General features: G+C 42.5%; 1 protein-coding gene across 2 annotated transcripts; it reads left to right on the top strand.

Moving 5' to 3' along the window:
• The first annotated feature begins 25,982 nt into the window (after positions 1 to 25,982).
• Positions 25,983 to 128,183, top strand: LOC136831354 (dnaJ homolog subfamily C member 25 homolog). Of its 2 annotated transcripts, none has more exons than XM_067091674.1 (6): positions 25,983 to 26,189; positions 80,949 to 81,090; positions 94,806 to 94,994; positions 95,366 to 95,578; positions 95,767 to 95,935; positions 122,299 to 128,183. In XM_067091674.1, exons 1-6 carry the CDS (start codon positions 26,090 to 26,092, stop codon positions 122,485 to 122,487), a joined length of 1,002 nt encoding a protein of 333 aa, XP_066947775.1. In that variant the 5' UTR covers positions 25,983 to 26,089; the 3' UTR covers positions 122,488 to 128,183. The 2 variants fall into 2 exon arrangements, with proteins under 2 accessions (XP_066947775.1, XP_066947776.1); XM_067091675.1 differs by having other exon boundaries at positions 26,004 to 26,189; positions 123,977 to 128,183.
• The last annotated feature ends 15,996 nt before the right edge of the window (positions 128,184 to 144,179 follow it).

Here is a 144,179-nt window from a genome sequence, read left to right as displayed (position 1 = left end):
TATAAGCATTTGATTCCTCCCCAGTGCGAAGATTTATTGTTTAATGGACAGCAGGGGAGATTTCATTGTTTCCGTGTGGTACTAACTCTGGACCTCTCTTCCAAGGAGTCATCATATCTGGCCCGTTCGCAAATCTATGTCCCACTAGTTCTGACTGCCATCCAAATTTTGCAACCATTCCTGGTCGCAGCCTAATCACAAGACTCTGTTGCGCACGCCAAAACCATCTTAATTAACTGAGTGCCTTTCCCCTGGAATTCACCCCTTCTAATGTACTATTGTCTGTAACCTGTTGTAATTTTATCATAACAGTGTCAGTTGTCATCAAGGGGTTGTTGTACCTGAGGCCCTTCATATTTACCTTGCTTATTTGCAAATCACTGCATTATTGATCTACTGTGTGTACTTTTAAACGGTTGTAACTGTTTACATTTCACATGCCTTTTTCTTTTTTTTCTCTTGCATATTTGCCCCAGTCTCTGTAAATGAACCCCCTTTAATTGTAAAAGAATTCTAATTCCAAATGGCGACCTTAATTATTTACTTAAATCCAGGAAGATTCTAAGGTGAGTTTCCAGTAGCTTTCTCTTGTTTATAAACTCGCGTCCCCTTGGTCCTTCGGCAGCCAAAAAAGATAAACTGTTCCAACTCTCCCCAACCAAGGACCAAGTTTGTAACAATATACAGTTTGTAACAATATACATATATATATATATATATATATATATACAATCCTGAGAGACCTGGGTTCGATCCTCGACGTGAGTCAGAAATTTATTTCTGTTCCACACGTGATTGTGTGTTGATGATTTCTATATATATATATATATATATATATATATATATATATATATATATATATATATATATATATATGTATATATATATATATATATATATATATATATATATGATATATAATTATAATCACTTTTGTACGGAATTCATTTATCACACATTACTATAGGTGAAAAATAAGAGACTGGGTGTAGGTCCTGACCGGTTTCGACTTTATTTCCAAGCCACTGACAAAGGACTGATACAGAGTATTAGAAGTCACAAATATATATACTACAGGAACAGTACTGCCGAACATACACAACCCTTAGAGACTACATATCCTCCCACAGGTCAGTGTCAAGGTAGGAGTGGCCTTCAAAACTCATTTGGCTAAAAATCACAATATACTCTCAGGTGACAATACTGATAAGCATACCGACCATAGGCGACCTCAGATCCACACCTAACAGGTGTCAGGGAGGTGGGGTTGGAAAACTCATTAGCACTGCTGCCCCCGCACTGTGTTTACAAATATGATAATCTTATTTTCATATATCTCTACTGCCTACCTTAAAATTTAAACAATTTACAAATTTCTTTTGATATTAAAGGATCAAGTTTATACATCCCTTGGCTGATATTCATATTATGGCTGTAACTTTGTTTTATAAAGCTAGATTCAATGATATTCCTTTCCAGTGCGTTATTAGAATATACAATCCTTTTTGCACCTTCCCAGTTGATAGCATGTTTGTTCTCACTAACATATACAAAAATACCACTGTCACCCTTTGCATATCTCACACATTTTTTATGCCGTTCTGTTCTCTTTTCGTGTGCTTTACCCGTTCGGCCAATATAAAAGTTGTCACATGACTTACATGGAATTTTATATACGCACCTTTTAGTATTGTTGGGGGAGTTCTTCATAAGTACGTTTCATTGTTTTGTTGTTCATAAATGCGACATTAACACCAAAATTCGTAAGAAGATGGGGGATATCTTTCATATTATTATTATAAGGCAGTACAAGCAAATTTTTTCTGTTGTAAGGTTCTTTTTAGTTTTGATACATAGTTTTTTTTGCCGCTTCTAATGCATTGTTTAATACACTGTCAGGATATTTCAGTTTCTTGCCTGTATTCCTAATCTTATCTATTTCCTCATCAATATATTCAGGGCTACATATACGTAATGCTCTTAAAAACACAGATGAAAACACTGATTTCTTAACCGTATTGCTTTGTCCAGAATAGAAATGCACACAGAAAAAAATATTAGTAGGTTTTCTATACACACTATATTTAAACCCATTACTATTTCTTCGTATAAGAACATCCAAAAAGGGTAAGCACCTATCATTTTCCATTTCCATAGTGAATTTAATTGATTGTACTAATTGATTTAACTTGGCAAAAAAGTGATTTACATCTTGGTTCCCTGGCCATACACAAATTATGTCGTCAACATACCTAAACCATGTTACATTGAGTGGAATTATGTTGCTTGTCCTGCCTTATAATAATAATATGAAAGGTATCCCCCATCTTCTTACGAATTTTGGTGTTAATGTCGCACTTAAGAACAATAAAACAATGAAACATGTACTTATCAAGAACTCCCCCGACAATACTAAAAGGTGTGTATATAAAATTCTATGTAAGTCATGTGACAACTTTTATATTGGCCAAACGGGTGAAGCGCTGGAAAAGAGAATAGAACAGCTAAAAATTGTGTGAGATATGCACAGGGGAACAGTGGTATTTTTGTACATGTTAGTGAGAACAATCATGCTATCAACTGGGAAGGGGCAAAAAGGATTGTATATTCTAATAACGCACTGGAAAGGAATATCATTGAATCTAGCTTTATAAGAGAAAGTTACAGCCATAATATGAATAGGCCTATCAGTCAAGGGATGTATAAACTTGATCCTTTAATATCAAAAGAAATTTGTAAATTGTTTAAATTTTATGGTAGGCAGTAGAGATATATGGAAATAAGATTATCATATTTGTAAACACAGTATGGGGGTAGCAGTTCTAATGAGCTTTCCAAATCCCGCCTCCCTGACACCTGTCAGGTGTGGATCAGAGGTTTATCAGTATTGTCCCCTGAGAGTATATTGTGATTTTCAGCCAAATGAGTTTTGAAAGCCACTCCTACCTTGACACCGACCTGTGAGTGGATATGTAGTCTCTAACGGTTGTGTATATTCGTCAGTACTGTTCCCGCAGTATTTATATATATGACTTCTAATACTCTGTATCAATCCTTCAGTGGTCTGGAAGTAAAGTCGAAACCGGTCAGACCCACACCCCTGTCTCTTATTTTTCACCTGTGGTAATGTGTGATATATATATATATATATATATATATATATATATATATATATATATATATATATATATATATATATATATATATATGTATGCATGTATGTATGTATGTATGTATGTATATATATATATATATATATATATATATATATATATATATATATATATATATATATATATATATATATACATGTATATATATATATATGTGTGTGTGTGTGTGTGCATGCATATAACACCATTCAAAAACAGACCGACAGAAATAATGGGTATTTATAATTACACTTGAAATGATTCAGAATTGAACGTTGTTGGTAAGAAATCCCAGTTATTTAAATTTTCGATCATCATGAAGCATGTGTTTGGAGTCCATTTACAAACCTCAGCCTAAATAGATTAATAAAGGAATTTTATGTTGCCGGAAATAAGGTCTGGCCATGGGTATTATATCGAGGTTCTTTCTACCTTGCGTAAAACAGGAATCAATGTAAACAATCCAGTATTGTTTCTCAAAATTAGGTGCATTTCCGAAATGCATAAGAAACACATGAAACTCGGTAATCATTGTGATTGTTAATTTACAAATACGATTAGATTAAAAAAACATAGTTTGTATCAAATCATTAAATATTGGGTGCAACTAGGCCATAGGTGACGAGACTTCTCATTCATTGAAATAATTTTATACCTTACTGAACATTTTTCCTTCACTCTCATAGTTCTTTCGGATTGTACTTGCATAATGTTACCTTTGTCCCAAGTTTTTATTGAAGTGCGTAGTTGTATACATTTTTATTTGGTTAAAGCTTGTGTAATCGTAATATTTGATCTTTGTGAATTTGTGTTCGGTCTAGTGCAAAAGAGCCAGTGCGGCACCATGATTAGCCCCAGCACAAGTAATGAGAAATAAAAACAAAAAATGCACTACGGCAGCACTTACATACAACTGACTTAACTATCCTTGATGGATGCCCCGCCCCCCGTAAAGTGACTTACAAAATTTCTGACTACAAAACATCCAGTTCCTGGTTCCTAAGCGCTTACTCCGCAAACACAGTTGCGGGCCCATTATAATGTGCGTTTGAGGTGCAAAGCTTTTTAATTTGATCCAGTTTTACTTTACAGCTTTTCTTTTTCATTTTATTACATTATTTAAAGTCACACTGAATTCCCTTGTTTTTTTACAATTTTAAATGTCTTTAGCCTCAACAGTACATCAGACTGTTTATTTTAATCCTTAACCATTACCCTTTTCTGCAACAAGAACCCACCAGCGCTTTCCAGGTTGACAAAATTCTTAATTTTCAGGGCTAGTCTTATGCATTCCCCAGTTCTCTGTTAGGGAATTTCAGGGTCTCTAAAGTAATGTCCTGTTCTTTTTTTATAGGGTTTGTAACTAAATAAATGTTCGGTGCTGTCCTCCTCCATTCTGCTGATATCACAAATCTCTTCTCGTATTTACCCCGGAGGTTAGCCTCCAAGTTCAACATATTCGGCCTGGCTTTTATCATCATACACACATCCTTTGTTTCAAGCTCCCTGATGTAGGCTTGTAAGAGCCCGACGCTGCCTCTTCCAAACACGTGTGTGTTCGTGTGTTCGTCAATCATCATCGAAGTGGACAGGACAAAGCAAGCGTCTCGTTTTCTTTCTCTACAGGAACGTGATTTCAACCATACAATATTTCCGTCTGTTTCTCCCTAGCCATTGTTGTCTTGATGTATGTACAATCACCACTACTTGCATTGCCATGCAAGCATTCTAATCATGCACTCATAATGTTCCAACGAATCTTCTGTATCAAACTGTGTGTATGTTTCTGCTTGTGAAGACGCCAAACGTCTCGCCATTTCACATATATTATGCTACTGCATTGTATTCATTAATCTGTCTTGAATCTCATGCAATTGGCCATATGTAGAATTTCCTGCCCTTTCCATTGATATGTTTCATCACTGTATGTTAATTATGTCTCTCAATAATATCTGTTTGTCTGCAACAAACAGATGCCCTTTCCTCCTGTAGCCTACCTCTGTTTTGTCCTGTCTGTGTAGACGCTACATTACCGCTCGCACGCGTCAATAACATCTTCGAAGATTCTGTACATTACCCCCACCAAAATCACTTTCATGTATCATAATAAAGTTTTCATTAACCTACCCATCTCACGGACTCATCATCAACATAGAGTTACGGGCTGCTCTAGAAGCAAGAGCCCGTGCTGGCACAAGGCCAGCTAAATCTAAAACAACAACAATGTACATTATCTCAGTAAGGAACTACCAATAAACCAGTGAACACCCAGCCAGTATGTCACTCATATCCCAGTCCTTACAGGCTACTACTTTTCCCCGAAGTTTTCTATGAACCTCAGCTTCTTCATTTATTTCCTCTTCTCTTCTAAAGTTTCTTCAATCTCCTGATTAATTTTTATCTTTACTTCCTTTTACAATGCTTTTTTGGTGTACTCTCATTCTATTAATCTCTGTGTTATATTTATTGCATACGGTTTCTATGCTTTTTGTCCAACACAGTCCATAGGGGCTCTTAATTGACCTTCTGTTATCTTTTTTATTAATATTTTCTCCTCCGAGTTTATTATGTTATGGAAAAGCATTTCTTTTTTATACTCTATTCGAGTCCAGAGAGAGTGAGTTACAAGGATTAGGATGTCTCAACGACTTTTTAGTCCACCTGAGGAGACATCATGCGCTCACTTATCTCTAGGAGCAGGTTTTACTGTTCATTCACAATGTTCTAATGATTTTGTTTAGCTTTCTTTTAACTCTTCCACACTGCTGCTGTTTACAACTTCTGGTGGCAGTTTATTCCATGTGTTACATACCTTGTAAGTAAAGAAGTTTCCACAATGAGATGTATTGTATCTCTTCAGTTCTAATTTCCATCCATTGTTTCTTGTCTGATTTTCGTTTAATGTGAAGAGGTTACTATCTACTTTTGTTATGTCTTTCAGTATTTTGAATGTTTCTGTTAGTTGTCCTCGCAATCGTCGTGTTTCCAAGTCTACATGTTCAGGCTCTCTAGTCGTCTTTGGTAACCTATTTGCCTGACGGATGGAATTAACTTTGTGGCTCTTGCGTGTACCCCTTCCAATCTATTTATGTCCTTTCTTAGTGTTGGTGACCAAAACTGTACTGCATATTCAAGATGAAGTCTAGCTATGGATGTGTAGAGCTGAAGCACCGCCTCCCTGTTTCTGTATTTGAACTGCCTCTTTGTGTATCCCACTAGTTTCTGTGCCTTCTTTTCAACTTCTATGCACTGTTTTGTGGATTTTAAGTCCTTGGTAATAATGACTCCAAGGTCCTCTTCTTTTCTACTGTAGTTGGCATGAGGGTTGTTTGTTCCTATTCATAACACTTTACACTTATCCAAGTTAAAAGGCATTTGCCATCTTTTAAACCACTCTTCTATTTTCCTTAGATCATTTCTTAAATTTTCCACTGTACCTGGGTCTGCTGTATTTACACCTAGTTTGGTGTCATCTGCAAATTTGGCTATCCTACTAGTTAAGCCTATATCAATGTCATTAATGTAAATAAATAAAACAAGAGCTGGCCAAGGATATCACCTTGAGGAACTCCGCTTGTCACATCTGCCCATTCTGATTCTTCACCGTTTATTATGACTGTTTTCTGTTAGTTAGCCAGTCTACGATCCAGTCTGCTATTTCTCCTCCAATTCCTAAACCTCTAACTTTTGTCATTAGTTTCTTGTGTAGAACTTTGTAAAAGGCCTTTTGGAAATCCAAGTAGAGTATATCTATTGCTCTACTACTGTCGTAAATACCAAGCATGTTATGAAAAAGCTCCAAGAGTTTTGATAGGCAGGATCTGTTTTGTCTGAAGCCGTGTTGAATGTTTAACAACAGGTTGTATCTATCAATGTGATCCATAATTTGATCTGCAATTATGGACTCAAAAATCTTGCAAGGGACTGAAGTTAAACAGATTGGTCTATAATTTTCTGGCTCTTCTCTTGGACCTTTTTTTGTAAACTGGAGGCACATTACCTAGCTTCCATCCTTTTGGTGCCTTTCGTTGTTCTGTAGAGTTTATATAGGTGAGGACTTATCTCCTCATTTAACTCTTTAATTTCTCTTGGATGAATCCCATCCGGGCCAGGAGATATGAACTTGTTTAGTTTTCTATTTTGTTTTCAACGTCTTCTGTAAATATTATTTTGTCAAACGGTTCTGCCCATTCATATTTAATAGCTGGTTCAGGGATTGAGGCAGTGTCTTCAATTGTGAAAACTCTGTGAAAAACTTATTCATTAACTCCGCTTTTTCCAAGTTTGAGTTCACTAGGTTTCCTCTGTTTTTTATTGGCTTCCTACTATTAACATGCGCAAAGAATTCTTTGGGGTTTTCCTTACAAACTGATGCAACTCTCTTATCCTCGTTTAGCTTTGCATTTTTTACTAATTTGTCCACCATTCTACAGAGTTCTTTAGGCGTGCTTGCTTCTTCTGGTATTGGGTGTGGAGTTATTGATTTGTGCAATCTGTGTCTTTCTCTCATTTTATTTTTAATTTCTCTATTGAACCACTTGGGCTGAGGGCTGCAGTTTGTTAGTATCGCTTTAATGGTATACATCTGGAGCGTTTTCTGTGTATTATTCTAGAAAGGCTTCCCAGTGCATTTCTATGTCTATGTTCTTGTCGTAATCTAGATTTTTAACACACTCGTTTAATTTTTTTAGGTCTCCTTGACGGTAGTCTAATACCTTTAGTATCTTTTTCTATTTTTTATGATGAATATTAATATGAAATGTAATGATTTTATGGTCGTTTTTGCCTAAATTTGCACCTACTGAAAGGTCAGACACTAAGTTGTCTTCTGTTGATAGGACGATGTCTAGTATGTTGTCTCATCTAGTAGGTTTATCAACCTATTGATGGAGAAATTCATTTTTGACAATTGCAAAAGTCTCTTTCCTTCGAAGTTTGATGCGAAAGTCACAGCGTCTCAGTGTCCTGCTGCACTGAAATCTCCCATTACTATACAGAGTTTGTTGTTTACTTCTTGTCCTAGTAATGCATACAGCTCCTCGTCAGACATTTGTGGTTGGTGGTTGGGAGACCTGTACACTAGTATTAGAGTTAGCGTCTCCCCTAAATTGTTTGTATTGATGCCCATTACTTCTTGAGTGATTGTAATTTTACACTCTTGTTGGACTGAGTTGGTCCTTGACATATAACATAACGCCCCACCTTTTTTATTAGGTCTATCTTTTTTTTAACAATTTCTATCCTGCTATTTGGTGCTCTCCTACAAAGTCTCTTGTTGCCTCTTGCATCCATGTTTCTGTGATACCTATTATGTCTAATTCTTCACTTGCTATCAATGCTTTGAAGAGATCTACTTTGTTCCGAATAGATTGTGCATTCAACTGTGCTACTCTGAGGGACTTTTCTATCTTCTCTTTTAGTCCTCGGTGGCTTTATTCGTTTCCCTTATTTTCACTGTTTCCTGCAGTGCTATTACCACCCATTTTCTGGGAGCTCTCTGGCTTCTTCCCTTGGGTGTTCAGTTCACTGAGGTGTTTCAAAAGGTTTTCGTTAAGAAGTTTTCCTAGTAATTTTGCTCCTTCCAAATTCAAGTGAGTTCCATCTCTTTTATTTAGTATTTTATTCACCACAAATCTGTCCCAAAAGTTTAAAAACCTAACACATTTTTCTTGACATATTCACTCCAGTCTGTCGTTTATTCCAATTGCCTTGCTGAGGGAGTAGTGGCTTACTTTGGTTCTAGGCAGAAGTCCTACAAGAATGCCATTGTCGGTTTTCTCACAGATGTTTCCTACAACATTCCTCAGGTCAGCTACAAGACCTGTCTGGACAGTTCTTCCATTTATTATTGCACTTTTTCTACTTTTCACTTTGTTTTTCTTCACTACCTCGGTTATCTTCTTTGCTCCTGCACCTGAGTAAGAATTAACTTATCTTGTACTTTTATCTTTGGCCACAAATTTTGACCCCTGATCTTTCACCAACGAGTCTCCAATGAGGGCTGTTTCCTCTTCTAATTCTGAGAGCAAAGCAAATCTATTTGATGTGTTTATTTCTTTTGGGGGACAATTATGTTTTCTGGCTGCTATCACTCTTTTACCAACAACTCTCTTGAATTCATCATTTTTTTCATTGTAAGTTTCTTTCTTTGTACCTTGTTTGGTGCTTGTTTCTGCTTCATTTCTGGTTCTGGTGTTCACTAACTGTTTTCTGATCTCCTCTTTACTCTCTCTGGTTTCTACTATGTCGTTGCTCATTTCCTATTTCTCTCTCCTAAGTCTATCACTTCTCTTCTTAGGTCTCCAGTTTCCTTTTCCATCCTGTCTTCTCTTCTCTTGCCTTCGAGTTTATCCTTTGTAAACTCCTTTAGTTCCTTTGATATTTCTTCTACTTCCCTCCTCAGCTTACCTATCTCCTGTTCTTGTTGACAGGAGAAACAGACACTAAGACTACCTAGCTTTGATGTGCATACCTCTTTGTAATCTATGCACCACTTATTAACATTGCATTTTGCACATGTATGCTTTAATTTCATTTTTTCTTGGGTCATCTTTGTTTGTGTCTTAGTTTCAATATTTCTATCTGAGCTTTAATTCAATATTCTTTCTGATGTGACCAGTTGAAAAGGAAAAAGTGGGGTGTTTGAGTACTCCCACAGTCGCTGCATCCACTTATCCATGGATAGTTTTCTATAGTTCGTCGCCAGGATGCCTTTTTCCGTTGTCACACTAACATACGGTATCCCTGTTGTTAAACAATCCCCAACGCATCGCAGCTCCCAACTGAGCAACACAATTTGCCTACGCAAATGATTTTTCGCCAGGAGTGAACAGCAGCATCCCTTAAATTACTAAACATCCAACAGCCATGGACAGCCAGAATCTTATTACCTGACTGCTTCTCCTCCAACCATGAAAATCCCCAAAGAATGGCCACAATGGCCACACCAGCAGACCTCGGGTAGGAAGTTCCACGATCAACAGCACAGAAGCTTGTCTGGGGTTTTTAGTTGGCTAGGACTCCAACAAGGCACAAAAGCTCTGCAACCTCAGAGCAGTTTAGCCTTCACTCACTGGGTAGTGGTTGTAGTGGTGGTCATTCATTACACGAAGGAGTGAGCTTAACGGGGCATAATAGCAGCACTCCATTTCTGCATCCCCAGTTGCTCCAAAGATTCCTCCAATCCTGGCCTTTGAAACCTGCAAACATCCTCCTGCATTATTTAAAAGAGGTTCCAAAGCCTCGGTTCTGACGCATGAGGTCAGCTCTTTACACTAATCTTATATGTATATGTATATATATATATATATATATATATATATATATATATATATATATATATATATATATATATATATATATTGTAAAGATACCTTCTTTACCCATTAAATACAATCATGTATCACATCTATCAACACAGCAAGAATCTCATGTATATATTTTTATGTAGAATTTCCTGGCCTTTTCGCCAATAAATATTTTATCAATGCATGTACATTATGTCTCTTGTTATTGTTACTTGATTGACTGTTAACAAACACAAATTGCTCTCACTCAGTGTGTGGGTCATGGCAACTGGGGTCGGGCCCCTCGTTTCCGTCCGCACGCTGCTATGTATACCTTTGCCAAGGTAAAAAATCAATCAGTACCCAGTTCTGTCTTCTTTGAACTCACAACTGGTGACCCAAGGAGCAACGGTAAACACAGTGGTTTTGGCTTCACCATTAACAGACTCACTACGGCCGCTTTACCTTCAGAGAGCCTTTAACAGAACCATACGGTGAAAAAGTCTATACCTCTGAAACCTCCTTCCTCAGAGAACACCCATGCCACTAATGGACTAATTACAGCGTACCTTCTTCAGGTACGTTCTGGCGTTCTTGAACTGTTTGGCCTTGCCATTTATGATTCATGTCGACCGTATTCAGAAGTCATTAACAGAACCACACAGCGTACAGTTTTGACTTATGACGAGTCCCAAACACCAATAACGGACTAAATACGGTGCTTATTTCACGTTTTCATGTGAGTCAAATGTCAGACACTGAGGTAGAAAGTCATTCCAAGGACACACAGATCCTCTGCATCCCCCTCTCGCCTTTGAAGGCAGCAGTAAGCCAGGCGATGAAACTGCCACCATTCTCGCGGCAAAATACTGCATCCTGGTTCCTGTGGGCAGACGTCCATTTCTGGGTAGCTAAAATCACGGACAAGGAAACCAAAGTGGATGTCACCATGACAACGCTGTTGGAGGAGGTCTTCAACAAAATTACCCCATGGTTGGACTTGCAGCTGGGCAAGGTCAAGTACGAAGACCTACAAAAGAAATTCATTGACACATACTCCATGCCTGTCCCAGAGAGAGCCCAATGCACCCTTGACCTGATGAACCAGCCTCTGGGGGATGCATCACCCAGGGATGCCTTGGACGAACTACAAGGTCTCCTGATGCTGCCGGGCTTCGAATCAGACAGATGGAGGAGGGAGATCAGCTTGTCGTGGGAAATTTTCCTGTGGCACCCTCCACAGGAGGTGAGGGCACAAATCATGGAAGCAGACGCGCTCTTGATGGACGAATTGGTGAGCATCGCACACAAACTCCACGAGGCCACCAAGACCTCCAGGCATGCCACAACACCTGCAGCCTGCAGCCTGGTAGCAGAAGAAGACGAAGAGAGGGATGTGAACATGGTATACAGGAAGAAGGCGCCGCTGCAGCAGCAGAAGACGAGGACAATTCCAGCTTGATGTTACTTCCATCAGAGGTTCGGAAAGGATGCCAAGAATTGCAGAGCCCCCTGTTCTTTCACAAAAAAACTAGAAAGGCGGCCACCCATAACAGCAGTGGTAGCAAACCTTAGAGAACCCCAGCCAGTAGGATTCTTCATCCATGACGCCATATCAGGACCCATGATGCCATATCAGGATGATGGATGCTGATAGACACAGGGGCTATGTAGTCGGTATTTCCGCTGTCGAGGGATAACCGTGTCCACATGTCCGGCACCGCACCCACACTAGTGGCCACAGATGGAAGCCCCATCTCCTGCTATGGAACTCGGACCCACAGAATATCCATCCTGGTCCATGAATATGAATGGCCCTTCATCATCACGGATATCAAGTTTCCCTTACTGGCACCGATTTCCTCGCACATTACGGACTGCTGGTAGACGTTGGCCGAAAACGCCTGCTGGATACTGGAACCTGCCGCTCCCAACCACTCTCCACCGGACTGAGAATGCCCGCCATATGCTCCATCTCATTGAACAAATACAACGCCCTCCTCCACGAATTCCCAGATGTCTTTAACCCAGAACTGCGTCAGGTGTCAGGTATCTAGGCCAAGCATGGCAACCATCACCACATCACCGACACAGGCTAACTTCCGACCGCCTGCCACCCAAGAAACTCCAGGATGCTAAATGAGCATTCACCAAGATGGAAAGGATGGGTATCTGCAAAAAGGCGTCGAGTCCATGGGAGTCCCCTTCCACATGGTGAAGAAACCAGACGGTTCCTGGAGGCCCTGTGGGGACTATTGGCGGCTGAACCTAGTGACAACACCAGACCACTATCCCCTGCCAAACATGCAGGACCTAACAGGAGCCCTGCACGGGGCCAAGATATTCACAAAAATGGATTTGCTCAAGTCCTATTTTCAGATACCAGTACATCCTGATGATGTTCCAAAGACAGCCCTCATCACGCCATTCGGGACATGCACCTTCTCCTACTCCACCTTCGGCCTCAGGAACGGTGGGGCCATATTCCAATACCTTATGGACAGCATCTTGGGAGACCTACCTTTCTGTGTCTGCTACGTGGACAACATCCTGATCTTCTCCAGGTCCCCGGAGGAGTACCTGGGTCACGTCTGATTCGACAAATGTGCCTTCAGAGTGGAGAAGGTAGACTTCCTGGGACACGAGGTCTCTCCGACAGGTGTCCGCCCCATGGCCTCCAAGGTGGATGCAGTGAAGGGTTTTCCAACACCAACAACGATCAAGTCCCTGCAGGGTTCCTCGGCATTGTCAACTACTACCGACGATTCATACCAGACATCGCCGGATTCATGTATCTCTTAACTGGAGCGCTGAAGGGTAAACTGAAAGCACTGACTTGGGAAGCCCCGCAGCAAAAGGCATTCGAACAGATGAAGGCAGCCCTCGCCAAAGCCACCACCTTAACATATCAAGACCCTACCACCCCCCTGAGACTTACCACCAACGCCAGCAACATTGTTTGCAGAGCTGTGCTGGAGCAGATAGTAGATGGTTCCCCCTGCCCACTTGCTTTTTTTAGCCACAAGTTAAAGCCACCGGAGACCCGCTACAGTGCATTCAACAGGGAATTGCTGGCAATCTACCAAGCTGTGCAACACTTCAAGTATCTCTTGGACGGCAGCCCTTTCACCATCCTGACAGACCACAAGCCGTTGGTACATGCATTCACAAAGGCGGGACATGCATGGTCGGCAAGACAGCAACGGCACCTGGCTGCTATCTCTGAATTCGGATGCACCATCAGTTACGTCTCCGGCAAGAAGAAATCAGTAGCTGACGCCCTATCAAGAATTGAAATAAATTCACTCCACCTGGGCATAGACTACGAAGACCTGGCAAAGGAACAGGCTGCAGACCAGGAAATGGCAGCTTACCGCACAGCACTTGCCGCACTGAAGTGGGAAGACGTGCCAATGAGTGAATCCGAATTGATACTTCTCTGCGACACCAGCACAGGCCGCCCACGCCCCCTGATACCCGCGTCACGAAGAAAGCAGGTTTTCGACATCATCCACGGGCTGTCCCATCCATCAGGATGAACAATAATGCCCCTGATGACATGGGATCAGGAAGGACGTACGAGAATGGGCGAAGAACTGCACACCGTGCCAGACAAGTGAGATCACCCAGCACACGGAATCAAGTATCAGAGACTTCCCTCAACCACGTCGGCGTTTCGAATGTAGATGTTGTTGGACCTCTGCCGCAATCAGGGGGTGCCAGATACTTCCTGACAATCATAGATCATTCCACAAAATGGCCGGAAGCAACCCAATGGTAGAAGCATCAACAAGTGCCTGCGCAGAAGCCCTGCTATCAAGTTGGATAAGCCGTTTTGGTGTGCTGGAAGGTATAACTACTGATGGGCCTGGCATTCTTATCGGAACTCTGGGTCTTCCTGGCATGCCTGATGGGGACAACACTCCACAGCATGACGGCATACAACCCTGTGGCCAATGGTATGGTGGGAAGAGCCCACCGTTCATTGAAAGCAGCTCTGATGGCACGTTGTACTGATGAAAATTGGAAGGTGCAGCTGCCCTGGGTCCTGTCCTGCCCAAGGGCAAATGGCGACAAATCTCCCACAGAGAAAGTCTACAGCAAAGCACTGGCCATACCTGGAGAATTCTTCCCCATGGTGCCAGACAACCCAGATATGCCCCTTCCAAGGCCTGAAAACCTGTACACATGCCTTCATGAGGAGCGACGCCGGTCGCCCACCCTTGACCAGACCATACAGAGGACCATACCGAGTCGTCAGTAGAACATCCAAGACCTACCTCGTCAATATCCATGGGCGGGAAGACTGGATATCTGTCGACAGGTTAAAGCCAGCCTTCTTAATGGACAGCGGAACCCGGGAGGAAACCGTCAGACGTCCCAGAATTCCTCCACAAAACAAGCCCTTAGATGAAGTGATCGCCATTCCGAAACGAAGTCGAGGACGTCCCAAGGGCCGTACTAAGGATGTCATCCGCCCGGCAAAACCGCTGGACGATTCAGCAGATATCAAGAACTCAGGGTCGGCTCCTGCTCCCAGGAAGATACGGTGATTAGCATTCAACAGATCTTCCAATCATTATTTCATAATAATTGTCTTGGGGGGGAGGGAAGTATTTGTAAAGACGTCTTCTTTACCCAGTAATTACGATAATGTATCGCATCTATCAACGCAGCATATATATATTTATATGTAGAATTTCCTGGCCTTTTCGCAAATATATATTTTATCACTGTATGTACATTATGTCTCTTGTTATTGTTATTTGATTGACTGTTAACAAACACAAATTGCTCTCACTCAGAGTGCAGGTCACGGCGACCCGGGTCGGGCACCTCGTTTCCGTCCGTACACTGCTATGTATCTATGTATACTTGTGCCCAGGTAATAAATCAATCAGTAACCACTTCTGTCTTCTTTGACCTCACATTATATATATTCTTTTTTATTTGTTTTATTTTTATTTTTTATTTATTTATTCTTTTTATTATTTAGATGTAACAAGGATATCCCCGCAGTTACAAGATGAAATAATCAGTGAGAGAGTGGGATGGCAAGGTGGTGGAAAGGCAGTTTGAACGGATGTAAAGTAGACGGTTTAAGAGAGGTCGCAACTCGGGACTGAAGGGACGCTGCAAAAACCCTTAAGTACTGCCTACTGTGCACCGCAGAAGGTACACTACAGGCATTACTCCCCCTACAGAAAGAGAGAGAGATCCTTTCTTGACATTCGTGGATTCTATTCTAGTCGAGAGAGAGAGAGAGTTAAAATCAAATCAAATCAAATCAAAAACTTTATTTCCATTTTACAATGGTTATTCTGCATGCCATATTTTAGAAACATATGCAACGTCCATTGACTTATAAGATACTAGATACATATAATTTACATCACCGAATCAGACGCGCATGACCACGCCCTATTACAAAGAATTCTTGTAATTAAAATAACTTTAAAAAGCTAAAAAAAATACATAAAAATCAACCGTTTAAAAATAAGGAGTCATTATAATTTGAACTTAGAATCTAAACAAAATTTTTGAGTACATAAGTATTGCTGTTTTAAAGTAATTAAGTTAACGAAACCTAGAACTGTATAAACACACATTTACAGCACTGAAAGACTCCAGTACGAAAGCGAAAACAAGAATGAGATGACTGTTAAAAGCACTCACAAACAATGTACAAACTTAAAGGACAGTACATGACTTAATATGTCGACCTTGCACCAAGCTAGCATTATCTTCAGTAGTTAAGATCACCAATTTTGGCTGACTTAAAATGCAAACGCTTTCGAAACAAAATCACACATTCAACAAAAGTACAACACAGCAAAACAGCAAGCAAAAACTCTCGATCAAGACTGAAAATTAAGAGGAAGGTGAGCCACATATTATTGAGTTCTTCTATATTTCCCTAAACTATTATTTATTTTCAAGAAAATATAATTTTAGTTTCTTTTTGAAAACCTTGACTGAAGGAGCAGTTCTAATATTAATTGGGATGTTGTTCCAGACCCTCGGCCCCTTAATCGATACTGCTTTAGCTCCCAAGTCAGTAGTTGCTCGTCTTACAAAGAGGTCATTCGACTGACGAGTAGGTCTTACTTGTACATCGCTCACAGTGGGGAATTCAAAAAGCCAGTCGGGAATTAAATGATTGCAAATTTTATAAGTAAACAAACAAAGGTCAAAAGTTATTTTGGTCTCCATATTCATCCGCTCCAACTCTTTCAAAATTGGTGTAGCATGATCATACTTTCTAGCCCAGCCAAAAGCTATTTTAGCTGCGAAATTTTGGGCTCTCTGAATCCGATCTATTGTTCTTTTGTTGTCATTCCCCAGATTCTGCTGCAGTAGTAGATTATGCTCAAGGCCAACGACTCTATTATTATCTAACCTATCTTTTATGCGGTTGAGAAAGAATAATACACCATTTACTTTTCTTATTATGTGGCTGATGTGGTGATCGAATAACATAAATTGATCCAAAAGTACGCCAAGGTTCTTTACCATTTGTGATGGCCTGATAGGTGTCTCATAAAAAAGTACTGCTACATTTGCAGGCAATCTAGATATTAACTGGATATTAACTGGTGTGATCCTATCAATATACACTGGGTTTTTTTCCTCATTAACATTTAAGCCATTCACTTTTGAATACTTTTTTGCCTCTCTTAGAGCAACTTCAGGTATTATCATCTGAGAATTGTAAAGTCCCTGCTCAACGCATTCTCTGTGGAGAACATCCCGTTTTCTGCGGTGCCTTTCCCGACCTAAGGTCGAGCGGAATATATATTTATCATCATAATTGTAAACTGTGTATATGTTGTCTGGCACAGCATACGGAAAGACGCGATGGCCTGGGCAAGACAATGCATGCAGTGTCAGACAAGTAAAGTGGGGCGGCACACCGAATTGGGAGTGGGCAAATTCCCTCAGCCAAAGAGATGCTTTGGGCACATCCACGTCGACGTAGTAAGGTACCTACTGACAGTTGTCGACTGCTCCACCAGGTGGCCCGAAGCTACGCCTGTCATGTATGTCTTAACGTAAGTGCAAGACATGTTATATAACACCGTCCGTAGACACGTTCAGTTCAAAGCTGCAGCTAGATGTTGCGTAATACTGTAGAGTATAAGTGTAATCAGTTGTTATTATGTTAGTATCGAACCCGACACACAGGCTTCGATTCTATGAGTTCTACCTCATGTATGTAGAATATAATTCCTTGTTGTGTATCGAGCTCCGATGCTCATATGTCTGTTATGATTCCATTGTATATGCTTTTTGTATTTTGTATACATCTCTTACCGCCTTCTTCTCAAATGTCGCAGAGAATAAACATGAGCTGAAAGATATAGCTTTATTATCGCCCTTCATCCTCTGACATCTGCGACGAGAATGGGACCAAACCTCAAATACTAAATACATCATATTTACCTTGCAGGTAAGAATGAAGAATTGTAGTATGTGTTATAAATACCAACACATCAGTGGCGACGAGGATGGGATCAAACCTCAAATACTAAATACATCATATTTATCTTGCAGGTAAGAACGAAGAATTGTAGTATGTGTTATATATACAAACACATCAGTGGCGACGAGGATGGGATCAAACCTCAAATACTAAATACATCATATTTACCTTGCAGGTAAGAACGAAGAATTGTAGTATGTGTTATATATAGGCTACCAACACATCAACGCCCATGGAAGAAGCCACCTCCAGTGCATGCGCAGAAGCCCTCCTTTCCAGCTGGATCAGCCTGTTCGGCGTCCCAGACGACATAACGACAGACAGGGGACCCATACCAAAGGATCATCCGACGTCACCCTTCAGCGCCGCCCTTCAGCCTCCTACCCGCCCCTAGCCCAAGCCCTTTGAGCCAGTTCCAATTGTCAGCAAGACGATTTCCGCATCGATGCCTTGCTTGGGGGGGAGTATTGTAAGAGACCCATCCTTCGCACCGATGGTGGTCTCTTTCGAGCACACACATGTGTGCATTCGTGCATCACATCTTCGGAGGGACCCAGACAAAGAGAAAAACAAAAGCATCCCATTTTCTCTCACTCAAGGAGCGCAACTTCTACCATACAATATTTCCGTCTGTTTCTCCCTAACCATTGTTGTCTCGATTTATGTACAATCACTACTACTTGCATTGGCATGCAAGCATTATAATAATGTACTCATAATGTTGCACCGAATCTTCTGTATCAAACTGTATGTATGTATCTGTTTGTGAAGACGCCAAACGTCTCGCCATTTCACATATATTATGCGACTGCATTGTATTCATTAATCTGTCTCGAATCTCATGCAATTGGCCATATGTAGAATTTCCTGGCCTTTCCATTGATATATGTTTTTCACTGTACGTTTGTTATGTCTCTCACAATCGCCATCTGTTTGTCAGATGTCCGAAACATTTCCTCTGTTTTGCTCTGTCTGTGTGTAGATGCTACTTTGCGGCTCGCACAGGCCAATAACATCTTCAAAGATTCTGTACATTCATAAAAATCACCCCCACCAAAATCACCTTCATGCATCATAATAAAGTTTTCATCTAACCTACCCATCTCACAGACTCATCATCAACATAGAGTTACGGGCTGCTCTCAGAGCAAGAGCCTGTGCTGGTACAAGGGCAGCTAAATCTGAAACAACAACAATATGTACATTCATTCAGTAAGGAACCACCAATAAACCAGTCAACACCCAGCCAGTATGTCACTCAATCCCGTCCTTACAAGTCTGTTTATAGTTACATGAGCAGTCTTGAGCATGACATTTGGTTCGTGAATTTCTGAATCTTTTGCGGACAGTTTTCCTTTAATGTCTTCCAGTTCACGAAGAATTTTACTAATGAAGTCCGACGAGGAATTTTCTTGTAGGTTAGGGGCATTATCATTTCCTTTCGGCTGGTGAGTTCTCAGAATCAGTTTGACTAACTGTTCTTTAGTTTGCCACACCTTACTTATTCCCAAGTGACGACAGTGCTTTTAAAGTTCAACCTTCGTAAAGTTGTTGAGAAGACTCTCCCTTGTAGGATTTGCCAAAGGATTTTCACTAACCAGACTCACATTTTCTTTCTGTATTGGGCTATTAATTTCTACATTACCATCTGCAGGATGAATACCTCCTTCAGTGTTACTCATTTCAAGATAACTGCAAAAAGGAATGCTTCCTCAAAGGTTTATGACATCAGTTAGACCTTAGTACGCATGCGCGAAATTTGAAAAACCAGAACCGGTGGCCCCTTTAGCTTATGGATATTATTATGGAGAATTAAAGGCTAGTAACTAACCAAAATCCACAATACTGCTGTCACTTTATCCAATATTACTTCACGTATCTGTCAATAGCCTTAAGGAGCACACTGTGCACTGAAAAGCCTCCAAAAATTCCCAAAAACCAGCAACTCGCCAAAAGGTGTGTTGTTGTTGTTGTTGTTGAGAGAGAGAGAGAGGTCCTTTCCTAAGATTCGTGGATCCTATTCTAGTCCAGAGAGAGAGAGAGATCCTTTCTTGACATTCGTGGACTCTATTCTAGTCCAGAGAGAGAGAGAGCGCGCCTTTCTTGACATTCGTGGATTCTATTCCAGTCCAGAGAGAGAGAGAGCCTTTCTTAACATTCATGGATCCTATTCTTGTCCCGAGAGAGAGAAAGCCTTTCTTGACATTCGTGGATCCTATTCTTGCCCCGAGAGAGAGAAAGCCTTTCTTGACATTCGTGGATCCTATTCTTGTCCCGAGAGAGAGAAAGCCTTTCTTGACATTCGTGGATCCTATTCTTGCCCCGAGAGAGGGAGAGAGAGAGAGAGCCTTTCTTTACATTCGTGGATCCTATTCTTGCCCCGAGAGAGGGAGAGAGAAAGAGCCTTTCTTTACATTCGTGGGTCCTATTATAGTCTAGAGAGAGAGAGAGAGAGAAAGAACCTTTCTTGACATTCGTGGATTCTATTCTAGTCTAAAGAGAGAGAGAAAGAGCCTTTCTTAACATTCGTGGATCCTATTCTAGTCCCGAGAGAGAGAGACTTTTTTTTTACATTCGTGGCTCCTATTCTAGTCTAGAGAGAGAGAAAGAACCTTTCTTGACATTCATGGATCCTATTCTAGTCCCGAGAGAAAGAGTGAGAGAGAGAGAGCCTTTCTTTACATTCGTGGATCCTATTCTAGTCCCGAGAGAAAGAGTGAGAGAGAGAGAGCCTTTCTTTACATTCGTGGATCTTATTCTAGTCCTGAGAGAAAGAGTGAGAGAGAGAGAGAGAGCCTTTCTTTACATTCGTGGATCCTATTCTAGTCAAGGGAGAAAGAGTGAGAGAGAGAGAGAGAGAGAGAGAGAGAGAGAGAGCCTTTCTTTACATTCGTGGATCCTATTCTAGTCCCGAGAGAGAGAGAGAGAGAGAGAGAGAGAGAGAGAGAGAGAGAGAGAGAGCCTTTCTTGACATTCGTGGATTCTATTCTAGTCTAAAGAGAGAGAGAGAGAGAAAGAGCCTTTCTTGACATTCGTGGATTCTATTCTAGTCCAGAGAGAGAGCCTTTCTAGACATTCGTGGATTCTATTCTAGTCTAAAGAGAGAGAGAGAAAGAGCCTTTCTTGACATTCGTGGATTCTATTCAAGTGCAGAGAGAGAGCCTTTCTTGACATTCTAGTGCAGAGAGAGCCTTTCTAGGCATTCGTGGATTCTACTCTAGTGCACAGAGAGAGCCTTTCTTGCTATTCGTGGATTCTATTCTAGTCCAGAGAGAGAGAGACCATTTCTTGACATTAGTGGATTCTACTCTAGTGCAGACCTTACCTTACCTTACAGACCTTACAGTTCATTCGGGTTGTCCCAGGTCCCTCAGTGAGGCACCTCTGATGTCTACCAGAGACTTGCTAATGAATCTTCCAGCATATTTTGCACCTTCCAATCTTGGATGGTCTGGGATGCATCTTAGATATTTGTCGAGCTTATTCTTAAACACATCTACGCTCACTCCTGATATGTTCCTCAGATGAGCTGGTAGTGCATTGAATAGACACTGCATCATCGATGCTGGTGCGTGGTGGATTAATGTCCTGAGTGCTTTCCTTAGTTTTCTTGGTATAGTTTTGGGCACTATTAATCTACCTCTGCTTGCTCTTTCTGATATTTTTAGCTCCATGATGTTTTCAGTAATTCCTTCTATCTGTTTCCATGCCTGTATTGTCATGTAGCGTTCTCTTCTCCTTTCGAGACTATATAAGTTTAAGAATTGTAGTTTCCCAGTAGTCAAGGTCCTTAATTTCTTCTATTCTAGCTGTAAAGAACCATTTGTACACTCTCTATTTGTGCAATATCCTTTTGGTAGTGTGGGTACCATATCATATTGCAATATTCAAGTGGACTACGTACTGTACATACATTTTATAAAGCATAATCATGTGTTCGGCTTTTCTTGTTTTGAAGTGCCAGAACAACATTCCCATTTTTGCTTTGCATTTTGCCAATAGTATTGCTATTTGATCATTGCATAACATATTCCTATTCAGCATCACACCAAGGTCTTTAACTGCTTCCTTATTTGTGATTGTCTCGTTATTAGGTCCTTTATATGCATATAGCATTCCTTCTGTATCACCATAGTTTATTGATTCAAATTTATCAGAGTTAAATATCATCCTATTTACCTCTGCCCATTTATATATTTTGTTTATGTCTCTTTGTAGTGAGTTCCTAACTTCATCACAAGTAATTTCTCTACTTATTCTTGTGTCATCAGCGAAACTTCTCAGTACCGAGTCCTTAACATTACTGTCTATGTCTGCAATCATAATCACAAACAGCATTGCAGCTAACACCGTAGCCTACCTTGTGGCACACTGGATATTACCTTAGCTTCATCCGATTCCTCATCATTTGCAATCACTATCTGTTCTCTGTTTTGCAAAAATTCTTTTATCCATCTTCCTACTTTGTCCACAATGTTATGTTTTCTAATTTTGTTTGCTAATATGTTATAGTCTACCTTGTCAAAAGCTTTTGCAAAGTCTAGGTAAACCACATCTGTATCTTTTTCGTTTATCATATTTCTATATATGCTTTCATGGTGGACTAACAGTTGGGTTTGTGTACTTTTTCCGGGTACAAAACCATGTTGTTCTATATTAAACGAGCTATTTTTCATTAAATGTTTCATTATATTTTTCTTCATTACCCTTTCGTACACTTTCATAATATGAGATGTCAGACTTACAGGCCTATAATTACTTGCCTCTAGTCTTGATCCACTTTTGAAAGTAGGGGTAATATATGCTAATTTATGCTCATCATAAATCTTGCCTGTATCTACACCTTGTCTTAATAATATTGCGAGCGGCTTTGTGATTGAATGAACCACTTTCTTTAGCAAAATGGCAGGGATGCCATCTGGTCGGCTGCTGGTCCATTTTCAATTTCATTAGTAGCCTGCACAATATCGGCTTCATTAATATCTATGTCTGATAAATATTCACTATTTTCATCTCTCATTTTTGTATCATTATTTTCATTATCAATTCTAGGTGTAAATTCACTCTTATATCTTTCTGCTAATATGTTACATATTTCCTTTTTTTCATTCATTAATCACCCTTCAAATCTTAGAGGGCCTATTTCTACTCTTCTTTTATTCATCTTTTTCACATATGAGTAAAAAATTTGGGGGTTTTGCTTGATATTTTGTAGGGTCTTTTCTTCTAGGTCCCATTTTTCATTTTCTTTTGATTGTATAATCTTTTGTTCTGCATTTTCTATCTTACTTTTTAGCTCCATCACTTTCCAAGCATTCTTTTCTTTTGCAAAACTTTTTTTCCACTTTCTGATTTTCTGGAGCAAGATCCTTCTGTCTCTTGGTATGCGTGACTGATGTTTACTTTTCTTCTTCGGTATATATTTTTCCACTATTTCCTCTAATATTTTATATAATAATATATCCGTATTTACCTGTAGCCTATATTATCACTTACGAATATGTTTTCCCAGTCTTTGTTTAATTCTTCATTTATTTTTGACCAATTTATATTTTTACTATAGAAATTGTATTTCCCATATCCTTCCCATTTTTTCTTCTCTTGCTTATCTCTGTTTTCATGTGCTTTGGAATGGACTGTTAATTCTATGACATTAGAGAGAGAGAGAGAGAGAGAGAGAGAGAGAGAGAGAGAGAGAGAGAGAGAGAGAGAGAGCCTTTCTTGCTATTCGTGGATTCTATTCTAGTGCAGAGAGAGAGAGAGAGAGAGAGAGAGAGAGAGAGAGAGAGAGAGAGAGAGCCTTTCTTGCTATTCGTGGATTCTATTCTAGTGCAGAGAGAGAGAGAGAGAGAGAGAGAGAGAGAGAGAGAGAGAGAGAGAGAGAGAGAGAGAGAGAGAGAGAGAGAGCCTTTCTTGCTATTCGTGGATTCTATTCTAGTGCAGAGAGAGAGAGAGAGAGAGAGAGAGAGAGAGAGAGAGAGAGAGAGAGAGAGAGCCTTTCTTGCTATTCGTGGATTCTATTCTAGTGCAGAGAGAGAGAGAGAGAGAGAGAGAGAGAGAGAGAGAGAGAGAGAGAGAGAGAGAGAGAGAGAGATTTCTATTCTATTCAGAGAGGATTCTATTCTAGTGCAGAGAGAGAGAGAGAGAGAGAGAGAGAGAGAGAGAGAGAGAGAGAGAGAGAGAGAGAGAGAGAGAGCATTTCTTGCTATTCGTGGATTCTATTCTAGTGCAGAGAGAGAGAGAGAGAGAGAGAGAGAGAGAGAGAGAGAGAGAGAGAGAGAGAGAGAGAGAGCCTTTCTTGCTATTCGTGGATTCTATTCTAGTGCAGAGAGAGAGAGAGAGAGAGAGAGAGAGAGAGAGAGAGAGAGCCTTTCTTGCTATTCGTGGATTCTTTTCTAGTGCAGAGAGAGAGCAGAGAGAGAGAGAGAGAGAGAGAGAGAGAGAGAGAGAGAGCCTTGCTCTTGCTATTCTAGTGCAGAGAGAGATTCTGAGAGAGAGAGAGAGAGAGAGAGAGAGAGAGAGAGAGAGAGAGAGAGCCTTTCTTGCTATTCATGGATTCTATTCTAGTGCAGAGAGAGAGAGAGAGAGAGAGAGAGAGAGAGAGAGAGAGAGAGAGAGAGAGAGCCTTTCTTGCTATTCATGGATTCTATTCTAGTGCAGAGAGAGAGAGAGAGAGAGAGAGAGAGAGAGAGAGAGAGAGAGAGAGCCTTTCTTGCTATTCGTGGATTCTATTCTAGAGTGCAGAGAGAGAGAGAGAGAGAGAGAGAGAGAGAGAGAGAGAGAGAGAGAGAGAGAGAGAGAGAGCCTTTCTTGCTATTCGTGGATTCTATTCTAGTGCAGAGAGAGAGAGAGAGAGAGAGAGAGAGAGAGAGAGAGAGAGAGAGAGAGAGAGAGAGAGCCTTTCTTGCTATTCGTGGATTCTATTCTAGTGCAGAGAGAGAGAGAGAGAGAGAGAGAGAGAGAGAGAGAGAGAGAGAGAGAGCCTTTCTTGCTATTCGTGGATTCTATTCTAGTGCAGAGAGAGAGAGAGAGAGAGAGAGAGAGAGAGAGAGAGAGGGAGAGAGAGAGAGAGAGCCTTTCTTGCTATTCGTGGATTCTATTCTAGTGCAGAGAGAGAGAGAGAGAGAGAGAGAGAGAGAGAGAGAGAGAGAGAGAGAGAGAGAGAGAGAGAGAGAGAGAGGAGAGAGAGAGAGAGAGCCTTTCTTGCTATTCGTGGATTCTATTCTAGTGCAGAGAGAGAGAGAGAGAGAGAGAGAGAGAGAGAGAGAGAGAGAGAGAGAGAGAGAGAGAGAGAGAGCCTTTCTTGCTATTCGTGGATTCTATTCTAGTGCAGAGAGAGAGAGAGAGAGAGAGAGAGAGAGAGAGAGAGAGAGAGAGAGAGAGAGAGAGAGGAGAGAGAGAGAGAGAGCCTTTCTTTTTATTCAGGATTCTATTCTAGTGCAGAGAGAGAGAGAGAGAGAGAGAGAGAGAGAGAGAGAGAGAGAGAGAGAGAGAGAGCCTTTCTTGCTATTCGTGGATTCTATTCTAGTGCAGAGAGAGAGAGAGAGAGAGAGAGAGAGAGAGAGAGAGAGAGAGAGAGAGAGAGAGAGAGGGAGAGAGAGAGAGAGAGAGCCTTTCTTGCTATTCGTGGATTCTATTCTAGTGCAGAGAGAAAGAGAGAGAGAGAGAGAGAGAGAGAGAGAGAGAGAGAGAGAGAGAGAGAGAGAGAGAGAGAGAGAGAGAGAGAGAGAGAGCCTTTCTTGCTATTCGTGGATTCTATTCTAGTGCAGAGAGAGAGAGAGAGAGAGAGAGAGAGAGAGAGAGAGAGAGAGAGAGAGAGAGAGAGAGAGAGCCTTTCTTGCTATTCGTGGATTCTATTCTAGTGCAGTGCAGAGAGAGAGAGAGAGAGAGAGAGAGAGAGAGAGAGAGAGAGAGAGAGAGAGAGCCTTTCTTGCTATTCGTGGATTCTATTCTAGTGCAGAGAGAGAGAGAGAGAGAGAGAGAGAGAGAGAGAGAGAGAGAGAGAGAGAGAGAGAGAGAGAGAGAGAGAGAGAGAGCTTTTCTTGACACTCGAGATCTACTCTAATCCAGTGTAGTGGAAAGTAATGTTTTGTACAGCTGGCAGTCGCAGACGATTAGCAGCAGTGGAACCCTGTTGACTGAGAGGACTTACCATCAGAGATTGCGGGATGTGGCGTTTGCTAGTAATTTGCTCGCTTTGCGTGGTGTTCCAGGGTTCAGATGCAGCCGTCGAGGATTATTACTGCGGCGAGAGCAACTGCTATGATCGTAAGTATCGAAATTGGTCAAACTTCCTGGAAGCGAACGATGCAAAGAAACCGAGGCTAGACTCGTGTGAAGTAGGCTACACAACCAAACCGCCGGGTGGTGATGCCCCAATTCAAACGACACAGTGACAGAGAGCAGGGCAGGTCTTACACCCCAAGACAGTTACCGACGCTCGTTTCATGAATTCCACCTTGAAATTTCAGTGACCACATCAGGTCGATTTTAGTCGTAGGATGGTGGCCTGGTGCTGTTCATGCGTTGATGCTGTAGGCTACGTAGCCTAGACTGAATTGAACTTTTGTCTGAAGCCATTCAGCCAAGTTGCAGGCTGATAACTGGAGTAAAACTGTAACCATTCATGCAGCGAGATTTATTTGTTGTTGAGCGGAGCCTAGGCTAGGTAGGAAACAGCTTTCGCAGACGGCTGTGAGGAAAGCCATCCGACACCAGCAATTCCCAGAAGTGCTTCACCTTCTCCAAAGACGCCCCCAAAGGCATCCAAAGACGCCCCCAAAGGGATGGGGCTCCATCGTGTTTAACCACAAATCTGACTGTGTTGTAGCAAGGAGGAGGAGGAGGAGGAGGAAGAAATCCCCTCCACCTGAAGCTATCCTCACCGAAGGCTGCCTGTTAACCTTCAGACTGATGCTTCTAGCTGTAGAGGGCTGCCTTGTCCACCTATGGGATGTAGTTTTTGCTGCCGTGTCAAAGGTGGGGAGCATCTTGGCGGAGTGATGAGGAAAGTGGGTTCACTCTCCAGGCACAGACGGACCGAGGCAACCAAATGGATTGTGTGAACTCTCAGTAGAGGACTCCAAGTGACGAGTAGTCCTTCTCGTTACTTTTAGGAGCCTGTAGATCTTGTCAGTGACCCAATAATCATGCCAGATTGCCTCTCCTTCTCAGCCCTCTTGGGCTCTACTGGCTGGGCACTGTCAGGTCCCATAGAATCCTTGGCAGGACAAGGAAATGTCTCCACCAAAGTAAAGGGAGACAAAATAACCTGACTTTCCTTCCACTTTGGGATTGAGAAGAGAACCCAGAACTGGTTCTAGATGCCAGTTCATGATTCAGAGATGACAGATAACTAACTGCATGTGCATGTGGTCACCTCTACTGTCTGTGCTGCCTTTGTCTAGTAATAACTCTGTGCTGCCTTTGTCTAATAATAATGGGCACCGTAGTTGGGAAACCAGGTTTTTTGTGTGCAGCAATAAAATGATGACCTGTTGAAATACACTGGTTCATCCTAACCAGACCTAGGCTGCTGGGTCATACTTGACCTAGGTGAAACCCCACCGCAGTAATCATTAAGTGAAATACAAGAATGCGTCATAACCTTGGGACCAGATCTTACCTGAACCACCAACGTAACTGGACCTAGGTTGCCGTAAGTCATAGAGAAATTAATTTGCCAAAAAGCAAAAGCTTTATAATTTTGTATAAAATTACTGTAGCACTTTTTGTGGTTTTTATGATGTTCTAAGCCACTCTCATTCCATATTTGTTACAATGTGGCATACAGTACTTGTTCCATGCATACAGTAGGCTATTTTTGAAACCTGTTTTAGTTTATTGATTGTAAAGTAAACAAAACACTGAAGGCAGGGCAGAGGGTAAGTGTAAAGAAGATGGCTGCACGAAGATAGCACTTATTATTAACACAATTTTTGACCAAGCAACCGAAAATGGCGTACATAATGCAGTACAGGTGCGATATGAGAAATTTGCCTTTTTTATATAAGTAACTTACCCAGTAATTACATAGCATAGCTATTAGTTTCTTTTAACTGGCAGCTTAAAATTTCGAAATTGTGGGTCACGCTAGTTTGTTTTGGTTATGGCGACCTGGCCCACCCACCTTCAGGGGAAGAATAGGTACAACATAGCAAAGAGCTTCAATGTGTTTCTGTTGGCTGTTGTTGAAGTACTGTGGTTGGCAGCAGCTTGAATTTTGAAATTAATACTTTGCTGGTTGTCTGTTCTCATCTAAGATTGGTGAAGTATTTATTTTCGTAGCCTTGTGGCACAATTTAGTTAGTGTTAGGTGAGTTTTGATCATTGGTTTACGACTTTTGCTTGTTTTTGGACTTGTCTGTGGTTTTTTTTTTTCATGATGTCTGACACTACAGGTTGACCATCACTAATCCGGCATCATTGGGACCTAGAGGGTGCCGGATTAGCCATTTATTAGGCTAGAATACATGAAACCCAGTAGCTAAGCACCTCATCCTAGAATTAAAATATCCCATAAATCAGTACAAGTTGGTTAATAATATCAAATACAGGTAGTGCTCGAGGTATGATAATTCGACATGATATTTCAAGTTTACGATGAGGATAGCAATTAATACCGATACGAAAATATTTAGGAAATATTTTTAGATTTCACGCAGGCGCAGGCAGCGAGAGAGACCAACTTACAATAGACCAACTTCTTTTCCTCCATCTCTTTATTCCATCTGCAAGTTAAAAAAGTAAAAGAGAATGATAAAAGTATGGTTAGTAACGTTATACTCTCGCATAAATGTGTACAGCCATAAACAACCGAACGGGAAACTGTTGTTTTGCTAATAATCGTATCGGATAACAACTGTTGTGCTTGTATTTCAACCATCGTACAGTAATACACAATTACTGTAGTTATGTTACAGATGACGTTAAGTACTGTACAATAGGACTGAAATATTTTTTACACTATACCCTTGTTCGCTTTGGAGAAAAGATCGGCAGGGAAATATACTGCTACAGTAACTTTAAGCTGCAAGGTGTAGCTGAAGCTGAGAAAACAATATTCAAGCTGCTAATGACTATAAATTATTGTGCATCGGCAACATGGATGAAACTTCAACCGTAAATAAAACTGGAGAGAATGTATTTTAATCAAAACTATTGGGCATGAAAGAATACAAGTTACTACTCTTTTTACGCCGATAAAAGATGAATACGTAAAGCTCGTATTATGATGAAATCAAGAGAAAATAGCAAACGGAATCTTGATTTTTTTTACCAAAAAAAAACATGCCCCCAAAACGGCCAGCCGTGATTCCTGCTAACGTCATATATTAACAAAAAAATAGCTATATTAATTTCACAACGAGACCTATTTAAGTTGTATTTCGACCTAAAAACACTGTATAACGAAAAATATCCTTGTCCCAAATAAATAAACTCCATATTCATTTACGCTAACTAGAAGCAAGAAAAGTCCTTTGAACTTGGTTAAATGCGGCGATATCGATTCCCAAAACAAAACATTGATTGCAATTTATAATACAAACGCAATATGAGAATATATGCAATTGGAAACAATGTAGTAAAGCATAACTTTTTAAAAGATCCATGAAAAAGATGCACATTCGTTATGTTGATGTTTGTATAATACTGTTAATATGTGAATAGAGTTCAGTATAATGTAGGCTAGGCTACCAGTTTGTTGATGCAGCACACTGCGCCACCAAATCGAAGCGGCTGGCGAGCGAGTTAGCGCAGCGACCCGGGAAATTTGAAAATTAGTGTGGAAACATTAGAAATTACTCTAGCCGAAATTTGTGCCGGATTACTGATTGTTCCGGACTACTGTAGTAGTTCCAGTATTAGGCATTGTAGCAAAGGCTGCAATACGAGACTTACTAAGGAATCTTATGATTCTCACACTATTTGTATTCAGTGTAGGGGACAAACGTGTTCAGTTGATTTGAGATTTGACGAGTGTAGTGAATGGGGTAAAAAAAAGTGGAAGACTTTAGATTCGCATCTTAAGAAACTGGCTAGGGATAGGAAGAGAAAACCTGTTGCTAGGGAAACTAGTAAAGCCTTAGTTAGTCAGGATTCATCTGCTAAGTCGGATGCAATTGCACCTGTAATTTCTTCTGATCCAATTCCATCTCCTCTACCTGTGCAAACCTCTCCTGTAGTTTCCAATTCCCAACACCATGGTCAGCCTGGAATTGAAAATCAATATGCAATTTGAGTTAATCGTGCAATCTATCGCTAAATTAGCGTCATCAGTGAAAGTGCTTATGGATAGAAGTGAGTCAGAGTGCCTCGTAGAGCCCGGTGCTAATGCAGTGGCAGTGGAGGAAGTGGCTGTTCGGCCCACTGATTCTCCTCAAGGTATCTGGCATACTCCCTAGCACCTGGGAGGAGTCAAACTGGTAGCCTAAGAGAGTTCAGTGGAGTCTGCCCCCGAGCAGTTGCCCCCTCGGTTCAGTCTGTTGATGACTCCCAGACTGCAACCAAAGGCCATTGGAAAGGCCTTTTAGTGAACCTTCATAGTATGTCCTCCGGCTCTGAGGATTTTAGCCCCATTCAAATCACGCTCCCTAAAAAAGCTTGCAGCGGACTTCGCAATCTCTTCTCCCATGCCTTGTAAGAAGAACAAGGATTCAGCGCACCCCTCTTGCAGTCACGGAGACAGCCTGGAGCAATTCTCTTCAGTATCAGATGACAATCATAGTCTGGTGCCGAGGCACCTTGTGGCGCGTAGACGTTCTTCATTATACAAGGGAACCTCTTCATCATGGTTTGTGTGCCCAGCAGTCTCAGCACTCCATTTAGCGCCCAAGTGCCCAGCAGCTAGTGTCGAAGCGCCTAAGCTCCCAGTTGCAGATGAGTGCCCACTGGTATCTGTTTGCCATCAAGTTTCGTCTTTGGCTCTCGCTCCTTCAGTGACACCCACTCGTCCACCTTCTTATCTTAGTGTTGTCTCGGACAGTGTTTCTCCTTCAGTTGATCCGATCCAGAGCAAGCTAGACAACATTTTAAGTTTGCTTCAGAAGGCACCTCCGTCATCTCAGACGCCCTGGACTTGTCCCTTTCTTCTGTCTCTTCTGAAGAAGAGGTCATAGCGGATCAGGATGTTACTTCGTCTGTGTACTCTGCTTTATTGAGGTTCCTGTTAGCCACTTTTCCAAGCCTCTTTTTGCCAGCAACTCCCTCCTCTCCTGTTTCTTTTTTTTTTATGTAAGTTCACTCAGCTGGTTCTTCGAAGTTACCTAAACTGGTTCTCTCCTCCTCAGAGAAGGGGCTGAGCAAAGTAGAAGGGTGGCTTGTGGAGAAGAGAGAGCAAGGTAAAGCAGTTTTTTGTTTTCTGCCCTCCAAGCTGTCTAGGTTGAGTTATAGATTCTGTGCTATGGGAGAAGCTCCTTCCCTGGGAGTCTCTGCCTCCTCTCAGAAAGACTTCTCCGGTCTTATGGACTTGGCCAGGAGGTCAACTTTCACTTCGGCCAAAAGTATGTTTTCAGCTTCGGAGCTTGCCCATCTTTTAAAGAATATTTGTTCCAACACGATATACAAACCGTCGGTCCTTTACATTAGGAATTACTTTCAGCATAGGCTGGAAACAGCCGTTAAACTCTTGAACAAGGTGGTTAGGCAGTAACTACCGCTAGGTAGGCAGGAATACCTGCCTACCCGGATGTAAACATTCCAGTTTGCTTTCGGCCGACATGTGTTGCAGACATGGTTTCGGATCTCTCTGCCTGACTGTCGTTAAGCTCTTATTATCCCGGTAGGATCTTTTTGTATATATATTATGTTTGTTTGATATTTATTATACAAACCCACGATTTGTGAAAACCTTGCATAAGCCGTCGTTCCCCTGGGCTGTATTTAGAGAAGCATAACCGAGTGGTAATGCTTCTTTGCTTTCGGCCGTCGTAGCATGCGGACGTTGTCTTTACGCTCTCTGCCTGACTGCTTTTTTCGTCACTTTTTGGTGGAAAATCTTTGTTTTTTCTTATTAATTTCATTATGGACAAGCCTTCTAAGCCTTCCTATCCCCAGCGTGTGTGTCCCGGGGTAGGAGGGAAGAAATGTAATTCATTTAGGTCTAGCGTCGACACGGACCCACACGCTCTCTGCCCATCTTGCAGGGGGCGCGTGTTCGTGCGACGCTCCTTGTGGTGAGTGTTGCTCTTGGTCCCCTGAGCAATAGAGGAAGTTTGAGGGGAGGAGACATTACCGTCGTAAGCCTACCAAGGAGTCGTCCGAGGGTAATACGCCCCCGACGACCACAGTGGTGACGAATGCGTCGGGTTCGTTTCTCCCTCCCGGCGAGCTTCCCCTTCTTGCTCCCTCTCCTTTGGGTGAGGACTACCCCTCCCCTTCCTCAATCGTCTCATCGGTTGTGGAAGGGCGCGGGGGAGAGTTGGACCGGAACATCCTCTCGGGGGTCTCTTCCCGTTCTGGAGGGGTTTTTTTCCTCCAGAGCAGGTAGAGCCTTCCCAAACTAACCCGACTTTCGCTTCAGGTCTCGGGCTGGATAGCCAGGCAATTGACTTGTCATCAACCTGGCTACACCTGGGCCTACCTTGCGTACCGTCACTGGAGGGACTGGTCTCACATCTTTCCAGCACTCCAGTGACCACTCACTCTGCAACGACAATCACCACAACATTGGTCACCATGTCAGGGTTCACTCAGCTTCTGGTGTTGGTAGCCTCGCACCTGGATACCCAGGTATTGGCTACCCCTGCCATGCATCATGCAGTACCGCTGCCTTCTGGGTTCCTGGCCCCCGTTCACTTGACCTGGCCCCTCCTACATGGTGACGTCAACCCTCCCTTATGTGACTGTTGCTGCTCCCGTTGCTGACCCTGGCTCGACTTCAACTATGGTTCCATGCTTCTCGATCCAGCCCGGCACTTCGTCTGTTCCTCTCCCCATTCCTTCGACTCTAGCACGGCCCGGCCTGGCTACCCACACACCACCCGTGTCTGCATTCCCGGCCCCGCCTACTTGCATTCCTGACTGACACGCGGTTGCTCCCGCCCAGGTAAGTGCTGGCCCAAGCACCGCAGTCTCTACCCGGGATGCGTCTTCTGCTGCAGCCCCTCCTTCTGTTCCTGAGTCTTCAGCTATGCCCGCTTGGTTTGGGAATCTGACGGCAATTCTGAAGAAGATGAAGAAGAGGTCTAGAAAGGTATTGTCATCTTCGTCCTCGTCTTCATCATCATCGTCTTCGTCTGCTGCCTCTTCTTCTTCTCCTTCCAAGGCTTCGCGACTGAAGAAGAAGAAGTCTGCCTCTCCCCCCCCAAAGAAGTCTTGCACCGAGACTTCTAAGGGTCTGCCTCTTTCCACAGGGAAGGTGGTGGGATCTCTCGTCGGCTCTTCCCGATCCTCGGATCAGGGAACTGCTGCCCTGGCCTCCGGCTCAGTTGCATCGGGAGCCAAGGGCGTGCAGACCCCCCTGCTGTGCCTAAGAAAATTCCTGCTTCTAAGGCAGCGAGTCCACGTCGGACACTCGTATGCGAGTTGCTCCGAGTACCCGGGTCCCCAAGGAGACCCGGGTACCCCAGGCTGATACGGGAGAAACTTCTAGCTGTACAGACCAGGGCGTAGGGGCAAGAGAAAGAACCTGGGCATGCAGGTGCCCTGGCTCTTCCTGCTGGCACTCCTGTGAGTGCCAAGTCAGGTTCTCGGGATAGCGCTTCAGCCCCGAACGCCAGGAGAGGCGGAGAAGAGGTCCCCTGCTCAGTCTTCCTGAGAGGCTACGGCCTCGAAGAAGACTGGGGCGCACCTAGAGGACAGCGCAAGCTCGCGCCAGCCAGACGCGCGCTCTACTCCTCCCAGTCCCCAGCCACGTCCGCACAGCCAGCCTGGCTCGGGGGAGGCGAGCACTCGGCTCGCGCAAGCCGCTCCGCTCTCCTCGGGAGACTGCTTTCCTAGGCTAAAGCACTCTCCTCGACCCGGGCTGCCGTCACCACCGCGGGTTGGTGACCGCTCCTGGCCCACTCCCTCTGTTGGTTCTGCCAGCAAAGCCAGTGGGAGCACCTGATCTTCCTCGCCTGTCCCCTCCGCCCCTTCGGCTCCTTCCAGGGGGCGCGAGTCGGATAGGAAGAATTCTGGTGAGTTTTCTCCTCAGAGTTCTACCTCGTGGGCGTACAAACCTGGCTCGGTCATTGGCTCGACCAGGTCTTGCGCCGCGTGGTCCAGGAAGGATCATGGGGGTCTGCCGAGGTTCTCCCTCCTGCAGGGAGAGTAGATCGGGAGGACCGCACTCTGGAAGGACTCGAGGGTCCTCTGCCCCAGGATGCGGACACCCCCGAGATACAGAGGACTTTTGCAGAGGTTATTGCGCTGATTCGTCAGCACAGTGACCTCGGGGAAGGGACCATGGCCTCTTCTGTGGATTGTGTGTCGTGCCTCGAATCCTTTTGGGGACCCAAGAAGGAACCCAAGGCTTCGGTGGGACTGCCGTGGTCCACACTTGCTGACGGGGTCCTCGACCAAGTGAACAGTCTTGTGTCTGGGCAAGACAGCTCCCTGCGTTCGGGCCGCTCGGATAAGCTTCTTCCCCCCTCCCCCCCCTGCCTCGCCAAAAGCACTTTTACACTCCAGCTGAAGGGGCGTTACTGACTAAGCAGGTTGACCCGGACCTGACTCATCTGGATCCAGGTCTGATGTTGCAGCAGCTCACTGTAGAGAGTATCTCTCTCACTCAGCAAGAAGCTGCAACCCTGGAAGCCACCGCCATGGCAGCCTTCCAAGCAGTCTCCTGGCTTGATCTGTGGTCCTTCACAGTATCGAAGGTAGCTGCTTCCTCGGGCGTCATCGTACCTGGGGAGGACTCTGCCTTTGGGAGACTGTGCCAGTCGGGGGTGTAGGGCTATTTCCTACCTCGCCCAGCAGACTGCGAACCTGTGGGCAAACCTGGTTCTGAAGCGGAGAGATGCCGTTCTTTCTCGCTTCTCCAGGTCTTTAGGTCCCGAGTCAGCTATCGCCCTTAGGAATGGACCGTTGCTGGGCTCCTCCTCTCTCTTCCCCAGAGAGTTGGTGGATGCCGCGGTAGACAAACGCCGGGCCGATGACAGCGACCGGCTTGTCCACCAGGCAGTGGCCAAGACCTCCGGGTCTTCGCATTCCACAGCGGCCAGGTCTTTGGGCCAGGCTGGCACTTCCTCGGCCCCTAAGAAGTCCCAGTCTTCGAAGGGGTCCCGGGGAAACACCCAGCCTTCTTCCTTGAGAAGGGGGGGTCCTTCCCGTCCTTTTCAGCCCACTTTCCAAGCCAGTAAAGGGGGCAAAGGGAAGAAGAAGAAGGGGAAATGCTAGGGGTGGCGTTCCCCCCCCAACAGCTGCCGAAGTTCGGGGGGTGCCTGTCGAGCCATTGGGCAACATGGTAGCTACTCGGAGCCGAGACCTGGATAGTGGATGTCCTTCGGGAGGGATATCTACTACCCTTCGAGTCTCGGCCTCCCCTCACCTACTCTCCGGTCCATCTCCAAATTTATGTACCAGGATCTTCGAAGGACACCGCACTACGGCAAGAAGTGCAAGCCATGCTGAGCAAGGGTGCTGTAGAAGTCGTGTCGGACCAGTCTCCAGGCTTTTACAGCCGCATCTTTCTCGTGAGAAAGCCTCAGGGGATGGAGACCGGTCATAGACCTCTCTCCCTTGAACCGTTTCGTTCGCCAGACTCGGTTCACGATCGAAACAGCGCAAATTGTGCTGGCCTCCATCAGGGAGAACGACTTCATGCTTACGGTGGACCTGAAGGATGCGTATTTCCAAATACCCAGTCATCCGTCCTCTTGCAAGTACCGCTGCTTAATCCTCGGGGAGACGGTCTTCCAGTTCAGGGCACTTCGTTTCGGGCTCTCGACCACTCCCCAGGTGTTCATGAGAGTCTTCTCTCTCGTGTCAGCTTGGGCCCACTCGCACCGGATACGTCTACTGAGGTATCTCGACGACTGGCTAGTCCTGGCGGGCTCTCGCTCGCAGTTGCTACAGGACAGGGATCGGCTCTTTGAGTTTTGCCGGGATCTAGGGATCGTGGTAAATCTCGAGAAGTCAGATCTCACCCCCAAGCAGAGGATAAAGTACCTGGGCATACTGATAGACATGGTGGCAGCGAAAGTCTTTCCCCTCGGACTCTCGTATCAGCAAGTTCAGGCAGGCAGCACAACTGTTCCTGTCAACAGGAGCAGCCAGCCTGGCAATGGCAAGTCGTCATCGGTCACCTTTTGTCTTTGGAGAAGCTAGTACCTCATGGGCGTCTTCACCTGCAGTCTCTTCAGTGGAGACTAAAGGAGTTTTGGTCCCAGTCCCAAGACCCCCAGTCCTTCCTCATCCCTCTTTCCGAGGAGGTGAGGGAGGACCTTCGCTGGTGGTCAGACAACAGGAACCTCTTGATAGGAGTATCCCTGCATACTCCCCCTCTGGACATGCTTCTGTTCTCAGATGCATCGACCTAGGGATGGGGCGCCCACCTGGAGGAGTTGCTGACTTCGGGAGTGTGGCACCGAGACAACAAGCACCTTCACATCAACATCATGGAACTCAAGGCAGCCTTCCTGGCCCTCCAAGAGTTTCAGGATCGAGTGATGGGACACTCCGTGGTACTGATGAGCGACAATACCACAGTAGTGGCATACGTCAACAAGCAGGGGGGCCTGGTGTCCTGCCAGCTTCATCAGTTGACGATGCAGGTGCACGAGTGGGCCACGACTCACTCGGTAGAGCTGTCAGCCAGGTACATTCCAGGCAAGAGGAATGTCGTGGCAGACAAGCTCAGCCGCCAGAACCAGGTGGTAGGGACTGAATGGTCCCTCCACCAGGAGATAGTGGAAAGGCTGTTCGACCTGTGGGGGTGCCCAGCCATCGATCTGTTTGCCACCCAGCACAACAGAAAGCTCCAGGTCTTCTGTTCTGTCATGCCGGACCCATGAGCCGCTGCGGAGAACGCGTTCCAGCACCTGTAGGACAACCTCAGCGTATAAGCCTCTTCCCCGTTCTGTCTGATTCGCTGAGTGATCAGCCGAATGCTGATCACCCCGAATCTCAGAATGATTCTGGTGGCACCCAAATGGCCCCAGGCCGTTTGGTATCCGGACCTGCTAGCTCTCCTCTCCGAGGCGACGAGAGAGATTCCCCCCTGGCCCAACCTGCTGCGTCAACCTCACGTAGAGCGGTTCCACCTGGCAGTGCATTCCGTGTCTTCACGGTTGGAGGTTATCCACCATCTCATGCGAGCAAGAGGCTTTTTGTGTTGCGCAGCAACGGAGATGGCAGGGTACCTCAGATGATCCTCTGCAGCGGTATACCAGGGAAAGTGGTCCGTCTTCTGTGGTTGGTGTCGTTGAAGGGGTATCTCTCCGGTCAGAGCCACTGTTCAGCAGGTCGCGGACTTCCTCGTCTTCCTTTGCCGAGAGAAGCTTCTCTCCGTTTCAGCTGTGAAAGGCTACCATGCCGCACTTGGCCTAGTCTTATGGCTGAAGGGAGTAGACATCTCTTTCGAGATATCTCTACTAATGAGAAGCTTCGAAAGGTCTTGCCTACCCAGGGATCTCAGGCCCCTGCTTGGGATGTGACTCTCGTCCTAAGGAGCCTGACTCATGCACCGTACGAGCCTTTACGAGAGTCGTCAGACAGGGATCTGACCCCCAAAACCGTCTTCCTGCTAACCCTGGCATCGGCGAAGAGAGTTGGTGAACCTCACAGACTTTCCTTTGACGTTAAACACTTGAGGGGATGGGGATCAGTTACGCTCGATTTCGTCCCAGATTTCGTAGCGAAGACTTAGAATCCTTCGGTCCCTGACGCATGGTTCGAGTCCTTCACGATCCCCTCCCTAGAGGACTTTGTAGGTAATGAACCAGACGAGATGCTACTGTGTCATGTTAGAGTGCTGCGGTGCTATCTAAAGAGGACTTGACACCTCCGGCCTGAGTGTCGACGACTCTTCGTTAGTACTGGCTCGACCAAGAAAGAAGTGTCCGAGAACACCATCTCTTTCTGGCTTTGTGAGACGATAAGGAGAGCGTACTCTGCTGCAGGAGAAGACGACACTGGTACGCTTCGTCCGAGAGCTCACGAGGTCCACAGCATTGGTCCATCCCTCGCATTCCGGAAGAATATGTCGGTGTCACAGGTGCTGAAGGCGGGGGTGTGGTCCCAGCAGACCACTTTCACCTCCTTTCTACCTCCAGGATGTTGCACACAAGTCCTTGGACACTATTTCCTTGGGTCCTGTGGTGGCTGCTCAACAAGTTGTGTAGCTTACCCGGCTCCTCTAACAGGACAGGTTGCATCTCGCCTAAGTTGTATGGTTGTGATTGGGAGAATGAATGTGGAGTGACTGGCCTCCCTTCTTTCTCCCCATCCTGGCTCTCTTCCCACGGGCAGGGAGCGGATGTGCCGTTACAAGCTGGATCTGGCGGTCGATGCAGGTAAGCACCCAACGGGAGCTCCCGTTCTATTTTTCCGTTCAGGTTGATAGAAGCAACCCCACTCCTTCCTCTTGCAAGGGGAGGAAGGAGACCATGACAATAAGACAAACCCAATGCTTTTATTTGCCTTTATGTCATCCGACGTCAAGTTCTTCCTAGCCTACTTTGCATGAATTGACGTTTTCCCCTTTCATGCAAAGGGACCCAGAAGTTTGACAACTGATCCTGCGTTTCTTACAACCCAATCTTTTGTCAGAGGCAGTTTTTTCCCTTCCTCGCTCTCACGACCAGGAAAGGAAGACAAGGTGGTGAACTCCAGTCAGCTCATAGAGACTTAATCAGATTCCTCCCTCCAATCAGTAAGTCTCCTAATGTAAAGGACCGAAGGTTTGTATATTATGTCGGAACAAATAACAATTTTTAAAGTAAATTGTATTTTTCCTAACTATACAAACCCAAGGTCCTTTACACTTTATGCCCACCTCTCAATCTGATACCTGGGCCGAAAGGCAAATTGGAATGTTTACATCCGGGCAGGCGGTACTCCCGCCCCCCGGATAGTAGTCAACTGCCTAACCACCTTGTTTGAAGTTCAACGGCTGTTTCCAGCCTACGCCTGAAAGTAATCCCTAATGTAAAGGACCTCGGGTTTGTATAGTTAGGAAAAATACAATTTACTTTAAAAATTGTTATATTAGATTGGGACATAATATCTTCTCTCCCCTACATTGTTCGGGACGTAGGAGTTCGCTTCCCACCCTGGGCTCCTGCCCTCCATGTACAAGGGCATGACTTCTTCCTTCCTGCTTTTGCTGAGTGTTGTTTTTGTGGCCTGCACTTAGAGGGTTGCGGGGCGGGTGGGAGGCTGTGGGCGTTGTCTGTAAGTTCTGCTTCCACAGTGCCCTTGGTGGCCTCCCCTCTGTCTTTCTCGCTCCCCGTAGGTTCTTCCTTATCTCTCCTTGGTAGAGATCTCTCTCCTTCGCCCTCTTCGCTTGCTCGTCGGGCAAAGACCGCGAGGCGGAAGGGGCCGGTCAGTCGGGCGACCTCTTCTAGGGTACCTCCTCTCACTGCGTAGGGCAGTTCCGCTCAGTGAGAGGAGTCTCCCTCTACTAATCATCTTTGCTTTTTCTTTCAGGTTGACAGTGAGCATCGCAGACACAGCAGTAGTTGGCTGGATATCTCGGGGGATATCTTGCATGATGGAGTCCCGACATTCATTCACTGTTGCTTCAGGACCGACCACAGTGCCTGGTTGGAATGACAGTTTCACGTCGGGATCATTCGACACTGTTCCGCCGATGTGGAGTGATCGCTGTCATTGCTGGCCTTCATGTATGCCTTGGCACTGCCTCTGACCTATCTGTGGTCCATCTGCTCCTGATGTTTCCTGTGTTGTGCTCCTGTTAACTCGACGACAGTCTGGGCGGCTCTTCCTGGTCTCCTGCTGCAGCCCCCTTGATTGTTCCTGTTACTACTGGTGACTTTCATGTGACGTCCCTGGCCGTTGCTGTAGCTCCTGCCTTCCGAACCGCTTCTGTAGCTCCTGCATCGGCTGTCCTGATCGTGCCTGCTGCTTCTCCTGGTGGTTGTGCCTGGGGCTGCTTCCGTTGTGGTCCTGCCTAGCTGTCCTGGAGGTTACGATGTCCGCCTTCCTGTAGAAGTTGTCGGAGTGAAGGTGAAGGAAGTCACCCTGTGGAAGCGATGTTCCTGGCCGTTGCGGTAGCTACTGCCTTCCGAACCGCTGCCGTAGCTCTTGCATTGGCTCCCCTGATCGTCCCTGCTGCTTCTCCTGGTGGTCGTGTCCTGGGCTGCTTCCATTGTGTTCCTGCCTAGCTGCTCTGGAGGTTACAATATTTCGTGCCCACCAGCCTGTAGAAGATGTATGAGTGAAGGTGAAGGAAGTCGCCCTGTAGAAGTAGCCGCCGCCGTCTTCAACTTATCTTCGATTTCGTCTTCTGCTACCTCTTCCCTTCCTCTCCCAAGGTCCAATGGGGTCCTGTAATCCGGATAGACCTCCGTCGATCGAAGGAGAGGAAGGCTGCTTCTTTACCCTTGATGCCCTTGGATGTCTAGGGCTGCCTCCTCCTGAGGAGACAGTGGGTCTCTTGTTGGCTCTTCCTGACCTTCGGGTTAAGAAACTGAGTGCTCGAGATTCTATGGAATATCGAGTATCCTGATCTGGTCTGGAGAGTACTCTCCCCTGCCCAGTTCGGGAGCAGTGTTCCCAAAGAGCCTGGCACCCAGGTGTCTCTGCTCCAGAAAGTTCTTCATTGGGCGGGTGGGTTCCGTTCTCAGCTAGCACTCTGCTGGCCCCGCGTTCGAATCTCCAACCAGCCAATGAAGAATAAGAGGAATTTATTTCTGGTGATAGAAATTCATTTCTCTCTATAATGTGGTTTGGTTTCCACAATAAGCTGTAGGTCCTGTTGCTAGGTAACCAGTTGGTTCTTAGCCACGTAAAATAAATCTAATCCTTCAGGCCAGGCCTAGGAGAGCTGTTAATCAGCTCAGTGGTCTGGTTAAACTAAGGTATACTTTTTCTTCCTGCCAGCACCACAAGCGCTCCCCGAGTGCTTACCAGTGCTCGGTTGGGTTCCCAGCCTGGTGCCTCGATCCTATCGGTTTGAACACCAGAAGAAGCAGGGAAGAGATTCCCTTCGGGAGTCCTGCAGGGCTTCTAAGGGACTGACTCTCTTCCGGGAGACAAGTTTCTCTCGTTGACTTTTCCCGCCCGAGGGCGGGAACCGATTCACATTCTCCTCTGGGATCTGGCGTTTGCAGCCTCTTGAGGTCACACCCTTGTTGCCAGTGTTGGAAGTCTGCGTCAAAGACTGGTTCCGTGCCTGGCTCTTTTCAATTTCTTAGGAAACTGAAAGCAGCTGCTCCCAAATTTTGGGAGTCTCGTGGGTCGCTTGAATTCTATGAATCACGAGCGCTCTTCTGACGAGAGAAAGTGCAGAGACACCCAGATGTCTGGGTACGAGGTGCCAGGTGTCTGGGTGCCAAGACGCCAGGTGTCTCGATACTGCCCGCCAGCTGCTGTGGTTGCTTGGCCGGGTTTCATCCTCTTGTCTTGAACCTTAGGGTTCGAGCATGCAGGATAGCAGACACAGAATTCCCCTTTGAACCTTCTTCTCAAAGGGCCTCGGCCTCGAAGGAGTTTAGAGTTCGGGAAACTAGCGCTAGTTCACGAGTTCCTTCCTGTCAAGTGCCGATCGTGTTAGAGCGATCGGCTCTGCTCGCTTGGCTTGTCCGCCCCACCCAGCCCTTGATCGCGCTTGCAAGGCTAGCTTGGCTAGGCTCGCTCGGCTTGCCCTCCCCGCCCGTCCCTGGTAGCGCTTGCGAGACTGGCTCGGCTCAGCTCACTCAGCTTGCCCGCCCCACCCAGCCCCTGGTCGTGCTTGCGAGACTGGCTCAGCTCAGTCTGCCCCGCCTGCCTCCCAGTCCACTGCATACCACCCAGTTGGATCGCGTTCGCGTGATTGGCATGGTTCGGTGCGTCTCGGCTCGGCCCTACTTGGTTTTTCCGAATCGGGTTCTCAGCTCTGTTCAAGTGAGCTTTCTGCTTGCTTTTCCCAGGAAAGCGCATTGACATGGCACAAGCGCTGTCCTTCCCCCATGTGGCAGTAATCTCCTTCGGTTGATTATTGCTCACTTTCCACCTCTCCTGCTGGTCTTACTGGCAGGACAGGTAGTGGTACTCTTTATCCTCACCTGTTTTCTTTCCCTCTCGGTTGTTCCGAGAGGCGCAAGATGGACAGAGAGAGCTCCGACGAACTTATCTTCGGAGTTCGGCTGCCTGGCGTGCTTTGGGTGTCGGTCCCCTGATTCTCTCGTAGTACAACCAGGTAGCCGAGGAGGGTTTCATGGGGTCTGTCAAGGTCTCCCTCTAAGGGGAGAGGTACAGGAGTTTCATGCTTCGGAAACAGCGAGGGTCTTCCTCTTCAAGTTGCGATCGCCCTCGTTTTTTCGGAGAACTTTGCTGATTTGTCGGCGCAAGGATCCCCGGGACAGGACCACAGCTCCCCCAATGAATAATCTTCATCACTCGCAACCCTTGCAGTTCCCGAGGGGCCAAGAGTTTTGGGGACCGCCGCGGTCCTTGCTTGCAAGAGCGTTCTCGACCAGATGAATTCTTTTCTTCGGAGGAGGAGTTCATTCAGGTCAAGACACCAAGCTTCTCCCCTGCCTCGACAGAATACGAATTCTTCTTGCCTCGGAGGGTCTTGCCAACTGCAGTTCTGTGGGCAATTCTGGTGCTAGAAGAAGGACTTTGTCCCAATTCAGATCTCTGGTTTCGTAAGTCCTGAGTTGGCTCGACCTTTAGGAACGAACCTTTACTTGGTTCTGCCTTTTCCTTTCAGAGAATTGCCAGATACCTCGGTAATCAAGGTTCATACCAGGGCACTGCCTTGTCCTTTGGGCAATGGCCAAGACCTTGGGGTCTTAGTCATCTCGACTTGACCTTGAGTTCAAGCCAGCCCCCCCTCAACTCCTAAGAAGTCCCAGGCTTCAGAATAAGATTGCGGAACACATAGCCATCTTCTTCCCCTCTAGGAAAGTGCACATAACTGTCTCTCTTTCCACCCTCTTTTCCATAAGGGAGGAGGGAAGAAGGGAAGAGAGAAAGAAGTACCGACCGGGAAGAAGTTCTCATACTGCTGATGCCTGGATGAAATGATACTTATTGAGTCTCTGGAGCTGGCAACGACATTGCCAAGACCTGGGAATGGATTCCTTTAGGAGAAGTATCTATTTCCCTCAGGTCTCTGCAATTCCTTTCATCGGACTTCCATCCCGCTACCTTTCCCGTGCTCCCGATTCAGGAAATGCCAGCCCGGGTAGAGCTAATTGTCTCTGTATGATGTCATCTTGCAGAAGCTTCCCCATGGTGGAGAATGGAGGTCTGCTTCCATTCCTCCGTCCTTCTTTCCTCTTCGAAGTATGAGGAAAGAGTTAGGCTAATGCTTGGTTGGAGGGAACCTTCGAATATGCTTGCATATTCCCCTCACATCGTTTGTCTACTTACGGATTCACCAGTTGAGGAATAGGCACACGCCGGTAACACTTTGGCTTGAAGGTGTGTGACCAAGACGATTAGCACCTTCTCATCACCATCCTGGGCTCAAGGCAGCCTTTTGGCCTTCCGAGAATTCAGAATGAGTTTTGCGACAATCAGTGGTTTCGTTGAACAACAAAACCACTGTAGTGGCATTTGTCAACAAACAAAGAGGGAATCATTTTTTCCTCCTGTTTCATCTATCGACATTTGCAGGTACTCGAGTGTTCTATAGCACACTCAACAGCTCAATTACCCAGATGCATTCCCGTTGGGGATGTATTGGTAGGTGAGCTTGGCCTCTGGTTTGAGTGATCGGGATGGAACGTGCTGCTCGCTCTTTTCTCCACGAAGATTCACGAAGATACTGCTCCTCTGAGAAACCCCTACCGTCTTTCTGTTGCCTCCCTGCACAACAAGTTGTTAGTTTTTTCTCACTCCTTCATACCAGATCCAGGGGCTGCTGCGGTGAGGCATGCTGTCTTTTTGGGAAAAAATCGATATCTACGTTTTTCCCTCCATATTTGGCTGTTTCGCTAGGGGTTCACAAGCATTGCTCACCCTGAGTTACAGACAAATGCTGGAAGATGTCGCCCTTCGCCCGACCTGATATCTGAGGCACCGAGAAGAGTTCTGCTTGACCCAGCCTCCTGTAGCAGTTACACAAGAATCTGTTCTTCAGGCAGTACATCCCTGTGTGTTCAGGACTGAGAGACCTTCCAGCTTTCCTTGCAATCACAGGCTTTCTTGCCGAGCGGCAACGAATATAGCTGGATACCTCTTGAAGTCCTCTGCAACACTGTCCCAGGGACTGGATCCATCTTCGCTGGTGGGTGTCGTTGACGGAACTTCTTCTCGGGTCAGAGTCGCTCTTCAAGTCTGGACTTCCTCTTCTTCTCTGCTGAGGGTTGCTTCTCTCCCTTTCATTTGTGAAGAACGTAGGCCCTTGCAACCTAGTCTTCTATCTGAAGTAGCCTTCCTTTCCTCAGTCGAGACTTAGCTACGGACGAGAAGCTTCTTTGGTCTTGCTGTCCCAGGGAACTGTTCCCTGGGTGGCATGTGGCTCTCATTTAGGGTTCCTGTCCCGTGCTCTGCACGCGTCCTTACGAGAGTCATCGGATCAAGATGTGCCCTCTTAGGACCATCTGTCATCTTGCTACGGCCTTGGCGTGGAAGATGGAAGAACAGGGATGGGGATCATACCTCGACTCCTTCTCAGATGTCGTAGGTGGACTCTGAATCCATTGGCATCTGTTATCGGGTTCGAGTCGTCCTTGTTCCCCTCCTCCTTAGACTTTGTGTCAATGATCCTGATCATTCGTTACTTTGTCCTATTAGGGGGCTGTGGTACTTTCCGAAAGGCTTGACATTCCTAACCTGGATGTCGTCGACATTTTGCTAGTATATACTCTCTCCCAAGGAAGAAGTGTCTTAAGGACACATCTTTCTCCTGGCTTCGTGTAGCGATCGAAGGAATTACTCGGCAGCTGGCAACAATGATACTGGTACTTTCCACCCGATAGCTCATAAGGTCAATGGCTTGGTCCATCCCTCGCATTCCGGAAGTTTCTGTTGGTCTGGAAGCAAGACGTGGTCTCATAGACCACACTAGTCTTCCTGTGGTCTTGCCCACAGGCCCTTGGAACCTTTTTTCCTTGGCCCTGTGGTGGCTGCTCAACAAGTTGCGTTGTCTTACCCAGCTCCTTCAAGAGGACAGGTAGCATCTCACCCAAGGTGTTGGTTCTGGAAGTGAGAAGGATACTGAGAGTGACTGGCCTCTCTTCCTCCTCCTTCCCCGTCCTCCTACTTCTCCTTCTGGATGAGAATAGGACTCGAACCAATAGTTGCTGGATCTGGCGCTGATGCGGTAAGACAACACATCGAGCACCCGTTCTATTTTTCTTCTAGAATCATAGAAGCAGTTTCAGCTCCATCCCCTAGCAAGGGAAGGAAGGAGAGACTGGCAATAAGAGAACCCTATCTCGGCTTTTCCTTACTGCCTCCGACTCTAGGTTCTTCCAGTATCTGACATTTGATCTTACAGTTCCTACACTCCGATCAATATGTCAGAGGCATGGAGCGAGTACCTCCTCGCCCTTTCGACCAGGAGGAGTAGCCCAGGTGTGTAGAACTCCAGTCAGTTCAGGAGACTCACTCATATTCCTCCCTTCAACCAGTGAGTCTTCCTTATGTAAAGGACCGACGGTTTGTATATTGTGTCGGAACAAATCACAATTTTTGAAAGTAAATTGTATTTTTCTTAACTATACAAACCTGAGGTCCTTTACATTACATGTTATCCCCACCTCATGCCACCCCTCAATCTGAACCTGGACCGAAAGGCAAACTGGAATGTTTAAATCCAGGCAGGCGGGTATTCCCGCTTGCCTGACGGTAGTTACTGCCTAACCACCTTGCTCAAGAGTTTAACGGCCATTTCCAGCATATGCTGAAAGTAATTCCTAATGTAAAGGACCTCAGGTTTGTATAGTTAGGAAAAATACAGTTTACTTTCAAAAATTGTGATTTTTGAAGTGTTTGAGGTAATGAGCTTCTTAGACTGGGCAGTGAGCGCTTTAGCTCACAAGATTAGAGACTGCTCTTGTTTGCCCCAAGCTTCCTCTTCAGACCTTTTAGGAGTGCTCTCCTGTATTGACAGGTATTCGTGACAGTGCACAGGAGTTGGCTGGTCTTTATGCCGTGCATGTTCTTAAGAAAAGAGAACTGTGGTGTTCTTTTACATCGAAAGGGGTCACTCCATCTCAGAGGTTGGCTCTTCCCTTCTCCCCCTTGAACAAGAAGCATCTTTTTCCTCAGGCTACAGTTTTAGACATTGCCTCTGACCTGCAGAAAATGAGCACTCAGGACTTGCTCTCTCAATCTGCGAGACTCCCTAAGGAGTCGTCTGCTCTTCCACCCAGATCTTCAACTCCTCTGCAGACTACTCCCTTTCGGAGCTCCCGATCTAGACTGTACACTAGGACAAGAACAAGTACCCGTTTCCCATAGCGTAGCATTCAATCAAGAGGTCTTCCTCTAAATCTTTCACCAAGAAGTGATGATACAGTCCTCTGTACTCAGGTAGGAGCAAGGCTCCTTCTCTTTTGGGAATGGTAGGAACAGACAGGAGTGGAATCCTGGATAGTGTCTCTTCTGAAGGAGGGCTATGCTATCCCCTTTGAAAACAAAGCTCCTCTAGTCTGCGAGCCTGTCACATTGGCAGCTTACTCTCCTGGCTCAGAGAGATTTGTTGCTCTCTTGCTAGAGGTTGTCTCTTGTTCAGAAAGAGGCTATAGAGGTAGTAGAGGACAGTCATTCTCCGGGATTCTACAATCGTCTCTTCGTCTCTTTGTAGTTCCCAAGTCTTTGGGGGGGCTGGAGACCTGTTTTAGATGTATCACTGAATGTCTTGGTAAAAAAGACAGCCTTCAAGATGGAAACAAACCAGTCAATTCTAGCATCCATTTGCCATGGAGGACACTTACTTTCATATTCCAGTTCATCCTGCTTCAAGAAAGTACCTCAGGTTTGTGTTCCAGGGCAAGGTGTTCCAGTTTCGGGTCCTGTGTTTTGGTCTCTTGACAGCCCCTCAAGTTTTTACCAGGGTATTGGCTTCCCTCACAAAGTCGCTTCATCTGATAGGGATAAAGATCTCTATACCTCGATGACTGGTTACTGCATTCCTGCTCAAGAGTTCAATGTACGGAGGACATTCGCAGAACCCTGCTCCTGGCCCAGGACTTGTCTCTCCTCATCAATCGAGACAAGTCTCTCCTGACTCCTTCTTAGGAGATTCCTTACAGTAAACCCCCTGTATTCACGGGGGATGTGTACCCCCCCTGCAAATAGCTAAAACCCATGAATACTTAGAACCCTTATAAAAACACTTAGAACTGCCTATTTTTATAGTTCAAACAGACACAAAACAAACTAAAAGTGCTTATACAGGTATTATCCTACTTACGATGGAGTTAGGTTCCAAAAAAACCATAGTTTTTGGAAAAAACGTAAGAAATACCAAAGCGTATCTTGAACATAGCCTAGCCTACACTAGGGTATTCGGTACCATGTATACATACTGTATACGGTAGCCTAGCCTACACTATACTCTATACATACATGGTATAGTAATTATTAATATCAGCTAATTCTGGAGGTTCATGCAAAGTGACTTATGACAATTCAGTGCAAAGAGAAATTGAATAACAAGAATTAGCTTAGCCTACACTATGGGACATTGTATATATATAGAAGACTTGTCATTAGAGGGGTTTTGCAACCGCCTCTTTGTAGTCCCCAAAACCTCAGTGGGTTGGAGGCCGGTCCTGGATGTAAGTGGTCTGAACCTCGGTGTCCAAACCACAAAGTTCAGGATGCAGATGAACAGCTCAGTTCTCGCTGCAATTTCCCAAGAAGATTGGATGGTCTTGATAGACATGAGAGATGCTTACTTTCATACCCCTATACACTGGGATTCCAGGAAATTCCTGAGATTCTTCTTGCACGACAAAGTTTTCCAATTTTGGACTCTATGCTTCAGGTTGCCAACAGCCCCTCAAGTCTTCACCAGGGCTAATGGGCATGAAAGTTTATCTATATCTGAATGGCTGGCTCCTGCAATCATCATCCCAGAAGTGCACAGAGGACCTTCTTAAAACCCTACAGTTAGCCCAGGAGTTGGGCATTTTAGTCAACCAGGAAAAGTCCCAACTAGAGTAAACCTCCTGTATTTGCGGTCTCACGATTTGCGGACACCTAGTTGCAGATTTCTCTGTGGAACTTATATACACCTTATTCGCTGAAAATTCGCCCATTCACGGTATTTTTCACTGAGAAATATTCACTAATTACTGTATTTTCATCTAATTTTCATGACTAAGCGCACCTTTTGTGATAAAATTAAAATACTCAGGTAGTGCTCAAGTTACGATAATTCTTACGATAATTCGATTTTGCAGTGGGGTAAGTAATTAATACCGATACGAGAGTATTTTTATAAAATATTTTTAAATTTCGCGTGGGCGCAGGCAGCAGCGTACAATCAGGCATCGAGAGACACCAAATCACAATAGACCAACTTCTTTTCATCCATCTCTTTATCCCATCTTCTAGTTAAAAAAGTAAAAGAGAATGAGAAAAGTATTGTTAGTAACGTTATACTCTTGCTTAGATGTGTACAGCCATAAACAACAGACCGAGAAACTGTTGTTGCTTGTCACCAAATCAGGTAACAACAGCCCTTTTGCTTGTATTTCAACCATCGTACGGTAATACACAATTACCTGTAGTTGTAGTACAAATGAAGTTAAGTAGAGTAGGACTAATATATTTTTACATTATATATACCTATATCTAGCATGGATAAGATTGGCAAGGAAATACACTGCTAAATTTAAGCTGCAAGTTGAAGCTGAAGCTGAGAAAACAATGTTCAAGCTGCTAATGACTATAAATTATCATGCATCAGCAACATGGATGAAACTCGACCATAATTAAAATTAGAGAGAAACAATTTTAATCAAAACTACTGGGCATGAAAGAACACATTACTGCTAATTTTATGTCGATAAACAATAAATACGTAAAGCTTGTGTTATTATGAAATCAAGTGAAAATAGCGAACGAAATCTTAATTTTTTTTTACACAAAACAAACGCCCCCAAATGGCCAACGTCATCTATTAGCAAAAAAAAATAGCCACGTTAATTTCACAACAAGACGTATTTAAGTTATATTTCGACTTAAAAACACTTCATATAACAAAAAATAACCTTGCCCCATATAAATATAGTATCGAGAGATTCATTTACGCTAACTAGAAGCAAGAAAAATGCTCTAAACTGAATTAAATAAAGCGAAATAAGCTTACTGCGTAATCGATTTCCAAACCAAAACATTGATCGCTATGATCACAGTATATAATACAAAAGCAATACAAATATATACAATATTATTGGATACAGTGAATTAAGGCATAACATTTTAAAAGATCCATGGAAAATATGCATATTTATGTTGATGTTTGTTTAATATGATATGTGAATATAGAGTACAGTATAATATAGGCTAGGCTAACGCATATGTATACGATATACCATAGTGTAGGCTAAGCTAAATCTTGTTTGTTATTCAATTTCTCTTTGTATTGAATTATTATAAGTCACTCCGCATGAACCTACAGAAATAGTTGATATTAATAATTACTATACCATTTATGTATAGAGTATAATTTATAGTGTAGGGTAGGCTACCATATATGTATACATGGTACCAAATATCCTAGTGTAGGCTAGGCTCTATTGGAGATATGTTTTTTCCAACAAACAATGGTTTTTTGGAACCTAACCCCAACGTAAGTAGGATAATACCTGTATAAGCATTTTATTTTTATTTTGTGTTTGAACCATCAAAATAGGCAGTTCTAAGTGTTTTTAGAAGGGTTCTAAGTATTTGCGGATTTTAGCTGTTCGCGGGGGCGTGGGGTGTGGTACGCATCCCTTCTCTGACGATAGTCTATTTGGGGATGAAGATAGACTTTTGGGCTTTTTGGGTTGTTCCATCAGAGAAGAGAATACTATCGTGCACCCAAAAAGTCCGTCATTTTCTAAGTCTTCAGACCTGCTCAGCCAACAACTGGATGAGCCTGCTAGGGACTCTCCACCATAGAGATGTTCATCCCTTTGGGGATACTGCATGCGAGGCCTTTGCAGTTCTTTCTGAGGGCCAGTTGGAGCAAGACTATTCTCCCAGATTCCTTCGTATTCCCCATCACACAGGAAATAAAAGATCTTCAGTGGTGGCTTGTAGAAGGAAGGTTCCACTCAGGGAAGTTCCTATCTCATCCGAACCTGAACCTCTCATTGTTCTCCGATGCATTGGACCTAGGTTGGGGAGTGACACTAGGACGATTGGTAGTGTCAGAAGTGGTCTCTTCAAGAGAGGGAACTGCACCGACCCGTGGAAATGGTTGGGAACACCGTGGATAGACTAGTTTACAACTATTCCGACCCACTCAGAATAAGTGTAGCATTTCAAATCGTCATTGTTGTCGTATAGCCTAAACGATCTGAAACGTACTGACCCAAATTGTAGCCTAAGTCTTATGCTACGAAACCCAGGTTACTTCACTCTTATGTTAGTTTAAATTGAGATTATATTAATTCATTGCGTTGTGTATATTAACTAAACTAACAATATTAACTTACTATTGGCGTATTCAATTGTTCCTAGCTTGATGTACAGTTAGACTGGCGTAAGCACAGTCTCTATTTCACTACCCTCATCTAAAGTACACTTCAAGAAATTCTCCTTACACTTCGATATGCATATCTTCTAAAGAAAGTTTCCCTAAATGCACTTTAAAAGGAATAGGAATACTTAATTGGATTTGTAGACACCAACAATTATGACTGCATTCTTGAACCACTCTATGTTAAAGCTATGAAGCGACTGACTTCACGGCCGTCTTTAACTGAAACCAAGCTTTCGACTAACTACCCTGCGACAACCAATCCGGTAGTTAAGCAATACTACAAGTATACTTACAATCAAACATACGAAACTGATAAGACAACGTTTTTTACTACTAAATACAAACAACGAGTCATAATGTCCTTCTTCTACATAATACGCATTTCCACTTTACATAAATTTAAAGAGAATACATAAAACTGTACACCCACAACTTTGAAGGAGAAGTACAATCCCTCTTGTCGAACAGTTTCACATACTCCCCAAGAGAAAACTTATGCCTTTTTATTTACAATAGTCCTGTTCTTATTAATGCCTTTCTGGCCTCTGCAGCTATTTGAGCAATCCTCCTTCTCGGGCGGGTGCATGACTGAATGTCATCTGTCGGAGGATTAGTTTCCCTTATTTCCTGCCACAGCTCTAGGGGGTATAACGTAATTGCAGGTCTCAAAAGCTGGCTATGTGCCGTTCTTAGAGTAGCCACTCTTGGGACCTTGTCTCTCCCCATGTGAAACTCGATCACTTGGCCCAACTTCCACTTGCTCCTTGGCCCCTCGTTATGAATGAGGACAGCTTCCCCTATCCTGGGCCAAGAGCCATGCTCCATTCCTACTTGATGGGTCTCTCTCAACGTTGTTAAATATTCCCTCTCCCATCTCTTCCACAAGTCGTCACACAACTTGGATATGTATAGGAATCTTTTCTCAGTGAACTCTCTCCATCCATAGGTAAGGTCACCGGAGATCTCTTCTCAATTTACTACTTCTGTTGGGAAGGACTTGAGCTTTCGTCTAAGGATCAAATGGTTAGGGGTTAAAATTTCCAGCTGATTCAAATCCCCTAGCATGTAACTTAATGGTCTGTCATTGATAATTCCTTCCAGCTCCACCAGCACACAGGTCAGTTCCTTAAAACTGAGCAAGGCTTGGCCTACGATCTTTTTTAGGCATGACTTCAGAAGTCCTATCAGCCTTTCCCATATAGCACCAAACCATGGTGCTCTCACTGGAATGAACTTCCAGTTACACTTTATATCTAACAGATGTTCTTTTACCCTGGGATTCTCCGACATGGTCTAAAGGTATTCTGATGCCACTACAAACGTGGTGGTGTTGCCACTCAACATGAGTGCTGGGAAACCTCTTCTGCTACTGAATTTTCTAAAACTCATGAGGAACAAGTCACAGGGCTGGTTATCAACTAGCTCCACATATATGCCTCTGGGTATCGGGCACGTAAATAAGATGATATAAGCCTTCTCAGGGGTTTGTCCTTTTCCCTTGGTCCATAATGCGCCGGTGTAGTCCACTAACACAATGGTGTTAGTTGCCTTATCTGTGGGATCCAGAACTCCTATCTGACACTCGCCACAGTTGCATTTACACCCATATGAGCATTAGCATCATGATGTTCTTTAATAATTACCCGAGTAACATAGCAACTCTTCAGCAGTAGTATGGGAAACATAACAGATTCGGGTAACTGTGCGCGTTCTAGTCTACCTTTACATCTTATTACCCCATTGTCCAGGTAAAGATTCAACTGGTGTACGAGAGCCAGTTTCGGTTTTCTTACCCCCCCTCATCAAACTCTCGTATTCCTCTTGAAAATATTCTCTCTGTTTGATGGCAATGGTCTTATTCTTTGCCTCTTGGAGTTCTTCCAAGGTCAGTTCACCATGCCTCTTCATACTGATTGAAAAAATCGTAGGATCCACACTGTGGTCCTGTAGACCTTTTTAACCTTGCTGAATCTCTACCAATTCAGCAAGTGAGTATTACCATTCAGGTTGTCCACCAAAATGTTCTCTTCCCTACCCTGCACAAGTGATCCACCAACCCATGACCTATGTATTGGCCAAGAGGATTTTTTTTTAACCAGGGGGGGTCCCTCCCACCAGAAAGAATTATCCAAGGTCATTTTTGTCCTTTTCCCACGTGTCAACCAGTCGCTGGGATTATCATCTGTAGGCACATAGGACTAGACCGCCTCTGGAATTAAAGAGTTTATTTCCTGTACTCTATTCTTCACAAACACAGGGAGAACACTTTTCGATACTAGCCAACTTAGGGCGACTTTGCTGTCTGACCAAACGAACAGTTCCACAAACTCATCCTTCTCAAAGGATTCATTAATAAATTTGGCCATTCTTGCTGCTATCAACAATGCCATCAACTCAAGTTTCGGAACAGTTAGTCCTTTAATAGGCACTACTCTTGCCTTTGCTATCATTAAATGAGAGTTTTGTTCATGAGACTTACCTGTCAGATATATATATAGCTGTATTCTCTGATAGTCCGACAGAATTTCAAAACTTACGACACACTCAGTGGGAGATCAGGTGGTTAGTACCCATTCCCGCCGCTGGGAGGCGGGTATCAGAACCATTCCCATTTTCTATTCAGATTTTCTCTGTCGCGGTACTGTCAACACTTGTTTTCAGTACCTCCGTCTTTGGATTTCGGATAAAACTTGGTTGTCACTTGAGTATTTGTTTGACTTTTGGTTTTTTGACTTGGACTTGTGGCTAGGCATACGCTTTTGTGGATTGTTTTGAATTTGGCTTTGTTTTTTCCTTGGATTAAGATGTCTGAATCTAGTTCTTCTAGCTATCGAGTTTGCCGTGTGCAAGACTGTGTAGTGAGGCTACCGAAAATTTCGGTAGATCCTCACACTGTATGCTTGAGGTGTAGAGGGCATGTTTGTTTGTTGAATGACCGATGCAAGGAGTGTGAATCTTTGTCTGATGCTGATTGGAGGACTTATGATTCGTATGTGAGAAAGCTAGAGCGTGATAGGATCAGGAGGTCTTCCTCCAGAAGTGGTAGGAGTCAGGGTAGTGTTTTTTCACCTGCTAACCCTCCTGTAGACGTAGCTCTTCCTAACCCTGTGGTGTTGCCCCAACCCTGGGTTGTGTCTGGGAAGGTGATGCCCTGGCGGTTATTATGTCTTCCATTCGTATTTGGGAAGCTAAAATGCTCGCTCTTCAAAGTGCTGTGAAGTGCAGTGATAGTGTCTGTCCCCTAGTGTTGTGGAGGGGGCGTCAGATCGGCCCTATAATGCCTCTAGGTCTGGACCTCTGTCGGACTCCCAGGACTCAGGGAGTGGGCAAGTCGAAAGCCGCAAGAGGGTTACGCGGACCCCCACCGATCTGGCGTCCCTTCGGCATGTCCTGATGACGCTTCCCAGGCTGCCAAGGATCGTGCTCAGGCACGAATCCTTAAGGATTGCTTCTCGTCCCCCGATTCCTCCTCCCGGCGCTTAAGGGGTGGAAATCTTGGGACTCTCGCCCTTTGAAGAGAAGCTTCAAAGAAGGGGACGCTTCACGTCCCTTTTCTCGTGACGCTCTTCGCTCTTCTCCGGAGGATTTTGACGCCATCCCGCCGCAGAAGAGGACCAGGACGTCATCGGACGATGACGCTTTTGAGCGCCCCAGCGCGCTCCAGAAAGAAAGCTGTTGCTTCCCCTGTGAGAAGGAAGAAGGCGTCCCTCGCCTCGTCTTCTCACAGGATCAGCCCTTCTCCTGAGGAGGAGAAGCAATTGGCTTCGTTCGCTGGCCCAGAAGGAGACTGATACGTTCGCCGGAAGGATTCCCGCTGCCGAAAAGAGGTCCAAACCTTCCCCTTCTCCTTCTCCACGTTCGTCGTCATCTCATGCTTCGCCGCCTCTAGAAGTCCTGTTGCTCAGCTCTTTACTGGTCTTGGCAGGGATCGCACTTTCCCTGCTTTCTGAAGCTCTTCATGCTGCTAGGCTTGACGCCTCGTTCTTGCTGCTCCTCTTATTTCTCGCCAGGACGCTTCTCATGCTGCTAAGCATGACGCTTCTCATGCTGCTCGGCAAGACGCCCCCTTGCTGCTCGACATGACGCCTCCCTGGCTGCTCGTCATGACGCCTCCCTGGCTGCTCGGCAGACGCCTCCCTTGCCGTTCGCAAGACGCCTCTTGCTGCTCGGCACGACGCTTCCTTGCTGCTAGGCATGACGCCTCACTGTTCGCTCTCATCAGGACGCTCGTCGGATCGCTCGTCAAGAAGCTCGCCGGGAATCTCGTCAGGACGCTCTCTTTTAGACTCTTCTGCCCGAGACTTTCGCGACCCTCTCGGACTTCTTCCAAGCAGAAGTCCCTTTTCGTGTTGGTCTGCAAGGGCTTTGTTTCCTCCCGGTCTTCTCCTGCCCCTTCGGTTGTTCCTGTTGAAGAAGGAGAGCTGTCTGGCGCTGGATCCTGCAGTTGAGGATCAGTCCTCTCTTCTTCAGCTTCTTCAGACTACCAAGTCTTGACTAGGCTGCTGAAGGACTTGTTTGGGGACAAGTTTCAACCCTCTGCTCCTCTTTCCCCCCTTCGCAGCTAACCTCGTCTAAATCACAAAAGTCTTCTGGTTTTGTGAAGATGGCTATGTCTCTCTCTGGCTACTAAGAGGGCCTTTAACAAGGTTCAGGAGTGGATGGACTCCAGGAAGGCCCAGTGCAAGACTTCTTTCGCCCTGCCTCCATCAAGATTGAGTGGAAAAGCAGGAATTTGGTATGAGACAGGAGAGGAGGTTGGTTGGAGAGTTCCTTCCTCTTCTCAAGGGAGATTTTGCCAGCCTTGTGGACCCCCAGAAGGTCTCTCCTTTCATCAGCGAAGGTGTCCTGGTCTTTATCTGAAACCGATCACCATCTGAAAGGCCTTTTCAGGTCTTTGGAAGTCTTCAACTTTCTGGACTGGTGCCTGGGAGTCCTAGACTTGCAGGCTCGTAGTCCCTGACTCCATTAGTCTGGGAGATTTGTTCAGTGTCCTGTCCTGTATGGACAAGGCGGTTAGGGATGGCTCAGAAGAACTGGCTGCCCACTTTTGTACAACCCTTTTAAAGAAGAGGGCCATTTACTGCAACTTCACTGCAAGTCGGTCTCTCCTTCTCAGAAGGCTGAGTTGTTGTTTGCTCCTTTTCTAGCCATCTTTTCCCCAGCCCTTAGTCAAGGATATGGCCGCCACTTTGCAAGAGAAGGCTACTCAGGACCTCCTGGCCCAGTCTTCCAGACGTCCAGCAGCCCCTTCGACTTCTTCCCTTGGGCAGGCTTCCAAGATTCAGAAGCCCTTTCGTGGAGGACCCTCTTCTAGATCGTCCTTTCGAAGAAGAGGTCCTCAAGAGGTAGAGCCCCTTCTAAGACCAGGGGCAAGAAATGACTCCTCACCTTCAGACACCTGTAGGAGCCAGGCTTCTTTCTTTTGCAAGAACCTGGAGAGAGAGAGGGGCGGACAACTGGTCCTCAAGTCATCGAAAAGGGATACAAGATCCCATTCCTCGTATTGCCCCGTTATGCACAAAACCCATAGATCTGTCTCCATCCTATCAGCAAGAGAAGCAGCAGATTCTTTTAGACCTGCTCGAGCAAATGCTCGAGAAGAGAGCTGTGGAACAGGTCTCAGATTTACAATCCCAGGCTTTTACAACAGGCTGTTTCTGGTTCCAAAACAGTCAGGGGATGGAGACCAGTTCTGGACGTCAGCAAGTTGAACCATTTGTCGCCTGAAAGAGAAGTTCAAAATGGAGACGTCCCAGTCGGTCATCAGCCCTAAGACCAGGCGACTGGATGGTTTCTCTCGATCTCCAGGACGCCTATTTTCACGTCCCCATACATCCTCTATCGAGGAAATACCTGAGATTTGTCCTGCGGGGACAGGTATTTCAGTTCAGGGCTCTCTGCTTCGGGCTCAGCACAGCTCCTATGGTATTCACGATTTTAATGAGGAATGTTGCGAGATGGCTTCATCTTGGAGGAATAAGAGTCTCTCTTTATTTGGACGATTGGCTCATTCGAGCCTCATCAATGACAAAGGTGTCTGGAGGATCTTCACATTCGACTTTGAACTTGACGAAGTCCCTAGGGACTTCTGGTGAATTTCGAAAAGTCCCATCTGACCCCGACTCAGTCCATCGTTTATCTGGGGATTCAGATGGATTCAGTGGCTTTTCGAGCGTTTCCATCCCAAGAAAGACAACTACAGTGTTTAGACAAAGTTTCAGCCTTCCTGGGAAAGAAACATGCTCGGTGAGGGAATGGATGAGTCTGCTGGGGACCATTTCATCGCTGGAGAAGTTTGTTTCCCTGGGGAGACTGCATCTCAGACCGCTTCAATTCTTCCTTGCAGAGAACTGGCAGGACAAGGAGAATCTGGAAGTTTCTCTGAGTATTTCTCCAAAGGTGAAGGATCACCTAAGGTGGTGGCTCGATCCATCGTTAGTTGGCAGAAGGCCTTTCTCTCAAACTTCAGAACCCTGACCTAGTGTTGTTTTCCGGCGCGTCCATCTCGGGATGGGGAGCAACACTGGGGAGGGACGAAGTGTCGGGCACCTGGAGAGGGGAACAGGTGTCCTGGCACATAAACCTCAAAGAATTGGGGCGATTCAGTTGGCCCTTCTTTTCTTCGAGGGACGAAGTCACAGGTCCGTGATTGTCCAGATCAACTCGGACAACACCACGGCCCTGTCATACCTCAAGAAACAGGGAGGAACTCACTCTCGGTCCCTGTTCGCCTTAGCAAAGGACATCCTTCTGTTGGCTCAGGCCCGAATGTTCACGATCCTCACGAGGTTTGTTGCAGGGGTGAGAACGTCCGTGCGGATCTTCTAAGTCGGCAACATCAACTGCTGCCGACCAGAATGGACCCTACACCAAGAGGTGTGTCAAGGACTGTGGAAGCTTTGGGGACGTCCCTTGGTGGATCTCTTTGCAACTTCCAAGACGAAGAGACTTCCTCTTTACTGCTCCCCTGTTCTTGACCCAGGAGCGCTCTCAGTAGACGCTCTTCTCTGGGATTGGAAGGGGATGGACGTGTATGCCTTTCCCCTTCAAAATCATCGGAGAAGTCATCAGGAAGTTTGCGTCGTCGGAAGGGACGAGGATGACGTTAATCGCCCCTTTTTGGCCTTCAGGGAATGGTTCACAGAGGTCATGTCCTTCTAGTGGACTTTCCAAGATCTCTGCCCATGAGAGTCGATCTACTCAAACAACCCCACTTCGAGAGGTACCACAAAAACCTCCCGCTCTGAGTCTAACTGCATTCAGACTATCGAGAAGCTGGCCAGAGCGAGAGGTTTTTCTAGACCAGTGGCAAAAGCTATTGCCAGAGCAAGAAGACTCTCTTCCAGTAATTTGTACCAATCAAGTGGACCGTTTTAGGAGATGGTGTAGAAAGAAGGGCATTTCCTCTACCACGACCTCTGTGAGCCAGATAGCAGACTTCCTCTTGTTTCTGAGGAAGATGTTAAACTAGCAGTCCCGACTATCAAGGGATATAGGAGTATGCTATCATCTGTTTTTAGGCATAGAAACTTGGATCTGTCTAACAACAAAGACCTTCACGATCTATTTAGATCCTTTGAAACCTCTAGGTGCCTCGGCCCTAAGGACTCCTTCTTGGAATTTGGATGTTGTGTTAAAATTCCTGATGTCCAGTTCGTTTGAACCTCTTAAATTCTGCGTCATTGAGGAACATTACCAGAAAGACTATTTTTCTAACCGCTCTAGCAACTGCAAAGAGGGTTAGTGAACTGCAAGCCTTTAGTAGACATATAGGCTTTAAAGGACATAACGCTGTTTGTTCTTTAAGCCCTTCCTTTTAGCTAAAAATGAGAACCCGTCTAACCCTTGGCCCAAGAGCTTCAAATCAAGGGTATGGCTGAGATCCTAATTCAAGAGGCAGAGAGAGTTCTTTGCCCTGTTAGGGCTCTCAAAGTCTACTTAGACAAGACGAAGGAAAGTCGAGGCCCTCAGATAGTTTATGGTGTTCCGTAAAGAGACCGACTTACCTATGTCGAAGAATGCTCTGGCTTTCTTTTTCTGAGGGATACGATTAAAGAAGCCCATTCATGCTGTCAAGACACTGATTTTAAACTTCTGAAAGTCAATGCTCACGAGGTGAGGGCGGTTGCAACTTCAGTGGCTTTTCAGAAGAATATGTCACTCAGTAACATTCTGGGTGCCACATTTTGGCGTAGTAACTCTGTGTTAAACTTCACACTACCTGAGAGATGTGAAGACAACATATGAGAACTGCTTCTTAAGCTAGGACCATACGTTTCACAGATACTTTCCTGGGGGCAGGGGATGACACTCATCCTATCCTTTAGAAAATGGTTGGATAGTGTTTTTATGGTTGTTGGGTTATGACTGCCTGTGGCGGACTTCCCACTCGTTAGCTTTAGTTGCGTTATCCTAACTTAGTTAGGCTTGGTCAGGTGGTTGGTTTTTGTCGTTTGCCCTCATTGTATGGTCAATATGGTCTAGTCACATTGTGGTCACGCCCCGTTGACAGATCATCTAGAACTCACCAGCTATACAGGTCACACCCTTGCTGGAGACTCTAGTTAAAGCAGAAGCGGACTTGGGTGACAGTAATCACGAAGTCAGCTATGCTAACAGGTAAGGAACCAAGGTATCTTTCACCTACATGTAGTGTGTTTCCTAAATCCTATTCTGTCTGTACCCACCTCCAATGGTGGTATTCAGCTATATATATATCTGACAGGTAAGTCTCATGAACAAAATGATATTTTAATGATAAAATAAAGTTTGTTCATACTTACCTGGCAGATATATATATTCATAGTGCCCGCCCACCTCCCCTCAGGAGACAGTGGCACTAGAAAATCTGAATAGAAAATGGGAATGGTTCCTGATACCCGCCTCCCAGCGGGGAATGGGTACTAACCACCTGATCTCCCCACTGCGTGTGTCGTAAGTTTTGAAATTCTGTCGGGACTATCAGAGAATACAGCTATATATATATCTGCCAGGTAAGTATGAACAAACTTTATTTTATCATTAAAATATAATTTTCGTTCTTTACTTTGTAAGCTACACAACCATGTGCTGACTCACTGGCATTGCAGAATATGTGTAAGGATTCCCCCTTTTCCTAGGCTAGTATTCCTAGGAAAGGAAATATCAAGACATTTTTCTTCTTCGTATAACTCAACTCATTGGTTCTGTAAGGGGTCTAGGAGTTGTTAATCCCAATCTAGTTGTTGCTTCCACAAATTCTGCAGGTATAACCTTGCCTAAAACTGCGGTAGAACTTTGAGCAGGTCAGCTGTTATATGTGGTCTCGTCCACAAACCATCATTCAAGCTCAACCCACTTTTCCCCTGTCTAACTGAACAGTCAAATACTATCCTAATAGGGGTTGTTGCACTGCCCTTCTTAACACCATGATGTGCCAAGAAATGACAGTCTTCTGTTTTAAAACATTCCACTCTCTCTATGAATCTTCTATCCTCCCAATCCATCAGGATTTTCTGATAGTGTTCTAGATACTTAGTGTCTTTCTGAAACTTGACACATTGTTGTTTTAATCTGTTCAAAGCCAACCCAAAGTTGGAAGTTAATCTCCTTTTATTGCCTTTCCAAGGCAATGCCACAACATACTGTTTGTCAATTTCAGAATAAGTCATAGTACTCTCAAAGTTCTTTAATACCTTCCGTTCCTGTTCCGTTATTTCACTGCAGTTAATACCTAAATGATCCAAATTCCACAACCTTTCAAGATCTTCCCTTGGATCCTTTAATTGAGTAGCCCCTTCAGCCATAATTATGTCATCGGTTTCCACTGCCAGTTTTAAATGGAAACATGAGTCTCCTTGGTGGGAGGAGAACTACATGTTCCGGTTACCACGTAACCAAATATGGTTGGTAGCAATACTAAATTTTCAAATTTTCTAAACCCTGGGTGTAAGATGTACACATTGTCAACCCCTATTAACAATTCAATAGGCGATTGTTTCTCTATGGGTAGATCAAAATCTTTATCAGCCAAGCTGATTTTCGTTTTACACAATGACCTTAAGTTCTTCTTAACGCCTAATTTCTTTGTATATTCTGGTAGCTCGTCTACCATTATACAATCCATATATTAATCTACCCCGATGAGGTACAGCAATATTCACCATTTCATATTCCTTAACTGTTTTAGTAGTGAAGTACCCTCTCAATTCTCTGCTTTCAACTCCCTTGCTTTTATAGTGGAGTCCCTCAAGAGCAGATTTCTATATAAATGATCTCTCGGCACAATTATCTAACAACCCTCTCTTTCGCACAATGCGACCTTTTTTACCTAACAGGGTTATTGTGGCTGTAGGTAAGATTAACTTCCTAGTCATCTTATTTCCCTGTCTGGTATTTGTCAGAGTTCCAACTTGTACCCCACCTACCTTTGATTTATTTGGCTGGTTTCTATTGCATATAGCACTATGATGTCTAACTGTGCAACTGTTATTACAATCTTTCCTGTCACAGTCGGAACTGAAGTGTTTACTGGATGCACATATGAAACACAAACCCAGAGCTCTGAGTCGTTCTATCTTTCCTCCTCTGGTTACAGTGACCCCTCATTTATTGCGGGAGATAGGTTCCAAGACCGGCCACGATAACTGAAATTCCGCGAAGTATGGACAGCATATTTATTTAATTATTTAACGTGTATTTGGACTTATTAAAACCCTCCCTGTACTCTTAACAACCCACCCTTTACTCTATTAATAACAGGGACAACTGTTAAGCAATATGAATTCAGTAGGTAAGTTTACAGTACCATATAACTATAACAGGGGCTAAATTACTGTGGTAAAGTAGCTATAGCATATGACGTGATCGGCAAGCTTTGAATTTTAAAAAATACAGTATACATACAGTAATAATATATACAGTAATACAATACAGTATCATGTTACTGTGCTGTATTACATGCAATACAGTACAGTAACACTTAAGATTAAAAAAAAATCAAGATTGTTACTGTACTCACCACGAAAGAAGTTGAAGTAAAACTTGAATGAAGATGGTGATGAATTTGCTGCGCAGTAAAAATGATGACGATGAAGGTGATGATGACTTTTACTGCGCAGTCAGTGATTGTATTCAGATGACGGTGCCATTTCCTGGGGCACCTCTTCCATTTCTTCGCGAGTTTCTGAAGTTGTAACCGTAGTAGCAGCAGCAGGAACTGGCTCTTCTTTGTGAGGCTGCAAAAACATTGTGATTGGCAGTTGCTGCCGCTGCTTCTTTTTCCAGTCGAAGAGCAACTTTTAGGGGGCCATGACGTCATCGACCATCTTGCAGAATTGAACCAATCGAACCATATCGTCGTCCCATTCCTGTGACCGCTCTTGTAGTTCCTTAGCCAGGTTGCAGAGCTCGGCGAGCCTTTCCAAAGTCAAGCCAGTTTGGAAGACAACTTCTGTTTCTTGCTGCGCTGCTTTTTCTTCTTCTTTGCTCGCTGACTTAGTCAATTCTTCGAGGTCTTCATCAGTTAGCGGCTGGGAGTAGCAGTCTAGAAGTTCGTCGACGTCGTCCGATGGTCATGTCTGCAAAGCCCTCGCCTCCAAGGATCGCAGCCACCTGCACAGCTTTCTGTACTGCCGAGTGTTGGATTTCAGCAGGTGTAAATCCTTTGTCGTCGTAAACAACTTTGGGCCACAACTTCTTCCAGCTGGCGTTAATGGTGGCAGGCTTCATTTCTTCCAATGCCTTGTGGATATTTTGGAGGCACGTAGCAATTGTGTACTGCCGCCAGTATGCCTTCAAGTTGAAATCGTCATCTTCTTGGGTGGCATCCACGGAAGCAACCAGGTTCGCCAGGGCATTCTTGTGTATAGGGCCTTGAACGCCCTGATAACCCCCTGGTCCATTGGCTGAATAAGTGACGTCGTGTTAGGCGGTAGGAACTCAACCTGAACCCCCGAATACGACAGATCAGTAGCATGGCCGTCAGCATTATCCATAATGTGAAGGACTTTGAATGGCATGCCCTTTTCTGCTGGATACACCTTCACCTGCGTGATAAAACATTGGTGGAACCAGTCGGAAGTCAGCATCTTCGTTATCCAGGCCTTTGGATTGTGCATCCAATGTATGGGTAGCAGATTCTTGTTTTTGTTTTTTAAAGCCCTTGGGTTTTTAGACTTGTAAATAAGTCCTGGCTTTAATAAAAATCCCGCAGCATTGCCACATACCACGAGGGTCGCACAATCCTTGTATGCTTTAAAGCTAGAGGCTTTTGCTTCCTCTTTGAACAGGAAAGTTCGCGAGGGCATTCTTTTCCAAAAACAAGCCCGTCTCGTCCATATTAAAAACTTGTTCAGGCTGATATCTACCTTAAAACTTGTTCGGGCTGATATCCACCTTCAGAGATAATCTTTTTGAAGGTTTCATTGACGTATGTTTCAGCAGCGACCGTGTCAGCCGAAGCAGCCTCACCATGCAAGGAAGCGCTTTTTAGGCCGTAGCGTTTCTGAAACTTTGCAAACCACCCTTTGCTAGCAGAAACTTGCTGTTTCTTACGTGGTGAATGTATGAACGTCCCTGGTTGCAGATCTTCTACGTCTTCATCTTCTTCTGCTTCTTCACGGTCGCCACTGTCGTCCTCTGGTTCCTTAGCGGTGAAGGTCTCGTACAGGCTCCTAGCCTTTGTTTGGATAATGTTTGTATCCATATCCAAGGCTATGTTCTTCTTTCGGCAGTCGGCTTCCATACAGACGATCGTTTTATTATGAGCCGTAACCACTCTCTTCGCCGACATATTAAAGGTGATGGCAGCTGTTTTCCTAAACTTCGCCTCGTGCTTGTAGATGTAGCGAATGGTGGATTCGTTCACGCCAAAATGGCGGGCTACAGCCGCGAACTTTCTCCCTTCCTTCAACATATCAAGAAGTTTCACCTTTTCAGCAATCGTCATCATTCTTGGATGGCGTTTAGGCTCAGTACCAGTCGTGGAAGAAGTAGCACGCTTGGGAGCCATTGCAGGGTGTGAAAATTGAAGCAAAGTTCAACAAAAACCACAAAAAAAATCACACAGCACAGCATAAAGTAAACCGTTTGGCGAGAAAGCTTGAAGCGAAGTGGCCGCGAGAGAGAGACAAGGGGAGATGCTGGGTGTTCTGAGCATCAGTCTAAGCACCAATCACAGGCCCGATTAGAAATGGGGAAGCTGTGATTTGTTGTCTCCCTCCCATGCACCAAGCACGGCCTGTGTTACAACGCACTTAGTCACCGAGATGGTACGCTTTGTGTTTTCCCAATGGTGGAACATGCGGTACTGTAAAGGCATCACTTCCCAGATGTTTTTTTTTTTTTGTCATAGTTACAAGTGCAAATATGTGTTTTTTTGCTATTTTGCGCTTGTTTTTGTTCTTAGACTAGGAAATACTATTTATTATTAATATTTTAATGGATTTAATGAGAAATTTTGGGTGTTCATATATCGCAATTTTTCTAGAATTTTCCAGAAAATCCGCGATATATTTTCCATTAACCCTTAAACGCCGACTGGATGTATCATACGTCGACTAAAATTGTATGTTGGGTGCCAAGTGGACGTATCGTACGTCGACTACAAAAAATTTCAACCTTCGGTCAACTTTGACTCTACCGAAATGGTCGAAAAACGCAATTGTAAGCTAAAACTCTTGCATTCTAGTAATATTCAATCATTTACCTTCATTTTGCAACAAGTTGGAAATCTCAAGCACAATATTTCGATTTATGGTGAATTTTTGAAAAAAACTTTTTCCTTACGCCATTGGTAACTTCGGCCAAAAATTTAAGAAATTCTTTCGCTGTTTGTCGTAAGTTTTGCACTGTTTTATATTAGCCGTTACATAAAGTTTTATATATGAAAATGTGCGGAATTTCATGTAAAATACAGCAACATACAACCCATGGTTGTAGCTTTTATCAGTTTGGAAATATTTTCATATAAACCACGATAACTGCCAAAATTTCAACCTTCGGTCAACTTTGACTTGACCGAAATGGTAAAAAAATGCAATTGTAAGCTAAAACTCTTACATTCTAGTAATATTCAATCATTTGCCTTCATTTTGCAACCAATTGGAAGTCTCTAGCACAATATTTCGATTTCTGGTGAATTTTTGAAAAAAACTTTTTCCTTACGAATAGGTGAGTCTGCGAATCATGAGAACGTGAATACAGGGGGTTTACTGTATATGTGTTTTTTAAATGGTGTACAGGTAATGTAGTTTTATGGTTGTGTGTTAGTCGATGTCTGTTTTTTGCCCAGGGCAAGGGCAATTGTTTTGTTTATAGAAGCACTCCCTGACCACAAAACTCCCACTGAAGTAGGGCAATCATGGCAGCTTACTGTGGAAGGGGTCTCTCACAGCAAGAGGTAGTGAACCTGGAAGCTATCACCATGGCGGCTCTCCAGGCAGTCTCATGGTTGGATTTGTGGTCCTTCACAGTTTCCAGGATTGCTGCCTCCTCGGGCTTGATCACCCTTGGAGAGGACTCTATCTTCGGGAGACTGTGCCAGTCTGGAGGTAGGGCTATTTCCTACCTGGCCCACCAGGCAGCAAACCTGTGGGCAAACCTGGTGCTGAAGAGAAGGGATGCTGTCCTGACTATCTCCAGGTCTTTAGGACCCGAGTTGACTCTGACCCTCAGGAATGGACTGTTGCTGGGTTCCGCCTGTCTGTTCCTCAGAGATCTGGTAGATGCTGCGGTAGAAAAGAGGCATGCCGAAGACAATGACTGCCTTGTCCACCAGGCAGTGGCAAAGACCTCCGGGTCTTGTGCGCCACTGCGGCTCAGCCCTCGTGTCAAGCTAGCACTTTCTCAGCCCTTAAGAAGACCCAAGTTTCGAAGGGCACTCGCAGAAACACCCAGCCTTCTTCCACCTCTGCCAAGAAAGGGGCGCAGCTGCGTTCCTTTCAACCCTCTCTCCAGTCAGGAAAAGGGGGCAAAAGTAAGAAGAAGGGGGGACGCTAGGGGTGGCTTTCCCCTCCAGTTGCTGCCATTGGTGGGTGGTTGCCTGTCGAGCCATTGGGCAACATGGCAGTGACATGGAGTGAGTCCTTCGGGAGGGCTATCTACTTCCCTTTGAGTCTCAGCCACCCCACACCAACAATCTGGTCCGTCTCCGAACTTACATTCTAGGCTCACCAAAAGATCTCGCCCTCCAGGAGGAGGTGCAGGTGATGCCGAAGAAAGGCGCTGTGGGAGTTGTGTTGGGTCGGTCCCCAGGCTTTTACAGCTCCTGCTTTCTCATAGAGTAAGCTTCAAGGGGTTGGAGACTGGTCATAGACCTCACTCCCTTGAACCGATTCATTCGCCAGACTCGGTTCATGCTTCCATCAGGGAGAATGACTTCATGCTTACGGTGGATTTGAAGGATGCATATTTTCAAATTCCCAACCATCCGTCCTCTCGCAAGTACCTACGTTTTATCCTCGTGGAAGCAGAACTCCAATTCAGGGTACTGTATTCTGCTTCAGGCTCTTGACTGCTCCCCAGGTGTTCATGCAAATGTTCACCTTTATTTCAGCTTGGGCCCATTCACATGGGATACGTTTGTTGAGGTACCTTGACGATTGGCTCGTCCTGGCTAGCTCCTGCTTGCAGTTGCTCCAGGACAGGCATTGACTTCTTGAGTTTTGCCGCAGCGTAGGGTTTGTAGTAAACCTCGAGAAGTCTGATGTCATCCCCAAGCAGAGGATAAAGTATCTGTGCATGCTGATAGATACGATAGCAGCAAGAGTCTTGATCTCGGACTCTTGTATCAGCAGGTTCAGAAAGGCAGCATAGCTGTTCCTGTCTTGACAGGAGCAGCCAGCTCGGCAGTGGTAAGTTGTCCTCGGTCACCTGTCGTCCTTGGAGAAGCTAGTCCCTCATGAGCGGCTTCACCTTCATTCTCTCCAGTGGAGAATGGAGTTCTGGTCTCTGGCTCGAGATCCCCAGTCCTTTCCCATTCCTCTCTTGGAGTAAATGAGACAGGACCTAGACTGGTGGATGGATGACATGAACCTCATAATAGGAGCATCACTGCATGCTCCCCACTCCTGACCTGCTTCTGTTCTCAGTCGCATCGACCAAGGGATGGGGTGCACACTTGGAGGAGTTGCTGGTTTCAGGTGTGTGGAACCGAGATGACAAACACCCTCACATCAGTACCCTGGAACTCAAGGAGCCCTTTCTGGCCCTCCAAGAGTTTCAGGATTGAGTGATGGGACACTTGGTGGTGTTGATGAGCAAAAACACCACACTAGTGGCATATGTTAACAAGCAAGGGCACCTCATGTCCCTTCCCCTTCATCAGTTGACAATGCAGGCGCACGAGTGGGCAGTAGCTCACTTGGTAGAGATGTCAGCCAGATACATTTCTGGCAAGAGGGATGTAACGGCAGACACGCTCAGCCACCAGGGTCAATTGATAGGGACAGAATGGTCCCTTCACACAGACATTATGGAAAGGCTGTTCGAGTTGTGGGGGCTTCCATTCATCGACCTGTTTGCCACCCGGCACAACAGGAAGCTTATAGTCTTCTGCTCCATTGTACCATACCCATGGGCCACTGCAGAGGATGTGTTTCAACACCCATGGGACAGCCTGGACACCTACGCCTCCCCTCCGCTATGTCTGATTCTCAAGGTGATCAGCAGGGTGTTGATCACCCCAGACCTCAGAACGACCCTGGTTGCTCCCAAGTAGCCACATGCTGTTCGGTATCCTGACCTGCTAGCTCTACTGTCTGAGGCACTGAGAGAGAGATTCACCCCCTGGGACAACCTTCTGTGTCAACCACATGGGGAACGGTTCCATCAAGCAGTGCAGTTCCTGTGTCTTCATGGCTGGAGACCATCCAGCATCTCTTGCGAGCGAGAGGCTCTTCTCACTGCGCAGCAACAGAGTTGGCTGTATACCTCAGACAGTCCTCTGCAACAGTATACCATGGAAAATGGGCCGTCCTCTCCGGTCGGAGCTACTATTCAGTAGGTCATGGACTTCTTAATCTTTTTCCGCTGAGAAAAGCTTCTCTCCAACTCAGCTGTGAAAGGCTGTAGGACTGGCCTGGGCCTAGTTTTATGCCTGAAGGGAGTAGATCTCTCCTCCTCACTGGAGATTTCGCTGCTGAGTGGGACATGAATCTCGTTTTGAAGAGCCTGACTCGTGCACCATATGAGCCTATATGAGAGTCATCAGACAGGGATCTGACCCTCAAGACCATCTTTTTGCTTGGCCTGGCATCGGCGAAGAGAGTAGGCAAACTTCATGGACTTTCCTTCGACATTAAACACTTTGTCCCGGATTTCATAGGGAAGACTCAGAACCCTCTGGTCCCTGGCGCCAGGTTCAAGTCCTTCATGGACCCCTCCGTAGAGGACTTTGTTGGTAATGATCCAGATGAGATGCTACTGTGTCCTGTTAGAGTTCTGCAGTACTATCTTAAGAGGACTCGACATCTCTGGCCTGAGTGTCCTCGATTCTTTGTCAGGGCTGGCTCGTCCAAGAAAGAGGTGTCCAAGAACACGGTCACATTCTGGCATCGTGAGACAGTCAGAACAGCGTACTCTACAGCTGGCGAAGATGACACCAGTACATTCTGCCCGAGAGCTCACTAAGTCGGGCATTGGTCCATCCCTCATGTTCCAGAAGAATCTGTCGGTTCCTCTGGTACTGAAGGTGGGGGCGTGGTCACAGCAGACCACGTTCACATCCTTTTACCTTCAGGACATTGCTCACAAGTCCTTGGACACCTTTTCCTTGGGACCTGTGATGGCTGCTTAACAAGATGTGTAGCTTACCCGGCTCCTTTAAGAGGGCAGGTAGCATCTCACCTAAGGTGGGAGGTTATGGAAGTAAGAGTGTTTGTGTGAGTGGCTGGCCTCTCCTCTTCCTTCCTCTCCATCCTTCCTTCCTCTCCATCCTTCATTCTCTTTCTTCGGGCAGAGAGTGGGATTTGAGAAGTCACATGCTGGAACTGGCGACCGATGCAGGTAAGTGTCACATCGAGCTCTCGTTCTGTTTTTCTATTCATAAATTTATAGAAGCAGTGCTACCCCTTACTCTAGCAAGGGGAGGAAGGGGACCATGACAGAAAAACAAACCCAGTGCTTGTATTTGCTTTATTGTCACTGACTCTCAGATTCCTCCTAGCCCTTTTTCGAATGATGTTATGTTTTTCTCACTCATTCAAGAAGGCCCAGAAGTCTGACAGTTGATCATGCAGTCCTTACACTCCGTTCAACATGTCAGAGGCATGGTACTCCTCCTTGCTCTGTCGACCAGGAAGAGAACCCAGATGTGGCGAACTCCAGTCAGTTCAGAGACTCACTCAGATTCCTCCCTCCAATAAGTGAGTCTTCCTTATGTAAAGGACCGATGTTTTTTAAAGTAATTTGTATTTTTCGTAACTATACAAGCCTTAGGTCCTTTATGCCCACCTCATGTCACCCCTCAATCTGACACCTGGGCCGAAAGGCAAATTGGAATGTTTACATCCGGGCAGGCAGGACTCCTGCCTACTGGACGGTAGTTAACTGCCTAACCACCTTGTTCGAAAGTTTAACGCCTGTTCCAGCTTTGCTGAAAGTAATTCCTTATGTAAAGGACCTCAGGTTTGTATAGTTAGGAAAAATACAAATTACTTTAAAAATTTGTCATTTTAAGTGTATAATAAGTACAGTATTGAGTCTTTTCCTGTTATCTAACTTGACAGAATGCTCAGGTTAAACAGTGATATTTTTGCCATAAGATATGAATTTGGTTGAACATACATGTTATGCTTCACACTTTTGTTCATGTGTTAGTTACTCATATTACAATTCACACCATTTTTTTTATCAAAGTGGCCACAAATAGGGACCTTTATGAGCTGCAACAAATCTGTTGATAATGTATTGTACAGTAGGCCTAAATGCACACCAATAACAATCAGTGCATGCATCCTGTTAGTGTGTCAGTGTTTGGTTACCTCTTCATTCCAAAAAAAGATGGTGATGAAGCTGAAATGCACAGAGAAATTCAGCTCGTTAGATGAGTTTACCATAGCAACTAAAAAATACAGAGATGAAAATTTTGTGAATCAGTAATAGAAAAGCCCATATTCTGTTGAGTAGTAGTGTCACTGTGGATCCAGACAGAAATGAATTGAACAGGCCAACAAGGGTCTTGCCTGTGGGAAGGTTTCTTATTTTTTTGTGTACATGATGGCATGAATCTGAATTCCAGAGACTTTGGGATTTGATCCAACCAAAATGAAGTCATTTTCAGTTCTGCTATCATTTGAATTCTACATAAAATATCATATCGTATTACATTTTTGATAAACCCCCACATTCGGGAGATGCGTTCCAGACCCCCCAGTGAATAGCTAAAACCCGCGAATACTTAGAACCCCCTCTAACCCCCTCTAAAAAGCTTATAACTGTCTACCATGAAAGGTCAAACACCAAAGTATGCCTAAAAATACCAGCCTACATTAAATATACATTAAACTATTACCTTATTACTGTATTGATCTTTGAAATGATATTCTTAATATCATTTCCAAGCCATCTAAAACATTTTATCGTTACAAATATACGTACGTACTGTATGGCTTACAGCTGTAGGTGAAAATAATCCAGTCCCCCCTATGTATTCAGCCATGCACATTTTCTTTCATACAGTTACAAGCCATCCCGTTTTCTTTTAGAGGGGAATCATTGGTATTTATACGTAATTCACAAAGAGAGAGATAGACAAAAAATTTTTTAAAATACGTATGCACATTATAAAAATTTGGTACTACGCACATATTAAGATTACTACATACGCAAATCGTACGGGTACTTACCAGTGATGAATGTTGATTAAAGAAGATGATGATGAATTAGCTGTGCAGTCCGATGAATGATGATGAAGATATGACTACACAGCAAAGCAGAGGAGTTACAACTCATCTGAGGGTGCCTCTTCACCTTCAGGAGGCGCTTCGGGAGGCACTTCTTCAGTTGATTTGGGAGGCACTTCTTAAGGCAATTCGAGAAGCACTACTTCGGGTGATTTTGGAGGCTTTGGAGGGGCCTTCTTCGTCCGTTTGATGAACATGGTAATAGGCAGCTGCTGTTGCTGATACTTCGTGGTGGTGATGGTTTGATTATAGGGCTCCAATGCTAGATCAGGGATGTTTGAAAACTTTAAGGAGCGTTCCATATAAGGATCCCATGTTGAAACATACTCCTGCGTATCCTTGATCATTCTCTTAACCCTTAAACGCCAACTGGACGTATCATACGTCGACTAAAATTGTCTGTTGGGTGCCGAGTGGACGTACCGTACGCCGACTACAAAAAATTTCAGCTTTCGGTCAACTTTGACTTGACCGAAATGGTCGAAAAACGCAATTGTAAGCTAAAACGGTTACATTCCAGTAATATTCAATCATTTACCTTCATTTTGCAACAAATTGGAATTCTGTAGCACAATATTTCGATTTATGGTGAATTTTTGAAAAAAACTTTTTCCTTATGTCCGTGCGGTAACTCGCCCGAAAATTTCAGAAATTCTTTCGTCATTTTGTCGTAATTTTTGCACTGTTCTATATTAGCCGTTACATAAAGTTTTATATATGAAAATGTGCGCAATTTCATGTACAATACAACAAAATACAACCCATGGTTGTAGCTTTTATTAGTTTGGAAATATTTTCATATAAATCACGATAACTGCCAAAATTTCAACCTTCGGTCAACTTTGACTCGACCGAAATGGTAAAAAAACGCAATTATAAGCTAACACTCTTACATTCTAGTAATATTCAATAATTTACCTTCATTTTGCAACAAATTGGAAGTCTCTAGCACAATATTTTGATTTATGGTGAATTTTTGAAAAAACTTTTCCTTACGTCCGCCAGAAATTCTTTCACACGTTGTCGTAATGTTTACACCGTTTTATATTAGTCGTTACATAAAGTTTTATATATGGAAATGTGCGCAATTTCATGTAGAATACAACAGAAAATAACTCATGGTTGTAGCTTTTATCAGTTTTGAAATATTTTCATATAAATCACGATAGCTGCCAAAATTTCAAGCTCGGTCAACTTTAACTCGACCGAAATGGTCAAAAATGCAATTATAAGCTAAAACTCTTACATTCTAGTAATATTCAATCATGTACCTTCATTTTGCAACAAACTGGAAGTCTCTAGCACAATATTTTGATTTATGGTGAATTTCTGAAAAAACTTTTTCCTTACGTTGGCGCCATGTAACTCGGCCGAACATCTCAGAAATTCTTCGTCAACGTTGTCGTAATGTTTGCATCGTTTTACATTAGTCGTTACATAAACTTTTATATATGAAAATGTGCGCAGTTTCATGTAGAATACAGCAGAAAATAACTCATGGTTGTAGCTTTTATCAGTTTTGAAATATTTTCACATAAATCACGATAACTGCCAAAATTTCAACCTTCGGTCAACTTTAACTCAACCGAAATGGTCGTAAAACGCAATTGTAAGCTAAAACTCTTACATTCTAGTGATATTCAATCATTTACCTTCATTTTGCAATAAATTGGAAGTCTCTAGCACAATATTTCGATTTATGGTGAATTTCTGAAAAAACATTTTCCCTTACGTCCGCGGGTAACTCGGGCCGAACATCTCAGAAATTCTTTCGCCTCGTTGTCGTAATATTTGCACTGTTTTATATTAGTCGTTACATAAAGTTTTATATATGAAAATGTGCGCAATTTCATGTACAATACAACAGAAAATAACTCATGGTTGTAGCTTTTATCCGTTTTGAAATATTTTCATATAAATCACGATAAATAGAAAAAATTTGACTTTCGGTCAACTTTAACTCGACCGAAATGGTCGAAAACTGCAATTGTAAGCTAAAACACTTACAGTCTAGTAATATTCAATCAATTAGCTTCATTTTGCAACAAACGGGAAGTCTCTTGCACAATATTTCGATTTATGGAGAATTTTTGAAAAAATTTTTTTACGTCCGCGCGTTACAAATTCATGCATCATTTTGTGATAATATTTTCTCTGTGTTGCTTTGATCGTTTTACAATTTTTTATATACCAACATCATCGCAATTTAGTGTACAATACAACTAAAAAAAATTAACTCATTAGTTTTAACCGTTGTGCTTACAGCACGATTTGTATACAATTATATAAGAGTTTTTTTTTTGTCATATATTCCAATATTTATATATGATAATGATATTTTTTTTCATTTCTGATGGTTGCCTACTAAACTTCAGGCAATGACAAAAAAAGAGCCAAAAATGAACTCTTTAACGTTAAAAACTAAGCGTGCTGTGATTTTTTGAAAAAAACTTTTTTTCCGCTTCGGCGCTAACTCACCGAACGCCGCCGGCATACGGGAGACGTTTTTGTAAATAGAGGCACGGCGTTTAAGGGTTAAGATGTCCTCGAAATGCTCTACTTCTTGTAAGGCCTCTGGCAAAAGTCACGGAGAAGTAGCAGCCCATTACGGCGTGACATTAATTGTGGTCGCCTGCATTGAGCATGAACAAGGTAAAATACTCATGCAGGCCTACCGTACCACCTTCGTTGCCATGTTCAAATACCTTAACATGACAGTGCCTCCCGAAACCCCGAACAAAGCACGTCCTGAAGAAGGCGCCCTCAGATGTGATGTAACTCCTCTGCTTTGCTGTGCAGCCATATCTCCAACGTCATTCATCGTACTGCACAGCTAATTCATCATCATCATCATCATCTACAGTACAGTATACTGGCAGTCCCTGGTTTACGACGGGGGTTCCATTTTTACGCCTCATCGTAAACCGAAAAATCGTCGAAAATCGTCAAAAATCCTTAGAAAATCTTACTTTCAATGCTTTGGTTGTATTGAAAATGATGTAAACTACATTCTTATTGAGTTTTCATCAAAAAAAACCTCCAAATTTTTATTATTCTGCCATTTTGGAGCCATATTTCTTCCGTCGGTTCAGCATACAACGCGCTGTAACCTCATACGTCGTAAACCGGGAAATGATTTCTGATGAATATATTTGAAAAGCGTCGTAACCTCAGAACGTCGTAAGCCGGACCCGTCGTAAACCGGGGACTGCCTCTGTAATCACCATTCATCATCAGTTACTACCCGTTAGAACTCCCAAAAAGAGTAAATACCGGCATGACCCAACCTTGACTCACTTCGACTCCCTCTTTGGGAGCAGAAGTTGGTCAAGGTTTCTAACCATGGAAGCTGACCAAAATATTTCAGCCCTAAAACTAGAAAATTATTTATTAAATAGACATCCAACGACAGACATGTCGTTTAGACAAATAAAGGAAAAAACTTGGCTAATAGAAGCCACAACAAAAAGTCAGTTCGAGGACTATTTGTCTCTGAAAAATATAGACAGTATTAACATAAAAGTAAAAAAACACGATACTATGAACAGCATTCAGGGTACCACTGTACTTCCTGAAAACAATAACGAACCAGTCGATAAGAAAATGCTATTGGACTCTCTCAAAAAAAGATACCCAAATGTCCAAGATTGTGAGATATATGCTCTATCAAGTAAAAACAACAATAGACAAACGTTAAAAATAGCAAAAATAAAATTTGAGGGTGAAGATCTACCTCAAAAAATAAAAATATTAGGCCAAAATAGAGAGTTAAGACCCTATGTCCCAAAGCCACTGCAGTGTCAAAATTGCAGTAAGTATGGGCACACACAAAAAAATTGTAGAAATGAACCGGTATGCGCTTATTGTGGATCTACTGAACATACCACGCAGTGGAAGTGCAGTGAACCCAAGTGTGTGAACTGTGGGCAAAATCACCATGCAAGATCCAAAGAATGCATGTATTATATATACAATACTGAATTGAAAATACTACAAGAACGAACAGGGATGTCTATAAAAGAGGCTAAGTTGGAATTAAAAGTGAGAGGAATGCAAGATCCATCTAAGAAGCATTCATATTCCTCAATAACAAGAGCAAAAAATTAAGCAAAAACGGAAACAGATAGAAGTAACAGAGCACAAAAAAGTAAGTCTCAATAAAAAATTAATAATTTAGAAATAAAAAATAAACAGGTAAAGAATAAAGAAACAGGTACAAATGAGATGGATAATATTTTATCCAATTCATTTGAAATATTAATGCAGATAGAAACACAGGAGGATGCTGCTACTAAAGTAACAGAAGAGGGTAGAGATAGACTGGAAATTAAAGATAAAAAAAGGCCTTTGGAGAGAACACCACCCAAAACGAAGAAACCAACTATTAATAGAGAAACATCAGCTAAACCAAAGATAAAGGAGATGAAAAAGGAACAAAAACAAACTAAGAATATACCTTTATCTCCTAAAATAATAATAGAACCTATGAAGGCAAATGTCGAGAACACTGAAGAAGTGAAAGAGAATCATACCATAGATGATAATGATTATGTCAAAGGAGAAGAGATTACTCCTTCTCCAGTAATTGGTACAAGAGCAAATGAAAAGAGAAATACACATGATAATACTTGTGGATGTAATGATTTTTTCATTGAATTATGCAATAACAACAAAAGCATAACAAAGATGGTTTAACAAACATTATAAGAAATTTTATGAAATATAGAAAAAAAGAAAACACAGATTTGAGTAACCATGAAAAAGGGTGCATGTGCATTGAGCACTTAGTCTATTATAAGGAAAAACAGATGAATGCCGTGAGTAAATTATTAGAAAAATTCCAAATTGATAATACAAAAAAAAGAGTAAAACCCGACCGCTATAAAAAAATATTTTCAGTAGTTATATTATACAATGGAACGTAAATGGTCTACAGACCAGGTTACACCTAGGAGAAATACAACGGTTATTAAAAGAATAGGAACCAATGATATTATGTTTGCAACATGTCAACAAAACAATATTAACGATAGGTAAATATACCTTAGCATCTGCATCAAGAGAGGAAGAAGGAAATTTAGGTACTGCTATATATGTATATAACAAAGTATGTTATGACAAAGTACCTGTAAACTTTACTGATCTGCAAACGTCGAGTATTAGAATACAAATAAAAAACGATAATTATGTAATTCATAATTTGTACAATCAACCTAATAAAAATTATGACATTGACAAAATCAAAGAATTACTTAATATTACTAAGGAACCAACGTTAATAGTAGGTGATTTTAATGCCCATAACCCAATGTGGGACTGTAATTGTACAGAATCAAATAGAGCAGGAAATAAAATAGAGGAATTCATAGATTCATATGACATGAGCTGTATAAATGATGACGAAATCAGCACATATTTTTCTAAAACACATGGAACATATTCCTCAATTGACCTAACTCTATGTACAACAAACATAGTAGACAGATTGGACTGGAATACGGTAGATGACTTGCATACAAGTGATCATTTCCCCATATTAATTTCTTTATTACAAAATAACCCCACCAAACATGCCCCTCGATATAACATTTATAAAAAGCAGATTGGGAACAATATGAATACCACACCAGGAATATCCCACCATTTGAATATTTGAAAGACCATAATGAAACTAATAAATTTCTTGTTGATTTCATTACAAATGCTGCTGATAAAGCAATACCAAAATCCAAATCTCATCCAACAAAACACAAAGTCCCATGGTGGTCTGAAAAACTAACAGAATTAATAAAAGTAAAACACCAAATTGGAAGACGATTAGATAATTTGAATAGAAAATTCAGTAAAATAAATAAAACATTACCGATATTAGAAGGAACCTTACAAAAACTGACTATATTATTATTAGAAATTAATACATTAAAACCTCTATATAACAAAGTATCTGCAAAATTTAAAAGAGAAGTAATTCAAGGAAGAATCATTTCATGGAGAAAATATGTATCAGATCTCTCTAATAATACTCCCATACAAAAAATATGGGAAAAATTCAGGAAAATAAATGGTACCCATGTTAAACCACCTAGACATGCCATAATAAAAGATGGGAAAAGAATGCTTGATCCTAAAGAAATAAGTAATGTAATAGGTGAAAATTTAGCAAAAATAGTTAGTGACAAAAATTTAGATGAGCATTTCCGAACTAGGAAAAATAATAGAGTTAATAACAATAAATTTTGAAACCGTAGAAGATATTTATCATAATAGAAAGTTTAATATGGATGAGTTAGAATTTGCATTGTTGAACAGCAATAAATCTGCCCCTGGAGGTGACAGTATTTGTTTTGAAATGATCTGCCATGTAGTTGGCAAAGGCATACTTATTAGAGTTTTATAACCACTTACGGCTTCGAAATTTATTTCCTAATGAATGGCGTAAAGCTATAATTATTCCTATCCCCAAACCAGGAAAAGATCCCAGTAATGTAAACAATTACAGACCACTTTCTTTAACTAGTTGTCTATGCAAATTACTAGAAAAAATGGTAAATGCTCGACTAACATGGCACATTCGAGAAAACAAAATTTTGACTCCCACTCAATTTGGGTCACAGTGTAACAGATCGACACTGGATTCTCTATCTAACTTAGAAGATCACATACGAAGAGGATTTGAATGAAAACAAATTACTGTAGCCGTGTTTTTTGACATTGAAAAGGCATATGATACTACTTGGAGGTATGCAATATTAAAAACGTTACATGAAAATAACATCCGTGGACAATTACCCACGTTTATCCAAAACTTCCTGACAAATCGCAGTTTTCAGGTGAGAATTGATGATGTTCTGTCTAGAACATTTCCTCTTGAAAATGGTGTTCCACAGGGAAGCGTCCTTAGTGGCACGCTGTTTACTTTAGCAATTAATGATATCAGTAATAATCTACCTATTGGTATTAAAAGTAACCTGTATATGGATGATTTTGCCATATATTATTCAGCATCTCGAATAAAACATGCAGAACGAATCATAAATAAAAGCATAATAAAAATAGATGAATGGGCTTTATCTGTAGGATTTAAATTTTCCATAGATAAAACCCAAGCAATCATGTTTTATAAAAATAAAAAGTGGAAAAAAGGAGAAGAAATAGACTTGAAAATCAGAAACCATAGTATACCAATTGGCCAAACAGCAAAATTTTTGGGATTAGTATTTGATACTCACATGAACTGGAAAGCCCACATAACATATATGAAATCAAAATGTAAACGAAAGCATTAAACCTAATTAAAAACTATCGAACACTACTTGGGGAGCCGATAGACATACCCTTACTTTATTGTATAAAGCAACAGTGCTGTCTGTCGTTGATTATGGAAGTGAAATATATGGCTCGGCATCAGATGCAACGCTGAAAACGGTAGACCCAATTCATAATGAGGGTCTTAGAATATGTTCAGGAGCTTTTCGATCATCACCAACATCTTCTTTACAAGTTGAATGTGGTGAGCTGCCTCTGTCTCTGCATAGAGAGGTAGTAACAATGAAGAGTGCTCTGAGAATTCAGACGAATGATTCTCCAACCAAAAAATTATTTGGATTAAGAGATGTGTTTATAAACAATCATCCACCTTCTTTCCCAATTAGAGCTAGAAGATTATTTGAGTCACTAAATATATATATACAATTACCTTTAATATTAAAATTGCCTCCTTGGACAGTGAACAAAATGAGAATTTGTACACACTTGAAATATTTATCAAAAAGTCATTCATATACTCCAGAATACCATAGACAACAAGCAGTAGAACATATAATCCGAAAAGGTCCACATTACGTAATATATACTGACGGATCTAAGTCTGTCGGAATGGGATATGCTGCAGGTATCCCAAAACAAAACGTATCAGTTCTCTCTCCCAGACAAAGCCTCTGTATTTACAGCTGAGTTATGTGCAATAGTATCAGCCATAAAAATAATTAGAGAAGTCTCATATAATAATTTTGTAATTTATAGCAACTCCAGAAGTGCTGTAGAAGCTATTCAAAGCTATAATCAAAAAAATAATATTGTACAACATATAAAGTTCTCACTCCATAAATTGTATAATAAGGGAAAAAATATTGAAATATGTTGGATCCCTGCCCATGTAGGGATTAAGGGAAATGAAGAGGCTGATAAAGCAGCTAAAGAAGCAGTCCACATGACAAGAACAAATGTAGACATCCCTATCAGTGACTATACAAGATATATAAAAACAGTCATTGTAAAAAAATGGCAAAATATATGGAACAAAGAACCTGAAAATAATAAATTAAAACATAAAATCCAGTGTTGGAAAATGGAGTTCGTCATATCAAAGAGAGAGATAAGCACAAGTAATTCTGACACGTCTTGAATAGGCCATACTCGTTTTGACACATGGACACTTAATGAACAGTCCATGTGGCCCTCTTCCCAAATGCCCAGATTGCAATGTGCTGATAACAGTTAAGCATATACTATGTGAATGTCCAAAATATAACCTGCAGCGAATTATCAAATTTTGGAAATAGACCGATAGAAGAAATTTTGTCAGAATCTTCAACATTCTCAATAGCACCCATTTTAATGTTTATGAGAAGCTGCAAATTAATTGGAAAAATATAAAAAAAAAACATTCAATCAGTATAATGAATTTTAAAACTAGTGAATTTTATGATTTTAGTTTATTTTGGATTTTTGATATACCTTTTTAGTGAGTATATATGGAAGCGTGAGTTTAAATGTATTTATTGTGTGAGTGTGTTCCAGTATGAAAGTGTATGCCTTTTTACAGCTTTTAATTTCATTTTCATTTTCGTTCATCATCATTGACAAGTGACCTATTAGGTCCCAGTGCTAGGCTTCTGGCCTAGACTTGTCATTCCATCCTAATCCTTCGGACCAGCCCTATGAGAGCTGATGGTCAGCTCAGTGGTCTGGTTAAACTATTTTAATAATAATAATAAAGTTACTACCCGTATGACTTAACCTTATTATTTATTATTATTACAGGTACCCAGTGTAGTATTAAATAATACAGTATTGTTATTTAATTTTATTACTATTATATGTACTGTAGTATTATTATTAATTTACATTATTATTTGATATTATTTTACAATAAATAATATGAAAATACAGAATATAGTAAACCCCTGTATTTGCGTTCTCATGATTCGCCGACTCACGCATTTGCAGGTTTCTCTGTAGAACATATCTAGCCATCATTCACGGAAAATTCGCCCATGCGCGGTATTTGTCACTGAGAGATATTCACTAATTACTGTATTTTCATATAATTTTCATGAATAAATGCACTTTTTGTGATAAAACGATTAAAATATTCAGGTATATGCATTTTTACAGGGTTTTTCTGTGTTTAAACTATCAAAATGGACAGTTCTCAGTGTTTTTAGAGGGGGTTTTAAGTATTCGCGGATTTTAGCTATTTGCGGGGGTGGTGTGGGACACATCCCCCGCAAATACGGGTGGTTCACTGTATTGCTATAGGAAAAAGACAAAAAATCTGCCTCCACGAATAGGCAGGTTCCCCGTGAATATTTTTATAGATATGTTCCACAGAATAAATTTTAGAGAGGTTCCACAGAAAAATCCACGAATAGGTGAGTCCACGAATCGTGAGACCGCAAATACAGGGGGGTTTACTGTATAGTATTCCATATTGAATGGCTTGAAGCAAGATAAGTATTTGTCAGTGACAAGTTATAGTCTTGGAGGCAATTGGTAGAACTACAGTAATTTCATAAAGAATATTGGTTGAGACAACCTAACAAAACTCTTGTAACTGAAGGTCATAATATTTAATATGTTTAGAGATTGCAATAATAAACTACAGTATTATATTAAATGACTTATTTATACACTGAAATCTTATAAGAAATATGTGTAGAGACCTGGGTGTATAAACTTAGTGTCAATTAGTAAGATGTAAGTCTTGTGATGTTAATGATGTCTCAGCCAATCACATTCATGGCTAATTACTCTCACCAATATATCCAGTTTACTGATTAGGTAAAAAAATTTATGTATAGCATTATGCTCAGAATTGGCTGTATTGCATTTGGTATTACTGAAGTATAACTGTGTGTGAATTTTAGCAACAAAAGCTAGCTCTTGTATATTGTGCTGTCGATTCTGTTAATAGAATGTCATTGTGGTAGTTTGGGTCTGTACTGTATTGGCAATAGAACTGTTATGGATATGACAAGCTGTATGTATGTATGTATGTATCTCTAGCATTCTTTCTAGATAATGGATCTGTATCCGTAGCTGCAGCCTTTTTTTTTTTTACGTAACTCGCTGTAAAAGAATGAATTGCTCAGTTAATGTGAATATTATTTACAGTGTTGGAAATAACACGGGAAGCAACCAAACAAGATGTTAAAAGAGCGTTCCGAGCAGTTGCTTCTAAGACTCATCCAGATAAATTTCAAGATCCAGAAGAGAAGAAGCTTGCTGAGGAAAGGTTTCGACTACTATCAACAGCGTAAGTAGTGAGGATGGTTGTTTTTTAATTAGAAAACCTTTGATGGGCAGTAATTTCCAAAGTTTTCTTTTTCAAATTGGGCAAGTATAAACTTGCATCATAATCAAAGTTGAATAATATAGCCATGGAAGTTTTTTATTTTTAAACCAGACCCTTATATGTTCCAACACAAATACAAACCTCCATTCTGTACATAATGATTTAGCTTACAAACGCTTCCTTGAACAGCCATTCAGACTATTGACAAAGTAGTGAACTGACAAACAAGGGGAAACCCTGCCCACCTGTCGGTCTGCACTCCACTTTGCTTCCAATGAATTAAGCATGTTAGCAAGGTTTGGTTTTGCTATGTTTTCATTGGAAACATAGCAGCTTTTGGTAGTGTTGCAATAGTTGTGCCATTTTCAGATTTTCATTACTAATGGATTTACTGTTGGTTCTCATTTACCAAATCTGCAGATTTAGTCAGGGTGCTGACAGTCCAGGAATGTTCTTTCTGGTCGGCAGAAACCTCTCGGTGGAAGAGCCACTAGGCGCTCTATCTCGGAAACACCTATGTTTTTGGATGCATCCAACTAGGGGTGGGGCACATACCTGGACTGTGCACCAGAAGTGAGCCTCACTTGGAACTGTTGACCAAGTTCAAGTTGGATTTTCTGATTTTACTGGCACACCAGCTCATCCATCAGAGTCACTTGTTTGGCGGGGAAGTTGTTCAAGGTACCAGGTTCCAAGCTTAGACCTGTTTGCCAATTGGCACAACAGGGAGCTCTGTGGTTTGTTGTCCCCAAACTTGATTGGTAGTATTCAGAAGGACGTCTTTCCGTACCTATAGGAAAATCTCAGTACCTTAAGTTTTTTCTGCCATTCTGTCAAGGTAGTCCATGAGATGTTGATTTCCTCTTTTCTTAGGCATACTCTCTGGGTTCCCCATGTGTCCATGGCAAGCAATACTTGGACCTGCTAGTGCTGTTGCCTGAGGACGAGCATTTTCCTCCCTGGTACGACCATTGGTTCAGCCGCTCATAGAATGGTGTCTCCAGGGGGTGAGAGCACTGGCACTCATGCTTGAAGGGTATCCACAGTCTCCTCCGATGAGAGGTATCTTATTCTGGATTATGTAGGAGATTCTGGTTACTTTTTTTTTCTTAACAAATGTCTATCAAAGACGAATCATCTCCAGTAGTGAGTGTGGAGGTGGGGTTTCTCTCTTGTCAGAGCTCCTCTTCAGTGGGTAACAATGTTTTCTCACTTGTCTTTGATATAAAAGCTTCTTTCTGTCCCAGCTATTGATGGCATGGATCAGCCTTATGCCAGAAATGTAACCTAGGAGCAAATCTTGCTTCTTGCAGTGAGATTTTTATACTCCTGAGAGGCTTCATAGTCCTTCCATTTGGGGGAATTCAGACGTCTAGAGTGGTGTGACTTGCCTTAAAGGGTTTGACTCCTATTTTGTGTGTGTCTTTTAGAGTCACCAGATACACACCTCTCTCTGAAGACTGTGTTTTTGTTAGCCCTGCCATTGGTGTAGGATAGGTGAGTTATCTAGGTTCTCATGATGTTTGGCACTTGGGAGGATGAAGATCTACCTTGTTTGAAATTGTTCTGAATTTTGGAATGAGATTTATAACTGTCAGTCATGTAAGTTTGATTTCTTTTGGGAGGATGGAGATCTACCTCATTTGAAATTGTTCTAAATTTTGGAATGAGACATAAACTGTCAGTCATGTAAGTTTGATTTCTTCTCATTCTCCCTGAAGGATTTTTCAACAGTGATCCATGCAAGATATGACTGGGTCCTGCTTTGGTGCTGCGGTACTATCGTATGGGAACTTGACACCTCAGATTTTAATGTCAGCAACTTTTCGGTTAGAGCTAACAGTTTAGGAAGGTGTCTGAGACCACTATTTTTCATGACTGTGAGTCAGTCTGCAGACATTATCTCTTCCAGTGTGGAGGACAAGTTGCAGCCTGGATGAGAGCTCATGATAGTAGGTGCATCACCCATTCCTTAATACTCAGTAGGAACCTGTTGGCTTTTCAGGTGCTGTATTATGTTTGTAGAGGTGATCATTTCTGAGTACTTGCACATTGTTTTTATGTAAGTAACTTGCCAAGTAATTACTTTGCTAACAATTTTGCTTGCACGGCATCCTAAATTCAAAATTTGTGGAAACGAGTCAGGCCCTGCCCACTGCAATGGGAGCATAGGAGTGACTTACTGCCAACGGCATCATTCTCTTTTATGCCGCGCTGCCAACAGCACGTCGTGCTCTGCAGTACTGGCTGATTTGCCAGTTGTTGCATGGTTACTGAAGCCGGTGAAGTATTTCATTTTCGTTTGGCTCAAATTGTTGCCTTTTTGGTTTCGTCATTACAGTTGAATTCTATCTTCTAGTTAGCTATGTCTGATTCTAGTGCTTCCAGTCTTCGCTGTTGTAGTTAGGGCTGTAAGGCTAGATTAACTAAGCGTTGATATGATACACATCCCATGTGCACTAAGTGTAGGGGGCAGGTGTGTTCGAGGGAGAATACATTTCAGAGTGCAAAGACTGGGATGAATATAAATGGAAGGTGCTTGAATCTCATCTTAGTAAACTTTAGAAGAATAGGCTAAGGAAGGCGGCTGCTTGGGCCGAAAGTAGGGCCTCCATTAGTAGAGATTCTTCACCTAAGCCTAAGACAGATTCTAGCCTTGCTCTTCCTTCTACTCCTGGACACATTCTCCAATTCTTAGCCCTCCTTCCATCCCTCCACATACTCCCGTGCTTCTGACCCTGATGCTATAGCCAGTTTTGAGTACAGAATTGAGTCCAAATTTGACAAGAAAATTAGTCTAGTGGGTAATTCAGTGTTGGAGAGAGAGGCGTCCTATGTGTCCTCATGGACAAAGTTTTCGGTGATAAAATGCCCAGTGATAAAGTGTTAAGTGAAGTGTTAGTGGAGGAGGTGGTTTCCTGTCCCGTCGGTTCTCCTAGATGAAGGTCACTGTCCCGCTTCCCTATACCTGGGAGAAGACATTCCTGAGGTCCAGGGGAGCCTGGTGGGGTTTGCTCACAGGTTGCTGCCCCTCAGTCAAGCCTGTTGCTAGATCCCAGGCTTTGACCGACTGCTGCTGGAAAGGCATGTCGTAGGATGTGCGCTGCTTGTCTTTGAGCTCAGACTCAGATTCTGACCGCTGGCTTCGCAGATGCTTCCTTGATTTGTCCCGGCCACTGAAAAGGCACATGGATGACTCGGATCCTGCTTCTTTGTTGCTGGTCAAGCGTCACAGGGACACCTTCGACAACCCGCTTCCGTCTTGCGGCTACAGTGTGGATCCTTCAGTTTTCACCTCGTTTCAGCTACCTGCACATCCATGGAATTCTCCTGTTTTATGTAAGAAACTTACCAAGTAATTACATAGCTATTGGTTCCCTAACCTATGGCAGCTTAAAAATTCAAAAATATGCGCAGTGGCGCTGTTATCGTAAGTGTGTAGGTGACAAGGTCTGCCCACCATGTGGGACTTAAGGAAACAACCTATCAGAGAGCTCATTTCGTTTTCTGCCAGCTTCCGGTTAACATCGGAAGTTTTCACGCAGCTGCTTCTTTGCTTTTCGGCTTTTCTTTGCACGAATTTGGTGAAGTATTCAGAATTTGTTGCTTTGCGGCTTGGTACCATTGTTGAATTGTTGTTCGAGGTATTATTAAGTTAACGTTGTTGTATTCCAGTTCATCTAGTATTGGCTTTTGTTCTGAGGGTTGTAGAACTAGGCTGACTAAGCTTTCTTACAATTCTTATACAGAATGCACTAAATGAAGGGGGCAAGAATGCAGTGAGGATAATACTTGCAGAGTGTCAGGATTGGGAGGATAAGAAATGGAAAACCTTGAAATCTCATCTAAAGAAATTAGAGATAGAAGAGGAAAGTAGCCATTAGAGCCGAAAGTAGGGCCAATGTAGATTCCATTTCTTTGGAAAATGTAGGGGATGACAGAACTACCACTCCTCCAATTCCTCCTCCTCCTCCAGCTATCCTAAGTCCTCCTACTTTACCATCTACTCCTATTCCAGGTTTCCATGATTCCACTCTTGGTGCCATTGCTAGCCTGGAATCTAGGTTCGATCAGAAATTTATTGTATTATCCAGTACTATATGGAAATGGGATCAGCTCTTAAATCTCTAATGGAAAAAAAATGTAAGTATTGACAGTGCAGGGAGTAGTGAGAGTGCTGTGTGTATTGAGGAGGTGGCTGTCCATACCACCAGTGCTCTCCGTCCCACCAGTGCTCCTCCCCCTAGATTCTGACCCCTTGTCGTGGGTAGGGGGCTTAGGGACCAGCAGAAGGGTCTTGACACCTGATTGGGATTCCTCTCCACTAGTCTTGAGACTCTGCTGCCGATCCAACTAAATTCGTCAGAACTATCTCTTCTTTCTAGAAATTTTCATTCTTACTACATCCTTCCCCTCCATGTCACATTTTTATTAACATTTTGGATTAATTATGTGGAATTTTCCACTTTTGCAAAAACTTCGCTGCTTAGGTGAGTCTGAGAAGGGACCGTGTTTTGGGAGGGGTTGGCATCTGAAGCTAATTGTGGGAGTTGTGGTGGTTAAGTCACCACCTGACATGGTTTGGACCCAAGAGGTAGTGATGGGACCCTCCCATTGCTATCTTGAGGGCGGAGCCATCTCCAGGCATCAGCCCATCGGAATCCAGGGGCTGGTGTTTGGGATGGGACTCTGGCTTTTGTCCGGAAGCCCACCAACATGCTTGGTGGGGAGTCGGTCCCCCATTGGTGGGGCAGAGCTCTCAGCAGGCGGATAGGCTTATACCTGGGCCACTGAAAGCGTGTTGGTGCTATCCCGTTAGGGTAGGGTATGGGGTGGACCATTGGGAGTCAACTCTCACTTGTGCCATTGGCGGAGAATCCCAATACCTGACTGATCCACGGTGCCTTCTTGATATAACCAAGCAGTATATAAAATGCTCTCTCAAAATGGATTTGGCCTCATGTATTCCCTCCCCTGGATCTGGCGACTTACTGGCACGTGAAACGACTTCTGGCGATGAACATGGACACGAGCTCGACCATTGGATTAACCCAGACTCCGAGACACCAGGGAGGTATCAAAACTGGTGGAATTGACTTAGATAGAGTGCTCTATTGCACTAACATTAGCCTATCATTGGACTATGAATGCTTGTTCAGTGTAGCCAAGCAATTTGGAAAAGTAGAAAGAATGAAATTGACTCTAGAAAAAGACAAGCGGACTTTTTCTGCTTATATTAAATTCTCTTCTTCCCAGGAAGCATATGAGGCTCAGAAGAAATTACATGGCCATGTCCTCAACGATGCAGTACTCAGCACGAAGGTGTTCTCAGTGAGAAATGTGAATGACGATCTTTTTGATTTTGTACCAAAGGATGAAGAACGTGGATCGTCTCCATGCAGCAGAACACTCCCCAATTTGGCATGTTGCTAGCTTTAAGGAGGGAAGGGATAATCTCATAAAAGGTGCCAATGCATTGAGAACAAAGTGGGTACTATCCCCATCGGAAATTTGAAAAGGTATGGGAAGAACTTATTAATAAAAGCAGGAAACGAGACGCAAGCAGTATTGTTAACCAAATTCAAACCACCTGAAGATGGGAATATTGAACATATTATGTCCCATAAATTCTTTAACACTTTAAGAGGGGGTGGTATACTCTAGAGATCTTCATGCCTTTAATGAGGAGGAAATTCTCAAACGATGCCCCCTTGCATATACCAAGTTAAAAACTGGGAGGCGATGCAGCCATCCTACTAACCTTCTCCTCTAGTTATTTACCTGACACCCTCATTGTTAGCCACGAAAGGATGCAGGTAAAAAATACAAACGAAAGCCAAAACAATGCCAGTAAATGTTACGAATACGGCCATATTCAAATCTCATGTATTAATAAAAAAGATGTTCTGTATGCTCTGTAGAGCACGACAACCCTGAGTGTGAAGCAGCCCGGTACTGTTTTTTCAGTGCGAAGACCACACTCAAATTCTAGGACCTGCCCCAGGCACAGGTTCAAGAAGAAGTGCTGGCAGTGGCAGACAACGAACACATCAGCCTTAGTGCAGCAAAGCGGTGGTAATGGCAGCGAATAGAAGTGCCAACTCCACTTATGCTTCTGTCATAAGGTTGATGAAGAATCCTAATAAAGCAAAGCCTCCAATAACATCTACTAGTAGGCTCTGAAAACCTGCTTCTACATCGGCCGAAAACAATAATCAGAACCCTGAATCACGAAAGTACTTTGAAGCCTAGTACCAAACACTGCACTTCAAAAAGCATGGACAATCTACACCACAAAGTGGAAACAAAAGTAAAGGCAGGAGATTCAGCACCCAAACAAAGCTTGCAAACATATGCTGAACATTCCCACCAAGAAAGAATCGAAGGAACAGCCCCAAATAAGGAGAGCAAACTCTAACCCTTCGGTCGTTACTACCACTAACAACAGGGATAAGGTAGCAGCTGCTTCCTACAAGAAAGCGCACAAGGAACACATCCCCAGTGATGAGGTTTTATAATAAAAACATCAAATGGGTTCAGTGCGCTGGAAGAGATCTCCCCACCCAGAAAGGTGAGTCCAAATGTATATAAAGCCCAAAGCCAGGTGAGTGCTTACCAGTCATGCCGTCCTAAGACTCAAAGCAACAGCAACAACAATATTCAGAAGACCAGTGAACACACCTGACCATCAAAGGCATAACACAAAATCTGATGGTAAGCCAAAAACCCCGACCTTTAACAAGGACGAAAAAGGGATCAAAAACCACCTCTGATAAAGGAGAACTTTCCTCTCCAACCTAGGATCGGCACTTCCTCCAGTGAGTGGGAAGTAGTACTTTTAACTTTTTTACATTCACTTGCTTACATCCTCCAGTGGAACTGCAAAGGTCTCAGAGCCTGTTCTGAAGATCTTAAAGTTTTAATGAATGAATTCAGCCCAGGATCGTATGCCTGCAAGAAACAATGATAGGAAACTCTCCTTACAACCCTGGACTTGATTATGCCATGTTTAATTCTACTCCCCAGTTGGTGATCGTGCTCATGGAGGTGCTGCAATTATTATCAATAAGTCTTTGCAGCACTCCACAATACAACTAAATACAACTCTCCAAGCGGTTGCAGTGTCTGCCATCTTAGACAAGAGGATCACGGTCTGCTCACTATACCTCCCACCAGACCTTTCTTTTAACATTGGAGATATTCAGTCCTTGATTAACCAACTTCCCGCTCCTTTTCTCGTATTAGGAGATTTTAATGCCCACAACCCCCTTTGGGAAGTCAGTGTTTAGACGGCAAAGGGAAAATAATTGAGGACCTTATTGATACGAATGATGTTGCACTATATAATAATGGGTCAATGACCTTCCACAATATTCATCATAATCATCTTTCTGCACTGGACCTTAGTATTTCTTCAACAAATATCCACCTTGACTTTAACTGGTCTGTTAATGAAGATTTGAATGGCAGTGATCATTACCCGATCCATCTGAAATATGCTGTAAATGCTCCATCTGAAGCATTACCTAAGTGGAAGGTAGAGGATGCTGACTGGGACAAGTTCAGTCAAGGAGTCAATCTAGATAAGGAATTTGAGTCATTTCATTCTCACCTGGATGCCTATGACTACTTCATTGAATCCACTCTGAAGAGTGCTGAGGGCTCGATCTCTAAGACAAAAAGGTAAACCTCGAGACCTGCAGTTCCCTGGTGGAATAAGACATGTGGTACTCTGAGGAAAGTCACTAGGAAGTGCTACCGACGATACAAAACTAGTGGCTCCCTCAGTCTAAATTAATCTATAATCGTGCGTTAGCCAAGCAGCGGCGCTTTTATAAGAAAGCCAAAAGAGAGTTGGCTTTATTATATCAATGGAATCAATTCCAAAACTCCATTGAGAGTGGTGTGGCGCAAAATTAGGAAACTGAGTGGAAAATTTGTTGCGTCACCATTACCCTCATTAAAAGTCAATAACACTCTGATCACAGAGCCCACTGAAGTTGCCAGTGAACTGGGAAAACACTTTTCTCAAGTTTCCAGCCCTGATAATTATTCTCTAGAATTTCAGAGAATTAGGAAGGCTGAAATGACTGAAATTTGATTCGGGAAAATCTGAACCATACAACCACAAATTTTCCTTAAGAGAATTTCGGGAAGCACTCTCTTCAACTGAATCAACAGCTCCAGGGTGATTCAATTTTATATGAAATGCTTAAACACTTCCCAGATGATGCCAAAAAAATATCTACTCAAGATTATAAACAAAATATGGGAAACTGGAATTTTACCCAAGGACTGGAAAATATCCATAATTGTCCCCATAAAAAGCCTAATAAAGATGCTTCCCAAGCCACCAGCTATAGACCAATAGCTCTTACCAGCTGTGTCTGTAAGCTGATGGAGAAAATGATAAACACCAGATTAGTTTGGCACCTGGAAACTAAAGGACTAATAACTCCATTTCAATTTGGTTTCAGGAAAAATCGCTCCACCCTTGATCCTTTGCTGAGGCTGACCAATCAAATCCAGCAAGGATTTGCCAAACGATGTCAGACTATCGGCATATTTTTTCGACCTAGAGAAAGCATATGACACTACTTGGAGAATTGGCATCTTAAAACAATTGCACAAAATGGGCATATGTGGAAGAATGATTAAATTCATATATTCCTTTTTAACAGAGAGATTTTTAAGGTTAGAGTGGGCAACTCACTCTCCCAACCTTTGTGCAGGAGGAGGTGTTCCACAAGGAAGTGTGTTAAGTGTGACACTTTTTCAGTTGCAATAAACAGTATTGTGCAACAAATATCATCACCTGTTAAATGCTCGCTTTTGTTGATGACCTTGCAATATACTGCACAGGATATGATGCCTCGTCAGTATGTAAACATTTGCAAAGGTCTGTTAATGCTATTACAAAGTGGGCTGATGAGAATGGTTTTAAATTCTCTTCCTCGAAAACAGTTTCTGTAAGATTTACTAGGTGCCAGCGTGTGGAAGAGGTTCCCACCCTTAGTTTAAAAGGATCTATCATTCCTTATGAAAAGGAAGTAAAATTTTTAGGAATGACCATTGACCAGAAATTGACATGGGCCAGCCACATAAATGCCTTAAAGACTAATGTTAAACAATCTCTCAATATTTTAAAGGTTGTCTCTGGATTTAGTTGGGGAGCTGATAAAAATCCCTGCTGAGACTGTATGACTCTTGTGTCGATCCAAGCTAGACTATGGCTGTCAGATTTATTCCTCAGCTTGTAAAACCAAGCTGAAGGAACTGGACGTTGTACACAATATGGGGCTGAGAATATGCTCAGGAGCTTTTTAGAACTTCGCCTGTTGAAAGCATATATGTTGATACAGACCAACTTCCCCTTGATCTAAGGAGGCAAGAACTAGGGATTAAGATACATGGCTAGAATTAAAAGTGCTCCAAAAATCCCTCCTTCCAAGTGCTGAGGGAAGCAGACTCACGGGTCTTTTCTGGTACAAGAGCCTCTAGACCATTCCAAATTAGACTAAATGAAGATGTTAGGGATAGTCATCTTAAATCCCAGAAAGTCATGGAAGTGAAACATCCTGTGTATCCTCCATGGCTTATCCCAGCAGCATCCGTGTGCAAAAAAACATATAACAAAAAGACTGTCCTGAGGAAGAGATTAGGGGAAAGTTCTTGGAGCACGATACTGCCCATACTAATGTGACAAAAATCTATACTGATGGATCAAAGTCGGATAGTGGTGTTGGCTGTGCAGTTATCCTGGTGATACAGCATATACAGCTAAACTACCTGACTTTGCATCCATATTCACAGCAGAACTAACAGCCATAGTCTCTGCCCTGGATATAGTTTTTGAAAGTAGTGACACTAATTTGTCATCTACTCGGACTCCAAAAGCACTTTAGAAGCAATAAAAAAATTCAATAGCTTCCATCCATTAGTTCAAAAGTTCAGGAATCGCTCTTCCATTTGTATTATCTGGGTAAATCTGTCTCTTTCTGTTGGGTCCCTTCTCATGTGGGGATTTGTGGAAATGAGATGGCAGATAGGAAGCGAAAGGTGCTAGTGTCTATTCAGAAACAGCCTTTAGTAAAGTGCCTCATACAGACCTAAAAGGTCCTTTTAGATCTTATATTTTAAACAAATGGCAAGAAAGATGGACTTCTTCTCTTGCCAATAATAGAAAGTATAGAAAAATCAGAAATAGTATATTGTCGTGGCTTTCGTCTTTCCAGTCGGATAGACGAACAGAAATAGTTTTAAGCAGAATGAGGATTGGGCACACTTATTTGACCCATCAGTTTATTTTAGAAGGGGCAGCCTCCCAGAGTGTGCTTATGTGGTGAGATGCTAACAGTGGAGCACATTCTGGTTGCTTGCCCAGATATTTTAACCAAAGAGAGAGATATTTTAGAGGTAAATCCCTCTGTGATATTTTGGGAGATGAAGCAGATATTTCTGCTCTCATCCCCTTTTTAAAGTCTGTAAACATATTTAATAAAATTTAATTATATTTTATTAATCACATCATAGATATATATATATATTTATTTATTAAGCATTTTCTTCATTAATTCATTCATTTATCATATTGTAATTTATCTATGAACCATCATCATCATACACTCATTAACTCATTTTTCATAATATAATTTATTTAGTCCATTACGGCGCTGAATGGCTTCTTTGGCCCCAGTGCCTGGGCTTTTGCCCTAAAACTCATACATCCATCCATCCATCCACCAGTGCTCCTAGACGAAGGTCACTGTCCTGCTCCCCCACACCTTGGAGAAGACATACCGGAAGTCCAAGGGAGGCTGGTGGGGTTTGCCTACAGTCAGTCGCCCCCTATGTCGAGCCTGTCGTGAGCTCCCAGGCTTCGATTAAATGCCACTGGAAAGGTGTTCCTGTGCATGCCTGCTCAAAAGACATGCGGATATTAGTGACTCTTCTCCCCTGGCTGTCAGGAGGTACAGGGAGACTAGCCCACAACTTTCCTGCAGTTTTCAAGTCCAGCCTGATTCTTCAGCTCATCGTCGTCATTTCTTCAGAGACAGTCCCGAGCACTATAAGCGTTCTAAGCACCTGACTTCTGAGCCCCAAGCGCCCACTGACTCGCACCAGACTTCCTCTTGATGAGTGCCCAGCTCCCGCTGCCTTGAGCCAGAATACCACTGATGAGCGCCCAGCTGTCTCGTGCCAGAATACCGCTGATGACTGCCCGGCGCCCGCCATCTCAAGCCAGACTTTTGCTCTAGAGCTCCCGGGCCCAACTCCCGAACTTCCGGCGCTAACAGCCGAACTCCCAGCTTCTGCTCCTGGAGCCCATACACCTTCTGTTATTCCATCTTCCTCATCGGTCCAGGAAAATTCTTTAGCCCCACTCAAGTGCCAATTGATCAAGCATATGGGTTTTATGAAGAAATCCTCTTCTGCTCCAGAGTCCAAGGATATATCATTGTCTCCTATCTCTTTGGAGGAGGAAGAGATTATTCAGGATACGGTTCCCTCTTCTGCTGTCATGCCTGCTTTGCCTACTTCTCCAGCTTCTACCTTCCTCATGAAAAAGCATTTGCCAGAAGATACCAGGTTACCCAAGCTAGTTCTTTCCTCCTCCTTGAAGAAGGCTCTCAAAGAAGTTCATGTCTGGCTGGCCGCTAAGAGAGAACAGGGCAAAGAGACATTTGCTTTTCCGGCCAGCAAATTGTTGAAGATGAGGTACTCTTACTATCCACTGGGGAAGTTCCTTCCTTGGGAGCTCCTGCCATTTGCTTTTCCGGCCAGCAAATTGTTGAAGATAAGTACTCTTTCTATGCCACCGGGGAGGTTCCTTCCTTGGGAGCTCCTGCCTCCTCCCAAGGGGACTTCTCTGGTCTGGTGGATTCATCTTGCAGAACAGCCTTTTTGTTGGCCAAGATATTGTTTTCCTCAGCTGAACTGGATCACCTTATCAAGAATATATTTAAGGTGTTTGAGATATTTACTTTTCTTGATTGGGCCATCAGGGCGCTAGTGAGGAAGATTGAAGACTGTCCTGATCTAGCTGAAGATTTTGCCTCCAATTGGCTAGGAGTTCTTTCATACTCAGACAGAGCAATTAGAGATGGCTCTTTAGAACTTGTCTCCCTATTTTTTATGGGCATCCTTAAGAAGAGGGGAGCTCTGGTGTTTGTTGACTTCGAAAGGAGTCTCGCCGACTCAGAAGTCAGCTCTACTTTTCACTCTTTTAGACAAGTCTCATCTCTTTCCTCAAAACACAGTGAAGGAGATTCTTTCGGACTTGCAGAGTAAGTCCACCACTGATTTGTTGGTACAGTCCACTAGACGTCCGAAGGAGTCTGTGCCTTTGACATCAAGATCATTCTCCCCTCTTCAGTCTCAACCCTTTTGTGGAGGGAAAACTAAGACCCAGCCTCAACCTAGATCAAACTTGCGACCTCCTACGAAGTCCATTAAGAGGTCTTCCTTCAAATCCAACCCCAAGAAGTGAGAAGTTAGTCCTTTGTGCCCATATAAGAGCCAGATTTCTTCTTTATTGGAAAGAATGGGAGAGCAGAGGAGCAGACCCCTGGGTGATCAAGGTCCTCAAGGAGGGGTACTCCATTCCTTTCATAAAGACTTTTCCTTTAGTTACATCTCCAGTTACCTTGACAGTGTATTCAAAAGGTTCCACAAAGTCTTTGGCTTTCTCTCAAGAAGTCAAATCCCTTCTTTCCAAAGGAGCAGTGGAAGAAGTGCTAGATCCCCACTCAGAGGGTTTCTACAATCGCCTTTTCGTGGTTCCGAAGGCCTTGGGGTGCTGGAGGCCCATTCTGGATGTCACCACCTTGAATGTGTTCGTATTGAAGATGAAGTTTCATATGGAGACCGTTCACTCAGTCATGTCCTCAGTATAACGGGGGGACTGGATGGTCACCCTAGATATGCAGGATGTGTATTTTCACATTGCTGTTCATCCAGACTCACAAAAATTTCTACGCTTCATTTTTCAGGACAGGATACTACAGTTCCAGGCCCTATGCTTCGGCTTATTGATGGCTCCTCAAGTTTTCACACAAATCCTTGCTCCCTGGAGAGTTGGCTTCACCTTCTGGGAACCAACATAAACTTATATCTAGACGATTGGGTTCTCCACTCGTCAGAGGAGGAAAAGTGCGCGGAGGACTTGAGTAGAACTCTTCTCCTGACACAGGAGTTAGGCATTCTCACAAACAAAAAGAAATCCCTGCTGACACTGAATCAGAAGATTCCCTATTTAGGGATGATAGTGAACTCTCAGACTTTTTGGGTTGTTCTGTTGCCCAAAAGAGTCAAGAACTGCCTTCAAACTGTCAGTCAGTTCCTTTCTCTTCCTAGGCCATAGGTCAACCGAAAATAAAACTTCCTAAGGATTCAGACTTTTTAAAGTTCAGGCTGATGGCCCTCTTCAGTTAGTCTTGATCTTGGAAGGTTTACCATAATCTTCATTCACTCCTGTAATACTCAGTGACCACTTTTAAAAGTCGACTTATGCCACTTTGGTAGATAAGAGCTTATGTAAAACTTGATGGTTTGGTAAATGAGAAATTAGTCTTTGAGGATCTGGAGTTTTCTGTGTGTATTTATTCTTTTCTGTGTAAAAATTTTATTCCTAATTGCTTGTAAATGATGAAAATTTTTCTGGTTTGTTCCACTAGGTATGACATCCTTCGAGATGATGAGGCTCGTGAAGACTACGATTATATGTTGGACCACCCGGAAGAATTTTATCGTAATGTTTACAGAGCTTGGAGGAGGAGGATGGCTCCACATGTGGATGTCAGAATAGTTTTGGCTGTCACAATTTCGCTCATATCATTAGTGCAATATTATAATGGATGGGTGAAGTGAGTAGAGTAACAAGTGCCATACTGATGGCACTTGATATGTAATACTTTGACTTGTAAAGAGCTTACAATGATTCCTGGTTGCTTGCTTGTTGAGAAAGTAGCTATTCATGTGTTTTTTTAATGTCTAGAAGACTAGTTTAGAACAAGGAACCATACACAAATGATTGTCATTAACATTGATGTAAATTAAGATGTATGTAATGCAAACTTTTATATATAATACGTAGCTTTTCAAAATATACTTACTGTATCATCGTTGTCATAAACTTGCACACATGATTAGACATAAGATAAGTACCAATCATTTTGACCAGTAAAACTCTGCAGTCATTTTTGGGATGGTGTTTAATGTATTGTTGTAATTTTAGGTATGATGAAGCCATTAAATACTTCTCTTCAGTGCCAAAATATCGTTTGCAAGCTATTGAGCTGGCCAAGCAAGAAGGGTTGATTACAGGTGAGAAGAGGAAGCAAAAAGGAAAGACTAAGGAGGAGATAAAAGAAAATGAGGAAAAGGCCATTCGTTATGTCATTGAACAAAAGATGGATATTCGTGGTGTTTATGCAAAGCCAACATATAAGTAAGGTTACATGCCTATTATTGTATTGTATACTGTACTTGATTACTGTATATGTTGTTGTTTTTCACAACCATTTCCTAAATCTCTCTTTCATGAGTACAGTACTGCAGTTGACATAAATGACCTTTATAATGAAAATATAGAAGCACTAGTCTCATCTTATGTCAAATCATTTTAATGTATTTTAGGGATATTTTATGGGTTCAGTTGGCCTTTTTGCCCTACTGGAGTGTGCAGTACATAGCTTGGTATTTGCGATGGGTATGGAAATTCAACATAATGAAACATCCTTATGGGGACGAAGAGAAAAACTATATCATAAGGAAGAACATGGGAATGAGCCATGGACAGTATGAGGTAGGAATTTGATTTTGTATCTGGTTGAATTGTTCTTTACTCTTAGTAAGTACAAACTTTTGTATTATAAATTTCCTTTTTGCCACTGTTGTTGGTTAAGTAAAGGGATGCAAGTAGTTATTGATAAAGTGTCCCATTATGGATGTTGCCCTGCTGTCAGAGGGTTGTTTAATAGTAATTCATCAGCATGCATCTCATATGATAACTATACATCCTGTGTCTTTAAAGCATAAAGGACCGATTGAAACATAAAGTGTTGGAAAGTAAATGATTAAATGATAAACATTATCTTGTTAAAATTGGTTCATTACAAGGGGCCTTAACAACAAACCTTTTGAATTTCAGGACCCTTAAGATTTGCAGGGTGTTTTCACTGAATCAGCTACTTGTCTTTTCCTTTGATGCACTCATTCATCCTTCATAAGTTAACAGAAGTACACTTAGTAGATACAACAAGAGTTCATTCAATAAATTGCTACCACTAAACAGTACACACCTTTATCTGCATACTAAAGTATGTAATCTAAGAGGTTTCTTAGAAAACAAGGCTCCAAATTTATATTCAAGTGATTTCAGATACAGTATTTCAAGGTAGACTTCTGTACTTAGTGTGCCATTAACCTTTCTTTTTGTATGTGAGGGAAGATTGTGAAAAGGTTCCTTAAGAAGGAGGGAATTTCTCAAAAGTGTTGTTGAGAACCAAAAGTATGATTACCTCAGTTTGAAAGAATGCTAATTACTCAGTCTAAGTGATTCTAGGAACAGATCCCTTTAATAGAAATAATTTAATAAAATAAATTTGACAAGAGAATTTTCCTTTAATATGACTGTGATCAGGATAGAGAAAGAGGTACAATATGTGTCACAGACTGCTTCAATTCATGGTGAGTTTGATGTAAATGGTATTTAGTCAGATTCCGGCGAGGAACTATGGACAAATGTACAGTTAAAAGTAGTATTTGTAGTTTTTCAAGAGTTAGTATCCTCTGTGCAAGAAGAGTTGTGAGAAAAATACAGACAACATCTTGACCATTGCTGTATAAAGAATCGATGTACAAAATCAGTCACGTCTTTTGGCACTGGACAACTTTTTTTGTGGCCAGAGTAAATTTGAGTAGAAATAGTTCCAAGGTTTGTTCCAGAGAAGAACATTGTAGTGGACTGTTTTAGCAGGAAGAGCCTAATTCTACTGAGAGAGTGTTCTTTTGCTGTGAAACCTAAAATTTTGAAGATGGCATTGGAAGCTGTGGGGAAGGACCTTGATAAATCTGTTTATTATACATCTAAATCACAAACCTCATTTGTGTGGTTCAACCAGGTCCAGAGTTCATGGAAATTAATGAGGTGCTTCACAGCTGGAACCGCTGAGAAATTATTCTTTTCCCACTTGGTCTGGTTTAAGAGGTTGTGTGGAAGCTGTGCTTATCCATTCAGACCAAGATGTTGGTAGTACCTCTACAGAGTTAGGAGAATTGGGTTGCTTCACAGCTGGAACAGCAGAGAGTATGCTTTCCCCTTATGGTTTGGTTTGCCAGGTTGTGTGGAAGCTGTAGTTGTCCATTCAGACCAAGATGATATTAATAGACTGAGCAGGAATGGGTTGCTTCACAGTTGGAACAGCAGAGAGTTAATGAATTTCCTCTTTTATATAAGTAACTTACCAAGTAATTACATACCTATATAGCAAACCCCCCGTATTCGCGGTCTCACGATTTGCAGACTTGCCTATTTGTGGATTTTCTGTGGAACATATCTACGCATTATTTGCTGAAAATCTGCCCATTCATGGTATTTTTCACAGAAATATTCACTAATTACTGTATTTTCATTTCATTTTCATGACAAAATGCACTTTTTGTGATAAAACTATTAAAATACTCAGCTAGTGCTCGAGTTATGATAGTTCACCTTACGATAATTCGATTTTGCAATGGGGTAAGCAGTTAATACCTATACAACAATATTTATAAAGTATTCTTAAATTTCGCGTGGGCGCAGGCAGTGAGAGAGACCAAATTACAATAGACAGCTGTACAGCCATAAACAACCAACTGAGAAACTGTTGTTTTGTTTATCACCAAATCGGATAACAACAGCCCTTTTACTTGTATTTCAACCATCGTACGGTAATACACAATTACTGTAGGTTATAGTACAAATGATGTTAAGTAGAATAGGACTGATGTATTTTTACATTATATCCTTATTCAGTATGGATTAAAGATCGGCAAGGAAATATACTGCTAAATTTATGCTGCAAGTTGTAGCTGAAGCTAAGAAAACAATGTTCAAGCTGCTAATGACTATAAATTATCATGCATCGGCAACATGGATGAAACTCGACCATAATTAAAATTGGAGAGAAAGTATTTTAATCAAAACTACTGGGCATAAAAGAGCATATTACTGCTATTTAGAGCATATTACTGCTATTTTTACGCCGATAAACGATAAATACGTGAAGCTTGTATTATGATGAAATCAAGTGAAAATAGCGAATGGAGTCCTGATTTTTTTTACACAAAACAAACGCCCCCAAATGGCCAATGTCATCTATTAACGAAAAAAATAGCTAAATTAATTTTACAAGAAGACGTATTCAAGTTATATTTCGACTTAAAACACGTACGGTATAACGGAAAATAACGTTGCCCCATAGAAATAAAGTATCTAGAGATTCATTTACGCTAACTGGAAGCAAAAAAAGCACTCTGAACTGAGTTAAACACAGCGGAATAAATTCCGTGTAAATGATTTCTAAAGCAAAACATTGATTGCTATGATCACAATTTATATTGCAAAAACAATATAAGAATATATGCAGTATTATTGGATACAGTGAATTAAGGCATAACATTTTAAGAGATCCATGGAAAAGATGCATATTCGTTATGTTGATGATTGTATAATACGATATGTGAATATAGAGTACAGTATAATGTAGGCTACGCTACTGTATATGTATACGATATACCATAGTGTAGGCTAAGCTAAATCTTGTTATTCAATTTCTCTTTGTATTGAATTATCATAAGTCACTCTGCATGAACCTCCAGAATTAGCTGAGATTAATAATTACTATACTGTGTATGCATAGAGTACTTTGTAGTGTAGGCTAGGCTATATTCAAGGTATGTTTTTTCCAACAAACGATGGGTTTTTTTAGAACGTAACCCCATCGTGAGTAGGATAATACCTGTATAAGCATTTTTAGTTTTTTTGTGTGTGTGCTTGAACTATAAAAATAGGCAGTTCTAAGTGTTTTTAGAAGGGTTCTAAGTATTTGCGGGTTCTAGCTAATTGGGGGGGGCGTGTGGTATGCATCCCCGCAAATACAGGGTGTTTACTGTAGTTTCCTCTTGCACCGCAGCTTAAATTAAAAAATTCGCTGGTAATGCTTCAAACTTTAGTGCAAATGACTGGTCCCGCCCACTAACGAGAATACCAGGAAGTACTTAGCAGACAACCTCATTCTGTTTCTGCCGGCACTCGAGTAAACACAGTGTCTCGATGGCAGCTTTGTTGTTAAATTTGCCGGTCGGAGACTGGATTTCGGTGATGTATTATTGCTGATTTCGGGTAGCTTTTAAGCCTACAGCTTTCAGGATCAGTATTTTATAGTTTTATTTTAAGATCTGATTCATTTATAATTTTTTGCTGCAGTAGCAAATTTGCAATCAAATTGAGTTACTACCAGTAGTGTAATTTACCGATTAAACTTAAACATTTCGTTTGCTAATACCTTTACCAATTAGCGTTATAAACGTAAATATTGCATTCACTACCAAACCAGTAGTTTCGGCAATGAAATGCATATTTACAAGTCGCAAATAATGTTTGATAGGAATTGAGGTATGTCTGTATTATGGTACTCTGTACTTCTACTATGATCGGTAAAGGGTGGTTTTCCTTTTCCAAGTAGCATTATAAACATAAATATTGTGTTCACCTCCGGACCGATATTTTCAGTAATGATATGCATATCTACAAGTCTCAGATAACGTTTGATAGGAATTGAGATATGTCTGTTTAATGGTACTCTGTGTACTTCAAACTTTTGTCAGGAAAGGATTAACTGAACAACATCTTACACTTTTCATTGCAGAAAACTGAAAAGTGTAGGGGCAATACGTAGTAATGAGAGAAATTGTGTTTTAATTTTAGTCGCTTTTTTGATGAGAGTAGCTGTGTTCGACTGACAGGAACCATGCTCCAAATGACCCAAGTGTTCATTAGCTCTTGAGCTCTTAGCTCCTGAGCTACTAGCTCTCCTGGCACCCAGCAAGCCTGGCACCACCAACAGCCTGGGGACAGCTGAGAGCTCCCAGCTCCTGGCTCCGACTTTCATTCGTCTGGCGCCAGCTCTCTCCCCGCATCAATTTTCTCTCCTACTGACCTTTGTTATTTTTCTCCACTTGCTCCTGTGCCTGTCTCCCTTGCTTCCTTCCCGTGCCTTTGCCAGACTTGTGTATGGGTTAACCCCTTAAAGGACTTATAAAAGGACTTATTTTTTAATATAATGTGTCAAAAAAAGATTACAATTATTTTATTTAGTTAATTGAAAATATAAGTTGTTTTGACTATACTTCTTAATTTCAACATAAAATTATGATTATTTTATGTAAAATAGTGGTTTTTAGAAATTCAATTTGGGACCTTTTTATGGTCATTAACCCTTAAATGCCGAGCCTCTATTTACAAAAGTGTCTGCCGTATGCCGGCGGTGTTCGGGAGTTAGCGCTGAAGCGGAAAAAAAGTTTTTTTCAAAAAATCACAGCACGCTTGGTTTTTAAGACTAAGAGTTCATTTTTGGCTTCTTTTTTTGTCATTGCCTGAAGTTTAGTATACAACCATCAGAAATGAAAAAAATATCATTATCATATATAAATATTGAAATATATGACAGCACAAAAAAAATTTCATATATAATTGTATACAAATCGGGCTCTGAGCAAAATGGTTAAAGCTAATGAGTTATTTTTTTTCTTTGTATTCTACTCTAAATTGCGATGATTTTGATATATAACAAATTGTAAAACGATCAAAGCAACACACAGAAAATATTATCACAAAATGATGCATGAATTCGTAACTCGCAGACATAAAAAAAAGTTTTTTCAAAAATTCACCATAAATCGAAATATTGTGCTAGACACTTCCCGTTTGTTGCAAAATGAAGGTAATTGATTGAATATCACTAGACTGTAAGTGTTTTACCTTACAATTGCAGTTTTCGACCATTTTGGTCAAGTTAAAGTTGACCGAAGGTCGAATTTTTTCTTTTTATTGTGATTTATATGAAAATATTTAAAAACTGATAAAAGCTACAACCATAAGTTATTTTTTGTTGTATTCTAAATGAAATTGCGCACATTTTCATATATAAAACTTTATGTAACGGCTATTTGAAAAGCGGTGCAAACATTACGACAAAGTGACGAAAGAATTTCTGAGATTTTCAGGTGAGTTACCGCGCGGATGTAAGGAAAAAGTTTTTTCAAAAATTCACCATAAATCGAAATATTGTGCTAGAGACTTCCAATTTGTTCCAAAATGAAGGTAAATGATTGAATATTACTAGAATGTAAGAGTTTTAGCTTACAATTGCGTTTTTCAACCATTTCGGTCGAGTCAAAGTTGACCGAAGGTTGAAATTTTGGCACTTATCGTGATTTATATGAAAATATTTCCAAATTGATAAAAGCTACAACCATGGGTTGTTTTTTGTTGTATTTTACATAAAATTGCGCACATTTTCATATATAAAACTTTATGTAATGACTAATGTAAAACGGTGCAAAAATTACGACAAAATGACAAAAGAATTTCTGAAATTTTTGGCAGTTACCACGCGGACATAAGGAAAAAGTTTTTTTTAAAAATTCACCATAAATTGAAATATTGTGCTAGAGACTTCCAATTTGTTGCAAAATGAAGGTAAAAGATTGAATATTACTAGAATATAAGAGTTTTAGCTTACAATTGCGTTTTTCGACCATTTCGGTCGAGTCAAAGTTGACCGAAGGTTGAAATTTTTTGTAGTTGACGTACGGTACGTCCACTCGTCACCCGACAGACAATTTTAGTCGACGTACGATACGTCCAGTCGGCGTTTAAGGGTTAATGAGTTATCTCGTACAAATTATACTTATTTTGGTCTATCACAAGATATCTTGTATGCTTAGTTTTAGTAATTTTGAAAGTAGGCATTTCAAGATAAGTAAATGATTCTTCAGTATCACTGTCGTCATGGTAAATTGCCATAACTGGGCTAAAATAATAAATAAAAAGTCAAGAGACTAACAAATTACACGACACCAACGTAATAAATCAATAATATATCATATAAATAGTCTAAAATGACAAATAAAACAACCAAATTTGCCTAAAAACAGTCAAAAAGAAGACTCAAAACAAACAGATTCTCAAAGTCACCACTGGAGAGCTAGTAATAGTGCGTCCTCATCGTAAAAGAAAAAAAATTATGCTTGATGTATCACAAAACGGTCAAGAGACTAACAAAAGACACGACATCAACGTAATAAATCAATAATATAACATATAAAGAGTCTAAGATGTCAAATAAAACAATCAAACTTACCTAAAAACAAGTGAAAAGAGGCAAAAAACAAACAAACAAACGACCAGGATGGCCACTGAAGTGCTACTAATGACGTGTAGTCAGTGCGAAAAAAACGAAAAAGTCATTCTTGATAACTCACGACTTCCAGCAGCAAGTACCACTGCCAAAGGTATGATATAGCATGAGATATCTCAAAGAAACCTTAAAACAACATTGTGGATCACGAGACATCTCGTATTAGTCCTATACTGTATTCGCATTTAACATTTTCACGAGATAACTCGTGGTAAGTCCAAAATTTTTAGAACACTGATCACAAGATATCTCGGGTTAGTCCAGTAAGGGGTTAACAGAAATTAACCCTGTGAATATGAAGTGTTGTGCAGTGGAGGAGGTGATTATCCAGCGTGTTGGTTCTCCTAGACCTAAGTCACTGTCATACTCCCCTAAACATGGGAGAAGTCATGCTGAAAGTCCAGTGGAGGCTGGTGGGTTTCCCTGGTAGTCGCCCCCTCAGTCGAGCCTGTTGCTGGTTACAGGTGTCAACAGACAGCTACTGGAAAGGCGTCTTACTATATGTGTAGTGAAGAGGGTGGGTATCCGACTCCTTCGGATCTCGTAAACCCAGTCCCTGTCAGACTCCCCTAAACCTGGGAGGAGGCATACATACTTTCAGTCCCTGGGAGTCCGAAGGGGTTTTGCCCCGGGCAGCTGTCCCTCAGTCAAGCCTACTGTCTGCTGGTATCGATGGACAGTCATTGGAAAGGCGTCCATGGATATGTGCATCCCTAGTGATACTCCATTGGTGAATCTAGCTGTTGAAGAGGCACTGTCAGATGGTTTTGCACTTCGCCTCTCTCCTGTAAACGTCTCAGGGAGCAGGAGTGTAGTCCACAGTCTTTCTATAACTTCTGGGACAGTCTTGAGCATTTTATCTTCTGAACTTTGGGTTATGGAATGCCAGTATTTGGTGTCAAACAGACCAGCAGTGTCCGAGTGTTCATCTTTGTCCGAGTCCAATAGCGCCCGAGTGCCAGATAGTGCCCGATAGCGCCTGAGCACCCAATAGTGTCCTAGCACTCATTAGTGCCCAAGCGCCCAATAGCACATACAGTATAGAGCTCCCAGCACCAGCTCTCATGCATCTGGCGCCGGTCTACTAGTGTAGCAACAGTCTCTTTGGCTCAGCGCCTGTCTCTTCTAAGAACATACTGTTGCTCTTTTGTGAGCACAATTTCCAATTTAACGCCTAGCTCCAGTTTTCAAGTGACCAACACTAGTCTCTGATCACTGGATGTCTGTTCCACCTTCGCCTGGGAGTTCCGGACAAGCCGAGGTGCTCCCTTTGTGATGTCAGTTAGTGTCTCAGAGCACTGTCCTTTGTGGACAGGGACTTTTCTGTACGATTTTATGAGCTTGTTGAAGAAAGCTATCACCTCTTGACTGACAGGAGAAGGGGCTAATAAGATAGGAGACTTCTCAGGTGTTACCGAGAGACATCTCTTTGACAGGTCCTATGCAGATAAGGATGATCGAGTTAGTTTTTTGAGTTTTCCACGCCTTTGTTGGGATCACAAGAAGGGAGCTGTGCGGCTCTTTTTTTCTACTAGGAGAAGTACAGTCACTATCAGCCCTCTTTTCTTCGCCTTCAGCCTTCTACCAAGAGAATCACAGCTGCTTTCAGACGACATAGGCTATATCGAATCCTCGATCCATTCTTCCTTGGGAATAACGATATCTTTCCTCCTGAACGTTCTTTTGTTGAAAGACTTTTCTTGGGCTCCAAGCAGAAGAGAAGCGCCAAGAACCCTCTCAGTAGCAGTGCCTGTTCCCGAGCACCTGAATCAGTTTCAGAGGTCCTGGCTCCAGCTTTCTGGCGTCTGGCACCGAATCCCAAGCACCCAACTCCTGTTCCAGAGCGCTCAGCACTACCTAGCCATACTAGGCTCCCGTCGTTGAACGCCTAATTCTTTTTCGTGGATTTTTTCCTGTAGAGCAGTATGTTTGACTGCAACAGTAGTCGTCACTCCTGGTTTTGTTCAAGACCATTGTTATGGCCAGGCTTTTGTGTAACTCATGGACTTTTCAAGTTCCTTTAAGCATGTCAGATATTAGTTTTTAGCCAAGTACAGTTCCGCATATGTTGTCAGTCTGTATCAGTCTGTATGAGGTGTCATCATGTCCATGCAAGGCGTTATCGCATTAAGAAGTCGATCCCGTCCTGATGGCCATGTGTCCATGGCTGTCTAGCGTTGTTAGGGTCAGCAACTAATCCACTTAGTTGTCTGCGAGTCTGCACAAGGTTCTACAAGTTTGTTTGCTTGCAGAGACCAACCGAACAGTCCTGTCATCCATTCTCCATGGTGATTGGGTGGAGTTTCTGAATATGTAGGATACGTCATTTCATGTCCACATGCAGACTGCGAAAGATATCTCAGACCTGTCCTACGAGACAGGGTCTTCCAGTGCGGGAATTTAGGCTTCGACATCTATGTCATGAGACTTCTCTCAAGTCCTCGCTCCACTTACTTTTGTCTTCTTTTCTGATCATGAACTTCAGCCTGTCCCAGAAGACCAATAGGGACAAGGAATCATAACCGAACTCCGCTGCTTTTTCCCAGAGACCCGGTTTTCAGTCGGACCTATGGTAGTATCTGTCCGAATTATACTTTCGGAAGAAGTCCCTCATCATGAGACTAGTCTTAGACTGATTCTCCTTGTTCTAGCAGAGGAAGCCCGCCGCTTGGGGAACCAGGAAATTTCTGGGACGTGTCCCCGGGGAACAAACCTTCACATATATGCCAGAGAGCTAAAAGCCATTCGCTTAAGGCTTCAGTTCTTCTCAACACACGCTCACTCCTAGACTGTGGTATTCATTTAAACGACCACAGTCCTTACTTATTACTTTAGCTCATGCACCCAATTGACAAGAGGGTTTTTTCTGCGGATGAGAAATTGAGTTTTTTCTAGTCCAACAGGAATTTCTGGTGGATGAGCTGAGCCTTCAGAAACTCACTCTTACTCCTGAGTGGACCCTGAATCCCCTGAACTGTTGGGTTATGTGCTTCTATGGGAAGGCCAACCTTGACTGTTTGCTACCTCAAAGGAATCTTCTAGTATGGGCAACAGACACCATACTGCAAGATTGTTCCAACCTGGACCTCTAAGCTCTTCCACCATTTGACATGGTTAAGGAAGGGCTGAACTTTCTCAGGTTAGTCAGAACATTATGACGTTCCTTGTAGCCCCGTTCTGAACCATAATTATTGGTTCCCGAATTGCTATGATTGATTGGTGGACTCTCCAAGAATCCTTCCATTATTCGTTACTTCTTGAACAACTTCACTTTAGGAGACACCACCAAGGGTGGTACACTCTTATGTGGACAAGCTTTGGGGGTGCCCGGGTGGTTGTCAGGAAAGGGCGGGGGCATGTTTTCAGAGGTGCTGCAAGAGACATTTGAAGATGCAGACGTCATCTTCTAGCTCAGTCTACCAATCTAAGTGAACGATGTTCCAAATTGTGTGTCTCAGACTCTTGTTTCTTCTTCTGAGATGCTTATGACTCAGTGGCAGCATTGCCCTTTTTATGAGAGAAGATATAGAATCTCTCATTCCTCCTTTTTAGGGATATCAAGCTACATCAGACTCAGTAATGAAGTTTGCTTGTTGACCTTTAGGTTTTTTTAAATGAGAACGAGGACCCTTCCATGACCTGGATCCGTTCTCTCTCTCTCTCAAGAACTTAATGGAAGAGAAGACAGTCGTGACAGCCAGGGACAGTGCTCAGGGCTCCCAGGAGCACCCTCCAGCCCAAGCCTACACCTCACCTGACTTCCAATTTGCCTGCCACCAGCTCTGCCCTGAGCTCATAGGAGTGCCTACCAGCTCCTGACTGATTAGTTATCTGGCCACTAGCTCGGCTGGCGTCACCTACATCCTGGCGCCAACTCAGTACACCCAGCGCCTGGTGCCAATCTCCCCACATCCTTGGCTCTGGAGAAGAGAAAACCTGTAATGAATGTTCCTCATGGGATAGTAAACAATGGAAAATTCTGAAGTCTCACTGAGACAAGTTAGAAAGAGATAGGAAGAGAAAAGTGGCTTCTAGAGCCAAGAGGCGTTCTCTTAGTGTAGAAGCTACGCCTAAACCTGGCTTAGAGGTTAGTTCTGTGTCTCTCCCTTCTACTCTTATTCCTACTGTTTCTCCTATTCTTTGCCCTTCTACTGTTCAACCTCCTACTCCCTCGAATCCAGGCTTGATAAGAAAATTAACCTTGTAGTAAGTACAGTGGCAGAATTAAGAGTTTCACTTAGTGATAATGGATAAAGTGTTCTCGGATAAAATACCGAGTGAGAGAGCAGTGCCAGTGGAGGAGGTGGTCATCCGTCCTGCTGGTTCTCCTAGACCAAGGTCTTTGTCCTGCTCCCCTAAACCTGGGAGAAGACTTACCGAAAGTACAAGGGAGTCCTGTGGGGTTTGCCCACTGGTTAGTTGCCTGCCTCAGCTGCTCCTGTTGCACAGTCCCGGGTATTGGCAGACAGCCATTGGAAAGGCGTCTTTGGATGTTCATCAGTTATCCTCAAGCTATTCCAATGACTACAGCATGGACAGGAGGTGCCACAAATGATCCTAGACTCTTCCCTACCACTTGAGCTCCCTTCCAAGGATGTTGGTTGCTGTCCAGATGTTACCTGTTAAGCGGTATAAAAAGTCTATTAACAGTCCCCACCCTTCTTGTAGTTACATTGTGGAACCTTTTGTCTCTGGCCCTGTCCATCAGCATCCATTTCTGTCTACATGGGACAGTCCAGAGGCCTTCTCACCTGAGTGCTCAACGGCTGAGCTCCCACACCTGGCTCTCAAGCACTCGGCAACAGCTCATAAGCGCTCAGCGTCTGCACCCAAATGTCTGGCGCCACATCCCGAGCGCCTGGCGCCAGCTCCTGAGAACCCAGCACCCGCTTCCAAGTGCCAAGCACCTACTCCCAGGCACCCATCGCCTCTTTTGTTTGCTCAGAGAAGCCGGTCTCCTATGTCACCTCCAGTTAGACCTACAGCATCGTCTCCTTCGCCTTTGGACTATGAAGAGCCTACTCTGGCACCTATTAAGCAGCAGTTAGCCCAAATTATGGAATTGTTAAAGAAAGCTCCCTCCATTCCCAAGACTTCTCAGGATGATATCCTGTCCTCGGTCTCCTCAGAAGAGGAAGAGGTTGACCAAGAACAAGAGGTCAACCAAGAACATGCGCTGCCTTTGGGTTATGCTGCTCTACTGCTGTACCTTTTGGCAAATTTTCCCACATTTTCACCCCAGCTCCCCCATCCTCGCTTGCTTCGACCTTTTTAATGAGGAATCAACCAGACGACAGGACAAGACTTCACAAGATAGCACTTTGTTTGTTTTCTAAGAAGTCCTTCAAGGAGATGAGAGACTGGCTTTCAGCCAAAAGGGAGCAAGGCAAGGCATCTTTTGCTTTTCCTCCTCATTTAATTCGCAGGAAGTACTTATCCTATGTAACCGGCGAAGCTCCTTCTTTGGGAGTCACTGCCTCCTCCCAAGGGGACTTCTCTGGTCTCATTGACTCTTCTCGTTGTTCTGCATTTTGTCGGCGAAGATAATGTTTTCTTTTGCAGAGCTAGGTCATCTAGTTCAACATATTTTTAAGGTATTCAAAGAGTTTAGTTTCTTGGATTGCACAGTTGGCCCACTGGCCAAGAAAATCGAGGACCACCAGGATATAGCGGCAGATATTGCCCCAGACTGGCTCAGGGTTCTGTCCTGTGCCGACAAAGCCATCGGAGACGGCTCTCTAGAGCTTTCTGCTCTTATTTGCTTTTGGAATACTGAAGAAAAGAGAGCTCTGGTACTCCTTTACGTCTAAGGGAGTCACCCCAGCTCAGAAGTCGGCCCTCTTTTTCTTGCCACTAGACCAGCATCATCCCTTCCCTCAGGACACAATGAAGGGAATTGCATCAGATTTACAGCAGAAATCTACATAAGACTTGTTGTCCCAGTCGTCTAAGCATTCCAAGGATTCGACTGCCTTTCAAACTAGGATTTCTTCACCCCTCCAGCAACAGCCCTTTCATGGAAGTAGACCTGAGCCCCATTCAGGATCCATACAAATCAGCCAAGTCTGTTAAGAAGAGCTCTGCCAAGACAGTACCTAAAAAATGAGAAGGAAGTCCTTCATGCACCCATAGGAGCCAGACTTCTAGTTTTTTGGGAGAAGTGGCTGATATGAGGAGCGAAGTCTTGGATCATCCAAGTTCTGAAGGATGGCTGTCATCCCATTCCTGGAGAGCCCACCATTAGCCACCTCTCCTATCACATTGACAGTGTACTTGATATGGTCCGAGAGACATTCGGCCCTTACAAAGGAAGTTTCATCTTATCCAGAAAAGGTCCATAGAGGAAGTCAAAAACACCAACACGGAGGGGTTTTACAACCAACTCTTTGTAGTACCAAAGGCATCGGGGTGTTGAAGACCAGTCCTCAATGTTAAGCGCCCTCAATCATTTTGTCCTGAAGACAAAATTCAAAATGGAGATGAGCCTTTTCATGCATTCACCAGGGCGACTGGATGATATCCTTAGACATGCAAGATGCATACTTCCACATTCCTATCCATCCAGTTTCCAGGAAATATCTAACGTTTGTCTTCCAGGACAAGGTGTATCAGTTTTGGGCCCTTAGCTTCGGCCTTTCTATGGGCCTTCAAGTGTTCGCTCAAGTCCTCACTACTCTCTCGAAATGGCTCCACTTGGTAGGGATCAATGTCAGCCTTTATCTAGATGTCTGGCTGCTTCGATCCCCATCAAAGGAAAAGTGCATAAAGGACTTATACAAGATTCTTCTGCTTACCCTGGAACTGGGCCTTCTTAATGTCTGCGGCAGGTATCCCTGCCACATACGTCCATGTAGGCAGTGGAATGAAGGGTGATGAATTAAAGTCAGAGGTTCTGTATACTCTCATATATTAAAGACAGACAATAACGTGAAAGCAGGAGGAGGTCTCATGTTTGTCACTTCAGCGGCCACTTAACTGGAACAACTGGATATACATCACACATGGCAGGAAACAAGAACGATGTTGCCAAGATGTATAATCAATCTAGTCTTACAATAAGTATACAGTAATGGTTATGAGGGATAAATGATAATGTAAACATAATTCTCCTGTGAGACAACAATAAAGTAAATGTACATGGATGCATATAAACTGTATGTAACATACGCAATGGTAATGATATTCGATATCTATACACCTCCCTCCCCCTTTATGCCCATAGCACTGTCTCGAGCAGAGCATTGACTCCATTCAGCGAATCGGGATGAACAATGAGGGCTATTGATGTCTCTCCTTCCTGGCCAGAGTAAGGGGACACAGGAACTTGGGGGGAGATGTCATCACTCATATTAGGCATGGGGCGTAAATGTCATCAGTTTCGGAACCGTATGCGGCCACTAGGAAGGCGTACTTCGTACTGTCTTGACCTGCCGCGGCCCATCACGATACTGACCTTGTCCCATCGCAGCAGCGTGGCGTCTTGTATCCTGACTCACTGGCCGATGGTGAACTTGGTTAGAGGGTGGGCATGTGAGTTGTAGAGGCTTGTGACCTAGTCAGTGTGGGCAGCAGTATGACGGCTGTAATCCTCGGTCTTAGTTTGCCAGTAATCCGTGAATGACCAGGAGGGTGGCCAAAACAGTTACGGAGAAGGTGACCATAGAGAATCTGCACCGGGGAGTGTCCAGCAGGGTTCAGGGTGTTCCGAAGCTCCAGCAGTCCTCTATCAAAGGCTTCATAATCTATTTTCCCGGGTGGGGTGTCTTGATGATCATGTGTTTGACAGCTTTTACTGCAGCTTCTGTGTGTCCATTGGACTGAGGGTAGTGTGGACAAGTGATGATGTGATGAATGCCTCAGCGGCCAGCGAATTGCATGAATTCTTGGCTGGAAAATGGGGGTCCTCCATCAGTCTGTAAGCTGAATGGGACGCCAACCTCGCGGAAGAAGACACAGAACATTCTTGTGTCATGTCCACAGGGGACAACCACAGGCCAGCCTGAAAGTCTATCGGCGATAACAAGCAAGGATTTGCCTGCTACATGGAAGAAGTCAGCTGACACACTTTCGAAGGACCAGAATGGGTGGTTATCATACATGTAAGGTTCTTGTTGCTGGCTGAGGAGAAGCTGATGGCAGGCATCGCAACTGTCTACCGTATTCTTTATATCAGCGTTGATGCCAGGCCAAAACACTCTGTCTTGCACAACATCCAGTAGCTTCGATCCCTAGGTGGCTGTCGTGGAGGCGAGCCAAGATGCATCTACGGAGGGCTGCAGGGATGATGATCTGGGGCCTGTATAGCACTAACTTTCCATCTGCATAAAGGCTATCCCGCAGCTTCCAGTACAGGAGGGTGGAGGCATGGAGGTCATAACAGTTGGTGGGAAAGCTGTTGGAGAAGTAGTGGACAAGACGATTGTAGTCTTGATCTTGAGATGCAACGGTACGGGTTTCACGTAGTCCTATCTTCTTTGACGTTGGATCCTATTGCCTGGTCGTCGGTGGAAGTGGTGTTGCTGGCGACAATGCACCTGGCGTGCAGTCGAGGTGGTGCAGTCTTCCTCACCTTCAGGTATGGGGTGACTGGTTGGGAAGGGAGACTGGATGTCTGGTATGCAGAGCTGTTTCCCCGCGTGCCAGACTGCGGTGAAGATGTAGGGGGCCACTTTCACCTTGAGGCATCATAGGTGTGGATTCTCAATGGTGTCCGAGGTGCAGTGGTTGAGAATCGGACTCGTTGGGGGTGATGATCAGTCATTAAAGTGAAATGCTGAAGTCCAGACAATTATAGGCAGCACTTAGCCATAGCCCAAGTGACTGCGAGCAGCTCTAGTTATTTAGTGGCTTAGCGAGTTTCCGTGTCTGTCAGAAAATGAGATCCACACTGAACGAGATGCTTCTGACCGCGGCTGTTGTCTTGAAGTAGGGCATTGCCGAAGCCGTAGAGGTATGAGATGTCTGTCTGAAACCACGGGTGAGGCTGCGTTGAAGGGTGCCAGGACAGGTGGTGAAGTCAGTGCTGCCTTGACCTTCCTAAATGCTTGCTCATGGTCAGGGCCCCAAATGAATGAGCATTTGGGGCTCATAAGTGGGCATAGTGGTTGTGCTGCTGTTGCGATGTTTGGAGTGAAGTCGTCGAGTTGATTGACGAGACCCATAAATGACCTGAGGTCCATGATGGACGGCGTAGGGAAGTCACGTGTAGCGGATACCTTGTCAGGGTCTGAAGTAATGCCATCGGATGATAGGACATAACCGCAGAAGTTAACTTTAGGTGCTGCTAAGGTGAATTTCTTCTTGTTGAGGGTGATTCAGACTGGAGGATGTCATCTACGGCTTTCACACAGTTGGGGATACCTTTTAGGGCCACATCCCCACGGAGGCAGTACGCGTCACCTGTCACCCAAAATCCCATCGGGCCACAGCAAAGCTGGAATCTTCCATATGGAGTTATAAACGTGGTCAAGTGGCAGTCCTCTTCCTCTGACTCCATCTGCCAGTAACCATGCAGGGTGTCCGCTGCGATGAAGAACTTTGTAGTAGGAGAGATGTTGCGGACAGTATCATGGTGCGTGGACAATGTGTGTGTAGGGTTAGTAACCTGAGAATTTAGGTGGGTGTGATCCACAGTGATGTGGACGCCTTTGTCCTTGGGTACCAGGACCGTGGGATGGCACCATTCGGAGGTGTTCGTCGCTGACTGGTGAGATGATTTCTTGTTGCAATAAGGAGTCAAGTTCTTCTTTCACTTGATCCCTGAGGGGGACGGAATGGGCCTGGTCATGTGTACAGTCATACCCCGAATTTAAACGAGGTTAGGCTCCAGAACCCCTCACACAAGGTGAATTTTCGTGTAAGTCTGGCATGGTCTCTAAAAATGCTAATAAATGCTTGTTTCTAAAGTTTAAACACCAAATATGACAGTAATCATGCTCCCAAATTATTAAGCTAACTTCTAAATGAAATTAAAGTTACTGTCATTTCATTTAAAAGTTAGCTTGATACATTACCCTTAAAAAAAGAAATAAATGGTTGACAAAAAAAATAGAGTTGGAAGAGAATTTCTGTCTTGCTCCCCTTCTGACCGATCTATTTTTAGAAGTCTTCTCAACCTCTTTTTAATAACTTCTTTATTCTATGTCTCTTTCTCTTTGTTCTGAAATGCTTTTTCATGAACAAACAGTGTTTTTTATATGGACTAATACAACTCATAGTTATTATGTCTGTATGTTTCAGAACGTATTTTCCACACTAGCGTATTTACACTTCGTAGACAGTACAGGGAAAATTAGATCAGTTTAAACTCTACTGACAGGTAAAGATGCACAGAGAAATAATAAATTGTAAAAATGTGTGAGCGCTAACTATGAGAGAGAGAGAGAGAGAGAGAGAGAGAGAGAGAGAGAGAGAGAGAGAGAGAGAGAGAGAGAGAGAGAGAGAGAGAGAGAGAGAGAGAGATGTTTAGAGAGAGAGAGAAAGAGATTTTTCAGTTATTACAGAAGAAAGAATAACACGAGTGAGAGAGAGAGGGAGAGAGATTGTCCTTACTTGAAATAAATTATTTATGAATTATTGAGGAGACAGAGAGAATAACATGAGAGAGAGAGAGAAGTTATTCTTATGTTAGATATCAAAAGAAGGAAATTCAGTATTAAACTAACTTTAAATGAAATTAAAATTACTGTAATTTCATTTAAAAGTTAGCCTAATACATTACCCTTAAAAAAAGAAATAAATGGTTGACGTAAAAGTATAGGAGTGTGTGAAGATTAGTGTACTATTTCTCACTCCCCACTCCGCCAACCTATTTTTAGAAGTCGTCTTAACCTTGTTTTTAAAAGCTTCTTTATTCTGTCTCTTTCTCTATGTTCGGAAATGCTCTGTGTCTCTGTGTTTTAAAATGGCGCATGTACAGTTTGTAGATGGTACAGGTAAAATTAGATCAATTTAAAGTTATCTACTGTACAGTGAAAGACATACAGAGAAACAGTAATACGTGGGTTGCGCTAACTACAAACGAGAGAGAGAGAGAGAGAGAGAGAGAGAGAGAGAGAGAGAGAGAGAGAGAGAGAGAGAGAGAGAGAGAGAGAGAGAACAGTTGTCTTAACTTAAGTGAGTGAAATTTTTTATGAATTATTACAGAGAGAGAGAGAGAGAGAGAGAGGTTATGTAAGAAAACCTTTGGCCTGCTAATCAGCAACACTCTCCCTTCTTGTCATGTTGAATTGACATGTCTGACAGCTTTACCATCGAGCTTCGAACAAAAGATGAGGGAAAGATATTTGTTTGTTTAAAATACATGTCACATACGAATTGTATAATTACAGTTTTATTATTTTTATTATTATTATTATTTGAAAATTAGTACTTATTATTAGGTAAAAATTTTTACGTTTATTTATCAATGGGACCTAAAACAAATAAATATATACATGTGCCATAAAACAGCGTGCAGTCGAAAAATTCTTTATTTATCATTTCAGTAAAAGATAAAGAGATAGAGAGAAAATTATTACTTTTATTATTTAATGTTATTTAATTTACACATGAAAGCTTGAAAACTTATAAATTACATGAAAATTAAACATAAACACTTTTGCAGGGTTTCTCAGTATTCGCAAATGTTCGCGTGTCTATGAAAAACTCGTGTATGACAACTAGTTAAGTTCCAATGAAAAGTTCGCGTGTGTGAATTCACGCAACTCGAATCGCTCAAGTTCAGGGTATTACTGTATAGCGAACAGTATAGCACCAGGGTTCAGGTGGATCTGCATTGGGGAACCTGTCAGTTTCCTTAGTGGCTGAATCTGCAGATCCTTCTTGGATATGTAGGACGTCGCTGAAATGGCGGAGAAAATAGTCCTTAGCAGCTGTGGGTGACGTCATGGAGGAGGCAGGAAACTGGGCACATCTGTTAACATGCGTAACCTTGAGAATGGGCTTCAGGAAGTCTGGTGACACTATGGCGAGGACTCTGCAATGTCCAAGGGAGAGGAGGGCAATCTGGATATCTTCGTGGACATGTATGGTTGCAAAGCATGACTTGTTGCTGGGGCAAAGTGTCGCCTGGAAGCATCCCACAGCTGGTGTCATGGGGGATCCATCTGCTGTCAAGACATCTGTCATGGGTGGAGGTGAAAGTCTTGTCCGATGTATGTGAAGTGGATCCAAGTGTGTGGTGCCAATCACTGTGATGTCTGCTTCTGTATTGGGAATTAGCTGGAGATGTGATGAGATATCGCCAAAGGACAGGGAGACAGTGACTGGTGTGGGGAACTCCGTTATCTGAGTTGGCACCCACGAGACGGCAGCTGGTTTTCGACTTAGTAGGTGGTGAGGGGCAATTTCCACTAGGGCTTGAAGGTGAGGCTGCATGCCCGGTCTGATTCGTCATGGTAGACCTGCACGTCTTCTCAAAATGTCCCTGTTTCTGATAGATGTTGCACTGAACTTCCTTAGCAGGGAAATGACTTGTCTGTCCACAGTTACTGCAGGTGGCACCCTTGGCTGGGCATTGTCTGGAGTCGTGCCTATGAGAGCAGTATTGACAAGGGTCACTGTTAGGAGACTGGTGAGAACGCTGATCAGGATATTGATAAGAAGTCTTCTTCTGTAGGTGCTGGTTTGTCTTGTATGAAGATACTGCACTGACCTAGGTAGGGGAAGATGCAATGGCCAATGCAGTCACACATGTGGATTCATAGGAGCGACAGCATGTCACAAACTCTGTGAGGGTGGATGAAGGTTGGAGGGGGATGAGGCATTGTATTAACTCCTCTTCCTTCACACCCATCAAAATTATCATCTGCAGTTGCCATTCAGCGCAGGAAGCGGGTTTGCCAGTGCATAAGTCCACTTCATCAGCTAGATCTCTGAGGCATGTGTAGTACAGTAAACCCCCTGTATTCGCGTTCTCAGGATTCGCTGACTCACGCATTCGTGGGTTTCTTTGTGGAACATATCTACCCATTATTTGCGGAAAATTCGCCCATTCGCGGTATTTTTCACTGAGAAATATTCACTAATTACTGTATTGTCTTATAATTTTCATGAATAAATGCACATTTTGTGATAAAACTATTAAAATACTCAGGTATAAGCATTTTTACAGGGCTTTTCTTGTGTTTAAACTATCAAAATGGGCAGTTCTAAGTGTTTTTAGAGGGGTTTTAAGTATTCACGGATTTTAACTATTCGCGGGGGGGTGGGTGCGTATGCATCCCCCGCGAATACGGGTGGTTCAGTGCAGTCTGCAAATGATTCTCCTACAGCCTGTTTGCTGGACAACAATTCCCTACATCGTAAAGCTTCATTTCTGAGGCTACGAAAGTCCTTCTGCAGTGCATCCAACACCTCTGTGAGGGATAGTGATGTGTTGGGAGGGATGTGTAAGCAGACATTGAATGTCCAGGAAAATGCATGTCCTCACATGGATCAGCTGGGAGGTTTGATGCAATCTACCAAGTCCAACTAAGGCTGCATAGTCCTCAGAACGAAGCCTCCATTGGCAAAATGTTTGATACGTTGCATCTTGTTGCAGGAGAGGTGGGGGTGGACCGTTGGCTTGCCAGAAACTGTAGGTGTATGCACTGTAACGCCAGAGGTTGGGGGAACAGGTGTGACAGAAGGTGTGGATGTGGTGTCAGGTTGCTGGGGTTGCGATGCTGCAAGGTCCTGACAGCAGTGTGAATCGGGCCATGAATTGCTGGTTGTCTTCCTGTCGTGATTACTCCATTTGTTGTCTGAAGGTCTGTTCCTCTTGTCTCGGTCAATCTTGCTCTTGCAAGCTGGAAGTCTGAAGAAAATGTATGAGATGCAATATGTCATTATCGCAGCCTCCTGGCGTATTGGGAGTCAAGGAAGGAGGGCGGGGGCTTGAACTGTCAGCAGCTGGGGCGGGCGGGGATGCATTGATTTGTCATCTGATCTGGTATCATACCTTCTGCCTGATCCTCTACCAGATCCACTGTCTGATCCTCTGTCTGATCAATCAACTCAATTAGTTGTTCCTCTTGCTGAGCCATGTTGAGTTGGGTACATAAGAGAGCTTGGAATCTGTAAAATGTCCAATAGGTACATAAGAGAGCTTGGAATCTGTAAAATGTCCAATTCGCTGTATGCAAATGAAGGAATACCAGGATTAGTTGACAAATAAAATCTTAATTACAGTGAGCTTATGGAATAGAGCGGGCAGGTGGGTGAGACAATTGGTTGGTTGGAGAGCAAGTGGTGGGGAGGAGGGCGCCTCTTGGCCCCAGTCACTTTCTATGCATCAGAAGGGAAGGACATGTGACGGGGCAGCGAAAATCGCGCCAGAATTCAAATATTCTGCCGAGATACTGGCGAGTTCTCACAATACCACACTGCACTATAATACATTGATACTAACACATCACTACACAAACACTGTATCACTCTTGGAGACACTGCAATGCACTGGTGACACTGTCATTGATATCCTTCATCGCTGTAAGAGATCCGATGTATGAGATGAGAAGTAAACAATGCTCAATGGCAGTCCCCTTCATGGATTTCAAAACTCAGGCCTTGGTGAAATCTCTGTCAAGGGAGATATGTACTCACTGCACCATCCATCTGTGGCATGTAACTGTGCCACATACATCCATGTAGGCAATGGAATGAAGAGCGATGAATTAAAGTCAGAGGTTCTGTATACTCCCATATATTAAAGACGGACAATAACGTGAAAGCGGAAGGAAGTGTCATGCTTGTCACTTCAGCGACCACTTAACTGGAACTGGTTATACATCGCACATGGCGGGAAACAACAACTATGTTGCCACAATGCATAATCAATCTAGTGGTCTTACAATAAGTATATAGTAATGGTTATGAGGGATAAATGATAATGTAAACATAATTCTCCTGTTAGACAATAATAAAGTAAATGTACATGGATGCATATAAACTGTACGTAACATATTATAAACCTTCAAAAGTCCCAGTTGACCCCATCGCAAGAAATCCTCTGTTGGGGATGACTGAATTCTTGGATTATTTGGGCTTTTCCATCTCCCAAGAGAATTTCCAGCTGCCTTCAGACAGGCCAGAGTTTTCTAGCCCCTTTGTCTTGCTCGACTCAACAGTGGATGAGCCTACTGGAGACTCTGGCATCCATAGAGATGTTTGTCAGACCAGGCAGATTTCATATGAGAGTTCTCCAGTTCTATTTGAAGGCCAACTGGGACAGGAAAACACAGCTGGACACTTACGTGTTACTGATCATCCCGGAGATCAAATTGGACCTGAGGTGGTGGCTGTCAGAAGAAAGACTGTCACAAGGGAAGAGGTGGTGGCTGTCAGAAGAAAGACTGTCACAAGGGAAGTCCCTTCAACCTCTGAGCCCCAACCTAGACATTCATTCCAACGCCTCGGACATAGGCTGGAGAGCCCTATTGGGGAATCAGGAAGTATCTGGTACATGGACCCCAGATCAGCAAAACCTACTTATAAATGTGAGAGAACTGAAAGCAGTTCAACTAGGCCTTCAGAGTTTTTTTGTCCATGGTCCTCAACAAGACAGTAGTAGTGCATGCGGATAATACCACAGCCTTAGCATATATCTGCAAACAAGGTGGCACCCATTCCTTTTCTTTCTGCCAGGCAGCAAGAGAGCTACTCCTGTGGGCAGAACAAAACTGAGTGATCCTGGTCACCCAATTTATCCAGGGGAAGTTAAATGTGTTGGCGGACGAGCTGAGACATTGGAATGAGGTCCTTCCCACTGAGTGGACCCTGTATCCCCCAGATCCTCTTGCATGGGCAACAGATGCCATGCTGCAAGATTGGTCCTACCTGGACTTAATGCCTTCCCACCCTTCAGCATGATCAGGGAGGTGGTAAACAAGTTTCAGACACACCACAACACAACTATGACCCTCATAGCCCTGTTTTGGTCCCTAAGGGAGTGGTTCCCAGACCTCCTGCTTCTATTGGTAGATTATCCAAGACTCCTTCCCCAAAAACCATCTTTACTCAGACAACCGCACTTCAGAAGACAACACCAAGGATTGTCCGGTCTTTCTCTGACAGGCTTCAGACTGTCTGCATGCTTGTCAGAGTGAAAGGTTTTTCAAGGGGAGCTGCAGAGGCCATTACACAATGCAGGCAAAAATCTTCTAACCTCATCCTCCAGGCCAAGTGGTCAGTCTTCTGTCGGTGGTGCCACAACCACAATGTCTCATTTTCTGAGACCTCTGTGACACAGATTGCAGATTTCCTCATGTACCTGAGGAACTCGAGAAATTTGTCTTCCTCCACCATTAAAGGGTACTGGGCTATGTTGAGCTCAGTATTTAAACATAGAGATCTTTCGTCGAACTAAGATATTAACAACCTGCTAAAGTCCTTTGATACGACAAAACAGAAGAAGGACAATTTGGGCTCCTGAAATCTGGATGTGGTCCTGAAATGGCTGACCAGTCCAGCTTTTGAACCCCCTTCGTTCTGCTTCCCTTAGGAATCTCACACGCAAAACACTCTTCCTCTTTGCTTCAGCTACAGCTAAACTTATTAGTGAAATTCAAGCCATTGATAAAAGGGTTTGTTTTTCCCAAGGAGATGCAGTTTGCTCCTTCACCCTAGGCTTTTTGGCCAAGAACAAGGATCTGTCCAAGCCCTGGCCTCATTCATTTACTATTAAGAATTTAATGGATATTCTGAGCCATAAGGAAGAAGATAGAGAACTTTGTCCAGTCAGAGCTCTTAGATACTATCTGAAGAGAACAGAAAAGATCAGGGGTCCTTCTAGTAACCTTCGCTGTTTGGTTAAGAACCCTTCTCATCCACTGTCAAAGAATGCTTTGTTGTCCTTCCTGAGAGATTTGCTTTCAGAGGAACATTCCCAGATCCAGGAAGACATTTTATCAATTTTTAAAGTGAGAGCTCATGATATCAGAGCAGTGTCGACCTCTTTGGCTTTCAGACATATATTTCCTTGACTTGCATTATTCAGTCTTCATACTGGAAGTGCAGGTCTATTTTCGCCTCTCACTATTTAAAGGAAGTGGAAACAGTGTTTGATGATTGCAGTACAGTGGCTGGCATGGTATTAGGTGAGGAATTATAGGAAGTCCTTTCGCCTTGGAGTAGGGTTTTCAAGTTTAGGGGAGCCTGGGGGTACAATGTATCGGTCTTAGTGGATAAGTGGTGGTGTTTTTTAGTGTTTTCAGAGTAGGTGACAGCGTTGTCTGGTTTTAATTTTGTTACTGCACCTGGGGCTAGGGCACCTTTTGTATGCTTTGCTAGCCATCAGGCATATCTTCCACTGCTAAGTTCCCACTTTAGTAGAGGTGACCCACACGTCAACAGCCATGCCACTACAGGTTAAGATGAGCACCAACCAGAGGCAGTATTCAACTGCAGTAGCTCTCTTACCAGGTAAGGAAACAAGAAGCATTGCATTCAATGCTGGCAAATTTTTCTATTTCAAAGTTGTTACCATGCTTTAATGTTTTGGAGTAGAATGTGTCCATGTCCCACCTCCATTCAATATGGGATTCAGCTATGTAATTACTTATATGAAAATGACATTTTCATAATAAAATTTAAGTATTAGACATACTTACCAAGTAATTACAGACTCAGAATCCGCCCTTCTCCCCTCTTGGGGACATAAGGACACAAACAAAGTGAGCTTACCAGCCAGCTTGTTTCCCGTGTTCCCAGATAGGTTGGGGGTGTCTGTCACCTACACAAAAGCACTACCGCAAATTTTTTTTTAAATTGCCGCGCAAGTTAGAAACATTAGCTATGTAATTATTTGGTAAGTACTGTATATATGAAACTTAATTTTATTATTGAAATGTCATTTTTGTAAATATTCAGCATTTTAACTTGACTGTTCATTGAAACTTTGTAACTGAACCAAAAGTATATTTGAAACATCATCAGTTCTTGAACTCACAAGTTATGCACTTGCTCTCACCGTATTTAAAGAAATTACCTGCAATCTGATGTGCTTGAAATGTTTTGGCATCTAGATAGAACTGTGCTTTCTAATAACAATGATTTGTAAGTGCCAATATGGTTCCTGCTGGTTCTTTGAAGAAGTGCCACTGCTTAGTCAGTGGCTTACTAGCTTGAGCTCCCATTGTCTGTGGGGCCAAATGCATTGCATCATTTACCAAACTGGAAAAGGTAGACAGCCTAGAATGTTTTACAACTTAAGGTTATAAGTGACTGTTGGAGAAGCATGGCCTAAATGTAATGAGATATGTCAAAGATTTCCCTAACAAACACTGCCTCCACATCACAACCCAGCTCTGGTGGCACTATATTTATGGAAGGTAAATTATACTTATCATTTCAATCAGATGCAGTACATAGATTTGAAATGGTGCTAATCCAGTTGCAGGAAGAAATTTCCTTACCCTTCAACAGGAGTTACAACCAATTTAAATTTCCATCTGTATCATACAGTTATTTATAATGGAATCCTTATACAGAGGCAACTACTTAAGTTGTAATTAGCTAAAATTTTTCCAGTGGAATCCTTATTCAGAGGCAACTGATTGCATCAGAATTATTTCAACTATAATTATTTACAATGGAATGTCTATTCAAAGACCACTTCTAACATCATAATTGTAGTACCTAAACCATAAATTCTTTCAGTGGAAAACAGAGGTCTCCAGAACTATTAAATATGATATCAGTGAGACAGTTTCTCATGACACAGGAAGAAAGTGCACTATACAGAGGACAGTGGAAAACACTCATTATGTCTAAACATAAAAAATAAACATTTTATGCAAAAATGTTGATGATGATGCTTTTGTGACCTGTGACTTACTGTGAACATAAGAGGTACTTGTCCATTTGTTTCCCACTCCTTTTATACATGTGATGAACATCAGAGTATTAGGTTTGTCTCTCATCATTGGCTTCCCAGTTTTACCATTGTAAGTAATCGGCAAAGAAGTTTCATTTATGAGGTTACAGGAATCTTTCAACCTATTAAAATAGTCAACCAAGCTCTGAGCCTGGCCTAGTCAGTAGTCTGTCTATTGCAATTAGTGTTTTTCATTAGCTACATAGTCCTTCTGTTGAGTTAATTGCCAATTTTTCCATAGGTGTGGGATTGCTGTCTCTATTTTGTTAGTAAGTATAGAAACCCATAACTTCAGTCATTATGTTTGAACCACAGCATTGCTGTAGAAGCATCCTTGCTAATGAAGTGGTGTGTCATGAACTTGTTAGAGATGGTACACTTCCCTCATTATTTGTTATTCAGTGTTATGTAAACTTTGCACTGTATTTGTATAGAAACACTGAGCTTTAAATAAATTTTAGTGTTTCAGACATCAAACCCTGTGATTTGCATTAGTGTAAAATAACTGACTAATGGTGATGTCATGATATCACTCTTAGTTAGTCATGTAGCAGTACTGTGAATATTTGAATTTTTAAGTTTGGAAGCAACCTTTGTTGTATGTACTTTTCAGGATTATCAGGTAACTCCATTACATATTTTGTAACTTCTTTTGATGAATTTTTAAATCATTGTGATGGTGTATATTAAAGTTTAGTACTGTTTGGATTTAAATTCCCTGAAAAGTATTGTTAATGTAGTTTGCTGTGCTATAACCAGGTGATGTTCCTGTCTGACTCCTCTTGTAAGAATAAGTTTGTGTAGTTTATCTTATGCAGCAGAAAATTTATGGCTGTGAATATTTTGCAGAGTCTGGAGGATGAAGTCAAAGAGGATTATTTAAGGCTAGAATTATGGGTAAAAGACAAGTATGCTGCATGGAAATCTGAACGGGATGAAGAAATGAGGTTGAGGAAAGCAGAATCAGGTCGTTACAAGTCTTATAGACGGTGGTTAAAAGCCAATGGTCCTGGACGCATATATTTTGATGACTCCTGAATCTTGTGGGGTCACTGTAAATGTTATGATGTTAAGATAGTAGGTTTGTGTGGTTGGTGATATTTTCTTGATATTTATTTGTAAAATTTGCATCCTTCATTAGTAGGTGTATGATTTCTCCCCCTCATTTCTTTTATGCACTCTTTTTCTTTATCATGTAGGTTATTCAAATGCCTTCCATGTAGCAGGGAATATTCAGAATTTGCAAGCAGGATCTTGCATTAATGCACAGAATGAGTAAATATTTCATTAATTTTTAGAAAGGTTAATTAGTTTTTGTATATGAAGTAATGAGCAAGGTCTGTACCATTTCAATTTATGGGACTGGTAGTGATATGTATTTCCTTTTTGGACGCCAATTAGTGTCTGTGAAGTCTGCTTTAGTGAACTAAAATGATACAGCTTCAGTAGTTAATTGTCTCTTACTTTAATAATACCCTAGATACCTTTATCTAGCTTGGTATCTGGATAAGTTTTTATGTATGTTTGTGTATTATGTATGAACTAGATATGTAAAGGGTAAAATAAAGTAATGACATTCAACATTTACTTTACATCATAAGGCTGTGTAAAGTTCATTCTTTCTTTTGGGCCTAAGTCATCGACACTTATTCAAATGATAAAGGTTTAAAGTTATAAACCCCTGAAGAGTTGTTGCTGAGATTTAACTCTGTCTCAAGCATTCTTTGAAAAATGAATAAACTGCGTAACTGTAACTAATTTCAGATTTGCTGAAAGGACAACTTTTGGGTAGCAATCCTCCCTCTGTATGTCTCACGTTATGATAAATTTGAAATCTTGGCTTTATTCACTAGAGTCTGTTTGTCAGGTAAATGGAAAATTTTTGCTCCTGAATTTACTTCACCTTGTACTCAGTATTTTACAAGTCTTAACAGTAGAGGGTATGTACAGTATATCATCATTGCTTATTGCTGATGTGGTACAACTAACTTTCTTGAAAGTTAAGTGCATTGGATACCAGTAGTTCATCCTTTACATAGTGAATTACTGTACTAAGGAAAGCACAACAGCAGCGTTGTGTATATAGAGAAGACTGTATATAAAGTCAGGGGAGGGGCATTTCACCTCATTTCAAATGCTTAGTTAAAATGTTAACTTGTTAATCGAGCAAAGTTCTCAGCTTGTAATTTTGAACATTTTCTGTTGCTGTTTTGCATTAGTTTATTGAGGGTGAAGGAATTGCTACTTTTGAATCTTATCCCTCCATGATTGATTTTTAATATAGAAAATAGATTTTGTACTGGAAATATAAAAACCAAATATTTTATGTGATGGAAGAAGACAAATTTGTAAACTCAACTTGAGTTTTGCTGGGTTACACATTTCATGAACAGTCAGTTTTATCTGTTGAAGATTCTTTTTTTTTTTTTTCTTATCTTTGCAAATTATTTTGTTTTCCTTGTTGATTATACTTTTATCAAATCATGTTCTTGACCAGAAGTACTGTATATATTTTTCTTGTTTTCAGGATCCTTTACATTTTAAGTGTATACTTTCTGTGGTGTTATTAGCAAAGTATCTGTGAACGATTTTTTTGTATTTATTTGACAGTGATTTTTGCACAACATATTGCTGTAAGTTAATTCATGCGCAAAATGATATTATATTGTGTATATGCCTCAAGTTTTAAGTTACTATAGAAAAAGTATATGCTTTTCCAGACACTTATTCATATCTTCATTTCAAAACTGCACAGTTGCTTCATTGACTTGATTAAGCACCATTTTTTCTGTAGCCTACCAGGCTTTAATACTACTATAATTTGTTGATTGCTTTAACATTGACTGGGATGGGAAGATGTTTGGTGTTTCTGAGATTGAAATCTTAAGTAACCAAGTACTCATGTACTGTACTGTTTGTTTATGTTATATTGCAAGTGCCATGATATTGTCTTTCCTCCTGACTATGGTGTAAGATGTAAAGTTTTAACCTGCAGTTGTACTTAAATTTTTTTATGGTCTTGAGATACAGTATGTACTGTAGTGCTCAAACATAAAGTTTTCTGCTTCAGTCTGACCCAGTAACAAGTTTTTCTGCAACCTTTTTGTTGTGGAGCAGTACAGTATGAACTGGGTGTAAGTTATGTAAAGAGGTTCCATCAATAAGTTGCTTTACTGACATTTTCTTAATTTTGCTTGTCATGAACTTCCAGTGGATTGCAGTCACTGACACTGACATGCAATAACATATCATGTTTTATAAGATAAGTTTTTAATCAGTAGGAATTTGTGTTAAACATGCCTAAGAATTATTCTTGATTTTGAAAAAAACACTTGGCAGCTCTTGCAATGCAATTATTTAATGTCTGCCCAACATACGTGAGCCGTGGTGTATAGGGAATGGAATGTAATGTTGATTGTTTGGTGTATGTCTTAATATCAGCCAGTAACAATAAGCAAATCATTTGTATGTGGCGCTGAATAATCCTGATGGGTTCTGGCACTTGGTCTTCAAGGTCTTCAAGACCTAAATTTCATAATCAATCAGTCAATCCTTTGTATGTATATTTTAAAAGAAGTCATTTCTAATAAGTTTACCAGTACCATTTATATACCATATTTAATATCATATAAGACACATGTTTTTTCCCATAAAAAGGCTAAAAAAATCATCTCTTGGTTTCATATGTGAAGGTGAAGTCTTCCGTAGGCTAATGTAAATATTTACTTAAATAACATTATTATTATATAGGTAGTTGTCAACTTACAACCTATGTGAGTTATGACTGATTGGCTTTATGACTGTTCTGAGACTGCAAATATATGGTTATGACTGCACTTAGAAGCGAACGTTCGGTGGGCTAAATGCGAATCATTTTCCAATCATTCAGCCAGGTTTACCAAACTTGTGGCTTGTCCAATAGTTCATTACCATTCCTTGAAATTAACAACCACTTACTTTTTCATACACAACAGCCCGAGAAGAACCCTAAAAGAGTTCAGAGGTCTGGTTAAACAAATCATTTATAACTAACTAACTAACACTAGTGCAAACAACAAGTACTGACATAAACAAACAAAGCAATAAACAGTTGTTTGCTGATATTAATTACCATAACTATCACATGTATTTAGTATTGTTAAGAGTTATATTACAGTTGTTTGACTTGTTAGAAAGTTGCTGATTCTCAGTGGTGACTTCTGTAAGTAAAAATGAAATAAATTTTTATTTATCCTCCATGTAGTGGAGAAGGCCTGACAGTTTATCACTGAATTTAAGCTGTAGATTGCAGCTGCAGCTAAAGAAATGATAGACTGCAGGCTACAAAACAAAACACTTTGACTAGGCACAAAAGCAACACCCAGATCTGGCAGAATCACACCTTTAATTTAAAATTCACTTCTATTTTTAAATTAGGGTAAGTTGCATTTTTTTAACCAGCTTTTCTGACTTACAAAAAGATGTAACTCTGAACCGTTTCATTTAGCAGCTAATGGCAGTGAGGATGTCAGTAGTACTCAGTCAGCTCTCATTTGGCAACACATGGCAGTGATGATGTCATTAGAAAGTACTGTACTCGGCTGATGATTTTGCGAATGTAAATGTTACCTGAATGCAAATGGCACATGATTGCAATGTTCATGGTTTATAATATGATGATAATACATGCACTATACTGTACTGAAATCAGGTACAGTAAGTAAAATAATGGCTTTTCTTGAAATTATTTTAAATACAACTATAGTTTTTTTACTTTTCCAAATGGATACTATCAGTTTAACAGTCTTTCTGAGGTTTTGTAATGTACTGCTATCTTGCTTTGAACGTTGCATGCCTAAATACACTAAAAACTTTTCCTGAGTATGCCCTTCTGAAATGGGGTGCATCGTATATGCCGTCAAATATGGAAATTTCAAATGAGTTTAGTTTCATTGTGACATTGAAGCACAATAATTCTTTTTTGCCAGAGATATGGAAAGCAGTGTGTTCACAGTTGGTGTACAGCATCTGAATTTGCTGGTGGTTTTGCATTAAATTGTACCATAGGAGAGGGTGAATGAACATGCATAAGAAACAAAAAATATTGGGAAAATCACAATCTTGAAATTGATTTATGGGTCATCTTCATCATCTTAGTAAATGATAGACTTTATGGAATAATAAATCTGATAAATTAGAACTGATCAAACATGCTGTTGGGCTGTATTTATCTTACCAAAAAGTCACACTGAAATAATCTTATCTCCGCTCTAAGTTGGTCACATACATTTGACCATGAATATTTGATGAATGTAGTCTGTATGACTGTATGCAGATTGAAAGTCATCACTCACTATTGAACATTTAATTCAGATATACAGATTGGAGTCAACAATGAATGTGTAAATTGGGAAACAAACCCACCCACAGAAATGAGTCGGAATCATCATTTTCAGTTGATCCAGTTGAAATTTTGTTTTTTATGGAACTGTAATCTGTTGAATAAAATATATTTTATATTATTATAAACAAACCTTTTGGGTCAATCTTGTGAGAGCTAATTTAACTCACTGGTCTGGTGAAACTACTTAATAATGATAGTGTAAAAATATTAATCCTTTATTTTCATCTTGAATAGATATTTATGTCCTGCTTTTTTTGTGTCTGGTTTATTCCTGTGCAAGAGAAGCTTGAAGTACATGAAGTATTTTGTATGTAATATTCCTGATTTTATCATTTCTTTTGGTATCAGGTTTTTTGTGGCATATTTTGCATATTTATTTTAGGATGTTTACAATTGTTCTTGTATAATTTCTATGGGATGTGTTTAAACTTTACAGTGGTCCTGTTTTATGTACTTTATGTTAAACTTGAATTTGGAGGGTCTGTTATCAGTTATTAAGGAAGCGCAAATAACTATTCTCTCATACAGAAACTTTTGTAGGCTGTTAAATGTACAGTACTGTTTGCTGGTACGTATTTGTTGTGGCTACAGGTTAAACTCTAATCCACAGTATTTCCAGTATATAGGGGAAATAACTTTTCACTGGCTTTGATTAGAGAACAGTATTTATTTTGATTAGAAAATCTTTTATTTTATATGTATAATATAGATTTTTGTTATTCATCTCTTGCTGTTTTTATCAAAAAGCCTTTCCTGGCTGTTCCTGATAAGTATCTAGATAATTAGTGAGTGGCTTGTGCATCACAAGCCTAATTCATGTACATGACAAATGGTTTAATAATGTAATTCATACATTTTGTTGGCTTTGAAGTCAATGAAAAGCAATGATAGTGCTGAGACCCTCATAGATTAGGAATTTTTAGAATTTTAGGGTGCAACAGTTTTTCAGAATTTTAAAATGTTGGATATGGAAGAGAAGCAAATGAGCATTTAGAGAGAATTTTTTGAAGAAATGAAAACTGGCATTTACATTGTTAAGGATATTTATACCTCCTTTGAACCATCCCTTTAGAGCACAGTTGTGCTTGGTGTGGTGAAATTACTTAATAATAATTATAAGATTAATATACTGCCTTGTTTTCAGTTTTATGAATTATAGTATATCTAGGTTTCAGATTCTAAACTGTTTTAATCTCAAGATTTTTTTGCTGCCTAATGATAGTCTTTCCTTGTAGTGGTATTGAATCTCATCTGGTGCTACAGAAATGTAACTTTCTTTCAGTGAAACCTAGTTTTAATTTTGTTCCAAATTTATCTTGTATTAAATATGACAATAGAGCAGCACAACAGATTTTTCTCATTCTTTTTCCCTTTATATAATGTTCCCATGGGATGGGAGGAAGTGCTGTCAGTGCACTGCAGGCATTACTTAAGGTTCTTTGCAGCATCCCTTCGACCCCTAGCTGCAACCCCTTTCATTCCTTTACTGTACCTCCATTCATATTCTCTTTTTTTCATCCTACCTTTCACCCTCTTCTAACAGTTGATTCATAGTGCAGCTGCAAGGTTTTCTTCCCGTTACACCTTTGAGACCTTTTAACTGTCAGTTTCTGTTACGTCTCTGAATGACCTCCTAGGTCCCAGCACTTGGCCTTTGGCCAAGATCCCATATTCTGTTCTATTCTTTTATATTCTTCAGACTCCTTGCTGTTAGTTGAGGAATTGGAGAGAGAGAAACCACATGCAACCAGCTCATAACTCCATCAAAAGTGGTGGCTCTAAACAAGCCCGAGAAGAACCCTAAAAGAGTTCAGAGGTCTGGTTAAACAAATCATTTATAACTGACTAACTAAACAAGTTAGCTAAGCCTTCTTACTTTTTACCCCTCCTCTTTTGCCGCCTTACTATTTCAAAATTTACATGCTGTGCTTCATTTTCTCTTTTTTGTCTGCCAGGTGCACCTTTCGTTGACAACAAAGTGCATTTGTTTAACATGGTGGTGTGGATTACCTTAAAATGTGATGCAAGGTGAGGTTTGCCGTCCAGCTTGGTGGCACCTTTGGACATTAGTGCTATCATTGCACCTCATATAATGCATTTTAGGCATCACAGTACATGGGTGTATGTAACATCCATACGGCCCCTAACCGCACCCGCTTTTTAGCTTTTTATTTGGCAGTACTTCCATTCCTGCTTCCTTTCTTCTATCTTGCTGTCCAATTTCTCTGTTACTTCCTAGTACAACTGTGAGGCTTTCACTGTTTCAACATTGGGTCCTTGTACTCCATCTCATTCTTGATATAGATGAAGAATGAGATGCTGTCAAACTGCCCACTGCCTCCTTTTAACACCTTAAGTATTATCTGGCTGAAAGTGCCACAGTGTTTGCTTTAAATATTGAATATTATGATTCATTCCAATCTTGACATACTGATGACCCTTAGAGCATTGAGTATGAGATGTATTTATGTAGTTTCTAGAGAGCTACTACTGATTCATATCTTAGACTGAAGGAGTAACTACTTAGAACTGATTCATAACATAGCCTCAATAAGTTGCTCTAGCTAGGCTATGTGTATTGTTTTTGAATGAGATTTTGATTGCTCTAGAACATGGAGTTTAACTATATAAAACTCTTTAGTGCAAAAATTCTAGTAAATATGGGCACAACAAAAAATACAATACTGTACTTACAAGTGTGCATACTGCAGATTAGCAACTGTGCAATGAAATGGAATTATGGATCACAATTAGGAATCAACTGTAGCTGAGACCATCATGCCAGATAAATAGAGTGCGTGTTCTGTATATACTATGGAACACTGAACTAAAAATGCAAGATAGAACAGGCATGTACATAAGAGAGAAACAATGACAACTGAAGTCAGGAGGATGTATTGATCCATCCAAAAAACGTTAAGACAAAAGGCAGCAAACCAAAGCATTGGGAGAAGTAGCCTGGGGAATAGTAAAGCAATTTAACCCAGCTTACAAAATATTAATTACTGTACAAATAAATGTGAAGCCTGAATTTCCAACAAGCTGAAGAGGCCATAAAAAAGAGACAGACATGGAAACAATGGTAATGGAACTGATGATAAAAGGTGACTCACCAGCAAAAGCAAAAAATAATGCTGATTGGACAAGTTTATCATAACAGATAAAAGAGATATGGAATGGAAAGGGCCGTTCAAAAATTACCTAACGCCTTAGTGGTGGAGAGAGAGGGTTATGGTGAAATGTTGAGTGTGATAGGTGGGGGGGAAGAGGGGGTGCAGCCATAACTTACATTACATAACATTTTCAGATTTTTTTCCTTTGTTTTTCTTGAAAAGATGTAAATGTAGAAGGACAAAGGAGAGAGAGTAAAGTTGTGCAATAGGCTTTTATTTTAGTAATATTAAGAATATGGTATTTAATTTTTTTTTTTGCATAATTATATGTTTAAAAAATATCACAAACTCAACCCTTGTTTGTACTTCAACATTTTATACCATATATATGTATTACATGACATAGAGTAATATCACAAACTCATCCCTTTTCTGAATTCCGACATTCTCTACTGTATGCATAAATATGACAACATTTTCATTTCAAATTTATCTGTGATTCTTCAATACCATAACATAAACGTATTAAGAAAAACCTACAGGTAATAATTTCTAGGTATTAGGCTACACTTTCATACATTATTGCATTAAAAAAAGGAAACGTACTAATTCGGGGGGCTACTAGTTAATGTTCCATAATTTTCTGGGGGTGTCTGGACTTGTGTTATGAGGTGTGATAATGGGGTGAGGGGGTCAAACATTACCCCCAAAAATTATGGAATTTTTTAATATCCCCAAAACCCGAAATGGCATACATACAGTTCCATATCATAAGAAAAACTACAAATGAATGGGAAGAGAATAACAAAAATTGATGAAGAGAAGACCAGACACCAACTTCAAACGAGAATTGAAAAGTTCAGACTTTACACCAAGTCAAGAAATAAGCTATTGTAATCTCAAGCACATCAACCAATGTAAGAAATTAAATAGATATTAGAGGTTGAAGTTGTCCTGGGCCTCGCAAGGCTCATAGTGGTGGTGCTGAACTCCGGTTTCTTAGGCCAACATTCAGTGCAGGAGAAGTCCTGTTGCCTAAGACACGTGACTAACATGTCGCTGAGCCCACTGTTTAACCTCCCGGCCTGAGGGCCAGTACCCATTTTTTTACCAACCCTCTCGAGTTTTCAGACCACTAGGTTGTGGGGGGGGGCCACTGGGTTTATGCAATGGCACCATCCCCAAGCCACCAGCCAGAGGTGGGATTGGAACCCTGGTCCTCTCGGCTGGTAGGTGAGAACCTTACCGCTGCTCCACCAGATAGATATAGCATCAATAAAAGCATAGGGAAATAAAACTCTGCAACTTAATAAAGAGAGGAAGTTACCAGGGTTGGACATAACCCTCAATATGGATACAAAAAAAAAAGTTAAAATGAATGCATTTTTCTGGGCTCGGTGAGCATACCACACATAATGTAATCACCAACTTTGCTTATTACGGAACAACTCTGATGAAAGGTAGAGTAGAATATCACCAAATAAATTTGTTACTTGCATTGCACCTAAAGCAAATATGAGTCGAATTGTGACAAAAAATAACAAATGTTTGGAAAAATGTACATTTATAAATATTAAAGCAGTCAGTAGTGCAATGAAGACTACCAATACAATGAAAATAACTTTATTCAGAAATCCAGAAGAGAAAACGAGCACTTAATCACCAGAATCTGACAACTATATTTTCACACATCATCCACTCAAATTCCAACTAGAATTTTTGTAGATAAAATGCAAAAGTTAAAGTCAAAATACAACTCATGTTCCTGTGTCTGAAAAAAGTGCTTGGCTTTATAGCGAAAAATATAAAGAATCTGTTAAAAACATCCAATAGCCAGTCGATCTATGAAAGCTGATACAGTAGTGAGCTTGGGTCAACAAATTACTTTCACATTAAAATACATAAAATTCTGATCCATATTCCTACACTGACATATGCTGCCTTAACATTAATTGCAGTAACATGACTAATTGTAATATACACTGTATAACCACCCTTCATCTTCAGTACACTGGCCTGTGAGAGGGCAGTGCACTGTTTGTAGTGTCCCTTCAGCCTCTGGCTGTACCCACTTTTTCGCCTTGTACTTACCTCCATTCTCACATTCTTTCTTCATTCTTGCGGTCCACTATCTCTAAATTATGCTTCAAAGGCAACTGTGGGGTTTTCTCCCAGTTCCATCTAGCCCGAGAAGAACTGTAAAAGAGTTCGGAGGTCTGGTTAAACAAATCATTTATAACTAACTAATCTCCCAGTTCCACCGTTAGATCTGGTTTTTTTTTAACTATCTTGCCCAACCACTCCAACTCCTTCACTGTCTTGAGCATTGAATGGCTGAAAGTGATCCAGTACTTGGCTTGACAGCCTAAATATCATAAATAAATAAATCAATGTAGTACATCTGAATTACAAGATGAAATCATCTTGCCATGTCCATTATTGTTCCTCTGTGATTGCAGTGCACACAAGCCCCTTTGGACTCATAAGTATCAAACTACTGATGGACTTGGTTCAGTAAATAGCAAATACCCTGTTTGATGGCATATAAGGCCCCAAGGTATTGAAGACCAGTCCTCCCTTCAATCTCAGAATGGAATAATTTACCAAGTAAAAATGTTCGTGCGTTTGCACATCATTTAGTGTTGTCAAAATATATAGCCACATTGGGGCAGAAATAAAAAACTTGGACAAAACATACAACTAGGGCAGTATGAAAATTCTCTCTCTCTCTCTCTCTCTCTCTCTCTCTCTCTCTCTCTCTCTCTCTCTCTCTCTCTCTCTCTCTCTCTCTCTCTCTCTCTCTCTCTCTGTATAGCATAGAACCTTTTATGACATTTCCTTTCGTCTCCTCCACATCCAGTGGATACCTCAGACAATGCCAATGAATATGCGAGAATTCAAATTTGCAAAATGAAAAAATCTAAGTTAAAATTGTAAATTATTAAAAGATAAAGATTTAAATACATTTACGTATGGTATATGACTTTTTGTTATGCAACGCCGATCTGTTATCCTAACCTCTAGGCCAAGACCTTTTAAGACAAGACCTTCTTCTTTAGGCCTTGTTATAAAGTCTCTGCTATAGGCTTGTCTGGTTGTGTATACGTACACGCAGGTTCTTCTCTGGATCCTGCGTACTCATATGAATCGCGTCACTAGGACAGGTCGGCCAGACGGGATTACTGGTAACTCATGATTCACAGGTTGTTAACCAAGGACAATCTGGGCCTTGCTAACTAACAGCTCCGTACTTGTTTAAGGAGAGCACATGTGTGTGGGTGCTGTAATTTGGATATACAGTAAACCGGCCGTATTCACGGGGGATGCGTTCCAGACCCCCCCCGCAAATAGCTAAAATCCGCAAACTCTTACAACCCCCCTCCAAAAATGCTTATACCTGTCTACCATGAAAGGTCAAACACCAAAGTATGCCTAAAAATACCAGCCTACATCAAGTATACATTAAACTATTACCTTATTACTGTATTAATCTTTGAAATGATACTATTAATATAATTTCCAAACCATCTTAAACATTTTATCGTTACATTTATACGTACGTACTGTATGGCTTACAGCTGTAGGTGAAAATAATCCAGTCCTCCCTATGTATTCAGCCACGCATATTTTCTTTCATACAGTTACAAGCCGTTTCCATTTTCTTTTCAAGGGGAACCATTGGTATTTATACATAATTCGCAAAAAGAGAGAGAGACAAAAAAAAAAAAGAAGTATGCACATTTTAAAAAATTTAATACTACGTATATGTTAAGATTACTACATACATAAATCATATGGGTACTCACCAGCAATGAATGTTGATTAAAGATGATGATGATGAATTAGCTGTGCAGTGCGATGAATGACGAAGATATGACTGCACAGCAAAGCAGAGGAGTTACAACTCATCTGAGGGGGCCTCTTCATCTTCAGGAGGCGCTTCGGGAGGCACTTCTTCAGTTGATTTGGGAAGCATTACTTCAGGCGATTGGGGTGGTGCCTGAGGCACTAATTCAGGCGATTCGAGAGGCACTTCTTCAGGCGATTTGAGAGGCACTACTTCGGGTGATTTGGGAGGCTTTGGAGGGGCCTTCTTCGTCCGCTTGATGAACATGGTGATAGGCAGCTGCTGTTGCTGCTTTTTCATGGTGGTGAGGGCTTGATTATAGGGCTCCAATGCTAAATCAAGGATGTTTGAAAACTTTAAGGAGCGTTCCATATAAGGATCCCATGTTGAAACATACTCCTGCGTATCCTTGATCATTCTCTTAATGTGAGACAGATGTTCCAAAGTCAGGCCACCCTCCTCTTCCTCCTGCTTCTCCCCTGAACCTGGCATATCTTCTTCCTCACTGGCAGACTTCGTCAGGTCTTCCAAATCCTGGTCCGTCAGGGGGTCAGAGTGAGTATCAATGAGGGTGCCGATTTCATCCTCGGTGATGTCCTCAAAGCCTTCTGCACCTGAATCCTTGCCAACTGGACAGCCTTATTAATGGCCGAATGTTGAATTTATTCAGGAGAGAAGCCCCTGTAATCATGAACACACTCCAGCCACAACTTGTTCCAGCACGCATTCAGGGTCTCCTTCATATCATTCAGTGATCAGCTGATGATGGTCAGACATGTGGCAATCGTGAACTTCTGCCAATATTCACTGTCATTGTCCGTTGCATTCACAAGGTGCTGGAGGGAGTTCCCAGTAGAGTGCCTTGAAGGCACAGATCACGCCCTGGTCCATAGGCTGGAGGAGAGAGGTGGTGTTGGGAAGGAGGAACTCAAGCTGGACTCCCTTGTAATAAAGATCAAGAGGGTAACCACCAGCATTATCCATAATCAGCAACACCTTGAACTCCATGCCCAAGTCGTTCAGATATTGCCTAACTTGAGGGATGAAGCTCTGATGGAACCAGTACTCTGTAAGGACTTTGGTGATCCAGGCCTTAGGGTTATGCATCCAGAACACAGGAAGCAATGCCTTGTTCTTATTCTTGAGGGCCCTGGGGTTTGCAGCCTTGTAAATGAGGCCTGGTTTAAGCATGAAACCAGCTGCATTCCCACACATGATGAGGGTAACCATATCCTTCTGGGCCTTGAATCCGGAGATTTTAGCTTCGTCCTTCACAAGGTATGTCCGGGAAGGCATCCTTTTCCAGAACAGGCCAGTCTCATCCATACTGAACACCTGTTCTGGATGGTAGCCTTTCTCCTTGATGATTTTCTTGAAGGTCTCCAGATATTTTGCGACTGCTTCAATGTCTGCAGAAGCTGATTTCCCATGCAATGTAACAGACTTTAGGTGGAACTGCTTTTGAAATTGGTAGACCCACCCCTTGCTGGCCTGGAAACCTTGAGGCGCTGATGATGGTCCTGCTTGGGGCTCTTCCCCCCTCTTCTTCTTCTGCTTCTGTGGACGCTGGCTTATCAAAGCCTAAGAATTCTACCTCGCCTTCTTCAACATCTTCCTCTGTCTGTACTACGTCATCGCCTTCCATAGCAGTTGATAACTGCTGGTAGAGTTGTCGCACTTTCTCGTGAATGATGTTGGAGTTGAGGGGCACGTTCTTCTTCCGGCAGTCCTTTATCCAGAATGCCAGAGCAGATTCCATCTTCACGATTGTTTTATCCTGCACTGTCGCAACTGTCTTTGCACTACCAAAGTAGCTCATACTCACAGACTTGCGTATCACCACCTCTTTCTTCTTGATATATCTCACTGTGCTCTCATTAACATTAAAATGGCGGCCAGCCGCGGCAAAACTTTTGCCCTCCTTTAACATGTCAAGAAGTTTCACCTTCTCCTTGAGTTTCATAACAGTCTTCTTTCTTTTAGACTCTTTGCCAGAAGTCTTTGAAGGAGCAGGGTGTTTTTTAGGAGGCATTTTAGGGCCAAATACCGCTGATGCACAAAGATTAAGAAACCAAGCACAAAGATGCGCGATTTCACACGGTAAGAAGATGCTGCGAACTACGCACAAGCTGAGAAGGATGCTGTGGATGCAGTCTCCCAGAATTCCATGTTCGCGAATTGGTTGTGAATGTTCAGCTAATCAGCGCCAAGTGAACAGCCAATGAGTGCCAAGGAAAATGAGTGGTGCTTCGGGATTGGCTGCTTTGCAGATGACAGCCAATAGTGTGTCAAGCATCATTGGTCTTGGGTACACAGTGTCCAGCATCTCGAGTTCTTTATATATGCAGAGAGGTGGATTGGGTGAAGCACTTTTAAGAAAAACAAATATATGTTATTGAAATTTTGCTGTGTTTACATTAATATATTACAGTACTGTAATATTTGAAAATTAGTAAATCGATTTTCATCATACAAAACGTACTTACAGTAGTCATGAATATATACTTGTAAAGTCCCTGCTAAGCGGGTTTTCTATGGTGAACCGCCCGTTTTCTACGATAATGCTCCTACGAGATTGGGTCGAGCAAAATTAGCCACATTTTTTCCTGTGTAAATACGTATCTACTACTAATTCATTTGTATCTGTTTTCTTTGCACATGTGTTAGAATGTTGTTATGTCAATTCTTGTTAACTTACCTTTTATGTTACTTGTATTTATCCATTATAATTAATACCGAGAGTAATTGACCTCAGGTCACCTGAATTTTATTGTATTCCTCTGTGTGACGTCCGCACGCCGCTCTATAAGCGGCCTGCATTCTGAATAAACCAGCAGTACTCGTTCTCCTGCTCATTATTTTGCACCTCTTATAGTGGTGACCCCCGGAGTGGTTCCCGGAGCCATTAGCAGACTCATACGGCAACCTAGTCTTGGCTCCATGAACTACCCCACGCCCCTAACGGCCTAAAAACGGCGCTTTAACAAAGCGTTCAGGCGTGGTGACTCTCGTTGGCAGATCACCAGCGTCATTAACGGACCCACACGGCGCACTCTCCCAAGTGCATATTGACATGAGTAACCCACTCCAAGTAAGAGGGCAATAGTGAGTATGGACGCGGACATTCCCTCCACATACAGTTAACCATGAACTTCACAGACTCAGATATCTCCCTCGCGCACGACCCACCCTCACCCTCCCATGCGCCAAGGCTCACGCGCTCCTCCACGCCGCTACCCGCTCCCTGCGCGCGTCCCGTCCTGACGGAACAGATTAAGTCTGCCCTCGCCATAAAGCTGCCGCCCTTCACGCACAGCAACCCGTCATCATAGCTCTACAGGGTCGAGGGGCAGTTCAGGCTGGCGGGACTTACCGACAGGGTGTTGCAAGCAGACGCTGTGATCAACGCCATCCCGGAGGAGGTCTACAGGAAGCTCGTCTCGTGGGTGTCTGCCACACGCCCTGTCACCTACCAGCATCTGAAAACCTCTCTCATGGAGACCTGCTCCCTGCCGGTCTCTGAGAGGGCCGCCCACGCCCTTGACCTCGTCAACAACCCTCGGCATGACCAGAACCTCCTGGAAACTTGGGGCGTGATCCAGGACCTCCTCACCCTTCCCGAGACGGACAGCAGCGGCAGGCAATTGGAGATTAGCCTATCAAGGGAGACCTTCCTCCATCAGCTCCTCCCGGAGGTCCGAACCCAGATCCTCGAGCCTTACACAATGCTGCTCGAGGACCTGATCAGGACAGCGCAGTGGCTGACGGACTCCACAAGGGCAGCAAAGCAGGCATCCACACCCGCACACCCCATCAGCTCCCTCCAGCCGGAGGATAACGCGGAGGAGGAGATAAGCGCCGTCACCAGGAGGCGGCCAGCATACCACCACAAGAAACATCCACTTTATAAGCGGCCTGTGTTCTGAATAAACTAGCAGTACTCGTTCTCCTGCTCATTATTTTGCACCTCTTATATACTTAGTACGTACATGAAAATGCTACGTACCGCAGATAAAAACATACGTACCCTGCTATTCCTGTTGTCTTACGTATTTTAGATATGCTCTACGTACTACCTGTAGTACTGTACTATGTATCATCCTAAAACACTTTTTGTTTGTAATATTTAAAAATCATCCTACAACAATTGATTTGTTTATTAAATCTGGTGTCATAACATCTAGGTTATTGACGATCCTGCAACAAAACATTTAATAAAATGTACAGTACTGTATGAGCAGAATATCAATGTTAGTACTGTATATGTACACGCAATACAGTAGTACCATGCATATACCGTAGCGGCAAATTATCGGCAAATGACCCAATATAACTCGTTTCATTGCTGTCTCTCGTTTGTGTGTTTTGCGTGTACAGTACTATGGACTAAGAATATTTTTTTAAATCGTTCATTAAGACGTCCTCTGAATGCTCTGCTTCTTCTAAGGCCTCTGGCAAATAGCCTACAATTAATGACTGATAAGAAGAAAGTAGACATGATTATTATGTTACGAGAGGGCAAAAGTCACGGATAAGTAGCAGCCCTTTACGGCATGACATTAATTGCAGTCGCCTGCATTGAGCATGAACAAGGTAAAATACTCATGTAGCCCTACTGTACCACCTTTGTTGCCATGTTCAAATACCTTAACATGACAGCACCTCCCATCATTCATCGTGCTGCACAGCTAATTCATCATCATCATCATCTACAGTATACTGTAATCAACTTTCATCACCAGTTACTACCCGTATGATTTAACTTTATTATTTACTATATTATTATTAAGGTACCCAGTGTAGTATTACATAATATTATTTTTTAATTTCTATTACTATTATATGTACAGTACTGTAGTATTATTATTAATTTACATTATTATTTAATATTATACAATAAATAATATGAAAATACAGAATATTGCTATACGAAAAAGACAAAAAATCTGCATCCGTGAATAGGCAGGTTCCCCGCGAATATTTTTATAGATATGTTCCACAGAAAAACCCTCGAATACGTGAGTTTTTCCGCAAATCAATTTTAGATAGGTTCTACAGTAAAACCCGCGAATGGGTGAGAACGCGAATATGGGGGGTTTATTGTACTTTGTTAAAGTAAATTTTATAAGCATGCTGAGTAATTGTGCAATGTTTGGTTCTTCAAACACCAAGTTAAAGACGAAAATCTTGAGGATAAGGTATTATGGATGTCCAAGGGCGAAACTGTACCGAGGAAAGTGGCTGAATGCATGTTGTGCAGATCCAGCCAATCCTGAAAATGCAGTGATATGCTCAGTTAATTTCAAACCCCAGGATTATATAGTGTGAGGTTAAATGTCTAAAGTGAAAGACTGATTCTTTATTATTCTCGACAGGTGTTTATAATGCGGAAAGCGGACAGAAAGGTACCGGGCGACCTGAGGGCCCCCGCTGCCCCCATACAGAAATTGTGTTTGTTAACAGGTATAAGAAGACATATAATGCATTACAGAACATGTAAAAGGTAGATATTATATGTCGGCACAAAGGCCGTGCAATGATGCATACAATGAGATGCATAAAGAATATGAAATAATAACAAGTACCATATATGACGTGATTAATGTACATATGAGGAAAGAAACACAAGAATGGAGAGGCAATTTGACGCTCTTACAAATACTCCCCCCCAAGACAATAATTAGAGGAGCAGTTACTGGATGAAACAACATTAATCACACAATCACTGAGGTAGTTGGAGTGGGCCCCTACTCCCGGAGAACTGTGGGCGTGGGGTGGAACCAACATCTGGGGTTGGCTTGATGTGTCCCCTGGACCGCCCCAGACCCCACTTTGGTTGGGGGGCGGGTGTGTCTGCGGGGAGGTACTGAGGGGGCCCGCCTGCCTGCCTCCTCACGTACTTCGCTGTCCAACAGGAATGCCGGCTTCAGTCTGTCGATGGTGACCCGGTCTTCACGCCTGTGGATGTCAAGGAGGTATGCCTTGGCGGCCCGCCTGATGACTCGGTGGGGTCCCCTGTAGGGCCTGGTTAAGGGTGGACGACGGGCATCCACCCTGACAAAGACGTAGGTGCAGGAGTCTAAGGCGGGTGGGCTGTAGGTGATGGTTCTGTCAGTGAAGGTCTTATGGCAGGGTGCAAACTTCTGTGTGAGTTCCCTCTACCTCGGGAGGGGGTTGTCGGCCCTGTCGGCCAATGGTGGGAAGAATTCTCCGGGAACAGCCAGTATCTCTCCATAGACTTTCTCAGCAGGGGAGGCGTCGCCATTCGCTTTCGGTGAGGTGTGGAGACCCAGCAGGACCCAGGGGAGCTGTTCCTTCCACCTCTCGTTGGTGCAACATGCCATGAGGGCTGCCTTAAGAGAGCGGTGTGCCCTCTCGACCATGCCGCTTGCTGTGGAGTTGTAGGCCATTGTGCTGTGTAGTGTTGTACCCATCAGGCGTGCCAAGGAGACCCAGAGCTCTGACAGGAAGGCTGGACCCCTGTCTGTAGTGATGCTGTCTGGCACTCCGAAATGGCTGATCCAACTGGAGAGGAGGGCCTCTGCACATGACGCTGTTGATGCCTCCTCCATGGGGATTGCCTTGGGCCAGCAGGTGGGGCAGTCTATGATCATCAGGAGGTATCTGGCTCCTCCCAACTGCAGAAGAGGCCTGACGACGTCGATGTGGATGTGGCCGAAGTGCCGATGAGGCTGGGGGAAGTCGCCGACCCTGGATTCTGTGTGCTGGGATATTTTGCTCACCTGTCAGACGTCCATGTTGATGCTATGCCAGACGAACTTGTCAGTCATGAGGCGCGCCGTTGTGTGCCCTGATGGATGGGAGAGACAGTGGATTATGCCAAACGTCTGCTTCCTCCTTGAGGCAGGTACTGGGGGGCAGGGGCGGCCTGTGCTGGTGTTGCAGAGGAGAGTTATGTTCGAGTTTCCTAAGGGCACATCTACCCACTTAAGAGCCGTCACTGCCGTTCTGTAGTCTGCTGTCTCTGGGTCTGTTGCTTGTTCTTTTGCCAGGTCTCCATAGTCGATGCTGAGGTGAAGGGAATTGATTTCTACTCTCGACAGGGCGTGCCAGGGACGTAGTTGATGGTGCACCCAAATTCGGAGATGGCAGTCAGGTGTCGCTGTTGCCTTGCAGACCACGCATCTCCCGGCTTTGCAAATGCGTGCACCAAGGGTTTGTGATCTCTTAGGATCGTGAATTCAGTCTCCTCCAGCAAGTACTTGAAGTGTCTCATGGCCTGGTAGATAGCCAGCAGCTCCCTGTCAAAGGCGTTGTAGCGGGTCTCTGCTGGCGAAAACTTGTGGCTGAAGAAGGCCAAGGGTTGGGGGGTTCCGTTCACTAGTTGCTCAAGTACTGAACCGCAGGCGATGTTGCTGGAGTCCGTTGCCAGTCTGAGGGCAGCTACAGGGTTGTGGTGAGTCAAGGCAGTGGCATTGGCAAGGACTCTCTTTGTTTCTATGAATGCCTGCTGCTGCAGAGCTTCCCAGGTCAGTGTTTTTGGCTTGCCCTTTAGGATTGATGTCGGGGGTACATAATGCGGGCGACGTCTGGGATGAAACGTCGGTAGTAGTTTATCATCCCGAGAAACTCCTGAAGGGCCTTGATGGTTTGTGGTTCCGGGAAATTCTCTATAGCTTTTACTTTAGAGGCTGTGGGGCACACTCCTGCTGGGGAAATCTTGTGCCTGAGGAACTCTACTTTCTCTGTTCTGAAAATGCATTTGTCAAACCTGATGACTAGTCCGCTGTCCTGCAGACGTTTCAGGACTGCGTGGACGTGGCGAAGGTGTTCCTCAGGGGACCTGGAGAAGATGAGAATGTCGTCAACGTAGCAGATGCAGAAAGGCAGATCCCCCAAGATGGTGTCCCCACTGAGGCTGAGGGCAGCTTCATTTCTCGCAAGTGGGAACTTTACTACTCCCACAAGTGTTGCATCATCGGCATACTGAACAATCTTGTTTCCCGGCCAACAACCATATCACTTGTAAAAATAACAGTGGACCAAGAACACTACCCTGTGGAACTCCAGACACAAAAGGTCTTGGTTCGTTAAAGAACCCATCAACAGCAACTCACTCCTATCAGCAAGGTAATTTTGAAGTAATCGTAAAACATATCCACCCACTACAAGATTCTAAAGCTTATAAATAAGGGCCTTGTGATTTATTAAATCAAAAGCAACACTAAAATCTATTTGAATTACTATTGTTACGCTCTGCTTCTAATACTCTTAAATTATTAGTTAGAGAAACGTAAATATTTAGATTACCCAAGGCAATTATTCAAACTCTGATAAAATTAATAAAAATATTATTATTTAATATTTAATTTAGTATTACCAAAAAATCAAATAAATATATATAGTAGTGAAATCACTGGATACTTATGCAATACTAAGTATTAACACTCTTCACACAAAGAAACACATAATAAGACAATAAATTCTTAATAACGAGTAAATACCCGAAATACACAGTACTCACTTAATACAGAGTAAACTCTTCAAAATGCTAAGTCACGTACATAGAAGAAAAATACAAGAGAATCAATACTTTACCCATACTAATAATATAACTTTTTCACTTTATATCCTTTCGTAATATTAGTTAGTATAATTCACAACTTGTCAATACAATTCCAGGAGACACACTGGTACGTACGAGACTAAGTAGCCAGTGATTTCACTACTATATATATTTATTTGATTTTTCGGTAATACTAAATTAAATATTAAATAATAATATTTTTATTAATTTTATCAGAGTTTGAATAATTGCCTTGGGTAATCTAAATATTTACGTTTCTCTAACTAATAATTTAAGAGTATTAGAAGCAGAGCGTAACAAGTGGGGGCCTGTCCGGGATATTCATTTGTTTGCCCTTGGTAATTGTTTGTAATGATTGATATTGTGCAAGATTTGTAATATGCATATTGACGTATTGGTTTTTGTATTTTCAAATTAATTTCTTGTTGTGCAGTTTATCTAAGTGATAATTAGTATATTAAGTTGATAATTATGGAGTCCTTTAACATTAGTGAGTTTGTTGAAAATCCTACGAGTGGATATTTGAGCTCGCACCTGATGCGAAAGGATGATTGGTTAGAGATCGCTAGTCACTATAAGTTTGCTAAAGACATAAAGAAAGCGTGGCGTAAATCTCAGATTAAGAGTAACGTAATATCGAGGTTAGTCGATGATGGAGTTCTCTCGGAAGAGGCCTTTGATTTATGTGATGAAGGTAGTTCAGCCTTAGAGGTAAAAAGATTAGAAATTCAGTATGCAAGAGAAAGAGAGGAAAGAGAAAGGCAAGACAGATTAAAAAGGGAAGAAATTGAGCGTCAAGACAGGTTAGATAGAGAAAAAAGAGAGGAAAGAGAAAGGCAGGACAGATTAAAAAGGGAAGAAATTGAGCGTCAAGACAGGTTAGATAGAGAAAAAAGAGAGTATCAGTTAAAGTTAGAAGCCCTCAAGAGTGGAAGTAAAGGTAAAATTTCTCATATTGACGAGAGTATACCTGATGTAAGTAAGTTTACTAAGATTGTACCTAAATTTGATGAGTCAGAACCTGATGAATTTTTTTCACTTTCTGAGAAGTTAGCTCAAAGTTTAAGTTGGCCAAAGGAGGTCTGGCCTGTGATTATTCAACCTGCTTTGGTAGGAAAAGCTAGGTCTGCTTTTCTAGCTTTGAATGCTAGTGAGTGCAAGGATTATGATTTTATCAAGGATAATATACTTAAAATATATGAACTTACTCCTGAGTATTATTGTTTGTGATTTAGAAGGTTCCGTAAATGTGATAGACAATCATATGTAGAGTATACTCATAGTATTGTTAAACTTCATGATAAGTGGATTAAAGCAGCTGGAATGAATATCCCGGACAGGCCCCCACTTGTTACGCTCTGCTTCTAATACTCTTAAATTATTAGTTAGAGAAACGTAAATATTTAGATTACCCAAGGCAATTATTCAAACACTGATAAAATTAATAAAAATATTATTATTTTATATTTAATTTAGTATTACCGAAAAATCAAATAAATATATATAGTAGTGAAATCACTGGATACTTATGCAATACTAAGTATTGTGGTGAGGTTGGACATATTCGTAGAAATTGTCCTGAATGGCTTAAAAACAAAGAAAAGACAGGGAGTGTAGTTTGTTCTCTCCCGAGAATGTGTAGGTATGGTAAAGAAAAGTCTCCTGTGGTTAGAGAGGAATTTAAACCTTTCTGTTTTAAAGGAAAACTTTGTGTTCCAGATGAAAGTGCCAATGGAATCTCTGTCAGGATAGTACGAGATACGGGTTCGTCGCACAGCTTGGTGGTCAGAGATGCAGTTCCTGGTATAGAGAATTGTATGACTCAAGACAGTGTAATTC

Source organism: Macrobrachium rosenbergii, chromosome 48, assembly GCF_040412425.1.
Source record: "Macrobrachium rosenbergii isolate ZJJX-2024 chromosome 48, ASM4041242v1, whole genome shotgun sequence".
NCBI classification, from domain to species: Eukaryota; Metazoa; Arthropoda; class Malacostraca; order Decapoda; family Palaemonidae; genus Macrobrachium; species Macrobrachium rosenbergii.
Note: the sequence above shows the minus strand (reverse complement) of the source record. Positions and strands in the feature narration are given on the sequence as shown.

Bases quoted from the DNA above. Each gene is read 5' to 3' on its own strand.
- LOC136831354 (XM_067091674.1), top strand. From the start codon at position 26,090: ATGTGGCGTTTGCTAGTAATTTGCTCGCTTTGCGTGGTGTTCCAGGGT. The intron at 94,995-95,365 runs GTGAGTAGAGTA...TTGTAATTTTAG, and splicing joins TATTATAATGGATGGGTGAA to GTATGATGAAGCCATTAAAT. The intron at 95,936-122,298 runs GTAGGAATTTGA...AATATTTTGCAG, and splicing joins TGAGCCATGGACAGTATGAG to AGTCTGGAGGATGAAGTCAA.